The 144,179-nt window shown below is 38.5% G+C and overlaps 1 protein-coding gene across 6 annotated transcripts; it reads left to right on the forward strand.

The window, feature by feature from the left end:
- Positions 1–7,441: 7,441 nt before the first annotated feature.
- LOC127413520 (anaphase-promoting complex subunit 1-like) lies at positions 7,442–118,107 on the forward strand. 6 transcript variants are annotated; one of them, XM_051650723.1, is made up of 48 exons: positions 7,442–7,620; positions 15,165–15,401; positions 17,272–17,427; positions 17,522–17,564; positions 17,982–18,082; positions 18,196–18,278; positions 18,748–18,821; positions 19,225–19,367; positions 20,528–20,751; positions 22,612–22,821; positions 26,126–26,221; positions 26,330–26,420; positions 31,105–31,170; positions 33,808–33,939; positions 35,640–35,780; positions 38,599–38,659; positions 45,308–45,495; positions 48,159–48,233; positions 49,731–49,996; positions 58,234–58,325; positions 58,888–59,036; positions 66,866–66,944; positions 68,163–68,199; positions 68,315–68,388; positions 68,902–69,074; positions 71,374–71,600; positions 79,377–79,495; positions 82,947–83,218; positions 89,089–89,323; positions 89,580–89,671; positions 92,752–92,886; positions 94,354–94,436; positions 94,607–94,685; positions 95,431–95,505; positions 99,123–99,193; positions 99,408–99,498; positions 100,887–100,940; positions 101,026–101,219; positions 104,719–104,805; positions 107,570–107,687; positions 108,619–108,696; positions 108,794–108,861; positions 112,671–112,809; positions 113,164–113,250; positions 113,788–113,883; positions 114,985–115,189; positions 116,894–117,028; positions 117,676–118,107. In XM_051650723.1, the coding sequence occupies exons 2-48, from the start codon at positions 15,189–15,191 to the stop codon at positions 117,801–117,803; spliced, it is 5,835 nt and encodes a 1,944-aa protein (XP_051506683.1). In that variant the 5' UTR covers positions 7,442–7,620; positions 15,165–15,188; the 3' UTR covers positions 117,804–118,107. The 6 variants fall into 6 exon arrangements, with proteins under 6 accessions (XP_051506683.1, XP_051506686.1, XP_051506685.1 ...); XM_051650724.1 differs by lacking the exon at positions 7,442–7,620 and adding an exon at positions 12,385–12,583; XM_051650726.1 differs by lacking the exon at positions 48,159–48,233.
- Positions 118,108–144,179: the final 26,072 nt, after the last annotated feature.

Consider the following 144,179-nt stretch of genomic DNA (forward strand, 5'->3'; position numbering starts at 1 on the left):
TGTCTGTTGAACATCCCTTCGTCCGTCCGTCTGTCTAATCTGTCTGTCCGTCCGCCCGTCCGTCCGTCTGTCTGTCTGTCTGTCTGTCTGTCTGTCTGTCTGTCTGTCTGTCTGTCTATCTATCTGTCTGTCTATCTATTCTGTCTGTTGTACATCCTTTCGTTCGTCCGTACGTACGTCTATCTGTCTATCTATCTATCTGTCTGTCTATCTATCTATCTGTCTGTCTGTCTATCTGTCTGTCTGTCTGTCTATCTATCTATCTGTCTGTCTCTCTGTCTATCTATCTATCTATCTATCTATCTATCTATCTATCTATCTATCTATCTATCTGTCTGTTGTACATCCTTTCGTCCGTCCGTCCGTCTCTCTGTCTATCTATCTATCTGTCTGTCTGTCTATCTGTCTGTCTGTCTATCTATCTATCAGTCTGTCTCTCTATCTATCTATCTATCTATCTATCTATCTATCTATCTATCTATCTATCTATCTATCTATCTATCTATCTGTCTGTCTGTTGTACATCCTTTCGTCCGTCCGTCCGTCTATCTGTCTGTCTGTCTGTCTGTCTGTCTGTCTATCTATCTATCTATCTATCTATCTATCTATCTATCTATCTGTCTGTCTGTCTGTCTGTCTGTCTGTTGTACATCCTTTTGTCCGTCCGTCCGTCTATCTATCTGTCTGTCTATCTGTCTAATCTGTCTGTCTGTCCGTCTGTCTGTCTGTCTATCTGTCTAATCTGTCTGTCTGTCCGTCTGTCTGTCTGTCTGTTGTACATCCTTTCATCTGTCTGTCTATCTATCTATCTATCTATCTATCTATCTATCTATCTATCTATCTATCTGTCTGTCTGTCTGTCCATCTGTCTATTTAAGTCCTTTTTTAATATAAATCTCCACTTTTAGGGTGGGTTTTGTTCAGAAGTGATAATCCCTATGCCCTGTTCCCTTCGAAGACTTAACCATTCACTGTGGAAGCTATTGAGGGCTGAAAGGTGTGGAACGCAAAAATAACATCCAGAAACTCACTTTTTAAGTCATTTGTTTTATAGGAAATTCTGTTTGGAACGATCTTACAGCATGGCTTATGATTGTTCTCTCTTCGAAGTGCCCTCCAAAGGCATCATTTATGCCATTTGGAACAGGGATACTTTCACTTTTACATTCTTCTTCTTTTGTTGTTAGCGATTCACATTCTTCGTTCACATCGCAACCTACTGGTCAAAGGTGGAGATTTATAGTAAAAAAATATCTTAAATATTGATCTGTTTCTCACACACACTTATCATATCGCTTCAGAAGACATGGATTAAACCACTGGATACATTTTATACTGCCTTTATGTGCTTTTTGGAGCTTCAAAGTTCTGGCCACCATTCACTTGTACTGTATGGATCTTTAGAGCTGAAAAATATTCATTTGTGTTCAACAGAAGAAAGAAAGTCATACAAATCTTGGATGGCATGAGGGTGAGTAAATTATGAGAGCATTTTAGTGGATAGTGATGAATAAGTGAAGATTTCTTTGCTCCTAGCTAATGTGGTCTTGCCCCATCTTAACCCTGACTCAATCCCGCTGCTAATGTTATCACACTCAGCATTAAATACATCAGGGCCAATATAATGGACAAATACGGCCAGTTGTTATGCTGATATAAACCAGAGTCTTTTAACGTATCAACACTGTAAATGTTTACATTCTCACAAAAGAGGGCTCAGTCCCTACTCTAGAAAGCCCTGATTGTGCAAAACTCATTTTAATACTCATTTAAGCATGCAGGTTGTGATGTGTGAATAATATTATGTTAGTGAACACTAAACATAAAAGTTAATCGGTCTTTATTGTCAGAGCAAAGGTACAGTGTCTACAGAGGCACTCCCATATGATCAGTCCCATTTTATGCATTTCTCTGCAAAAACAGTGACCACTCACCCCGTGACCTTGACATCATTCTAATGATTTCATCTGCTGTGCTGTTTTCTGTGTTGGCTGGATCCTGGCGGATAAAGTGATTAATGATGGGAGTAGAAAACAGAAGTGATGCCAATAAATCAAGTTTACAAATAGTCTGAGTGTCTTGGGACTGGAGTCAGACGCTGTTCTGTATTCACTGTAGCACAATATCTAGGCAGACAAAATATTTGTTTGTTTTGTTTTTGGCTTGTCAATTGAAGAATCTGATGTATGGAAATAAATTTTCAAAATATAAAGGATTAAGAGCACTAAAAGATCTATCTATCTATCTATCTATCTATCTATCTATCTATCTATCTATCTATCTGTTGTCCATCCCTTCGTCCGTCCGTCCGTCTGTCTGTCTGTCTGTCTGTCTGTCTGTCTATCTATCTACCTATCTATCGCTGCTGTATCCATCCATCCATTCATCCATCCATCTGTCCATCTGTCCGTCCGTTTGTCCATTGGTCTGTCTGTCTGTCTGTGTGTGTGTATCTCTCTGTTGTCCATCCCTTTGTCCGTCCATCTGTCTGTCTGTCTATCTATCTATCTATCTATCTATCTACCTATCTATCACTGCTGTATCCATCCATTCATCCATCCATCTGTCCATCTGTCCATCCGTTTGTCCATTGGTCTGTCTGTCTGTCTGTCTATCTATCTATCTATCGCTGCTGTAGCCATCCATTCATCCATCCATCCATCTGTTCGTCCGTCCGTCTGTTTGTCCATTGGTTTGTCTGTCTGTCTGTCTGTCTGTCTGTCTGTCTGTCCGTCCGTCCATCTGTCTGTCTATCTATCTATCTATCTATCTATCCGTCCGTCCGTCCGTCTATCCATCCATCCATCCATCTATCTATCTGTCCGTCCGTCCGTCCGTCTATCTATCTATCTATCTATCTATCTATCTATCTATCTATCTATCCATCTATCTATCTATCTATCTATCCGTCTGTCTGTCTGTTGTCTATCCCTTCGTCCGTCTGCCTGTTTTTCTGTCTGTCTGTCTGTCTGTCTGTCTATCTATCTATCTATCTATCTATCTATCACTGCTGTATCCATCCATTCATCCATCTATCTGTCCGTCCGTCCGTTTGTCCATTGGTTTGTCTGTCTGTCTGTCTGTCTGTCTGTCTGTCTATCTATCCATCCATCCATCCATCCATCCATTTCAATTAGTTTGCATCCACTCAATAATTCCATAAAATAATCATAATGACATGATAATGGCTATGATACTAATAATAATACAATAAAAATAAGCGTGAGGAGCAGTGGCCATCTCATTACACAACTGTTCATCTTTGATCCAATGGAAAAATTTCCAAAATTTTTTTACACAAACATGCACAGACACACACAACTCAATAATAAATGTTTATTGGCACACAGTATTCACAATATTCAAGTCTCTGGGTCGCACGTGTATCTTGCATGTGTTTTGCATATGCTCTTGACTTATTGGTGAAATATTTCTTCTTCAGATGTGTGGTGCACTTCTTCAGCTGATATTGCCAATTTAGCTAAAGGCTATGTGTAATGTATGCAGTGGAAAGACTTGGGTTTTGCAATACCCAGAAACAATTTGAAGGACTCACAATACTGAGGTGATGCTTGCCATATGTGTGAGAGGGAGGAGTTTTATAGAAAAATAATCGAATGAAATAACAACGCTGGAGACACATTCTTACAGTCGTGCACTATCTAGCATGCATTAGGAGTCTATGGAGGAAATGGAGAAACCCCTTTCTCACTCTGTTGAATTCATATTGATCTCAGCACATTCATCTCTATTCTCAATGTGTCAGAGTTTATAGGAAATAAAATACCTGGAATTCACTATACGGCCCCAGAAACTCTATAGCATGGTTCATTCAAACACAATCTATTTCTCTAATGAAATATGTATCAAAATATGAATAACTTATAAATAAAGTATCGTAGTTGCAACAAATGCCAAGCAAGCGTTCTGAAATTGATTTTCCAATCTTACACTTTATATTAATGATTTTCCAATCTTACACACAAGAGTTTCTGTGGTGCTTAGAGACTTCTAATGAAACTCATTATGACCTGTCAGCCTTTGAGTGCAAAGCAGAAATGTATTGTTATTAATTTGGTGGTTTCCAATTTTAGTGTGCTCACACTTTATGTCATTAGTGCTATGTATTGTACTATTGATATGGCATTATTTTGTTCAGCTGATTAAAAATGACCAATATTCAAAATGAAAAGAGCTACAATAAAATATGTATTTATTTTTCTGATAGCATTGCATCAAAAGCTTTTCTCATCAATGGTTAAATGCTGGAGTGTGGTTAAATGAGATTGACTGTAATAGTGGGAGCTATAAAGCTGATTTGTGGAACTGCGCTGTCTTGTGTTGAGACATAAATACAGAGATGTCTACATTTGTACAGACACATACAAAGACAAACACACAAATATCGTAAAACATATCTAAATAGTAAACAATAAATTCAAATTCTGTATAATTCAACCACCTTCCCATACTAAGGCAAACTATATTAAGATGTGAAATGTATGGATCTTTGTGTCTTTATGTACTATATGTAGGCTATGTACACAGAGTGTTGTCTGTGATGACAAACAGCAACTTATCAGTGCTTAGTTAAAGGGATAGTTCACCCAAAAATGAAAATTCTCTCATAATTTACTCACCCTCATGCCATCCCAGGTGTATCACTTTCTTTCGTATGCAGAACACAAACGAAGATTTTTAGAAGAATATCTCAGCTCTGTAGGTCCACGCAAGTGAATGGTGGCCAAAACTTTGAAGCTCATAAAAGCACATAAAGGCAGCATAAAATGAATCCATATGTCTCCATTGGTTTTATCCATGTCTTCAGAAGCTACTGTATATGATAGGTGTGGGTGAAAAACAGATCAATATTTACATCCTTTTTTTTTTACTATAAAAGTCAACTTTTACTTCCACATTCTTCTTCTTTTGTTTTTGGCAAAGCACATTCTTCGTGCATATCGCCACCTACTGGACAGGGAGGAAGATTTATAGCAAAAAAAGGACTTAAATATTGATTTGTTTCTCACACACACCTATCACATTGCTTCTGAAGATTTTAGTTAAACACTGAAGTTATCTTAATATTTCCATTGGAGTGTGTTCTGCATACTCTTACAGTACTAAGGAAGATGTCAATATTACTATTTTCAATGCTGTAATGGTGTCAACTCTGGCATGTCAATCTAGACATAAAATATGACTTTCAATATTGCCACCCACTTTTATAATATAACAAAAAGTACCAAAAGTACCACAGTATTACAAAGATTTTTTGTACATGTAAGCCTACCTGGACATTGTAGCACTATACAGTATTATTTGAAGTACCTTGGAGTACCATGCAAATACCATTGTATGTGTACTGGGTTGGGAGGGTTACTTTTAAAATGTATTCCACTACAGATTACAGAATACATGCTGTTAATTGTAATTTGTAATTTGTAATTTCGTTAGATTACTAACGTATTATAAATACTTTGGATGACTTCTTCAGCACTGGCAGATTTTTTCACTTGTTTTGACTATAAACAAGTTAATGACAAATGTAAATATCTGCCAAAATATACACTTATATAAAAATACAATCTAAGTGTAAAAGTGCCCTTTTTTTGCTCATGTGAATGTAACATCATAAGACCGCTGTTGAAACGCTCTTCGAATTGTATCATTTATATAGATAAATGTTTTTCAACTGAATAGTCTAAATATTAAGCGAAATAAATGACAATAAGATGCAAAATATTCTCATCAGTCATGAAAATACTTTTTGAAAGTAACTGTATACTGATTACCAACGATTTAAATGGTAACTGTAGTGTAATACAGTTACTAATATTTTGTATTTTAAATACGTAATCCCGTTAAATGTATTCCATTACACTGGCAGACAGACCAAAGTGGCATTCAACTGATCACAATGTATAGTCAGGACATTAATAACATGAAAAATTACTATTGCAATTTGAAAAAAATGTTCAGAACTTCTTAAACTTCTTCAAAGAGTTCTCATCAAAAAATCCTCCACGTGCAGCAATGACAGCTTTGCAGATCCTTGTTATTCCAGCTGTCAGTTTGTCCAGATACTCAGGTGACATTTCACCCGACACTTCCTGTAGCACTTTCCATAGATGCGGCTGTCTTGTCGGGCACTTCTCACGCACCTTACAGTCTAGCTGATCCCACAAAAGCTCAATGGGGTTAAGATCCAGAACACTCTTTTCCAATTATCTGTTGTCCAATGTCTGTGTTTCTTTGCCCACTCCAACCTTTTCTTTTTGTTTTTCTGTCTCAAAAGTGGCTTTTTCTTTGCAATTCTTCCCATAATGCCTGCACCCCTGAGTCTTCTCTTTACTGTTGTACATGAAACTGGTGTTGAGCGGGTAGAATTCAATGAAGCTGTCAGCTGAGGACATGTGAGGCGTCTATATCTCAAACTAGAGACTCTGATGTACTTATCCTCTTGTTTAGTTGTACATCTGGCCTTCCACATCTCTTTCTGTCCTTGTTAGAGCCAGTTGTCCTTTGTCTTTGAAGACTGTAGTGTACACCTTTGTATGAAATCATGGCAATTTCAAGCCTTCATTCCTCAAAACAAGTTTCTAGAGAAAGCTGTTTCTTTTTTGCCATTTTTGACCTAATATTGACCTTAAGACATGCCAGTCTATTGCATACTGTGGCAACTCAAAAACAAACACAAAGACAATGTTTCATTCATGCTTCATTTAATGAACCAAATATCTTTCAGCTGTGTTTGATATAATGGCAAGGGATTTTCTAGTACCAAATGAGCAATTTAGCATGATTACTCAAGGATAAGGTGTTGGAGTGATGGCTGCTGTCTAGATTTGATCAAAAATGACTTTTTTCAAATAGTGATGGTGCTGTTTTTTCAGTAATGTCCTGACTGTACTTTGTGATCAGTTGAATGCCACTTTGGTGAATTAAAGTACCAATTTCCTTCCAAAACAGCAAAATCTGTACATTATTCCAAACTTTTGGCCACCAGTATATATGGTACAATTCCACGATATACATCAAAGTACCATGGTATCACCATCTGACTGATACCATCATTGTACACTCAAAAAATATTTTAGTCTATTTTTAAGATTTAAATTTCATAACAAAACTTCATCAAATTGAATTGTGTAATGTTTAACTAAATGAAATTGAGAAAACTTACATGTTTTATTTAATTTAATTAAAGATTACTCAATTCAGTTTTCTTATGGAATTGAAATGCATAAATCTTAAAATTATTATTATTATTATTATTTTGTGTACCATGGTACAAAATGTTTGTCTGGGTAAGCGAATAATTGTCTGCCAAATTAATAAATTTAAACGTAAGCGGCACTTCATGCGCGCGTTTGACTGTGCCAGAATGCGACTCTCTGATTGGCTACGTTCCACGGAAGTGCGTCAGTGGAGTGATCTTAACACATGTCCGCGTTCATTTGAAACAGTGCAGTGAAGTATACTCCGTCAGTTTTCACGGCAGACTTTCATGACTTTGTATGTTGGGCTCAACGAGCAGTCGTTTCCATCGGGACAGGCATCTGATAAAGAAAAGAGACGGACTCCAGGACAGGAAACTTGAATATTTATTATTATCAGGTGCGTGTGTGAGCGGATGTTGTTAGCACTAGCGCTGCTGCTAATGCTGTTTGACTGACTGACTGAAGAGTTCATGTTTTGACATCGTCAATAAAACAAACATTGATACATTCCTGAAGAATTAATCTGGTAATCCTGTAGTTTTAGCTGATCGTCTGGCACATTAGCGGAAAGACTGAAGTAAGCGGACAACGGAGATGTATGTGGGATTGTAGAAAGATAGATTAACTGAGAGACAGACTAACTGAGATATAGATAGACAGACAGACAGACTAACTGAGATATAGACAGACAGACAGACAGACTAACTGAGATATAGACAGACAGACAGACAGACTAACTGAGATATAGACAGACAGACAGACAGACAGACTAACTGAGATATAGACAGACAGACAGACAGACTAACTGAGATATAGACAGACAGACAGACAGACAGACTAACTGAGATATAGACAGACAGACAGACAGACAGACTAACTGAGATATAGACAGACAGACAGACAGACAGACTAACTGAGATATAGACAGACAGACAGACAGACTAACTGATATATAGACAGACAGACAGACAGACTAACTGAGATATAGACAGACAGACAGACTAACTGAGATATAGACAGACAGACAGACTAACTGAGATATAGACAGACAGACAGACAGACAGACTAACTGAGATATAGACAGACAGACAGACAGACAGACTAACTGAGATATAGACAGACAGACAGACAGACAGACTAACTGAGATATAGACAGACAGACAGACAGACAGACTAACTGAGATATAGACAGACAGACAGACAGACAGACTAACTGAGATATAGACAGACAGACAGACAGACTAACTGAGATATAGACAGACAGACAGACAGACAGACTAACTGAGATATAGACAGACAGACAGACAGACTAACTGAGATATAGACAGACAGACAGACAGACTAACTGAGATATAGACAGACAGACAGACTAACTGAGATATAGACAGACAGACAGACAGACAGACTAACTGAGATATAGATAGACAGACAGACAGACAGACTAACTGAGATATAGATAGACAGACAGACAGACAGACTAACTGAGATATAGATAGGTAGACAGACAGACAGACAGACTAACTGAGATATAGATAGATAGACAGACAGACAGACAGACTAACTGAGATATAGACAGACAGACAGACAGACTAGACTAGACTAGACAGACAGACAGACTAACTGAGATAGACAGACAGACAGACAGACAGACTAACTGAGATATAGACAGACAGACAGACAGACAGACTAACTGAGATATAGACAGACAGACAGACAGACTAACTGAGATATAGACAGACAGACAGACAGACAGACTAACTGAGATATAGACAGACAGACAGACAGACAGACTAACTGAGATATAGACAGACAGACAGACAGACTAACTGAGATATAGACAGACAGACAGACAGACTAACTGAGATATAGACAGACAGACAGACAGACAGACTAACTGAGATATAGATAGACAGACAGACAGACAGACAGACTAACTGAGATATAGACAGACAGACAGACAGACAGACTAACTGAGATAGATAGACAGACAGACAGACAGACTAACTGAGATATAGACAGACAGACAGACAGACAGACTAACTGAGATATAGACAGACAGACAGACAGACAGACTAACTGAGATATAGACAGACAGACAGACAGACTAACTGAGATATAGACAGACAGACAGACAGACTAACTGAGATATAGACAGACAGACAGACAGACAGACTAACTGAGATATAGACAGACAGACAGACAGACTAACTGAGATATAGACAGACAGACAGACTAACTGAGATATAGACAGACAGACAGACAGACAGACTAACTGAGATATAGACAGACAGACTAACTGAGATATAGACAGACAGACAGACAGACAGACTAACTGAGATATAGACAGACAGACAGACAGACAGACTAACTGAGATATAGACAGACAGACAGACAGACTAACTGAGATATAGACAGACAGACAGACAGACTAACTGAGATGTAGATAGACAGACAGACAGACAGACAGACTAACTGAGATATAGATAGACAGACAGACAGACAGACAGACTAACTGAGATATAGACAGACAGACAGACAGACTAACTGAGATATAGACAGACAGACAGACAGACTAACTGAGATATAGACAGACAGACAGACTAACTGAGATATAGATAGACAGACAGACTAACTGAGATATAGATAGACAGACAGACTAACTGAGATATAGATAGACAGACAGACTAACTGAGATATAGATAGACAGACAGACAGACAGACTAACTGAGATATAGATAGACAGACAGACAGACTAACTGAGATATAGATAGACAGACAGACAGACTAACTGAGATATAGATAGACAGACAGACTAACTGAGAGATGGATAGATAGACAGACTAACTGAGAGATGGATAGATAGACAGACTAACTGAGAGATGGATAGATAGACAGACTGACTGACTGATTGCTAGACAGACTGACTGACTGATTGCTAGACAGACTGACTGACTGATTGCTAGACAGACTGACTGACTGATTGATTGATAGACAGACAGACTGACTGACTGATTGATAGACAGACTGACTGACTGACTGATTGATAGACAGACAGACTGACTGACTGATTGATAGACAGACAGACTGATTGATAGACAGACAGACAGACAGACTGACTGATTGACAGACAGACAGACTGACTGATTGACAGACAGACAGACTGACTGATTGACAGACAGACAGACAGACAGACTGACTGATTGATAGACAGACTGACTGATTGATAGACAGACAGACTGACTGATTGATAGACAGACAGACTGACAGACTGACTGAGAGATAGACAGACAGACAGACTGACTGAGAGATAGACAGACAGACAGACTGACTGACTGATTGATAGACAGACAGACTGACTGACTGATTGATAGACAGACAGACAGACTGACTGACTGATTGATAGACAGACAGACAGACTGACTGACTGATAGACAGACAGACAGACAGACAGACTTGACTGATTGACAGACAGACAGACAGACAGACTGACTGATTGATAGACAGACTGACTGACTGAGAGATAGACAGACAGACAGACTGACTGAGAGATAGACAGACAGACAGACTGACTGAGAGATAGACAGACAGACAGACTGACTGAGAGATAGACAGACAGACAGACTGACTGAGAGATAGACAGACAGATAGACAGACAGACAGACAGACTGACTGAGAGATAGACAGACAGACAGACTGACTGAGAGAGAGACAGACAGACTGACTGACTGAGAGACAGACTAACTGAGAGAGAGAGAGAGAGAGAGAGACCAACTGAGAGAGAGAGAGAGAGAGACCAACTGAGAGAGAGAGAGACCAACTGAGAGAGAGAGAGAGAGAGAGACCAACTGAGAGAGAGAGAGATAGATAAATAGACCAACTGAGTGAGAGAGAGAGAGAGATAGATAGACAGACTAACTGATTGACGGATAGATAGACTAACTGAGAGTTAGACTAACTGAGAGATTGATAGATCGAGAGAGAGACTAACTGAGATAAATAGACTAACTGATAGATAGATAGATAGATAGATAGACTAACTGAGAGATAACTGATAGATTGATATATAGATCGATAGATAGACCAACTGAGTGAGAAATAGATAGATAAATAGACTAACTGAGAGATAGACAGATAGACTAACTGATATCTATAGCATTCCAATGAGGGTTAAGACAGTGGAGATCACGTCACCCATCAGCTGTGAGTGTGAGATACTGGAGTCGAGTGCAGGCAAGACAGAGAAGTTAAAAGTTTCTGTGAGTGATTTCACTCTTCTATATCATTTGTCTGTAACCACATACATGTATATAATCTTAGAAAAATGAGCATGTTTACATGCACGTTCTTACACTGATGAACCTTAATAGGCATACAACGCATCAGGCAGGGGCGGACTGGCCATAGGGAGAACCGAGACATTTCCCGGTGGGCCAGCTGCGAAAAGGGGCCGAACAGGCAGTGATAAGCCGAAACGGGCTGCCGTGTTATGCCGAACGGGCTGCAACTGGTTGGAGAGGGCTGCAAAACGGCACTGTGATATGCAAAAGGACAGCATAACCAACCTCAGCAACTTTTGGGCCAGCGACACCCCCCCCTCCCCCCATGCTCAACAACTTTTGGGCCAGTTTCTATAGAACAGATTCCTTGTCAAATTAGAATGATATCTTCATTTTAACGGCAGTATAATCTGTAATCATTATTTCTAAAGCTTATATGGCCAGACGTGCTGTCCACCAATAACATTAAAGCCACAGCAGTAGGAACGCCCACACATCGCAGAGTCTAGTGACAACAAAAATGTCATTTGCGGAGTGAACGGGGCTCTAAAGAAGAAGCAGCACCAAAACCCAGCATGTCTGCAGAGGGTCAGAAACTTTAATAATATTATAAGTGAACCTCAAGGTATTAAAATAATAAAAAAGGCATGTTATGAAGGGGCCTGGGTAGCTCAGCGAGTAAATACGCTGACTATCACACCTGGAGTCACGAGTTTGAATCCAGGGCATGCTGAGTGACTCCAGCCAGGTCTCCTAAGCAACCAAATTGGCCGGTTGCTAGGGAGGGTAGAGTCACATTGGGTTAACCTCCTCGTGGTCGCTATAATGTGGTTCTCACTCTTGGTGGGGCACGTGGTGAGTTGTGCGCGGATGCCGCGGAGAATAGCGTGAAGCCTCCACATGCGCTACGTCTCCGTGGTAATGTATTCAACAAGCCACGTGATAAGATTGGATTGACGGTCTCAGACGCGGAAGCAACTGAGATTCGTCCTCCACCACCCAGATTGAGGCGAGTCACTATGCCACCACGAGGACCTGGAGTGCATTCCAAATTGGGGAGAAATAAACAAAAACAAAAAAAAGGTATGTTATGACCCCTTTATAAATTCATTTGTAACTCGAAGTCGACCAGTAGTGGATTTTGCTGAAACCAATAACTAAGGTGGTGGAAAAGCTGATAACCCATTAATCGGTGGATAGTTTTTAAAATCAATTTATAGAATGTAAAAAAATAAATGTAGTCTTTCCTTTAGTTTTTCCTTACCATGATGGGCACAGACATAGAGGCTACAAGAATCCAAAATGAATATAATCCTAGATGCAGTTTATTGTGCAACCAAAAACTCAATAATAACCAGAAAAAATAAAATAATAGAAACAAGCTCTAAATACTCTTGCTTATTTCGGGACTCTTATTTTTAAATAATGGAGACCTGGCTCAATGCTCTATATTTAAGTATTTATCAAATTAAGCATTTTATAGGGTATATATTCACCCAATTAAGGATATTCACCAGGTTCTTTTTTTTATGTTATTAACAAGATATGAAGTTTGAGACACGATGTATGTGCTGACTGGGTGTGTTTTCATATTGCCACATTTTTCACTATATTTAATCGAAACAACAAAATGTGCATTAAAGTGAGGATAAAAATTAGAGGTTGACCGATAGTGGATTTTGTCGATACCGATAACTAAGGTGGTGGAAAAGCTGATAACTGATTAATCTGTCTTTTCTAAGAAAATGGACTGAAAATGTAAAAAAACAACAACAATTTAGTCTTTCCTTACTGTGATGGGCACAGACACAGAGGCCACAACAGTGCAAAATTGGTACAATCCTAGATGTAATTTATTTTTCAATCAAAATTGAAATAATAATAACCAGAAAAAAATAAATATTTGGTGCATAACATAGGACTGTAAACTATTAACAAGCCCGAAACACAGCGGGGACTCTTATTTTGAAATTATGGAGACTTGGCTGTGTTACAGTGCCCTATATTTAAGTTTTCACCAAATTAAGCTTTTTATAGCCTATATAATCCAATCGAAATTACAAAATAAGCATTGAAGTGAGGACAAAAAGAAAAGAGGATTATTGTCAATGGTGATGGATTTAGATACAGCAAATCCCCATGTGGTGTCAGTGATTGTTTTTATTTCACCTCTAGAGGCCACTGTTAACTGTAGAACCGAATCAGTTTAACCATAGCATTCTCCAGCGCCAGCTACAAAGGAACACTGAGGAATAATAATAATAACAATCGGCATCTATCAGATCTGTTTTGGATAACAGATAGTTCCAAAAAGCAACTATCGGCACAAAGTAATCGGTAAACCTGATATATATGTCTCCCTCTAATAAAAATACGGATGAATATTGTCAATGATGAAAGATTTAGATATAGCAAATCCCCATGAGGTGTCAGTTATTGTTTTATTTCTGCTCTAGAGGCTGCTGTGACACTGTAGAACACGGAGAAAAAAAAAGATCAGCAACTGTCGGCAATATTTCCAAAAAGCAAATATTGGCACTGATTAATTGGTAAAACCGATATATACCTACAGCTGTTTGTCAACTTCTATAAGCAAAAGGTTTATTAAGTTTGTGGGAAATTTAAAAGAAATGGTGACCTGTCACAAGTAAAGCACTAAAGATATTCACTTTCCCTTATACAGCTCTGGAAAAAATTAAGAGACCACTGCAAAATGATCTGTTTCTCTGTATTTACTATTTATAGGTATGTGTTTGAGTAAAATGAAAAGTTTTGTTTTATTCTTAAAAGTACTGAAAACATTTCTCCCATATTCCAAATAAAAATATTGTCATTTAGAGCATTTATTTGCAGAAAATGGCAACTGGTCAGACCTCGAATAATGCAAGGAAAACAAGTTCATATTCATTTTGAAACAACACAATACAAATGTTTTAACTTGGGAAGAGATCAGAAATAAATTTTTGGTGGAATAACACTGATTTTCAATCACAGCTTTCATGCGTCTTGGCATGCTCTCTACAAGTCTTTTATATTGCTGTTGGGTGACTTTATGCCACTCTGGTGCAAAAATTCAAGCAGCTCGGCTTTGTTTGATGGTTTGTGGCCATCCATCTTCATCTTGATCACATTCCAGTGGTTTTCAATGGGGTTTAAATCTGAAGATTAGGCTGACCATGACAGGGTCTTGATCCGGTGGTCCTCCATCCACACCTTGATTGACCTGGCTGTGTGGCATGGAGCATTGTCCTGCTGGAAAAACCAATCCTCAGAGTTGGGGAACATTGTCAGAGCAGAAGGAAGCAAGTTTTCTTCTTGGATAATCTTGTACGTGGCTTGATTCATGCGTCCATCACAAAGATGAATCTGCCCGATTCCGGCCTTGGTGAAGCACCCCCAGATCATCATCGATCCTCCACATGGTCGTCTAATGGTTAGACGGAGACCTGGAGAGGCCTTCAAGCAACAGTGTTTCACACCCACTGTGAAATTTGGTTGAAGATCGGTGATGATCTGGGAGTGGTTCATATACATTTTAATTTGTTGAAACCATCAAAATTTTTGTTTTGCTGCCATGCAAATGTCTCTTTTTAATAACCTGCCCAGAGGATGTAACAGTTAGGATATAGATGTGTCTAACAGCTTCAATATCTTATGTACACAGAAATAATGCTGATATTGGGAACTCATGTCGCACGCGTATGAAGAGAGAGCCACAATGATAGCCGCAGGCGAATTGCAGTCGTTTGTCCCGTTTGGTCGTGAGCACTGCAAAAATCACCCAAATGCATTGAATCTTCAGCTGCGACAGCTGCAGCCCGCGTCTGAGCTCTGGTCCTCTGACGGAGCAGCTGGACTCGTGGGGTCTCTTCAGGAGGTCACTCTACAGGAGAGAGAGAAGGTAGCGGTCCAGTTCCTTACTGTATACAGGTTTTTATTAGGGATGGGAAGATATATCAAATTTGGAAATATCACGAACCAAAAAAATTACTTACCATATCGATACAAAATATGTTATTTCGAAATTCACGACATAGTTTTTTGTCCATTTGATCATAAATGACCCGTAAGTCATAAAAGCTCTGGTGCGTTATTCTACACTATTTAGACCATAAAACAGAGGGCACAATCTCCATCTTGTTTGCAATAGTAGCTGACCTTCACCAAATGTGTTTCCATTATTTGAAAATAGCTACAGACGGAAGCAAGATTGAGAATGCACTGTCTACGCTGAAATTGCCAGTGTGGCAGCACTTTGGCTTTCCTGTGAAGTACAAAAACAACACACAGGTAGTTGACAAGGCGCATATAGCAAACTGCTTATCCTAAAGTTTGAAGCTGTCCTCAAAAACATACAAACTAAAAGTGCTTCGTTTGGTTTTCCGCCAAAATAAAAGCTCAATTTAAATAGATGAGTTTGTGACGAGGAGGAGGGCGTGGCCGGGCCGTGAGGACGCACGCCCGGCGCTGGATTGTCCTAATCAGCCGGGAGGGGGATGAAGATGAGCCGGAGGCGCCAGTTCGAGAGAGAGTGTGTGCGTGTTTGTGTTTTTTTTATAGCATTAAATGTTGATAAAAATATTGACTGCTCAGCCGGTTCCCGCCGCCTCCTTTCCCTTAAGCAGAGACTTTACACGTTACAGAGTGAAATAAAAAAAGAAATGATATATTACAACTGTATAGAAAAATGAAATATTTAATTTAGTATTAATAAATAATAGTAATAAAGAATAATAATGATAATATATCAATAATAATGACATTATATTTAAGCAATGTCTTACAAGCAACTAAAAAGTTTTCATCAATGCTTTCATTGATACTGTGATGCTCTGCTGTGCAGCTCTTTATTTTAATAAAACATAACTCCAATATTGTGTCAGGATCTGCAAGTACTTCATTTGATAAAAATAATGTAATGTAATGTTAAAAAGTAATTGTTCTGTTTTCATGTGATTTAAGTTCTGTTAATTTATTTGATGATAAAATGTAATTAAACCAAAGTCTTTCTAGCAAGTCAGTCCACTGTCGGCCATCTTTGGAACGCTCTCAGGTGGCTATTTCCAGTCATGCCAGTGCAGCTCCTATCTACTTGAATGGAGAAAGACCAAAATCTAAAAAAACGCATGGTCAAGATTACGAACAAAGAACATATTTCAAATCAGCAATCAAATTTGACAATACTGGAATCATAAATTGTGATTCTTAACCTCAGATTACACTAGAAAATGTGTATAGCTAATGCACAGGCTATATATACATTCTAGAGTTGATTGACAGGTGATGTCTGTATCTAAAAGGTGATTGGCTCTTTTAACTGTAAGGCGGGACTTCCTTTCTACATCCACTGACCATTGGGTGCTCAGAGCTCCTTGGTTGGGCGTTCCAATTGCTCCCATTCATTTTAATAGAAGTGGCCCATCTCTACTAAATAATCTCTGATTAAACTTTAAAACACGGAATTGAGAACAAATAGAATTTGGGAAAAAATAAAACACATTTCATTGGAGAATTTATACTGTGTATAAGAGAACTTTATTCTGATGAGAAATTATAATTAGCATTTTGCTCAATTTTTTATATTGAATCAAGATGATAATGAATCGTGAGCCTCATATCGTATATTGAATCAAATCGTGTGGTGACCATATCGTCCCATCCCTAGTTTTTATATTTTTGGCCTTCAGATATAGCAAGAGTTTGGGCCATGATTTGCAGTGAGTGTCTTCTCATGGATGTTGTATGTATGATTGTGATGTTGTAATTGGCAGGAGCGCTGGCAGCTGAGGAAGGGCACAACTACTGATGATGTTCAATATGAAGAAGAGCTGTATGTGGCTGGAAACATGGTCATATGGAGTCGTGGCAGTAAGAATCAAGCCTCATATGTGTACAAGGCGTTCACAGTGGACAGCCCCGTTCAACAGGTATGAGGAATAATGGAAGAATCATGCAGAATGCATACCTGACTGTCATCTAACAATTTGTCATATTTATAATTTCACTAAATGTTTTTCACAGGCTCTATGGTGCAGTTTCACCGTCCCTCAGTCTAAAAAAGATGGTAAGCATTTTGTTCATTTTTGTGTTGAATTGTATTTTTATAATTGATTATACTAATTGCTTTTCATTATACTGCACTCTGGAACAGAATTCTGTGGTCAAATATTTTAAACCATGTAATGTCCCAGGCAACTGATTTGCCACCCACAGTAGCTGTGCTCGTTTCATGTCTCTTGCGACTCTTTCCTTTTGCATAAAAAAAAAATCTATATTTCATGCCTGTTTGTTTGTATATTTGGTAAGATGTTTAACAAGCGGGATAATAAACTGCAAGCTGTTCATTATCGCAAAATAAACCTCTGTCTGTTACCTGACTGTTGCATTATCCCCTACGTAATTATTTCATTGTTTGATGTCAATAGTGGTGTATGGTGTCTGATATTTTCCCCGAGCATAATTCAACTGAGTTATTTTTCAGTAAAGGAAGTTGTGGAGCAGACGGTGTGTATTGTCCAGAGCACATGTGTGAATGTCCACAGCATGAGTGGGAAAGACTTCATATCTCCACTCCCCTTCCAGGTCAGAACAGTGGGGTTGGGACATCATTTTCACATGGTCATTTTTTCCAAGACTAATAGGTGCTTGTTGGAAAAAAGAAAGTTGCGTTTCTCATTACCGGGTTTCATTTTTAGGTTTCCACTCTCTGGTCAACAAAGTTTGGCCTGCTTTTGGAGCGCAAAAATATTACAGTTGATGGCCACATGAGTCCCAGCAGGTATGACACACAGGAAATCTTGGCTTTGCTCCTATTTACTGTGCTCTATGTTAAAGGTTATTTACCCAAAAATGAATGCCTTAAGAGAAGACACAGAATGTCCAGGGCTGCTTTTCCCAAAAGCATCGTAAGCCTAATTAGATCGTAGAAACCATTGACGCAAATGGTCTCTTCGATCAACTTAAGCTTGCGATGGTCTTTTTGTATCCATTACAGATTTGTGAGGAACAGACTGAAATGTAGGTTGTTCTTTGCCAAAAATTGGCATGTCACTTTTTGTGCATATTGAATGGAAAAGAGCTGCCTGAGCATTCTGCTAAAAATGAAAGAAACGGGTTGGAAATGACGGAAGTTTTATTTTTGGTGAACTATCCCTTTAATATTGTAACTGTGCGTTTGAGTGCTTGCTTAGGATAAAAAAATAGATGCTTTAGTTTGACATCAGCATGAAATCTTGTCTTGTTATCAGGGAACCTCTGCCGATCCTGTTCAGCATGCTGCATCCTTTAGATGAAATCGCTCCTGTTGTTTGTAAATCCACCGGTAAGGTGTTTTGATATTTGCACTACTTATGAAGAAAAGTTTAATTGCTATTTTTGAATGCTCGTGTAAAACACAAGGCATTTCAGTGGTCTTAAATGCTCACAATAATACAATCAGAACTGATTCTTCACCATGGCATTCAAAGTCTGTAAAATCACCCAACCTGCTTTCTATGGTCTACTGTACATCACTCTGACCCACATAAATTAAAACATATGAAGATTTATGTTTTTGTAGTTTCCATAAGTTAACATTGTATTATTAGAATTAAATGTATTTTGTATTAACTCTATTTGTATTATCTACTTCAATGACTTTGCTGTATTATTGATCCCTGAAAGATTGACTATGACCTCATGACCTCTTTTGATTGGGTCATATATGTGGATTCTGATTGGTTCAGGTCTGTTTGAGGCGCGGCTCCAGTATGTTTCAGACAGCGCTCTGAGAGTCTTGTTCACCTGCCTCGAGCCCTCTATCATCATAACCTATGACACGCAGCAGTGCACACACACTGTCTGGGCCCTGCGCAAAGTCACACCTGAGGTACATGTAATACACAGCGCTCTTGTGTTTCACCATGTCTTCGTGTCAGTGGTTAAGGGATGATGTCAAGTAGGGCTGCCAGAGTTAACATGATTAAAGCTGCACTACGTAACTTTGTGCTCTCTAGCGACATTTGTGGTTGAAACTTAAAATTGCACTTTAGGTGAGTGGTGTTTCGGCACTGGTTTTCTGTACGAATGGATCGCATGATTTGAGCTTACCTGGACATCGCCTGTAACCTTGACTGGGAAATACTGGAGATACTCAATGTTCTATATTCATGTCGATATTATGTTATTCTATTAAACATTTAAAACCAAAATATTACTTGCTTTGATAAAGATAAACAACACTTGTATTTACATATTTTGAATGAATGAATGAATTTTACACTGAGCGTTTTTCTGACTCTACACTCAGAGCGCTGCTTTTTTTGTTTGTTTTTTATGTGGATGTTTTCCCCTTTTTCACTCAATTTGGAATGCCCAATTCCCAGTGCGCTTTTAAGTCCTTGTGGTCGTGTAGTGATTCGCCTCAATCCAGGTGGCGGAGGATGAATCCCAGTTGCCTCCGCGTCTGAGACCATCAACCCTCGCATCTTATCACGTGGCTTGTTGAGCACGTTGCCACGGAGACATAGCGCGTGTGGAGGCTTCACGCCATCCACCGCGGCATCTGCGCTAAACTCACCACGCGCCCCACCGAGAGTAAACCACATGGGAGGTTACCCCATGTGACTCTAGCCTCCCTAGCAACCGGGCCAATTTGGTTGCTTAGGAGGCCTTGCTGGAGTCACTCAGCACGCCCTGGGATTCGAACTAGCGAACTCCAGGGGTGGTAGCTCAGAGTGCTTTTACATTTATAAGAAACCACCACTAGTTACCAGCATATTTTAAAATGATCATCCAAGTGTTTTATCTACTATTAATGTTTGTATTGTACTACACTAATCAATTGGTCCTTTTTTATCGCAATAAACATCAGTTTACATATTGCATTTTCCAACAACTTATTGCATTTTTCCCCATATCTTGCAGCCCTAATCAAAACTTAATGCACTATGCATACAAGTATGCTCACTATACGCAGTTTACATGCATTTAAGAAAGCAAGCTAACATATAGATGTTTTTAGAAGCAATGCTCTTGTGGCATTTGCAGGAGCAGTCCACCGTGCTGAAGTGTCCAGACCTGCCTGGACCGTTTCACACTCCCAACGCAGCTCCCAGCTTCCTCAGCACACACCTGAGAAACGTGACCCGGCTGGATTCACCTGCCTCGCCCCTGCACTGCCATGCCCTGCACAACCAGAGTCGAATCCCTGCCTCCCCCGGCCTGCACTCGCGGGTTCACTCGCCCAGCATTTCAAACATGGCTGCTCTCAGGTACTGTACATCCATACATGAAGTCATTCAGTCTGTGATTGATATCGAGCTATTTTCAGGTAAGATGCTGTGCATAAATTCTGATAAATGCGTAATTAGTGGTGCTTGCTAAGGCATCACTATAACTATAACTATATTAAGGATGGGGATTGGAATAAACCCCTCTTACGCTTAGGATTACATTTCGGTGTGCAACTCTTCCTGCACCGTTCTGCACTTGGACCATCTTATGCTGCCTTCAGGTGGACCTGGGAAGCTTGTACCTCCGGGTCGGGCATTTGACACTGACATGTCATGCATTCAAGTGGGAAGCAAAATACGGAAGAAGCCAAATTTAAATACACAACAAATGATGGAAAAAGCTCTTTCTGTTGTGTCAGTGAATAAAAATAAGTGAATAAACCTGCATCACTTATACACAACATATATGATTTATTAATGCATGGTATCTAACAAATGAATTAATTTGCTTAAAACAAACCGCGAAGAGTGAGTCATTGGTTGACTGTCATATATAACAAATTAATTATCCTGAAATAAAGTATAGAAGTTTAAATGCTTTTGCAAAATCATCGGTTTCCATCAGTTTTCCTGTCGACACGGCCCTTCCAACATAACATCTCGGCAACTTGGTATCATCTAGAATTCCCAGTTTCCCACTCACAATTACGACTTTGCTTGATCGTTCATGTGCTCAGAACTTGTAATTACGTCTTTTACGACTCCACTTGAAGGGCACATTAGCAACAAGAGAAGCACTATAAAAAAAAGTATCTTCCAATTTGATGCCTGACCTCTCGTATCGTCCGATATGATCCCTATCCGATTGTTTTTTTTCCTTGATCAGTTTAGAATATCTATACCTCACTGTGTGGAACATAAACCTCTAACCACACATTATTTCATTATAAAATAGAGCAAAATAAATAAATAAATAAATAAATAAAAAACTGGTATACTGGATAATGCAGAAGCAAAATTAACAGTAATTCATGTGAGAGTCTTCAGTAGAAAAGAAGCCAGTTTTCTTACAGATATTTTTTTTTTTTTACTTGGATCTGGACTTGGATTAGACCTCTTTTTTTTTTTTTTGGTTCACTTTAGTTGTAATAGGATATCAGTCCACTTTTCAATCACAGTTATTTTTTTTGGAACCCAGTCAACTTAAATATTATTGTAAAATATTATTTAAAATAAAACAATTATATAATAATAATATTATTTTTATTATTAATAGTAAAAAAAAATTTTTGTATTTTTTTATTATTATTATTATTGCTGTTATGCAATAGTAAAGTATTTCAGTTGTAAGTTTTTTTACTTATTTGACACTCTAGGAAGACAGTGTCCTTAGAGTGTCTATGTGTGTAGTTTAATATGCTTTTTATTCAATATTAGTAATATGCTTTTTATTTGTGCTATGTGTGTGTGTGACACAACAGAGCGTCGCTCATTCAACGAAGCGTGATGCGCATGCAGACTAATATATTTTTTAATTAAACGCAGCCTTTTGAGATTCACAAATCTATTGTGTATCATATGGACTACTTGGTGGTTTTATGGTTCTTTTATGCCATTTTTGGAGCTTGATGGTAACGACCATGATTAAAAAACTCTCGGATTTGGATCGGGCTTGTCAAACCCATACCCGATCCAGTTAAAAATGTCAGTATCGGGGCCGATAACCAGTACAGGTATCAGACTGGTGCATCCCTAGGAATAACAATGCCCTGGCCACCACCCACGAAATGGTAATGGTAAAGAGAGAATATAAAAAAAGACAAAGAAGAGAGACCATGTACAATTTTATCTAAATTCTATGCTGTAATTGATCTTTATTCATTTGTTGCTGGTGATCAGTCGGGCTCACTCCCCTGGCATTGCTGTGCCCTCCTTCTCCGGAGCTCAGCGCTTTAACATATCGTGCCACACCCCATCCCCACGCGGGCACAGCATCCTGGGCTCGCCCAACAGCACCTTGAACGAGACCGCCCTGCTGCCAGAGATGGAACCCATTCTACCTGACCTCTGCATTGAGCAGCTTTGGACTGAAACCAGTGCAATCTCCAGGTCTGCTCAAGCTTCATAGCTCAGTTTTTTATTTAAAAAATATGTTTGATATTTTTAGCCTTAATTTTATAAGACAGACTAGAGAGATGGGGGAGTGAGAGAGCGGAAACTAGCAAAAAGCTCAGTATACAGTTGAAGTCAAAAGTTTTTATACACTTAGGTTGAAGTCATTAAAACAAATTTTTTAACCACCCCACAGATTTAATATTAGCAAACTATACTTTTGGCAAGTTGTTTAGGACATCTACTTTGTGCATGACACGAGTAATTTTTCCAACAATTGTTTACAGATAGATTGTTTCACTTTTAATTGACTATATCACAGTTCCAGTGGGTCAGAAGTTTACATACACTAAGTTAACTGTGCCTTTAGCAGTTTGTAAAATTTCAGAAAATGATGTCAAGCCTTTAGCCAGTGTCTTCTGATAGGAGGTTTACTGAATTGGAGATGTACCTGTGGATGTATTTTAAGGCCTACCTTCAGACTCAGTGCCTCTTTGCTTGATATCATGGGGAAATCAAAAGAAATCAGCCAAGACCTCAGAAAAAGTTGTGGACCTCCACAAGTCTGGTTCATCCTTGGGAGCAATTTCCAAACACCTGAAGGTAAAACGTTCATCTGTACAAACAAAAGTACGCAAGTATAAACACCATGGGATCACGCAGCCATCATACCGCTTAGGAAGGAGACGCATTCTGTCTCCTAGAGATGAACGTAGTTTGGTGCGAATAGTGCAAATCAATCCCAGAACAACAGCAAAGGACCTTGTGAAGATGCTGGAGGAAACAGGAAAACAAGTATCTATATCCACAGTAAAACGAGTCCTACAGGTGCATCTCAATAAATTAGAATGTCGTGGAAAAGTTCATTTATTTCAGTAATTCAACTCAAATTGTGAAACTCGTGTATTAAATAAATTCAATGCACACAGACTGAAGTAGTTTAAGTCTTTGGTTCTTTTAATTGTGATGATTTTGGCTCACATTTAACAAAAACCCACCAATTCACTATCTCAAAAAATTAGAATATGGTGACATGCCAATCAGCTAATCAACTCAAAACACCTGCAAAGGTTTCCTGAGCCTTCAAAATGGTCTCTCAGTTTGGTTCACTAGGCTACACAATCATGGGGAAGACTGCTGATCTGACAGTTGTCCAGATGACAATCATTGACACCCTTCACAAGGAGGGTAAGCCACAAACATTCATTGCCAAAGAAGCTGGCTGTTCACAGAGTACTGTATCCAAGCATGTTAACAGAAAGTTGTGTGGAAGAAAAAGATGCACAACCAACCGAGAGAACCGCAGCCTTATGATTGTCAAGCAAAATCGATTCAAGAATTTGGGTGAACTTCACAAGGAATGGACTGAGGCTGGGGTCAAGGCATCAAGAGCCACCACACACAGACATGTCAAGGAATTTGGCTACAGTTGTCGTATTCCTCTTGTTAAGCCACTCCTGAACCACAGACAACGTCAGAGGCGTCTTACCTGGGCTAAGGAGAAGAAGAACTGGACTGTTGCCCAGTGGTCCAAAGTCCTCTTTTCAGATGAGAGCAAGTTTTGTATTTCATTTGAAAACCAAGGTCCTAGAATCTGGAGGAAGGGTGGAGAAGCTCATAGCCCAAGTTGCTTGAAGTCCAGTGTTAAGTTTCCACAGTCTGTGATGATTTGGGGTGCAATGTCATCTGCTGGTGTTGGTCCATTGTGTTTTTTGAAAACCAAAGTCACTGCACCCATTTACCAAGAAATTTTGGAGCACTTCATGCTTCCTTCTGCTGACCAGCTTTTTAAAGATGCTGATTTCATTTTCAGGATTTGGCACCTGCCCACACTGCCAAAAGCACCAAAAGTTAGTTAAATGACCATGGTGTTGGTGTGCTTGACTGGCCAGCAAACTCACCAGACCTGAACCCCATAGAGAATCTATGGGGTATTGTCAAGAGGAAAATGAGAAACAAGAGACCAAAAAATGCAGATGAGCTGAAGGCCACTGTCAAAGAAACCTGGGCTTCCATACCACCTCAGCAGTGCCACAAACTGATCACCTCCATGCCACGCCGAATTGAGGCAGTAATTAAAGCAAAAGGAGCCCCTACCAAGTATTGAGTACATATATAGTAAATGAACATACTTTCCAGAAGGCCAACAATTCACTAAAAATGTTTTTTTTTATTGGTCTTATGATGTATTCTAATTTTTTGAGATAGTGAATTGGTGGGTTTTTGTTAAATGTGAGCCAAAATCATCACAATTAAAAGAACCAAAGACTTAAACTACTTCAGTCTGTGTGCATTGAATTTATTTAATACACGAGTTTCACAATTTGAGTTGAATTACTGAAATAAATGAACTTTTCCACAACATTCTAATTTATTGAGATGCACCTGTATATCGACATTGAAGAAGGCCTGAAGAAGCCATTGCTCCAAAACTGCCATAAAAAAGCCAGATTACAGTTTGCAAGTGCACATGGGAACAGTTATCTTACTTTTTGGAGAAATGTCCTCTGGTCTAATGAAACAAAAATTTGACAGTTTGGCCATAATGACCATCGTTATGTTTGGAGGAAAAATGGGGGAGCATGGGGGTGGTAGGATCATGTTGTGGGGGTGCTTTGCTGCAGGAGGTACTGGTGCACTTCACAAAATAGATGGCATCATGGGGAAGGAAAATTAAGTGGATATATTGAAGCAACATCTCAGACATCAGCCAGGAAGTTAAAGCTTGGTCACAAATGGGTCTTCCAAATGGACAATGACCCCAAGCATACCTCTAAGTTGTGGCAAAATGGCTTAAGGACAACAAAGTCAAGGTATTGGAGTGGCCATCACAAAGCCCTGACCTCAATCCGATCTGAAAAAGCATGTGCGAGCAAGGAGGCCTACAAACCTGACTCGGTTACACCAGTTCTGTCTGGAGGAATGGGCCAAAATTCCAGCATCTTATTGTGAGAAGCTTGTGGAAGGCTACCCAAAATGTTTGACCCAAGTTAAACAATTTAAAGGCAATGCTACCAAATACTAACAAAGTGTATGTAAACTTCTGACCCACTGGGAATGTGATGAAAGAAATAAAAGCTGAAATAAATCATTCTCTCTACTTTTATTCTGACATTTCACATTCTTGAAATACAGTAGTGACCCTAACTGACCCAAGACAGGGATTTTGTTTCCTACAATTAAATGTCAGGAATTGTGAAAAACTGAGTTTAAATGTATTTGGCTAAGATGTATGTAGACTTCAACTGTATGTCAATTTATTGTCTTTCATATCTTGTGATCAGTGTTGTTCTGTGTGCAGGGATAAGGGCTGTCAGGCCTCTAAAGTCTTCATCACCTCTGACCTGTGTGAGAACAGGTATCTGTGCTTCCTGATTGAATCCCACCAGCAGCTCAGGTGAATACATTTTTCTTTTTCTCAATAACCTTCTGTTAATTTTTTGTTTTTGGATGTATTGTTATTCATTTATAGCACTTTGTTGCCTCTCTTGTGTGCTGTTCATAGATGTGTTAAATTTCTTGAGAGCAATGAAACTTCTCAGTTGATATTTGCATCAGTGACCATTATAACTGCAAAAGATGCAGCTCCTCTAGAGGTGAGTACATGGATCAATAATCTGGAGGCATGTATTTTAAATATCCGTTTGTGAGAAGACAAAAGAGCTTTTATGTCATCTTGATGCTGTTTCTTTAAAAATTATGATAATGATTTTATCTCAAAACTAAATGTCAAAGATTTTTTATTTTGCCACTTACCTTATGTCATCAGATTGCTGTTTTGTTCTGGAATTATGCACATACAAATGTACAATGAGTTACTAAAGTGATCTTATTGTTCGAACATTAGAGGAATGTTCCGGTTCAATACAAGTTAAGCTCAGTCGACAGCATTTGTGGCATAATGTTGATTACCACAAAAATTAATTTTGACTTGTCCGTCCCTTTCTTTAAAAAAAGCAAAAATCGAGGTTACAGTGAGGTACTTACAATGGAAGTGAATGGGGCCAATTAATGGAGGGTTTAAAGGCAGAAATGTGAAGCTTATAATTTTATAAAAGTACTTATATGAATTCTTCTGTTAAAACTCATGTATTATTTGAGCTGTAAAGTTGTTAAAATCTGCATTTTTACAATCATTGTAGGATTTTTGGTTTTGTTGACATCGTCATGGCAACGAAGATGTAAAATTGGCTATAACTTTACACAGAAAAGGTTAGTAGGCGATTTTATCACACTAAAATCATGTTAACACACATATTGTTTATGTCTTTTGGCTAAACATTTGAAACAGTTGAGTATTTTAACAAAAAAAAAATTGGCCCCTCTTCACTTCCATTGCAAGTGCCTCACTGTAACCTAAATTTTTGTGGTAATCAATATTATGCTACAAATGCTGTCGATTCAGCTTAACTTGTATTGAACCCGGTACATTTCTTTAAATAATTTCCACTGAACTTGAATTGGATGACAAAATTTTAAGAGTCGCAATTAAAGATAAATACAAAATAAAAAAGATGAAAATATAAGAACATGATGATTGATATGGGGGAAAAAAGGTTATTTTGCACTTCTAAAATATTTGTGCATTTCTGTTTTCCAGTTCTAAACAATAGAAATCACATTTGACATGTTATGATAGAACATAACAAATTAATATTATGCACGTATTATGCGTATTCATATGCTTTACTTTTTTGGATTTCTTTTATCTTGGGAGGCTTTTCCTAATATTGTACAAGAAAAATTATTATAGACTATACAGCACAATAAACGTACGTTACGTAATTATTTATAAATAGACCATATCTGTTTCACATCAGTGTTTTCGTGTTTTAATCGGTGGCCAGTACAGGTTTGTAGGCCTCTTTGTTCGCACACGCTTTTTCAGTTCTGCCCACAAATTTTCTATCAGATTGAGGTCAGGGCTTAGTGATGACCACTCCAATACCTTGACTTTGTTGTCCTTAAGCCATTTTGCCACAACTTTGGAGGTATGCTTGGGGTCATTGTCCATTTGGAAGACCCATTTGCAACCGAGCTTTAACTTCCTGGCTGATGTTTTGAGATTTTGCTTCAGTATATATCCACATAATTTTCCTTCCTCATGATGCCATCTATTTTGTGAAGTGCACCAGTACCTCCTGCAGCAAAGCACCCCCACAACATGATCCTACCACCCCCATGCTTCACAGTTGAGATGGTGTTCTTCGGCTTGCAAGCCTCACCCTTTTTCCTTTAAACATAATGATGGTCATTATGGCCAAACAGTTAAATTTTTGTTTCATCAGACCAGAGGACATTTCTCCAAAAAGTAAGATCTTTGTCCCCATGTGCACTTGCAAACTGTAGTCTGGCTTTTTTATGGTGGTTTTGGAGCAATGGCTTCTTCCTTTCTAGGACTTGTTTTACTGTGGATATAGATACTTGTCTACATGTTTCCTCCAGCATCTTCACAAGGTCCTTTGCTGTTGTTCTGGGATTGATTTTCACTTTTCGCACCAAGCTACGTTCATCTCTAGGATACAAAATGCATCTCCTTCCTGAGCGGTATGATGGCTGCGTGGTCCCATGGTGTTTATACTTGTGTACTATTGTTTGTACAGATGAACGTGGTACCTAGACTTGTGGAGGTCCACAATCTTTTTTCTGAGGTCTTGGCTGACTTTCTTGGCTGTCTTTTCAAGATGATGTTTATATGTCAGTGTCTGATCTAATATAACACCCAAGTATTTAGGGTGATCTACATGTTGGATTTCTACATCACCAAATTTCACAAGCATTTTTGCATGTGCATTTCATGTGCTCAGGTGGAAAGCACATACTTCTGTTTTACTTGGATTTGGTTGTAATCTCCACTTCTGAAAGTACTAATTCAAGATGTACAGGTCCTCCTCCAGGGCCTTCTCACACACAACTAGAGTCTTTGCCTGGTACGCCAGTGCCAAATCATCTGCATTTTGGAACTTTTTCGCCTTTGTGGGTGGAATGTCCGAAACGTACAGATTGATCAGCACTGGCACCAAGACACTTCCCTGTGGGAGGCCATTATTCAAGTTGTGCCATCTGCTGCTCTTATCACCCATGAAGATTTGGTACAGACGATTAGGGAGCATGGAGTTTATTAAATTACATAATTTTGTGCAAGGAATGGTCTCTGTGAGTTTTAGCATTAGTACATCTCGCCAGACAGTGTCGTAAGCTGCTGTGAGGTCATCAAATACTGCGCCAGTTTTCAGTTTACGATGAAACAGCTTCAATGTGGGTGGTAAGTGCCATCACTTGCTCAGTGCAGCTACGATGTTTTCGAAACCCTGTCTGGTTCACAGGTGTAATTTCTTCAGTGACGGACTGGATACGTTGTAAGATCAGCCGCTCAAGCAGTTTGTATACAACGCTGAGAAGAGAAATTGGTCAGTAATGTGCAGAATCACCACCATCCTTACCAGGTTTCAAAATGGCAACGATGGTCCTTTTGAACAACCTTGGGAGACTTGCCGATGCCAGGATGGTGTTAAAGAATGTCACCAGCCATTATTGAGTTTTTAAGCTGGAGTTCTTAATAAACACTAGAATCAAAAGCCGGCAGCTTTCCCAAGCTTGATGTTCTGTAGTGCCTCTGTTAGATCCTTCAAAGAAAAATTCCTAGAGAGGATAGGCTGGGCTACCAAAGCCCTCTTCTCATGCAGGGCCTTTTTTATTTTCTGAGCATGTTTTTTGGCCACCGTAATCTTAGGGACTCTTTGAAGGCGAGAGGCCACATTATTTGGTGTTATTGCACAGAGAGATAATGTTGTTGGATCAGTATCAGGTGATGTATTTTTTTGAGACAGCGGCAAGATTACGGAGCAGCCGCCAGTCTTTCAGTGACTGTTCATAAACTGCAGAGAGAAGTTCAACTTCAGCTTCTTCAAGATTCAACTTCTTCAACAAAAGCGTAGCTATCTAGTTATAGTGTGTGGCATTATATTCTCTGTACAGGTTGTCACAATGACCCAGCCAGGAATATGCTCCTTTTGGAACCCACGTGGGATATGGCGCTTTGCAACTGCAGTCACTGCCTTTAGAAATCGCTCGTATGCTGTTACACTTGCTGGCATGAACTGGATGACATAGTCAAGGTATATGGCAAAAGCCTCCAAATTGGCTTTTCAGATATTCCACCGTGGTTTTGGCACTGATTTTATCAGCGGTATTCGGGTGCCATAGCTGAGTAATACCGGGCAGTGTTGAATGTGTGGAAAGCATTGTTGATGTGTCGAGTGGGTGTAATAATATCTCCTTATTGGTCTCGGGTGACCAATGTTAGACTCCTTTCTCCACCTGGCTGATCTAAAAGTACCTTTATCCTTAGGGCTGTATATGAGGTGGAGATTATTCAATACTATCCCACCAACGTAGACTGCAGGGTGATGAAAAAGTTTCAATGGAGTATCTGACCAATTTGTGCTGGGGGGCTTGTACACATTTACAATGGTAACTCCAACTTCCACTGCCAGCACATATACACTATTTGTGTGATCTTTATAGATTACTTGATTTGCATATGTTGCTGTCCCATGTACAGTACTATAAATAGCATCAATCGGCACATAGCCCTGTATTTGACTTCTCCTGAGGCTGTCCTAAGATGTAGCATGTGTCTCTTGCAGCACAATAATGTCAACGCCTTCATCTCACATTAAGCAGGCAAGAAAGTCACACTTGGCACTGCTGATACCTTCGATGTTAAGGTGGCACATTTTAAAATTTGCTCCTATATCTAGCATCAGTGAGTCCTGACAAGGACTGTTTCCATGATTTAATTCAGTTTTTGTTGCATTCTTCTTTGGCTGTGTTGCGGCGTCGACTGTTGGCATTAGTTACGGTGATTAACCACCGCATGCAGGGAGGGCCACGAGCAGGCTGCGAACTTCGTTTTGCCAAATCAGCTGTAAGGGGCAGTTTTGGCCAAACGTGTTCTTGAGCTAAAAAAAGCAAAAACAAAAGGTGCAGTGCAACAAATAAAACAAAACACATGAATCTTTAAAAGTTCAAGATCATTTTAACTTGACACGTTATCTCAAAAATGCAGGACGCACAAGACGCTGAAAAAAAACCCCAGTTAGATGGTTTGCAGTGGTCAAAAATGTCAGTTTAGCGCATGCTTAAATAGAAAAACAATTGAAAAACTGCACAGATGGATGCAAAAACACATTCAGTGTGAATGGCTGCTAAGTATTGTGCTCTTTTGCGCCTATGTTGTTATCAGGACCTAAACTTAATTTCTTAATTTCTTGAAAGGACATTCACACTATGCTGGTGCTTGAGGCCAATGGAAGTCTGGTTCTGTACACGGGAGTCACTCGGGTGAGCTTTGATTTCAACTGCATTTTGGCGTGCATTTATCCACTTTCAGGGTCTTTGCTTGGAGATTTGACCTGTCTAGAATACACAGTATATTTTCCATGCAAAGCTCTCTTTTATTAAATAAGCCAAAGGCATCTGTACATCTGTACAAGCAGTCTTGTCGCTTCAGTACATCACATCCTTCCATCATTTTCCCCAGCAACCACCAGAGATTTGAAAATTGGTTCCAGGTGAGTCACTCATATCTGCATTATAGACGGTCATTAGAGCTGGAGAGAAATGAGAGGTTGTTTACAGACACAAATGCATATTTATCATCGATTGTCGGTCTCTACCATGGAATTCATATAATTGATTAATGTCAGAAGATAGTATTTGCAGATCTACAAAAGTATATATGATTTATTTATAGAAAAATGTCTTTCTCTCCAGCACCAATGATGTTTTAGATGTGAATGACTCACTGAAACAAATTCTCTAGTTCCCTAATTTTTAGCTCTTTGGTGATTGGTTGAAATCATGTTTTAGGAAGATGACCTGTCAAACACAATACAAAGGTTGCATCCCAGTTATTATATGTCTTATAAACTGTGCAAGGTTATGTATGATTAGTGTGTCCCCAACCATAGTATGTTTAAAAATAATATGCCAGCGGATGTTCGAACTGTGAATCCGTGCAGTGTTTCTTCTACTTCGGGCACTTTTAGCACTGTGGACTTCTAGACAGTAAAGTCTCCTTAAGACATTTTTCACGCTCTTTAAAAAAAAATTGTCTACACTGGAAAAAAGAAAAACTCAGGTTGTCCGATTTACGAAATAACTTTTTTGTGATCTACACAACAAAATTGTGTTGCTGTGTTCTAAATTTTCTTTGTGCTGTGCATTCTACTAGATAAAATTACATAAGGTGAACGTGAACCAATCAAGTACACTGCCTGGCCAAAACAAAAGTTGCTAGTTGAATATTTTGTTGGACCGCCTTTAGCTTTGATTATGGCGCACATACGTCGTGGGATTGTTTCGACAACCTTATGCAACGTCACTACTAGGGGTGTAACGGTATGATAACCATCACAAAAATTACCACGGTATCACGGTATTGAGGTGCATTAATGATATTATTAGCAGTTTAATATTTGGTTATTAAATATGTCTGAAAAATACAAACATTTTTCAGTTATAACCAATTCTTGAACTTTATTTTGGATTTCTTCAACGATAATCCTTTTAACTTTGTGCCTCGTGGGTCTTTAATATACCCAAAGTAATCCCACACAGCTGACTTCAACCGCTTTGGCGGCGTAAATAATTTGGTTCAGGCTCGGACATGTCTTTATGATGCCCTCGTGCTGCACTCATGCTGCGCTCCGCTTGTGCTGCTCTTCCGATGTGCTCGTGATGCACTGCACTCACAACACCTGCATGTCACCTTTAAAATTGTGTGACAGTCGAATGTAACATGAAGAAGGTGCAATTTAAAGATTTATTTTATCTCGCCAGGTTTATATGATGCTTTAAATGTCGCCGATTCTGTCTTAATTATACCGATTTGGATTTTAGAAAAGTTTGGAAAAAAATCTGTCTTTATATTCATGCAATACCGTCAATGAGAAGATTTCAACGTTATGATAAACATCTGTTTTAAAACCGAGGTATACTGTGAAACCTTGAAACCGTTGTGACCCTAGTCACAGCATTAATTTCCATACAGAGTTGCATTATTTTTTGGCCGAGATCTTGTATTGATGACGGGAGAGTCGAACCACTCCGTAAAGTCTTCTCCAGCACATCCCAAAGACTTTCAATGGGGTTAAGGTCAGGACTCTGTGGTGGCCAATTCATGTGTGAAAATGATTCCTCATGCTCACTGAACCACTCTTTCACAATTTGAGCGCGATGAATCTTGGCATTGACGTCCTGAAATATGCCCGTGCCGTCAAGGAAGAAAAAAATCCATTGTTGGTCTTTCAGTACATTCAGGTACACGGCTGACTTCATTTTACTGCCGCATAACGTCGCTGAGCCTAGACCTGACCAATTGAATTGACCTGACCAATTGATTTTGTTTTTTTTTTTGTTTTTTTTTGGCCAGGCAGTGTATGTTCAACAACTGCACAAAAAATATTTTTTCTGTTTGTTAAATTTGACATGAACTAATGCAACACAATTTTTTAACATAGTTTTCTTTGTTTTCTTTAATCATCACTTCCCTCATATTTCATCTCAAGCATGCTCTTCACTGGCACTTTTGTGGACTTCAAGATCTAAGTATAGGTCTGGGACCAGGCAAAAGCAATAAAATCTATATAACGCATTTGAAAAGAACCAAAAATAAATGAATGATAAATAAATGGTCCTTTTTGAGAAGTAAAAAAAAAAAAAAAGTATCAGTTTGTGATGTTTATTATACAATTCTTATACAATTGTAATATACAATTATTATAACCTTGATGTTGGTGTTAACATAGATTAATCACTTTAAAATGTAATATAAATAAATTGGATAGTTATTCTAAAAACAGCCAATATAAATGAGGTTTTCATCCCAATGTGTCCAGAATTTTAGGTTTCGGTTTCAACCAGCTATATTTTGATGCATCACTGCTAATAACTTTAACTTTTTTTTTTTGCATTCAGGTCAGCAAAGTATTTGTCCCTGGTCTTCTATCGCCCACGTTCGGTGTGCAGAACCACCAGTTGAGCACCCCTCTGGAGAACGTGAGCACTCCCGCCAGAGCTACAGTTCAGCATATAAGCCGACTAGAGGAGGTATCATTATTGGACTTCGGTGGGGGTACACCTATATTGTGATGTTGTGTCCTTAGTGATTATTTTGTGACTTGAAACAATAATTGAGTCAATATCTTTTAGAGGACTTAATGTTGGTGTCCAAGTCCTAATTCTAATGGCAGTTTGCTTTGTTCTTACGAGTGGATCAATATCACCATTAAATCAGGATGTTATGTATGGCTCCTTTGTTTTTCTTCTAAAACCACAAACACAACTTGGCTTACGACTTGATAGAATGCTGGTTTGATAATCTAATTTGATGGAGCTGAAATATTGGATCAAATATGCTATTGATTGTTGGCTTAATAAATGATTAATCATAGCCATTAGGGAGTATTTATGGTTATTGAGTTAAAGAGAAGTACTTCACAGAAAACCCATTTTACATGAAGTATTGTGTCATTCATAGAAATGTCTCTCTCGTGCCCGCAAATGTCTCCAAAACCACAAACAGCATTTTATTGACTCCATATCCTCAGAGCTACATTAAGAGTGGTTGGTTTATTTGTGCAGAAAAACAAATTGGAATAAGAGTTTGTTCCTTTTTTGATTGGAAAACAGCATTCCCACTCGAGCACCATGACCATTAACTAACGAAGAAGTATTAAAAAGCACCATGGAATAGAGTCCGACCAATATTGTTTTCGGTGACCCATACATTACTGATTATTTTTGTGTTTAAGTGTCCAATAACCGATATGCATAGCCGATTTTGAATTCTTGTTTTATTTTTGCTGTTTGGCACATTATTAATTTAATAAGTTGTCACTAACCTCAGAACTGCTTTACAGAACTAATATTGCACACAGTCTACAAATAATTTTTTTGACTAAAGTTAGTTGCAGTGAGCACTTGTTCAAAGTCCCCATTGCCTTATTAAGATTTAAAATGTGAAGTCTTTTGTATCCAACATTATTGGTAAAATCTATTAAAGAACCGATAACCAATTAAGTGGAAAAGTTAATATCGGTAAAAATATAGGTCAAACCTATTATCGGTCAATCTCTACCATGGAACTACCATGTTTTTTGGACATGGTATGATGGTAATACCATGTTTTTTTTTTTTTTGGACATATACCATTGTAAAATGTCCATTGGTGGAAACGTACCTTGGTAATCCCATGTTTATTTGGACATGTAGATACATCATGGTACCATACTTTTTTATAAGTGTTTCATGAGCATGGAGCTGACTATTTAAAAAAAAAAGTGATTTCGAAATCAAATTACAAGACAATTGGTTTTGTGTTTAAAAGTCCCATGATTTGAATAAGGTATAAAACTCAAAACATACACCATGAATATCTTTGTAAATAATGACAAATAAAATCGAGATGCCATGAGGTGCCAGGAAAACGTCAGTGGAAATGATTATGAACAGTAGGCTTTTCGTGGTCAAAGTTTATGTTCACCTTCTACAATAGTTTGAAACCCATTACTATAGCCATAAATTCAAAAAAAATGTTTTTGAGCTTTTAATGTGTTATTCAGTGCGAATAAAAATAATAAGTAAACTTTTGAAATTTGATGTGCTGCAATATCTGCCTACCATCTTTAATTCAATCTACAACTTAACATCAGCGTTTTGTTCATGATTTTAATAATCTTTGTGAATGGCTGGTTCTTACTTCATAATTATGCTTGCTTATTGACCTCCCTTTCTTTCTCTGCTCTCAGGTTGGCATGCCGTCTCCAGTGTTGGAGGTCCGCACCTTGATGCAGCACCACGAATCATCATGGCTGGAGGACTCGTCGTTTCAACAGGCTGTTCCACACATCCACATGCTCAAAGACCCCGTCAGTAACAGAGTCACACTGGTCAGTGCCATGAACCGAAATGCCAGTTTTAGTGCTTCATTGATGTTCCATTTTGATCATTCATATGGCTGTATGTCGGTGCTGAGGGTCACAAAAATAATTATAATGCTCTTTTATAAATAATGACATTATAGGGTGAACTAGTCGGCTTATATGCTGAACTGTAGCTCTGGCGGGAGTGCTCACGTTCTCCAGAGGGGTGCTCAACTGGTGGTTCTGCACACCGAACGTGGGCGATAGAAGACCAGGGACAAATACTTTGCTGACCTGAATGCAAAAAAAAAAAGTTAAAGTTATTAGCAGTGATGCATCAAAATATAGCTGGTTGAAACTGAAACCTAAAATTCTGGACACATTGGGATGAAAACCTCATTTATATTGGCTGTTTTTAGAATAACTATCCAATTTATTTATATTACATTTTAAAGTGATTAAGCTATATTAACACCAACATCAAGGTTATAATAATTGTATATTACAATTGTATAAGAATTGTATAATAAACATCACAAACTGATACTTTTTTTTTTTTTTTTACTTCTCAAAAAGGACCATTTATTTATCATTCATTTATTTTTGGTTCTTTTCAAATGCGTTATATAGATTTTATTGCTTTTGCCTGGTCCCAGACCTATACTTAGATCTTGAAGTCCACAAAAGTGCCAGTGAAGAGCATGCTTGAGATGAAATATGAGGGAAGTGATGATTAAAGAAAACAAAGAAAACTATGTTAAAAAATTGTGTTGCATTAGTTCATGTCAAATTTAACAAACAGAAAAAATATTTTTTGTGCAGTTGTTGAACATACACTGCCTGGCCAAAAAAAATAAAAAAATAAATAAAAAATCACCGTTTGTCGGTGCTGAGGGTCACAAAAATAATTATAATGCTCTTTTATAAATAATGACATTATAGGGTGAACTAGTCGGCTTATATGCTGAACTGTAGCTCTGGCGGGAGTGCTCACGTTCTCCAGAGGGGTGCTCAACTGGTGGTTCTGCACACCGAACGTGGGCGATAGAAGACCAAGACAAAACGCTGATTACCACCCCTGGAGTAGCAAGTTCGAATCCAGGGGTCCTGAATGTCTCCGGCCAGATCTCCTAAGCAACCAAATTGGCCCGGTTGCTAGGGAGGGTAGAGTCACATGGGGTAACCTCCTCGTGGTCGCTATTATGTGGTTCGCTCTCGGTGGGGCGCGTGGTGAGTTGTGCGTGGAGGCTGCGGAGAATAGCGTGAAGCCTCCACACGTGCTATTCCTCCGTTGTAACGCGCTCAACAAGCCATGTGATAAGATGATTGATGGCCTCAGACGCGGAGGCAACTGAGATTCGTCCTCTGGATTGAGGCGAGTCACAACGCCACCACGAGGCCTTAGAGAGCGCATTGGGAATTGGGCATTCCAAATTGGGGAGAAAATAGGGGAGGAAAAAAATATAAATAATAATGACATTTTAAAAAGGGGCTTTGATTTAAAAAATAAAAAATACCGGACGCGTATGATTTTCATGACGTTCCGTTAAGCGTTCTCGTGCGTTTTTCTGCTGACTGGGCAGAACTCTGTACTAAAATATTGTCACCGTGTTTCCTGCCGGGCTATATGAATAAATGTACTCGGTGGCAGCACTGCCCCGCTAGTGAATGTGTGTGAATTATATAATGTAAATAAAATTTGACATCAAAATATTTTAAAGTGCGATAGAATTTTTTTTCATAACACTTGTTTACCATGGAAAAATTAGGCCCTGAAATTAAATGCTTCCAACATCTGCTGATTCAGACCAACACTGGTAATTAAAAAAAATACAAAAATTGTCTGACACTGATAAAATAAGTCACTGACATGTTGTACATTTGTACTATTCAATGTACAAAAAATATTAAGCTCATTATTAATATTACATATTGTAAATACTAGTGATCGACTAAAAAACATTTTTCAATAGCCAGTGCCAATATTGGAGTAGGGTTGTTGTTTGGCCGATAGCAAATATAGTGCTTTTATATTGGTGTTTTGCAATTTAATTATAGCAAATGAGATATGCGCAAAATCACATAATTAATAGAGCAGTTGCTTGATGCAGTATTTTCTCAATCTATTGCCGATGGGAAAACCAGCTGATATGTCAGTCTAACATTAACAAAAACATTGCAACTGAATTCTGAAAGCATTTTCAAAACGTTATGGCCATGCAGGGTCAAGACTATTGCATTCGTGTTTGTGCTGGCCAGTAACGCTGAAGGCAGGAGCTGGTAATTGCTTTTGTCATACGGTGCACGGCTTGTAATTCAGTGTTGCCAAAGTGACGGGACGTGACCGACATGGCATTGTGGCGATTCAGACATGAGCACCAGGAGCTCGTCACTTTTTTTGACAAGACTCAATAAGGTCTGGTCCCCTGCAGTCGGGCCCCTCAGTCTACAAGGCCGACGTTGTCATTTCCCACTGAATGATGTGTTCCTGCCAAATGAAATCCCCTCGCGGGCCTGTCAAGGCAATCTTGCCACTACAACCTTACGCAGGATGATATGCTGCTTAGAAGGGGTTTTAAAAATAGCAAATGTCTACAAAGGTTTTCATTCATCCAGGTCATTATAAGAATGCCTTCTGGAATTCTGTCAGAAGCAATTGTTCATTTGTTTTTTCTGTTTTTTTCTTCCAACAAACGGACAACAATAGTCTTCTGAATTCTATCAGATATAAATGGCAACATGTTGCCTGTAGGTTCGAGTCTCCATGTGATGTTGTATGCAGTGGAGTTGCTAATTTAGTATGCTCTGGTGAAGTATCTGCCTCTCACTTTTTTTTTTTGTTCAGGAATTGAGCACCGGTTCCATGTTAAGAATCACCATTCCTGAGGTGGCCACTTCAGAGTTGGGTAAGAGAAAACATACTGTCCAGCGGTGTGACACATCACTTTGAACACAATACACAGTTGAGTCAGTTTGTTAATGAGAACAAGACTATTTAAGCCTGGTCAAAGCACTTGTTTAACCTTTTGCTGGAAAACAATAATTTTCGCCACATTCTACCTGATGCTTCAAAGACTATCACAAATCATTCTTGTTATTTTAAACTAAACCACGTCTATAGCCCTAATATGACAGTAATTGTTTCACATGGGGATTTAAGGTTATTGAACATGATGCAAGGGCTAATCAGTGATATTTATTGCCGTCCAAATCCAAAATGTTTTTCTCCCACAACACACTAAAAAATCTCCGGCCAATTTACCTACTGTTTTTTTGACAAACACCAAGGTTGTTGTGGTAATTAAATTTCCATCCGAATCCACATCTTTGAGTTTAAATGCAGTCATCAATCCAAAAATCTGTTTTGAAAATCCTTTTCCACCTCTGCCAAGAGCTGTACAGTTCCTGTTTGACAAGATGGACAGTAATGTGCATGTGTAAATTTAATACAATGGAGGCATCTATTAGAGAAATTGTGGAAAATATTCACAATACGATTACATAACTTCTCCATGACAGTAAGACGGGGTTCTTACGTAGTAGAAAAAGACAAAACAGACAACTAAAGTTTATTTTCATAATCGATTAATCTTCGATTATTTCTTTGATTAATCGATTAATTGGATAAACTACATTTTATTTACTGTATTTTCTTTTTTCTTTTTAATTTTTAACCCCTTTTCTCCCAATTTGGAATGCCCAATATTAAAGTCTCAGTTGCCTCCTCTTCTGAGATGTCAATCCGCCCATCTTATCATGTGGCTCGTTGTGCATGACACCGTGGAGACTCACAGCATGTGGAGGCTCATGCTACTCTCCGCAATCCAAGCACAACTTACCACGCACCCCATTGAGAGCAAGAACCCCTAATCGCGACCACGAGGAGGTTACTCCATGTGACTCTACCCTCCCTAGCAACCGGGCCAATTTGGTTGCTTAGGAGACCTGGCTGGAGTCACTCAGCACGCCCTGGATTCGAACTCGTGACTCCAGGGGTGGTAGTCAGCGTCAATACTCGCTGTGCTACCCAGGCCATTTACTGTATTTTATTAAAATATGACTTTTCTAAAAACAGATATGATAAAGGGCGTAAGGATTTAGTTCGATTTACAGTACTAAATTCACAATTCTATACTCTCACAAAACTTTGAACAAAGCCTGAATCATGTAAAGTTAAGTTTGAATTTATTATTATTATTACTTAAGACTTATGCAGAACAGTTCCTTTCATTGTATAACTTAACAAAAAGTACGGTTCATTAAAGAGTAAAATGATCCATCGGGGATGGAGAGGGACAAAAAATCAGTCCAGCAGATGGCAATGGTGACAACAGTATAGAAATATTAATAAATCTGCTCAGCTGAAAAATTCAAAATGATATCAGACAAGTATGTTTGTGCACTGTCACTGATTACATACATTTTAAGTATTTTTATTGTAGGTTTTAAAATAGTATTGTCACTGATTACATGTTTTTAAACTATTCTTTTCAAAAAATATGTGTATGTTTATCCAGACAAGTAATGTTTGCAGTAGAATAAATTAACTGGTGAAATCAGACATCACATTTGGCGTTATCAGGACTATCAAATATCATGACCCTTATCATTATTATACATTACTGTATATTCAACATTATATACACTGTTTAATATCGTACGATATCTGTAAATGCAGTGCAGATTCACACTCGTGCTGAAAAGTCTCATTGTTGCTCATTGTATTACATGCACTTGCATGATAAAGAAATTAAAAACCGGCACACTTGGACCTCTGAGACATCAGTGTGACATTCATGAGCTCCACAGTTGATTACATTGAAACTGAAGTCAGGTATGATATTGCACGATTACTAACTGCAAAGCACAGTTTAATCAAAATGAATGCGCTTCCTTTCTCCATTGCGATCGGTTTGATTGACGTGGATGCACGCGCTCGTTTGCTCAGTGAAGTTTAACGGAGACTGTGGTATAAACAAAGTTTTGCGAAATACCCGGAAATACAGGCCTGATTTTTAATTCATAACATGTCTGTTTACTTTATAAAACATAGAAAATAGCTGTCAAGTATAAGTTATGCGCTGAGAGAAACAACTCTCAAGCACATCAAACAGCACGCACACTCTGTCAACGCACCTGATGCACCAACCAATCCACAATAAACTGAATGCTTTTATGGTCTTCCTTGAAGTGTTTATAAAGTGCTCTTGTGTGCTGGACAACTTGGGTCGTGTTTTTTCCGCTTCAGCTTGACTCATTGTTCATTGTTTTACAAATGAGTTATCATGCAAGACATTTTCATTGGGCTGTAAAGTGACATCACTGAAGGAGCTTCTCAGTACTCACCGCACATACAGTATCCAATTAACAATCCAGTTGTCGATGATTTTCATTATCGATAATTATCGATTTGATCGATTACAGTAATTGTTGCACTCTAAATCTAACTTTGTTCTCGATATTTTTCCAATTTGCCTTACTGTATGTGATATACATGTGGCTTCTCTCTCTCTCCTTATATGGTTTGTGTGTGTGCATGTGTGTGTGTGTTTGAGTGAGTGTGGAAAAAAAAGAGAGAGAGGGAGTGAGAGAGCATGCAACTGAAATGAAGTGCTCTCAGCGCGTAAGTAACGAAAGCATGAGCGAAGCGCTCCGTGTTGACTAGTCACACTTTAGCGTAAATTCAAATGTATTTGCATAGACTATATTTGAAAATGTATTTGCACAAATCAAAGTACGCAACTGAAATTGTGTCATCCAAGACTAGTAGTCGTGGACCAATGCGTTGACGAGTGGCAAAACTAGCCGAAGCCAACTGGTCAGCTAGACGGTGCAACCCCTAATACAAATATTACATGACTGATCACGTGAGAATCCAAATTCGGGATTCGTAGATTTACAGAACTCGCTTTGCCACAGTGAATTAATTGTCATCCCAGCGCATAAGTTTTATCACAGAGGGGCCGTGGACATGTACGTTTACAGACGTCACCCTGAGAAACAGTTACTGTCCCAATATTAACCAGTTAGGTAGAGTTACTTTGGTGATGTATTTAAATCATCAGAATTTGCAACTATGTCCAATTCATACATAGAAAACCAAATATTTCTGATTGCAAGGCATAACAATGCTTGTACATGTTCGGCAAACATAAGATGTAATGAAAACCCGATACGTCCCTACAGGGCAAGTGATGGTTCCGTTTCCAGTCGTTTAGACCGAACACGTTATTGCACTAAAGAAAAGCAAGACGCACAGTTGCCTCGAGACGTGTTTTATAAGTTGAAGTTCTTTTAACTTGACACGCTGTCCAAACAACACAGCATTCTTGCACGAGACGTGTGGGTTTATATAGACAAAAATAAATAAATAACTGCACGGAGGGACGTAAAAACACATTCAGTGAGCTCTGCCACATCTTTTAGTGTCTGTTTAATAGCTACACTCCACATAAAAGTTATTTTGTAATGTGCTTGGTGAAGCTTCGATCTTGATGTTTTAGCATACTGTAAATGAGAAGTGATTGAAAACTGCCCAAGGATCTGTCCCTAATGAATGCTTTACAAAGTAAAAAAGTGAGTCATACCCAGCACTTTCTACATTTAGAGATTTGACCTTTTCTTATGGAGTTTTACATGTTTACTGTAAATATTCCCGGAAGTGCATTTCACATGCTCTGAGCCCTGTCATTAGTGGTGTTTGCTAAGGCAAGCATCACTATTATTACTGCTCACACTTGGGGTTAATTGTGTAGGAGTGTTTAAGTATGAGCTTGAAGGGACTGCTCACACTAAAATTAATAGCGTGTCATTATTTACGAACCTTTATGTTGTTCCAAACCTGTATTATTTTCTTTCTTCCATGGACCACAAAAGGAGACGTTAAGCCAAATATTCAGTCCAGCCACCATTGAATTTTATAGTATGAAAAAAGATGCAATAAAATGAATGCCGTCTTTTGTATTCTACACAAGAAAGCAAGCCATACAGGTTTGGAATGACTTGAGGGTGAGTAAATGATGACAGAAGTTTCATTTTGAGGTCAACTATTCCTTTAAGTGTGTTTAATGCTCGGATTCTGTTGTTTCAGTTAGTACCTATTGTGAGGAAGGGATTATTTGTGTTTCTGTTGTACACAAATGGTGCATAATACATAAAGTAAGATAATACAGTAATTTGTAGTTTTAGTTCACTTCTGTTTTCAGCTCAAGTTATCGCTCATCCTGCCATCACACGCTCTCATTGACTCTGCCTGCAGCTTAATTAGCAAACAAACAGTGAAAGGTCAGAATAGAGCTGAAGAAAATGCCACTTTATTGGCGGCAGAAAGCCCACCACTTTTAATCTAAAGCATTTACTTACAGGAAGCTGGCATTAATTGAAAATAATTGTAAAGAACGCTGGATGAACAGATATCACATGCAGCCAGCTATGAAAACAAAATGATTCAGACATGGGGAAATCGCATCTCCTCAACAAACCGCACGATTTGAGGTATCAATCTTTTCCATAGCTTAAATGGTGCGGGATGAGTTATGCACCGAAATGTAAAGGGATAGCTCATCCAAAAATTCTGTGTTCATTTACTTAACCTCATGTTGTATGACATTCTGTCTTACCTTGGAACACAGAAGATGGAAGGCAGTATGTTAGTCTCAGTCACCATTCATTGTCATTGCATACAAAAAAGATGCAATGGAAGTTAATGGTGACTGAGACTAACATACCTCCTAACATCTCATTTTGTGTTTCACAGAGAAAAGAAAGTCATGTGGGTTTGGAACAACGTGAGGGTAGGGGTGGGCGATATATTGAATATTCACAAAATAATCGCAATGATTTTGCTGACGAAATAAAATTCAATATCATGATTTTAATGTGTGTTTTATTTGTCCAATAAGTTTCATAAAGAGCGCATCAGTAGAGTAATTTCACGATCCTTCAGGAATGCACAATTAATCAAAATAACATCAAAATTGCGATATGGTCGGGGGCCTGGTAGCTCAGCAAGTATTGACGATGACTACCACCTCTGGAGTCGCGAGATCGAATCCAGGGCGTGCTGAGTGACTCCAGCCAGGTCTCCTAAGCAACCAAATTGGCCCGGTTGCTATGGAGGGTAGAGTCACATGAGGTAACCTCCTCGTGGTCGCTATAATGTGGTTCGCTCTCAGTGGGGTGCGTGGTGAGTTGTGCGTGGATGCCGCGGAGAATAGCATGAAGCCTCCACATGCAACTGTGTCTCAGCGGTAACGTGCTCAACAAGCCACGTGATGAGATGCGCGGAGGCAACTGAGATTCGTCCTTTGCCACCTGGATTGATGCGAGTCACTGTGCCACCATGAGGACTTAGAGTGCATTGGGAATTGGGCTTTCCAAATTGGGGAGAAATTTTATTTTAATTTTTTTTTTTGCAATATGGTCATATGTGATTATTAAATTGCAAACGGCTGCACTTAAAGACAAATAAACATGCACGAAACTGTATGTGTGCGCGCTTCACAATAAACGGGTGACACTTTTCTGTGCATGAGTGGAGCTTACAGGCCCGTGTGTTTTTAGCGCTTTTAAAGCAGTTCACCTGCATTGTGAAAGAAAAGTACTGCAGGTTCAGGCATTTGCTCAATTCCAAACATTAGTAAACTTTACAAGTTATTATACAAATCTACAAACGAGAAAGCATTTGACAGCGTGGACCGGCAGATCCTCTGGAAACTGCTTAGGCATTATGGAGTGCCAGAAGATCACCAATATTATCAGGAACTCCTACGAAGGTATGACCTGCAGAGTGCTCCATAGGCATCAACTCACTGATGCCTTCCAAGTGTGGACTGGAGTGAGGAAAGGATGTTTGCTATCACCTTTCCTGTTCTTGCTGGCTATCGACTGGGTCATGACGCATCCATAGCCCAAAAGCGAAACGGGATCCAGTGGACACCTTGGACACTACTGGATGATTTGGACTATGCAGACAATCTGGCCCTTTTCTCCCACACCCAACAACAGATGCAGGAGAAGACCAGCACGGTCGCGGAAAACTCGGCACGCCTTGGCCTTAACATCCACAAGGGGAAGAGCAAGATTCTTAAGCTCAATGCTGCTGTCAATAGAAGCCCCATCACACTAGAAGGCGAGGCGCTAGAAGCGGTGGAGAACTTCACATATCTTAACAGCATCGTAGATATGAAAGGTGGAGCGGACGCCGACAGAGTACGGATCGGCAAGGCGAGGGTAGCTTTCCTCCAACTGAAGAATGTCTGGAGATCAACTGACCTGAACATCAACACTAAGATCAGGATCTTTAAAACGATTGTGAAGCCTGTCCTACTTTATGGAGTGGAGACCTGGAGAGCCACAACCATGAGGAGAATCCAGACATTCATCAACATCTGGTCCCTTGTTTTACTGTTTTTTAAGAAAACTAGATCCTAACATTTTAAAACAGTTTGAACATGAAATGCAATAGGTTTCTATTGTCAACTAACTCATCAATTGTTCCTGTAAAGGTAATTTCTGACTTTAGTTGTTATTAACATGTGATCCTATCTCTACAGTCAAACGTTGCTTGCAGGCCATCAGGTTCATTCTGCCCAAGGACACTGCTATGAAAGTGCTGGTCAAGTGGTACAACAGCTACAATGCACCTGGAGGTCCCAGTACGCACCTGGAGTGGAACTTGTTTGTCACATGCCTAATGACAATGATGGGTTATAACACAGAACGATTGACGTGGACACGCAATGTGAGTGTATCCTAAATCTGAGCACTTATTTGGAACACATTGTTTTGGCTGACCTCTTTTGTTTGGGTTTGACTTCTCTGTGAGTCATTGTGTTAGATTGCTTTAGGGTATACAAAGATTTTCTGAAGTACCTGTGCTAACAGGTTAAAATTGAGTTCAAGGGGTCTTATAAAACAGTTTTTTCATCATTCAAGTTTAATATTTTAGGACCACATTTCTGAACACCAAATAGGCCTCATTAACATGTAAATGTGAGTGTCATGTTAATAAATTTAAGTTTTTCACATTTTGTGTGATAATTCTCTCATCCTTAACCTCATGCCGTCTCAAACTTGTCTTTCCATCTTCTGTGGAACTCAAAGATATTTCGAAGGAAATATGAGGTGTTTTTCTATACAATGCAAGTCAGTGGGGTCCAAAGCTTTTAAGCTTCAAAAAAGGACATAAAGGCAGCCTGAAAATAATGCATACGACTCGCGTGATTTAATGCATGTCTTCCGAAGTGATACTATCATATACATGTGTCAAGACCGAAGAAGTGTGAATAGGCTTCTGTCATGAACGCACCGAGAAGACTGCTGTTGTCAAGGTTTACAGGGAAAAAGGAGTTATATTTTGGTCTTTTCTCACACAAAACCAATTTTATTGTCTCTGAAGACATACAGGTGCATCTCAATAAATTAGAATGTCGTGGAAAAGTTCATTTATTTCAGTAATTCAACTCAAATTGTGAAACTCGTGTATTAAATAAATTCAGTGCACACAGACTGAAGTAGTTTAAGTCTTTGGTTCTTTTAATTGTGATGATTTTGGCTCAAATTTAACAAAAACCCACCGATCTCAAAAAATTAGAATATGGTGAAATGCCAATCAGCTAATCAACTCAAAACACCTGCAAAGGTTTCCTGAGCCTTCAAAATGGTCTCTCAGTTTGGTTCACTAGGCTACACAATCATGGGGAAGACTGCTGATCTGACAGTTGTCCAGAAGACAATCATTGACACCCTTCACAAGGAGGGTAAGCCATAAACATTCATTGCCAAAGAAGCTGGCTGTTCACAGAGTGCTGTATCCAAGCATGTTAACAGAAAGTTGAGTGGAAGGAAAAAGTGTGGAAGAAAAAGATGCACAACCAACCAAGAGAACCGCAGCCTTATGAGGATTGTCAAGCAAAATCGATTCAAGAATTTGGGTGAACTTCACAAGGAATGGACTGAGGCTGGGGTCAAGGCATCAAGAGCCACCACACACAGACGTGTAAAGGAATTTGGCTACAGTTGTCGTATTCCTCTTGTTAAGCCACTCCTGAACCACAGACAACGTCAGAGGCGTCTTACCTGGGCTAAGGAGAAGAAGAACTGGACTGTTGCCCAGTGGTCCAAAGTCCTCTTTTCAGATGAGAGCAAGTTTTGTATTTCATTTGGAAACCAAGGTCCTAGAGTCTGGAGGAAGGGTGGAGAAGCTCATAGCCCAAGTTGCTTGAAGTCCAGTGTTAAGTTTCCACAGTCTGTGATGATTTGGGGTGCAATGTCATCTGCTGGTGTTGGTCCATTGTGTTTTTTGAAAACCAAAGTCACTGCACCCGTTTACCAAGAAATGTTGGAGCACTTCATGCTTCCTTCTGCTGACCAGCTTTTTAAAGATGCTGATTTCATTTTCCAGCAGGATTTGGCATCTGCCCACACTGCCAAAAGCACCAAAAGTTAGTTAAATGACCATGGTGTTGGTGTGCTTGACTGGCCAGCAAACTCACCAGACCTGAACCCCATAGAGAATCTATGGGGTATTGTCAAGAGGAAAATGAGAAACAAGAGACCAAAAAATGCAGATGAGCTGAAGGCCACTGTCAAAGAAACCTGGGCTTCCATACCACCTCAGCAGTGCCACAAACTGATCACCTCCATGCCACGCCGAATTGAGGCAGTAATTAAAGCAAAAGGAGCCCCTACCAAGTATTGAGTACATATACAGTAAATGAACATACTTTCCAGAAGGCCAACAATTCACTAAAAATGTTTTTTTTTATTGGTCTAATGATGTATTCTAATTTTTTGAGATAGTGAATTGGTGAGTTTTTGTTAAATGTGAGCCAAAATCATCACAATTAAAAGAACCAAAGACTTAAACTACTTCAGTCTGTGTGCACTGAATTTATTTAATACACGAGTTTCACAATTTGAGTTGAATTACTGAAATAAATGAACTTTTCCACGACATTCTAATTTATTGAGATGCACCTGTAGATAAAACCACTTGAGTCTAATAATAACCTTTATGCTGCCTCTATATTCTTTTTGGAGCTTGAAAATTTTGGAAAATTTTGAAATTTCCATTGATTTATATTGTATAGAAAAACACCTCACATATCCTTTGAAATATCTTTGTTTGTGTTCGGAAGAAAGAAAGTCATACGAGTTTGAAATGACATAAGGGGTTAGCAAATGATGTGAGAATTAACATTTTTGGGTGAACTATTCCTTTTATGTGTAAATAAACTTGTGATATCTAAATATGCATTTATTCTCTCGGCCGATGGTTGCTTACTAAAGTGACTTACAGTTACTGTGACATATGTAAAAATATTGCAGTGACATTTGCAGTTGGTTAATGACGCACTCGTATGTCTTTAACTATTGTCATTAACACAGTTGCTGTCTCCTCAGCTTCATTTTGACGTGCCTCTTTCTCCAGTAATTGCCCCTAAGAAGGCTCGCCCTGCCGACACAGGCTCTGATGATGTGAGTGACCTTAGACCACTGGACCGAAGAATCTTAATCATCTGCTCTCTCCTGTGACTTGATTTGCTATCACTTAAATTGCCTTTTTAAGGTTAAAAAAAGATTTCAACTAGGTTTCTTGGCAGCGTGTCAATAGGTCTGGGATAATGTAGTCAGGACATTATCCCCCAGAAAAACCCCAACAGGGTGATCAGGACCCCCATGCAAAGCAGAGCCACTTATTACAAGGCTACTCGCCAAATAAATAAAAAACATGGACTTGAAATATTATTATGCGAGAAGAAAGAGACTTGGAGTGATAAGAGACATTGTTGGCTGGGACAACAGTCAATTATATAGTTTAGCTGTCATTAAATGAAAATATCTAAAAGCATAATGCCGCAACTGACCAATCAGAATAAAGTATTCAATATTGTAGTTGAATGTTTATAACAGCCTGGTCTCATGAACATTACGTGACCATGTTAACATTTTTGCATCCAGTGGGGGTTGCCAAAAGTGAGTGAAATGGTGTCATATTCAGACGAGGTTTTAAAGTGAATGTTAGATTTAGGTTTTAATGAGTAAAACGTACCTCCCTAACCTAAACCTTTAGCCTAAACCTAACCAAATAGTGATCTAAAATCAAATGAGAGGTGAACAAACAGACATCCTTACCCTAAAGAAGGGGTTCTCAATGGGGGCGTTTAAAGGATGCCAGGGGGCGCTGAGAGCAAATTAGAGAGGGGGGCGTTTATCTCTTATAATAATCAAATCCATCGTCAAGTTCCTCTTTGCATTAAAACGTTTATCTAGACTTGGAGTAGATCAGTTGGTTCTCAATTATATGGGTTGGTACGCATTTGTACCGTGGTTCATCTGATTCTGAAGTCATCAAAAAAAAGTTGAGAACCACTACCCTAAAGCAACACCTAAACCTAACCGATAGTATCTAAAAATAAAATAAGAATTGAAAAGCACATTTTCTGAAGCAACCACATAACTTCTATGACACTTCATCTCACGTTTTAGCTTGTGTGTTTTGCTGGGCTCAAACCGCGGTCCTCCTGAGTCCAAAGTTCAACACTTAAGTGAGCTACCGCGCAAGCTAATCATGTTGGAATAAGTGTGTAAATGTAGGTGGTCTGTAATGCAAGCATTAAAATGTATAGTTTTTCAAATGATGCTTTACAGTCAAAGTGTTTCAATATCACAACATAGCAGTGTTTGAGTAATAGAGTGAAAAATTAATATTTATAAAGTCATAGTCTGCTGTTGTACTTGTGATTTGTGTAAAAGTGAATAAAACGCACAGTTATTATAGCGCCTCTTAAATGCAACACTTAATTTCATCAGAGAACTGCAGCAAAACATTGAATTTGGCACATAAAAGTCAGTTTGCAAAAATGAAGTTGTAGTAACGTTCATTCTATGAGACTATGTTGGTTTATGATGTGTATAATATAAAACCGTTTTAAAGGGGTTCTCATGTGGTGTGATCTGTTTTGGCATCTACAGGATTGGGGATACCTCCGTTGCTCCGACTACCACTGGCAGGTTTTCATGCGACCTTCGATGGCTGTTCAAGGCCTGGAAACAGTTTTGCCCCCTGGTGGTGTGGAAATCCATGAATCTGCTCTAAAGCTGGAGTCATCCGCCCTGCTTTTCTCACACATCCCGGTTCTCTTCTACGTTCTACACCTGCTCTATGAGGATCTGAAGTTGGATGAGCTACAGCGGAGTGGGGCGAGAGCTCTGGTCGGGTTACTGCAACAGCTGGCCAAGTATGTATTTGATTTCAATTTTGGCCCTTTTGCCACTTTTTCATAGGTATAAGAACAGATAGGACAGAAAATGGTTGGGAAAGCAGGAGCTCAAACTCGAATCAGACTTAAACATGTGTCGCCCACGTGTGCATCAAGGCTCAATGCGTTTGTCTTGGACTGTCTGTCCATGGACTGTCTGATACATATTGCACACAAAACACTTGTGAAAGCCACAAGCCCCAGTTAGAGTCCTCCAGAACTTTATTATGGTATAATGCATTTCTCCTACCTGCTTGTGCCCAAATAAATCACCTTCAGAGAGCAGCTCACATTCTTCACATCTCTTGCAACTTGCGGCTTGTGGCAGACAAATGTTACCTAGTTACAATGGTAAACAGCTGGTGCTTGTACTCACGTTAATTACACAATCGGACCCCAAAAATATGATGTGAACAGAGACCAGTCGAGGTAGTGGGAGGAAACAAACTCTGGTTCGGTCCCAGCATTCGAATCAAGTGGGAAAGCATCCGTAGAGAAAACGATGTGCCGCTAATCCCCACCCATTTTAGGATTCACACAATGTGTTTGAATGGATTACATTTAAAATTAAATGTTTTCAGTTGAACTTTTATCAAACAATGATGTGGTTTTGTTTTGTTTTTTTTACAAATTTGCGATTGTGTGATTTCGGGGCCATTTTCAGAATGAAAGGCTAAATGTTTGGGCATGGAAATTAGTTTTCAATTCATGTAAAAGTCATGGAAATTCATTTGTTGAAAAGAGTGGGAACCCTGTTTAAAGTTTATTCAGAGTTTTGTTTGAGGCGCTTCATAGTAGGGCTGGGTGATATGCAAGAAATGTTCACAATATTTTTATTAAAAAAAAATACTGTGATATCCGATTACATCGTAAACTCTCCTGCCCCCACTGCCGAGAGTGTATGTAATATTTTCACTTGATTGATTTTGCTTTCAACATTAAATTGATTATTAAAACACAAAAAACATAATCCAGAGATACACTATATTGCCAAAAGTATTCGCTCACCCATCCAAATAATTGAATTCAGGCGTTCCAATCACTTCCATGGCAACAGGTGTATAAAATGAAGCACCTAGGCATGCAGACTGCTTCTACAAACATTTGTGAAAGAATGGGCCGCTCTCAGGAGCTCAGTGAATTCCAGCGTGCTACTGTGTTAGGATGCCACCTGTGCAACAAGTCCAGTCGTGAAATTTCCTCACTACTAAATATTCCACAGTCAACTGTCAGTGGTATTATAACAAAGTGGAAGCGATTGGGAATGACAGCAACTCAGCCACGAAGTGGTAGGCCACGTAAAATGACAGAGCGGGGTCAGCGGATGCTGAGGCGCATAGTGCGCAGAGGTCGCCAACTTTCTGCAGAGTCAATCGCTACAGACCTCCAAAGTTCATGTGGCCTTCAGATTAGCTCAAGAACAGTGCGTAGAGAGCTTCATGGAATGGGTTTCCATGGCCGAGCAGCTGCATCCAAGCCATACATCACCAAGTGCAATGCAAAGTGTCGGATGCAGTGGTGTAAAGCACGCCGCCACTGGACTCTAGAGCAGTGGAGACGCGTTCTCTGGAGTGACGAATCATGCTTCTCCATCTGGCAATCTGATGGACGAGTCTGGGTTTGGTGGTTGCCAGGAGAACGGTACTTGTCTGACTGCATTGTGCCAACTGTGAAGTTTGTTGGAGGGGGATTATGGTGTGGGGTTGTTTTTCAGGAGCTGGGCTTGGCCCCTTAGTTCCAGTGAAAGGAACTCTGAATGCTTCAGCATACCAAGAGATTTTGGACAATTCCATGCTCCCAACTTTGTGGGAACAGTTTGGGGATGGCCCCTTCCTGTTCCAACATGACTGCGCACCAGTGCACAAAGCAAGGTCCATAAAGACATGGATGAGCGAGTTTGGTGTGGAAGAACTTGACTGGCCTGCACAGAGTCCTGACCTCAACCTGATAGAGCACCTTTGGGATGAATTAGAGCGAAGACTGCGAGCCAGGCCTTCTCGTCCAACATCAGTGTCTGACCTCACAAATGCGCTTCTGGAAGAATGGTCAAAAATTCCCATAAACACACTCCTAAACCTTGTGGAAAGCCTTTCCAGAAGAGTTGAAGCTGTTATAGCTGCAGAGGGTGGGCCGACGTCATATTAAACCCTATGGATTAAGAATGGGATGTCACTTAAGTTCATATGCGTCTAAAGGCAGATGAGCGATTACTTTTGGCAACATAGTGTATTTCTAAATTCAAATTGCACTTCAAACATAAAAGCAATTAAAATAATGAAGTGGTCAAAAAATTTATTTAACCGCCTCTCTTTTGCCGTCACGCAAGTATCCATCTTCAACAACAGGTGGAAAAGATCGAAAGAAAATTATAAATGTAAACAATAGTAATGATAATTGAAATATAATATAAAAGGGTGTTTCTGCATTATTTTATGATTTGTGAACCTGCAGAGTTGCGTTTTACAATGTATGTTATGCTCGAACTGTTCCGTGAAAAAAGCGAACTTAACTCGGAGCACCTCTTGAGGTCATTTGCAGCATTCTCATAGATGACACTGTTCTCACAAACTGTTTTTAGAAGACTGAAATAGGGAAGAAAGAGTGAACATTTTACATGCGCGTGTTTCACAAGACACGCTCACACTTCATGCCTCTGAACAAACAGCGAATCAGACACGTGCATCGACGGCTTTTCTGTCGTTGGTTCTTTTTTTTTTTTTTTTTTTTTAATTTTGGAATGCCCAATTTCCACTACTTAGTAGGTCCTGGTGGTGGTGCGGTTACTCACCTCAATCCGCGTGGCGGAGGACAAGTCTCAGTTGCCTCCGCTTCTGAGACGGTCAATCGCGGATTGACCATCTTATCACGTGGCTCGTTGTGCATGACACTGCGGAGACTCATAGCACGGGAGGCTCTATGCTATTCTCTGCGATCCACGCACAACTTACCACATGCCCCACTGAGAGCGAGAACCACTAATCGCGACCATGAGGAGGTTACCCAAAGTGGCTCTACCCTCCCTAGCAACCGGGCCAATTTGGTTGCTTAGGAGACCTGGCTGGAATCACTCAGCACACCCTGGATTCGGCCGATAGTTTTTAAAATCTATTTATTTAATGGTTAAAACATGTCTTAGTCTTTCCTTACTCTGATGGGCACAGACATAGAGGCTGCAAGAGTCCAAATGAGTAGAATCCCAGATGCGTGTTTGTTGTGCAACCAAAATCCCAATAATAACCAGAACAAAAATTTAAGATTTGGTGCATAACGTGGGACTTTTAATTATAAACAAGCCCGAAATGGACCAGGGACTCTTATTTTGAAATGTCTGTGCTTCCAGCTCACATAAGCTCAGAAGAGAAACAAAATATGCACTCTTACAATCATGTAAAATGTATTATATACTTGCTGAGCTACTCAGGCCCCCGCACTGTCGTTAGTTCTTAAAAATATAAGTTGTATTTCTTCAAGTGTGTGTCTTTGAGTCTAACAGCATTTCTTGCCATGTTTTACTCTAAGACGTCTTGCAGGTTGCCCACTACAGTGGCAGATATATGAGCAAAATTACCCACCACTGTGCAACTCGCATTTCGCGGGTTACGAATCGCAGTTCTGATTTTAAATGTTAATAAATAATCCATGATCGATTATTTGTCGTTAATAATTTGATCGATTAAGCTCATCCAGTCGTTGATTAATCAGTTTCAGCACAAATGTGTTATCTTGCCAGCAGGTAGAGAAAAGACTGTCTATACAGTCATCCGCCACTTGAGGGTGCACTGCCACTTATGCCCTGCTTGTCACGTCCTGTCAGCAACAGAAAAAAATATATGCACCTGAGCCCTTCTATGGGGTGAGTCTACAAGCTTAGCCTAAAATAGCATAACGCTGCTCTCCCATAGACATAGTCTATGGCGGTACACTGCCGAGGAGACAAGAGGTTGTTCTCTTGTTTTATGAGCGAAGACATGGACAATTTTGCCACAAGTTGATGTCACTTTACGGCTCTCCCATTTATTTGTAGTGGTCGAACGATATGTTTTTTTTAAAATGGCCGATATCCAGAGAGCAGGGTGGCCGATACAATGCCGATATATCCCACAATTTAATATAGTCAATAACAAAAACCTAAAATTGCTAAAAAAATAATAATAAACTCTTATTTAACACTATATTTACTCAATTTCACACAAAACTTTAAATTTGTAAAAAAGAATCTAAAAAAATAATATTGTATTTTAAATGGTAGATAGCAGTTTCTTCTGATTTCTGTTTAGTCATCAAATTTTTGTAATTTGTTTGCACATGAAGAAATTTTTAATATATTAGGAAGAAGGAAATAACAGTACACACAGTAGTCCAGCAACTATGGATGGCATGTCCACGTTATCAATCGCATTTACTCAAAAAATACAGAATCAAACCAATTGTACATACAGTGCATAGTGAATAAGACATTTACCTATAGCACCCGTGAAGCGCTTTTACCTTGAAGTTGCACCAGAGACTATTAGCAGAGACGGGCCACTTCTATTAAAATGAATGGGAGGAGTTAGAACACCCAACTGCATCCAATGGTCAACGGATGTAGATAGGAAGTCCTGCTTTACAGGTAAAAGAGCCAATCACCTTTTAGATACAGACATCGCCTGTCAATCAACTCGAACATGCGCATTAGCTATAAAAGCTGGGATTTTTTTTATTTATTTTTTACGTAATCTGAGGTAAAGAAGCACCATTTATGAGACCAGTGTTTTCAGATTTTACTGGTGATTTGAAATGTGTTCTTTGATCATAATCTTTACCAACCGTTGTAGAGATTTCGGTCTTTTCCCATTCAAGTAGATTGGAGCTGGAAATAGTCTCCCGAGAGTGTTCCGAACAGGGCCGAGAGTGAACTGACTTGCTAGAAAGACTTTGGTTGCACTCACGTGCTCATGCGGATCCAGCGAGCAGCAGCAATCTCCTGGCAGTTTAAATGGCCTGGATCGCCTGCTTGGATTGTTATGATTGTTGTGACCGTCATGATTTGTGAATGAGAGGAACTTTTGATCCTGATTCTGGATGATGGAATACGCGCTTCAGAGGAAGAAATTAGATGAATGCTTAATGGGAAGAAAGCGCTGGATTTTCGGGAGGTTTGTGAATTACATCTGTTTAAACGAGATATCTGTATATTTGCAAATGGTATATAATAGAAGTTTTATTGATATTTGCCTTTTATCATTAGAAAAGAAACTTAAAATTGACAGTGAACTGCTGAGAGGCTGATAGAATACGTGCTTTAGAGGTAAATAAATGAGCGCTCCACAGGATGATGGATCTGCTCAAGTTTTGTGAGGTTTGTTTATTACATCTGTTTAACGAGATATGTGCATATTTGCAGACGGTATATTATATTAGTTTTATTGTTATTTGCCTTTTTATCATTAGACAAGACAGTTAAAGTTACAGGGAACTGTTGAGGAGAGAGAGGGAGAATGAAACGGACTCAAACGCGTCTGCCGCGGCTCTGATATGCGGACCGTTTAAATGACACTGTGTTGCACACTGGTTTATTATTGTAGTAACACGATAGCACGTAACAACAAAACCAACCGTGACTGGTTGTTTACGTGTCTCAGTCGCTTCACATGCAAGCAGCCATTTTTTGGTGCCTTTAATTATAAAAAAATCTGTTTCATGTTTTCGGGTTACCTTTTACAATAAGGAATTTTTCTCTTATGCAATGTTGACATTTTCAAGTTTGCATTAGAATGGTTGGTCTGTCAAAAATCAAATGTTGTATAAATAAAGCTTTGATTGTAGAAAAATAAGCATCTTACAGGTTATTATTGTTTTGTTAATGATTATTGATTTTAACTCATTAAAGCTAATGATTGTCGATTAATTTGCAACCCTAGTTCAACTTCACACAGTATAATTTGAATGAGTTTTTCCTGCTCTTGTCTATTATTGTGGTGGTATGCTTTTCAAATAAACCTGACCCAAAATGGCACATTAAAACAAAGCTAACTGTGGTTGGTCACTTTATATGTCAGTCAGACAGTCTTTTCTGTCTAAGTGGGCATCTCTTGGTCAGAGTAGGCTGCAGGGTGGACCAGACTTTATGCCAGTTACTATACCTTCACCTAGCCATTTGCCTACCTCTCCGACTGACCAAATAATGCCACCGATCTCATTGAACCACCCAGTTCACGCTGTAGCTGTTCTTTGCAGGTGCATCCCAATTTCGAATGGCTACATAACTAATGTCTGTTTCATTATTTAATGAAAAGTCAAGTGTTTGCTGTCATGTGGACATGAATAAAGAAGCAGCGAGGGTGTAATTGGTTGCAGTTTGATGAACTAGAGCTGGCTTAACTTAAAAAGCGTTGTTTTCTAATAACCATCCCTCTAATAGAAGTTTTGGGGGCTTGGGGCAAAAATGCTCCTGGAAAATGTGGGTGCAAAAATGCCCTTGTAATAAATTCTTCTGTTTTTATTTGTAACTTCTGATATAGTTCTTCATACTCTATGATAGTACTAGTTATACATATCAATGCATAAAATATGAATTAATGCTGATTTATTTCATAGGGTGAGGGGTAATAAATTCTCAAACTTGAGAAATTGTATTCATTAATTGATTAAATAGACGATTTGACATAAACGGATGTGAAACCGTTTGTTTTAAATGGCTAGGAAAATAAATGCTATCATGAAGGTAAAAAATGCCCCTGAAAATCAAAATTGGGGTGCAAATACTGCCCCTTAATTTAAAAGTTCATTTCTGATACTTGTATCTATATTTATCAATAAAGGGTTTTAAAAGGGTTTCTAATTAGTCTAAGATTAGTGAAGTATTCAACTAGCCATGTGATCTCAAATACATGTCATTTCTTTAGTGGTAAAACTTTTTTTTAATGATGAGGAAATTACTTGGTGCATCTTTAATGTAAATTGAATAAGTTTACATGCACACCAGTATGCTAATTACTAACAAAAATGTATTTAAGAAGTCTGACAGTACAAGAGAACCATGTTTAAATGAGAGTCGAATTTAGATATATAACCGATATATCGGTTAATTTGGTGAATATTTACATATAGAGCATTGAAACGGAGCCAAGACTCTGTCACCATCACTGGTTATGGACTAATTCACAATTTTTTATGCAAGATGTTATTAAAAAAAACACATTGACAATTTATATGTGATCATTGATGATCTACTATTGATGAACGATAATCTACTGTTGATTAATTACTGCATGTACCGTATTTAAAACCCCATATGACAATGTTCACTTTATAGTGGTTCTATTTTAATACATTTTACATGATTGTAAGAGTGCATATTTTGTTTCCCTTCTGAGCTTATGTGAGCTGGAAGCACAGACATTTCAAAATAAGAGTCCCTGGTCCATTTCGGGCTTGTTTATAATTAAAAGTCCACGTTATGCACCAAATCTTAAATTTTTGTTCTGGTTATTATTGGGATTTTGGTTGCACAACAAACACGCATCTGGGATTCTACTCATTTGGACTCTTGCAGCCTCTATGTCTGTGCCCATCACAGTAAGGAAAGACTAAGACATGTTTTAACCATGAAATAAATAGATTTTAAAAACTATCGGCCGATTAAACCGTTATCGACCATTTCCACAACCGTAGGTATCAGCAAAATCCACTATCGGTCGACCTCTACTTGAAATCATCGGTTTATTCTCTGCTTTTGACATCAAAACACAAACGGGCATGTGCACAACACTTGCGCACATTGGATAAGCCGGTAAGAACGAAGTGTTTCCAAGTAGAGTGAAATTGGGATTATGAGCAAAAATCATTTGTGTCGATCATTTTTACTTAACTCTTATGACCTTACACTGAAAGGAAATGTGTTTAAAGTGTTTACATGACCACACACATTGTCAGCTTATTAAACATAACCAGTGCAAGAACGTGCATGTGAACACTTTCATTGTCAACAGAATATTGAATATATCATAAATATTATATATATCGACCAGCCCTCGTTAGTATTGGTAATGAGACTTAATAAAGGTCTGTCTTTAGGTCTACGGCCCCAGACACAGATCTTTGCTGTCTACATCATTAATCAGTTCTGTGTGAGTCATGATCTGGTTCGAGCCTTACACAAGTATTAGTGTATATATCGAGCGTCTGATGACTCTTTTACCCGAAAATATATTTTTTTTCTCTCATTTCATTAGGGACCTACGACTGGACGATTACATTGATCTGTACTGGCGCGATTACCCCTCATTCATCAAAACGCTCAAGGAGGCCTGCGTGATTGATCAAGGTACGAGGCAGATCAATGTGGTCGGGGCCCCTCATTAGCAGCTAAAGGCTTTTCTATTCATTTACGAGACAATGCTGACTTGTTAGGGGGAGCTCCACCAGATGCGCTGGTGGCCATGTTTAAGGTTTGATTGACAGGTTTTGTTGCCATGGCAACCATTTTAAGTGACTTGATTAGTTGAATATGTGGATGTTGACAAATTACATGGACTTTTTATTGAGACTGGTCACCATTTCTTTGAAGTTTTTCACCATTTCAATCACCTTATTGCTTCACTTAAATTGTCTTGTGGTGTAACAAATGTATCTTTTTTATTTTTTTTTAAGTACAAGGATTCCATATAGTCTATACGAGGTCATTAAAGTGGGCTTTCCTTGTACCCATTCTTGGTCATATTGTGAATGAAAATGAAAATGAGTTCTTTAATGTGTGCTTTAACAAAGCAGCATGATTGGTTTGATAAATGTTAGTTAAAACAGTTTTAGATATATAGTATAGCTTTTCACACTGCAGGAAATCACTGTCACTTCCGAGATATAACATGTCAACTGTCCGTGTTCAGCTCAGATGGAGTTGATGGCTTGGCCGGTGTTCCTGAATGAAGAGGCGCCATGTGTGTTCGGCTGGCTCAGTCGCTGTCTGAGAGGGCAAGACGTGGCTCCTTTTCCCTACCTGCCCAGCATCTGCGAGAGGACAAAGCTACTGGTGCTGGTAAGGACCAAAATGGATAGGTCTGGTTCAAACGACTCAATGGCCATTAGCTGACATTTAAATGAGATGCCTAATTTGTGTGCTTTCAAGTTCACTGTCAGTTGGCCTTCTGTTTAATGTAGTCTGGTGTAATGGCTTTGGGATATAACATTTACTGTACTTAATGCTGAACGACGCATGGATGCGGTGCAGTCGGCAGTCCAAGTTGTGAATCTAGTCATCATACACTCAAAAGTTATAAAGGTTTTTGTACTTCAAGAATGAACAAAGTGACTTTGCTGAGTTTTCAGATTAGTGTATGAAACTTCTGTAACTGTGCATCGTGTGCAAACTGAATGATTAGAAATGGCGTTTTTTAAGAAAGGTTTCTGTATGAAACCTCGAATAGGTTTCATTCAAGCAGTCACACCACAAAAAGACATACTTGTAACTGAAAATACATTGTGTAGGCCAGGTGTGTCAAACTCAGTTCCAGCCTGGGCCACATCAGCGTTATGTTTGCCCTCAAATGGCTCGATGACGTTTGGTTTTGTAACAGACAATCCTGTACTGCATTTAAACGGGGTTCGCGCTTCGCACTGGTTCACAAGAACTTTTTAATTGCCTCTGCTGCGTGGTTGAGTTCAGTCTGTGAGAAAACACGAATGCTCTGTGCTCGCTCTGAGTCATGCTGACTTTTGGTCTGGGTAGCACTGGGTTTCATTACGTTTTTGGAGTGAGCAAAATGCAATACAATAAATAAGGTTAGAATGACAGGAAAAGGCTCAAATATTAATAAGGAAAACACTGATTGGTCAGTAAGATGTTCTGATCACCTGCCATATTACGTTTCAGTAAGTAGCTTGCGGGTGACATGAAAGGGCCTTGAGTTTGACACCTGTGTTGTAGGCTATATGAATCCACTGATGCTAGAGTAAATAATCTATGTCGTTTTGTTAATGATTTGGGTTGAATTTAATGGAAAACAAAACGAGTTGCTCTCCGTTGCGCTGCAGAATTTTGAGCAGCCTGAGTCGTAGCTGGATGCCACCGACAGACGGCGAGTGGCGACGGTGTGCGTATCTTCATAGAAAATAATTGTTTCTAAGGGTACGTTTACACGACAACGATGTACAAAAAACGGAAAAGTTTTTCCTTTGTGTTTTTGAAAAGTTTCGCGTACAGACGACAACGTAGTTCAAACGGAATGTCTCGCACGTTGTTTTGAAATACTCGCGCGCATGCCTATAGACTAAACACATAATATGCATGCGCATGACGTCATCGTTTTCACAAATTCGCGTTTTTTTTATGTTTACACGGAGACGATTGTTTTCAAAAACGTGCACTTTGAAACCCGTTTTCAAAAGTTTGGATTTTCATGCCCCAAAATGCTGTTGTCATGTAAACGAACAGCCAAAACGCATAAAAAGTTTTCTGTTTTTAGTTGAAAACATTGTCATGTAAACGGACCCTAATTTTAAAACACACCATGTTGTCTGCCAGATGTGTCCGTTGTGCGACCCCCTTTAAGTTTCCCTGCCGCTTACACTTTACATTGAAAAAATGTGGCTATATATATATCGATAATCATCCACAGAATTTTCTGATTATTGATATGTGAAAAAGACATTATTAAATGGCCAATAAATACATGATCTGTGCTTCAGAGTGAATGGGTGACGCGCTGTTCTGCGTGCACACACAGGGCTCGTGATACACTGTTTTCAGCGGCCGTGGCGTGGTTTACATGCATGAAAGCAGTTCACACATTCGCACAGTTTCAAAACCTTTGTAAACGCTACAATTTATTATACAAATCCAAAAATACGACAGTATTACAGAAAGGTGAAGGAAGAAGTAGTAAATATGACAGAAATATTTTAGGGTACTAATGTATAAAAATTCTTATCCTCAGAATAATAATAAAAGCTCAGTAATATATTATAATAACAAACTCGACTGAGTCCCACAATATTAATTCTGTATCATAATATTCAGCTGGGTTCTAAAAAAAAAAGTGAGTGAAATTGTATATTATGATTTAATATAATTCTTCCTTGTGTTCATTGAGTGAAAAACATGCCTTCATTTGTTTTTTAAACTGGATTTTTACTTTATAAATAAAACTTCTTAAATATATTTGGCTACAGTGGCTGTTTGGTTGAAATGATGGTTCCTCTGATTTAAAAAATGTCAAGAAATATCAAGATAATTTTTGTAGCCATATTTCCCAGCCCTTCTGTACACTGAGGGGCCGTTTACACGACAACGTTTTCAACTAAAAACGGAAAACTTTTTATGTGTTTTGGCTGTTTGTTTACACGACAACAGCGTTTTGGGGCCTGAAAATGCAAACTTTTCAAAAAAAAAATGGGTTTCAAAGTGCTCGTTTTTGAAAACGATGCCATTATCGTCTCTGTGTAAACGTACAAAAACGAAGCGAATTTGTGAAAACGGTGACGTCATGCGCACACGTATTCAGTCTATAGGCATGCGCGCGAGTACTTCAAAATAACGCGCGAGACATTCAAAACTACAATGGCGGACTACAGGACTGTGTTTGTGCTGCTCAAGATTTTGAGTTTATTGACGCTTCTCCAGCAAAGTAATTGTAGTAATAAAGCAACCTCATCGTCCGTCAGACAAAATTGCTCGATGCTTTCGCCATCTTCATTGTTTGTATTCACCGCTCTGTGGAAGAATGCTTATGTGCACAGGCGCGTAGTGTTTCTTTACAAAGTGACATCGCCAACTACTGGCCTGGCATGCATAATACAGCGTTTTTAGTCGTTTTCGCGGATCCGTGTGTACGGGGATCGTTTTGACAACGTTTTCGTGTAAACCTAAATTTAAACCACATAAGACAACAGCATTCACTCCCAAAAAAATCATGTAGTGGCAACTGCATTTTCATTAAATCAACATAGTTTGTAGAAAACCAGACAACAATTGTAATTTCCAGTCTTGGAAATGTCATGAAAATGAGTTAAATCTTAAAAATTCATAGAAACTCTAGCAAAATATTTTTTCTAGTTTTCGAGCTCTACTCTATTTTCTCAGCTAGAAATTTCTGTTTGCAAAGGTAATCTGTATAACATTATTTAGAAAAAAATAATAATTTCCCAGTAATTACTGGAAATATCGTAGAAAAATATCATAGGAACCCTGTAATAAGGTACAGAGCTAGAAAAGCGCAGACTGAATTTCGGTCAGTAATTTAGTGGATTCACTCCTGCATTTAACTTTGGTTGTCACTCCCAAAACATTGCAGCGTGTATGTGACCAGTCAGTTCTGACTTCTGAATCATCCTCTAAGGGTTCAGGAATGCCCAACAGGGGGTGCTAGCAGTGAGTATAGGTGCTGGGTCTGATGCCCTTAACTCACACACATGTTCTGTGCAAATGTCAAGCAAGTTAGATGGCAAAGTGCTGCAAGCTAATCATAATGACATTTTACAAGCACTGAGTCCTCCCTGGGCATACTCGACGTCCTGTGAGTGTGTGTGTGTGTGAGAGATGCCCCACCTTAATTAATCCATGGAAGTGCAGGGCTGAATCACTCGTAAGGGTGTTGGGAGGAGTCACTGGTGCTATATATGTGTATATATGTGTTTGTGTTAGTGTACTTCCTTCCATCCGGCCCAGCAAAACTCCACGAAGGTGCTGAAAACCTGTTATGCAATTATGGAGCATGTTTACCCCACTGTCCCTTAGATTAGAGCCCAGAACATTAGAGCATCCATTTAACCCTCTCTCTCTCTCTCCATGTCTCATACATTTATACACCCTCTGTCTGTCTCTGCCTGTCTTTCTCTTTTTCCAACTCTTTTCCTTCTCCCTGATATTTAGTAGTGCTTGCTAAGGCAAGCATCTCTAATATTACTGCCAATTCTTGGAATTAGGGATTTTAAAAAAAATCTCGAAGCCTAAGTGTTTAACTTTGTCATGTAATTCCTTCCACATCGTTTGGGCGATGGACGTGAATGATAAGTCAATTCGTGTGAGTTAAGGAGTGCTGTACTTTTACTTTAAGCGATCAGAATGACACTTTTAGCCTCATGGACAATACGCAGGCAAAAAAATCCAGGAAAAATGGGTCTGTTTACACAAGATATTAATGCTGCTTTCACGTCCTGATGGTATTACTGTAGTAATAACAATGAGATGACAACTCTGAGATTTTACACGAAGCGATGTTGCAAATTGACTTTCTTTTGCACATTTGACTGAATTATAACGCTTAATTATACTTTCCCTTTGGATCTGCACTGGCAGAGTGCATTTTTCTAAAAAGACAACTTTCATTACTTATTTTTCTCAAGAAGAACATATGAAACTATAAAAATGTGTTGGCCTTGTAGACACAGAATTTAGATATGTGCATTACCCTAATGCCATCAATATTGGTTTCTATGCATGCTCCGGTACTGTAAAAAAAAAAAAAAAATATATATATATATATATATATATATATATATATATATATATATATATATATATATATATATATATATATATATATATACACACACACACACACACACACACCAATCAGCCACACCATTAAAACCACCTGCCTAAAATTGTGTAGATCCCCCTCGTGCCAAAACCACGCCAACCCGCATCTCAGAATAACATTCTGAGATGCGATTCTTCTCACCACAATTGTACAGAGCAGTTATTTGTGTTACTGTAGACTTTGTCTGTTCGATCCAGTCAGGCCGTTCTCTGTTGACCTCTGTTATCAACAAGGCGTTTCCATCTGCAGAACTGACGCTCACTGGGTGTTTTTTGTTTTTGGCATCATTCTGAGTAAATTCTAGAGACTGTTGTGTGTGAAAATCCCAGGAGATCAGCAGTTACAGAAATACTCAAACTAGCCTGGTACCAACAATCATCCATGCGATTATCTAATCAGCCAATCATGTGGCCGCAGTGTATAAAATCATGCAGATACGGGTCAGGACCTTCAGTTAATGTTCACATCAACCATCAGAATGGGGAAAAAATGTGATCTCAGTGATTTGGACCGTGGAACATTAAAACCACTGACAGGTGAATTGAATAACATTTATTATCTCATTACAATGGCACCTATCAAGGGGTGGGATATATTAGGCTTTAGGATATATTATATTATATATATATACATATATTTACTTTAGGAGCTATAATGCAGAAGAAAAAAAATTTGTCCTGGACAAGTGGATTTTTGAAGGGGCAAGTGAAAGAGAATTTTACTTGCCCAACCGGACAAGCAGACTGATTAAAATGCCAATAATAAAAAAATAACCGGCTATATTTGTGATAGCCAAGGCCTGTGTCACTTTTTAGAAAGTTCATATTCTTATTCTGCTTTTGAAAGTAACTAATGCGCACCTGAACGGTCAAATACATTTCAAAATTCTGCAAAAATGCCCGTCTTGGTGAGGTATTCATGTAAACACAGAGAGTGATGTCTAAAGTGAATGTAAACACAGAGAGTGATGTCTGTAGTAAACGTAAACATCGGAGAAAAAAGCAGATTTGTATTAAAATGTCGGACTTGTAAGTATAAATGTAAGCTAATAGACCTGCTGCCGTCTAGTGAAGTTTGTCATTATAATAATAAAACAATCATCAAATTTGACTAACGACTACTGAAATTTTGGTATTGTGATAATGTATAGTCTTTATTGTACATGGTAGATCTTGCTGCAATAACATGATGAAAAAGTAGAGAAGTAGAAGTGTGAGCACCCCTGCTGTAAATGATGGCGATGGAGGCTCTCCTTTATTTGACTACTGAACGTAAAATAATTATTATATGACAATAGCCTCCTCCCCTACCAGTGCAGTTTACATTTCAAGTTCAAGGAAATCCACTGTTAAAAAGACAATAAAAAAAAAAGAAGTTTAATAAATGCATGATGTTCCAAAGTCAATGAGTAATCGTGTTAAATAATCCTGATCTCAATATTGACCAAAATAATCGTGATTATGATTTTTGCCATAAATGAGCAGCCCTAGCGTAAGGATCTGAGCGACTTTGACAAGGGCCAGATTGTGATGGCTAGACGACTGGGTCAGAGCATCTCCAAAACGGCAGGTCTTGTTGGGTGTACCCGGTATGCAGTGGCTAGTACCTACCAAAAGAGGTCCAAGGAACGACAACCCGTGAACTGGTGAACCGGCAACAGGGTCATGGGCACCCAAGGCTCACTGATGCACGTGGGGAGCGAAGGCTAGCCCGTCTGGTCCAATCCCATAGAAGAGCTACTGTAGCACAAATTGCTGAAAAACTTAATCCTGGCCATGATAGAAAGGTGTCAGAACAGCTTGCTGCGTAGCCGCAGACCGGTCAGAGTGCCCATGCTGACCCCTGTCCACCGCCGAAAGCGCCTACACTGGGCATGTGAGCATCAGAACTGGATCATGGAGCAATGGAAGGAGGCCTGGTTTGATGAATCACAGATCATGTGGATGGCCGAGTTTTTGTGCGTCGTTTACCTGGGGAAGTGATGGCAGTAGGATGCACTATGGGAAGAAGGCAAACCAGCGGAGGAAGTGTGATGCTCTGGGCAATGTTCTGCTGGGAAACCTTGGGTCCTGGCATTCATGTGGATGTTACTTTGACAAGTACCACCTACCTAAAGATTGTTGCAGACCACGTGCACCCCTTCATGGCAAAATATTTTTCAGGAATGGCTTGAGGAACATGACAAAGAGTTCAAGGTGTTGAATTAGCCTCCAAATTTCCCAGATGTCAATCCGACGGAGCATTTATGGGATGTGCTGGACCAACAAGTATGATCCATGGAGGCCCCACCTCACAGCTTACAGGACTTAAAGGATCTGCTGCTAACGTCTTGGTGCCAGATACTACAGGACACCTTCAGAGGTCTTGTGGAGTCCATGCCTGTTTTGGGTCAGAGCTGTTTTGGCGGCACGAGGGGACCTACATGATATTATGCAGGTGGTTTTAATGTTGTGGTGCATATATATATATATATATATATATATATATATATATATATATATTGCATTTTTATTAAAGCATTTTGTTCATTTAAGTTTTTCCCAAAAGCATAATATGTGTAAGTTAGCTCATTTTGAAACCGTTCTTTGTAACTTTTGTGAATACTACAAAAATACATTTCACAAATGCGTCATGCTATTTTTAACTTAGATTTCAGGAAACGAGTAATTGATTACTCGTGTGTTTTTTTTGTTTTTGTTTTTTTGTGGGTTAGAGTGCTCGACTACAAAATTACTTGATAATGTCCATCCCTAGTAATTCTGACATAACGTGAATGCACCGCAAGTTGACAGCAGCGCTAAATACAGGTGTAAAAAAAAAAAAAGCTTTGTTATTGAATCACTAAAAACACATTTGGAAGTAGTCGGAAATGCATATGTGTCATAGAGACTTGAGGATGGGTTCTTTTGACCTAGACCAATAAGCAACCTCACAGAAACGCCCTTGCAACCACCCAAAACAACACCCTAGCATCACAACGGTTTTGCACGGGTAAGCACCACTCACTTTTTCTTATGAGAATGTAAACATCTTTCCTCTATCTTCCTGCATAATTTCTCAGCTGCTGTTGAAATTCATGCTCTGAATGAGCCGTGCACTCCAGCTGCATCATATTACCTGTGTGCTGTGGTTATGATGCATGCAGTCATACATGTGGTTAATGACTGCATTCCTGCATCACGTCACATTGAAACAAGTTCATTCTCCCCACACACGACAGCAACAAACCCAAACAACACAGGTGCTGTCCCACTGCTAATAACTCAGTCGAGTTTTATTTTTTAACCATTGTCCTCTGTCTCTCTCTCTCTCTCTGTCTGTGTCTCAGAGCTATGCGCTGTACGTGGTGGGAGATGAGGACGCAATCTCGACGAACATGTCGAAGTACCTCTCCAGGCTGTCAGCAGGTGGGCTCGCTAAGAGGGGAGACTTCAGTTTGTGTGTGTGTGTGTGTGTGTGTGTGTGTTTGTGTGTGTGATTAGAGGCTAATGAGGGGGTTTTAACAATCCTCAGGCCTGACACTAGACTTCCTGTGATGAATGTAACTAAAGTCTGACAAATTGAGAAAGAGAAGAGTAATTTATTTACTTGATAAATGACATTCATTGTAATTACTAGGAATGCACTGATATAGAGGGATATTTTGGCTGATTATCGATATGTTCCCACTAAAGCTTTAATGTAGAATTTTAAATGCTTCAAATGAATCATCAAAAACGTAATATGGACATTATGATATCAGTAAAATAAAATGTATTTATTTTAGTACTTTTGAAACCTGACACATTATTTTAAATTGGAGAAAAAAATAAGCCATTCATATAATATCAGCCTCATATCAGATACAGATCAGGGTTATTATAGTTTAAATTTTGTAATTATTTTTTTTTCTGTATCATTTTCAATTTGTATTTTCAATTTAGTTTTTTATTAGTTTTCCCTCTATGATTGTTAGTTTTAGTTTTTTTTTTTAAATTGTTTTCTATTTTCAGTTTAGTTGTTATTGTTTTAGTATTTTAGGATGACCAAAGTGTATATCAAAAACTAAAATTAAAATAATTCGGGGTCATTCGTTTTGGAGTCATCAAATAGTATTCTAGTTTAGTTTTTCAGTTATATTTGATTTTGTTTTTATTTCCGTTAGCAAAAATGTTTTCATTTTGTTGCACTAATGCAGATATGATAACCGATATATTGTGCATCCCTAATAGTAGTACTGTTTTATATGCTCACAATTTCATTAGTGGATGAATCTTGTTCAACCTGTAAAGAAAATATCCAGGTCATATTTCACCCCAAAATAAGAAAAAGAGGGAAACATAATTTTGCATAAAGACAATCGTATTCCTGCAACCATTTAGATTTCTTCTATTGTGACATTATTTTCATGATAATTAGGCACTTTTTATTTTTTATTTTTTTTATGCAAATATAAGTTATAATTGATTTATCGTGATTCATTATTTCTTCTGTGGTGAAAAATGTCACATTTCTTCTTGGGATTCACGTAACTACTCAAATCAAATCAAATAAGCAGCATGCTATTTTCTTAGCTATGGATAAGTTCGTGTTTCTTTTGTTTTTAATTTTATTATTTTAAAATGATTTTTGTTCTGTCTTCACAGGGCAAAAGAAAAACATCACTGACCCTTTTCTAAGAAGGTACACGTGCTTCATACAATGTCATGTGCTTAATTGTTGTATACCTAGATAAGTCTTGGGTCATAAGTTCTAGTCAGCTGATTTTGTGTGTTTGATTGTCGGGTGTGTTCCACAGGCAGAGCAGCGTGAAGGCCGCTCCTTCATCCGGCTGTTTGGCTGAGAAGCTAATGGTGTGGTTGACCTCTGCAGGTCAGAGCGACTCAAGAAACAGTTCTTTCAACCAGCTAGGCCAGACAAAATGCTCTATGCAAGTACACAAATGTAGAAGCAAATGCTTGGCCTGTTATGCAGACTTAACATGCGTTTTTGCGTTGATCGTTATCTTCAAATGCCTGTGCCATTAAACAAGATGAATTATTTTTCAGGGAGCTAGTTATAAATATGTAGACAACATATTGTCATTGCATTATGAAAAGCGTTTTGGCACATTTCAGAATGCAACAAAGCATGAAATCAAGCTTGCGTATCTAGATGCGCCACCTGTGTCGAGTATATTTCAGGCCTTAAACTAGATCAGGTTTGCTGTCCTTCTAAATTAACAAATGAACTTTTGAGTTCAGCAGAGGATTTATGCAACTATGAAGATCTTTTAGTGTTGTTGACTTTATAATAATGTTCGTTTACATTAGCTTAGTTGTATTACAACATCAAACCAAGGCTGACATGTCGTACTTTTTCACATGTGCTTGTTTCTTGCATCAGGATTTACATTGAAGGATCTGGAGTCAGTTCCATTTGGTGTGGCTCTGCCAATCAGAGATGCCATCTACCAGTGCAGAGAACACCCCTGCTCTGATTGGTCTGAGGAGGTCTGTGCTCTGATTGGACGACAGGACCTGACCAAGCAAGCTCACAAAATGACCAATTGCAAATCAGTAAGAAAGTGAATGACACATAGAGTATAGTGAATGTGTAAACTGAACGAAAACCCTGTCTATTCATTTACAAGGCACTATTTTTGAGTTGATTTAATTATTCATTTAAGATAATTACAAGAGGACAACTTGGAGATTCTTCCCAGTACTATTTAAGCCCTCAGACTCAAAATAATACATTTTTAAGGTAACGTTAATAATGGCAAATTTTAACTCTGAGAAAAGTCAGAGCTTTTATAAAATCTGATTTGAAGAAAATGTCCAAATTTTTCAGTATGAAAAAATTGGACATAACTATTGTCCGATACCGATTTCTTGCTACTTACTCGCCTTATTTTATCATCAGATCACAGTTTTGCTTAGGAATTATGCTTAAAAACTATTTTATTGTTCTAACAATAAATAATTTCCATTAAACATGGATTGGATCTGTTGCACGCATGACAAGCCCACATTTTAAAAGAGCCATAATAAAACCAGAAAAAAATAAACAAATAAAGATGAAAAAATAATGTGGGGGGGAAAAGGATATTTTGCACTTTTAAAACATTTTTGAACTTCTATCGTTGCAGTTCTAAACAATACAGCTCTTACTGTATACAGTTGAAGTCACAAGTTTACATACACCTTAGCCAAATGCATTTAAACTTATTTTGACATTTAATTGTAGAAAACATTACCTGTCTTAGGTCAGATAGGATCACTACTTTATTTTAAGAACGTGAAATGTCAGAATAATACTAGAGAGAATTATTTATTTCAGCTTTTATTTCTTTCGTCACATTCCTAGTGGGTCAGGAGTTTACATACACTTTGTTAGTATTCCAGTACCTTGACTTTGTTGTCCTTAAGCCATTTTGCCACAACTTTGGAGGTATGCTTAGTGTCATTGTCCATTTGGAAGACCCATTTGCGACTGAGCTTTAACTTCCTGGCTGATGTCTTGATGTTGCTTTAATATATCCCCATAATTTTCCTTCCTCATGATGCCATTTATTTTTTGAAGTGCACCAGTCCCTCCTGCAGCAAAGTACCCCCACAACATGATCCTACCACCCCCATGCGTCACGGTTGGGATGGTGTTCTTCAGCTTGCAAGCCTCACCCTTTTTCCTCTAAACATAACGATGGTCATTATGGCCAAACAGTTACATTTTTGTTTCATCAGACCAGAAGACATTTCTCCAAAAAGTAAGATCTTTGTCCCCATGTGCACTTGCAAACTGTAGTCTGGCTTTTTTATGGCAGTTTTGGAGCAGTGGCTTCTTCCTTGCTTTGCAGCCTTTCAGGTTATGCTGATATAGGATTCGTTTTACTGTGGATATAGATACTTGTCTACCTGTTTCCTCCAGCATCTTCACAAGGTCCTTTGCTGTTGAGACAGAATGTGTCTCCTTCCTGAGCGTTATGATGGCTGCGTTGTCCCATGGTGTTTATACTTGTGTACTATTGTTTGTACAGATGAACGTGGTACCTTCAGCCGTTTGGAAATTGCTCCCAAGGATGAACCAGACTTGTGGATTTCTTTTGATTTTCTCATGATGTCAAGCAAAGAGGCACTGAGTTTGAATGTAGGCCTTAAAATACATCCACAGGTACACCTCCAATTCAGTACACCTCCTATCAGAAGCTAACTGTCTAAATTGACATCATTTTCTGGAATTTTCTAAGCTGCTTAAAGGCACAGTTAACTTAGTGTAAACTTCTGACACGCTGGAATTGTGATATAGTCAATTAAAAGTGAAACAATCTGTCTATAAACAATTGTTACTTTGTCATGCACAAAGTAGATGTCCTAAACGACTTGCCAAAACTATAGTTTGCCAATCTGAAATCTGTGGAGTGGTTAACAAATTAATTTGAATTACTTCAACCTAAGTGTATGTTAACTTCTGACTTCAACTGTATATAACGATATTTTTACAAATTACAAATTAATATTATGCATTTGGCACGCTTTATTAGATTTAATTTATTTTGGTAGGTATTTCTTAATATTGCACAGAAATTTTTAATAAATTTTATACAATGCAAAAAGTTTACATAATTATTTAAAAAAAAACATTGGGTTTTCATATCCACATTTTTATGGTTTTGGTTTTGCCTATAATTGGCCGATAAATATCGATGGTTGATACATCCCTATTTTTTTACTATTTGGGAACTTGTATTTACAGTAATTCTGACATGACATGAATGCAAGAATCAAAATTGTCCTCACACAAGCAAATAGTTGCTGTAAAATTGATTAAATTTGTATTTAATTGTAAGGTAACTTTAGACCTTTGTCTTTTTCCTAGACTGTAGGTTTGAATGTAGTGCTGGAGCCTCCCGTGACCAGCGAGGCCGATGACGAAGAGGACGGTATGACTGACCTGCACCCGGAGGTGACGGGACTGATCTGGAGTCAGGACCTGAGGGTGCAGGAGGTCAGGCGTCTGCTTCAGAGCTCCAGACCTGTGCGGGTCAATGTGCCCCACCTGCCTGAAGTGAGTGACCATGAGTACATCGAGGAGAAGGAGAACAAGTGAGTGAACAGTATTTATTTAGAGCGGCAAACCTCTTCAAGTGGACTTTAAAGAACAAGTCTAGTTAGTCACTGAAGAAATGCATTTGAGGGGTGCTTGAGATTTTCAAAAAAAATCCTCAAATATAATTTATAATTTAAATGCATCGGTGTTTTGCCAAACATTTACTGTACTTACATTGAGGATTTAGTGACCCAACACTTGTATCTAACACAAATGGATCTACAAAATGCCCATATAGTGTCAAATTTTCAAAGCATTTTTAAGACAATTATAAAATAATAAAATAGAATATTTTCTGTGATATTTTGGTGTTTTTTCATATAACAACAAGATGATGCAACAAATATAGAACGGGATTCATTACTTTCACACTGAAATGGGGAGTTCCGGCAAGATGGCGGCATGAACAGTCAAAAGTTTCGAGCTCTCGTTACCAAAGTCTTAATAGGAAATTAGTAAACATAGCTGCCAGCTAAGTTTATACATGCACTGGGTCATACAGTTTTCTGTGTCCATCTTTGACGTTATTGAACCGAAATATGCCCAAATCTGCCCAGAAAAGATCCAGCGAGTCTGGAAGTGCAGTTGCGCATGTGGCTGCTCATAATGGCCATGACTACGAAAATGACTTGACTCAAGACGTGCACCTGGCAAAAGAAGAAGAATTTCTGTCGCTCCCTATTAAGCCTCCACTCGCAAAAAAGCCTACATTCACCAATGTCCATGCTGGAAATATATCTAAACCTGATGAGATTGTTGCCACACTCACTAATCTTATCAACACCAGAAGCGATGCCCTCGAAACGATGGTGCAAACCGCCTGTGCAGAAATAAAAGAGCTGAAAAGCAAAATGGTCTACACTGAAAAACGGGTGGACAGGAGCGAGCAACCAACCAAGGTGTACGTGAGTCGGGTGACGGATCTGGAACAGTATGGTAGGCGCTGGAACCTGAGGCTCCATGGTCTGCCAGAAACTACCAAAGAGAATGTGTGAGAGGAGGTTATCCGTGTGTGCCAAGATGTTTTATCACATGAAGCGGTGAACCTACCAGATGCTATAGATGTCGTTCACCGACTGGGGACCAAACATGCTAACGAGATGAGGCCCCGTGCAACCATCATTCGTTTTACTGCCAGGAGATTCAGAGATGCGGTGTGGAAAGCTGCTAAAAGCAGTGAGTTTCTTTGAAACCAAGGCATGCAGTTTAAGGAGGATCTGACGAAGGAGGTCAGAGACTGCAGGCTAAAACTTTGGCTTTTGATCAAGAAAGTGCGCGATGAGGGTAAATTAGCTCATTTTGTCGGAGGCCTTGGATTTATTGAAGGAACAGAAATTACAGGGTAAGAGGAGCAGACAGCAAAAGGACTATGTTTGTTGACACTCTCTCAGTACTCTCAGGGCACCAAGTTCCTCTGTTATAGTGGGTCTTGATATATTGCTGCGAATTCAGTAACTATGGACAATACAGGTGCATCTCAATAAATTAGAATGTCGTGGAAAAGTTCATTTATTTCAGTAATTCAACTCAAATTGTGAAACTCGTGTATTAAATAAATTCAATGCACACAGACTGAAGTAGTTTAAGTCTTTGGTTCTTTTAATTGTGATGATTTTGGCTCACATTTAACAAAAACCCACCAATTCACTATCTCAAAAAATTAGAATACATCATAAGACCAATAAAAAAAAACATTTTTAGTGAATTGTTGGCCTTCTGGAAAGTATGTTCATTTACTGTATATGTACTCAATACTTGGTAGGGGCTCCTTTTGCTTTAATTACTGCCTCAATTCGGCGTGGCATGGAGGTGATCAGTTTGTGGCACTGCTGAGGTGGTATGGAAGCCCAGGTTTCTTTGACAGTGGCCTTCAGCTCATCTGAATTTTTTGGTCTCATGTTTCTCATTTTCCTCTTGACAATATCCCATAGATTCTCTATGGGGTTCAGGTCTGGTGAGTTTGCTGGCCAGTCAAGCACACCAACACCATGGTCATTTAACCAACTTTTGGTGCTTTTGGCAGTGTGGGCAGATGCCAAATCCTGCTGGAAAATGAAATCAGCATCTTTAAAAAGCTGGTCAGCAGAAGGAAGCATGAAGTGCTCCAAAATTTCTTGGTAAACGGGTGCAGTGACTTTGGTTTTCAAAAAACACAATGGACCAACACCAGCAGATGACATTGCACCCCAAATCATCACAGACTGTGGAAACTTAACACTGGACTTCAAGCAACTTGGGCTATGAGCTTCTCCACCCTTCCTCCAGACTCTAGGACCTTGGTTTCCAAATGAAATACAAAACTTGCTCTCATCTGAAAAGAGGACTTTGGACCACTGGGCAACAGTCCAGTTTTTCCTTCTCCTTAGCCCAGGTAAGATGCCTCTGATGTTGTCTGTGGTTCAGGAGTGGCTTAACAAGAGGAATACGACAACTGTAGTCAAATTCCTTGACATGTCTGTGTGTGGTTGATGCCTTGACACCAGCCTCAGTCCATTCCTTGTGAAGTTCACCCAAATTCTTGAATCGATTTTGCTTGACAATCCTCATAAGGCTGCGGTTCTCTCGGTTGGTTGTGCATCTTTTTCTTCCACACTTTTTCCTTCCACTCAACTTTCTGTTAACATACTTGGATACAGCACTCTGTGAACAGCCAGCTTCTTTGGCAATGAATGTTTGTGGCTTACCCTCCTTGTGAAGGGTGTCAATGATTGTCTTCTGGACAACTGTCAGATCAGCAGTCTTCCCCATGATTGTGTAGCCTAGTGAACCAAACTGAGAGACCATTTTGAAGGCTCAGGAAACCTTTGCAGGTGTTTTGAGTTGATTAGCTGATTGGCATGTCACCATATTCTAATTTTTTGAGATAGTGAATTGGTGGGTTTTTGTTAAATGTGAGCCAAAATCATCACAATTAAAAGAACCAAAGACTTAAACTACGTCAGTCTGTGTGCATTGAATTTATTTAATACACAAGTTTCACAATTTGAGTTGAATTACTGAAATAAATGAACTTTTCCACGACATTCTAATTTATTGAGATGCACCTGTATGTAGGTTTACAATCAAGCTTGGGTCACACAACCTGTGTTCAAAGAGGTATGACCAGCTCGTTAAACTGTGTTCTACAGTATGATTTAATACTATTTATACTGTTTATTTATTTTGTGTGAATCCCGATATTTGAAAGGAAAAGTTTAGGCTCAGACAGCCACCATGATTAGTTGATGGTATTTTCCTAACTTTGCATTGTTTTAGGTATAGGTGCTGATCTTGATTCCACTTTGATCTTAACGTTTACCAGATTGACCAGATATCTTGGTTGTGCACTACTGTTTATATTAATCTGTCATAGTTATCGTTTGTTTCATTGAATGCTAGGGGATTAAGAAATAATGTCAAAAGAAAAGCTTTATTTCTATTCGTCAAACAGTTTAGGGCAGATTTTTGTTATGTACAAGAAGCTCATTCTACTAAAGAAGATACCAAATTTTGGAGTTCACAGTGGGGTAATGCAGTATGGTTTGCTCATGGGTCTGAACGCTCAGCTGGAGTGATTACTTGAAAGAACAGATTTAATGGGGGTGTTCTACACAGAATGTGATACTGCTGGTCACTTTATATGTCAAGTAATGTGTTGATAATATATTCATTATTGGAAATGTATATGGGTATAATAATAACTTGGAAAATAACTACTTATTTGAATTCATAGAAAGTATATTTATTGAATGGTTATAGAGATTGGTAATTGGATGGGATTTTAATATTATACTAAATGGAGCAGTGGATAAATGGCCGTCAGGTCGACCTAAAGTAAACAACAAAAATCTTAAAACCTTCATGAATAAATTCAATCTTACAGATATTTGGAGAACCAAATTTCCACATCATAAATCATTTACCGGGAGTAATAAAACTCCCGGTAAAAAAAATAGATTTTTGGTTATTGTCTGTGAGTTTTAACAAAGATAATGTGGAAGTAGATATTATATCAAATCCACTCACAGATCATAAAGTTATAAGCATTAATATTAAATTATCTAATACAAGTCGTTCAATTAACGGATCATATTGGAAACTTAACAATTCACTGCTGCTGTATGATGAAGTGCAAAAAGTAATCACGGGTTTGATATCTAGTTTCTGGGATAAAGCCAAGAAGGAAAGTGCATTTGGGTCAAACTGGGAACTCTTAAAGTTTGAGGTCACTAAATACTTGAGGAAATTTGTCAGCTGAATAGCCAAATGCAGAAGAACTGAAGAAACCAACATTGTTGTAGAAATAACAAAGTTAACAAATAAAACTTGTTGGATGAAGAAAAATTACTATTATCAGATCTACAAGTCAAACTAGATGAGAAGGAAAGCTGAAGGTGCATTTATCCGATCAAGGAGAAGATGTCTCGAAGAAGGCGAACAAAATTCACGATATTTTTTTAAGTTATAGAGGTGCCATCTTAACAACAACACTGATAAACTAAATGTTAATGTGGTTGTAACAAATGACCATACATTACTTTCTATTCATTGTTGTGAATCTGATGCCTTTCTGAGCTCTATAGAAGTTAAATCTATTGATAAAAATGAAAATAGACTTTGATATGCCTATTTTTATTGAGGAAGTGATGAGTGCAATTAGTCACCTTAAAAATAATAAATCGGCAGGTACTGTCGGTTTGACCGCAGAATTTTATAAGCAATTTTCTAAGGATTTGGGCCCCTTTTTGCTTAAGGTATTTACTGAAAGTATTGAAAATCAATGCCTTCCGCCCACCTTGGCTCAAGTGTTAATCACGTTAATCTCCAAACCAAAGAAGGATAACATTTTTCTCGATAATTGGCATCCAGTTTGTTTACTGAATTGTGAATATAAAGTGTTTGCCCTGATATTAGCTAAAAGGCTTAAGGCCGTTTTATATTAAATTATTGAAGAAACACAGTCTGGCTTTATGAGGAATAGGCATATAACAAACAATATAAGATTAGTTTTAGATATTTTGGATTATCCTGAATTTATTATAGATAATGGATTTATTCTTTTTGTTGATTTCTATAAGGCATTTGATTCTGTGGAGCATCAGTTTATTTTTGAATCACTTATAAAATTAGGCTTTGGGAATTTCTTTGCTAGTGCAATTAAAACAGTTCAGTTAAATTGATGGGTGGTACTTCCAATAGGTTTAATTTGTCTAGGGAGATTAGACAGGGTTGCCCTGTCTCTCCGTATCTCTGTACCTTGTCTTTCGAAGTTTAATCAATGGCTGTTAAGAGATTTATCATCCAGAGACAGCTGTTCATTTATTTTGGCACTGCCCATTCAATTTCAAAAGACAAGCAAACTCACATTTTATTGGCTAAATTCCACATTCATAAATGTAATTTTTCAGGGAAGAAACCAGGTTTTATTCTTTTTTTTTTTTTCTCTCCCCAATTTGGAATGCCCAATTCCCAATGCGCTCTAGGTCCTTGTGGTGGCGTAGTGACTCACCTCAATCTTGGTGGCGGAGGATGAATCTCAGTTGCCTCCGCATCTGAGACCGTCAATCTGCGCATCTTATCATGTGACTTGTTGAGCACGTTACCTTGGAGATGTAGCATGTGTGGAGGCTTCAAGCTATTCTCTGCAGCATTCATGCACAACTCACCACGCGCCCCACCGAGAGTGATAACCACACATTATAGCGATCACGAGGAGGATACCCCAAGTGACTCTACCCTCCCTAGCAACCGGTCCAATTTGGTTGCTTAGAAGACCTGGGTGGAGTCGCTCAGCACGCCCTGGATTCGAACTCGCAACTCCAGGGTGGTAGTCAGCGTCTTTACTCACTGAGCTACCCAGGCCCCCCACAGGTTTTATACTATTTAAAATTGAAGTGAAGCATTATATTGACTCAGTATTGCCCTCGTTGAAGCAGAAAGCTATTCAGATTCTACAGGCATGTATTCTCTTTAAAGTCTTTGTGTAATTTTATGTATCCCTACCCCTAGTATACCTTGTTCTCTGTTTGTACTATTTGTACTGTATTTGATTATTGATCAATTAACAAATAAAAACTTTCACACTGAAAACTGGCTGTCAAACACATATTGAGCTACACAAGTTACTCATACAGTACTGTGCAAAAGTTTTAGGTACTTGTGAAAAATGTTGCATAGTGAGGATGTCTTCAAAAATAATGACAAATAGTTTTCATTTATCACTTAATGTCATACAAAGTCCAGTAAACATAAAAAAAGCTAAATCAATATTCGGTGTGACAACCTTTGTCTTTAAAACAGGACCAATTCTCCTAGGTACACCTGGACACAGTTTTTCTTGGTTGTTAGCAGATAGGATGTTCCAAGCTTCTTGGAGAATTCGCCTCGGTTCTTTTATCTGTTTAGGCTGTCTCAATTGCTTCTGTCTATTTATGTAATCTCAGACTGACACGATGTTCAGTGGGGGGTTTTGTGGGTGGCCATGACATCTGTTGCAGGGCTCCCTGTTCTTCTATTCTAATCTTTTCTGTTTGCAAAAGTAATGTTTGGGAGTCTAACATTTATATTTCCTATTGACACACTAAAGCTGAAGATATAAATATCCGTCTTAAGACAAATGCTTTTGTGAAACATCTTATGTGCCTAAGATTTTGCACAGTACTGTATATATTTTTGCAGGCACTTTTTGAGTCTAAATACTCACAACTTAACAATTTCAGTATTACACCCAAATGACAAAATACAAATCATATTGTCCATGTGTTAAACTTGCTATAGTTTACTTCCCTGTTGCTTCATCAAATAGCAATGTCAAATGTAAATCAAGTCAATCACTAAAACATCAACGCCACCTTGAGTAAGAAATAGCTTGTATAATATATATGTGTACATGCATATGGAATTCACAATCATTGTGCAGAAAATCAATGTGATATAGTAGATATTTGAATGAATATAGTACTCATTTGTCTTGTTATAATCAGAGAAATAGATTTTCTGTGGTTGTAAACTTATAAAATATGAAATAGTCATAAAATATGATTTATAGAAGTGGTAATACAGTGTAGTGTATATTGCAATGCTATTACATATCTTAGGTCACTAAAGATCATATAAACTTTTGGTAATTTAACAGTTAGGAAAAAAAAAAAAAATATATATATATATATATATATATATATATATATATATATATATTTGCAATTTTGGCTTTTTTTATTGTTAGAAAGTTCAAAAGAGAAAGGTTGAGGAACACTAAAGAGTTGTGGGTTCAACTTGGTGGAATGAGGTCTTGGGTCACTAAAGACCTGAGGTATGCATTGAAGGGTTAAATAGAGAGTTAATTTAAAAAAAAACATTTTTGTCACTGAGCCTCATGTCGTTCCAAACCCATACAAGTTTCTTTCTTCTGTGCAACAGAAATTGAGAAATTTTGTTGAATGGGGACAGGTGCTGTCAAGCTTTAAAAATTGCTAATAGCATCATAAAAGTAGAACATATGACTCATGTGCTATTCTCTTACAAGTCTTCAGAAGGCAGCTGATAGCTTGGTGTGAGTAACAGACTGATTTTTTTTTTTTTTTTTTTCGCTCACTGAAAATGTTCTGCTCTGCCACAGCTCTCAAATCAATTTTGCATTTATATACATTCCTTAATGGAGAAAAAGTAAAACATTTGACATCTCTATCCCTTAAAATAACATTTATATTTTCTTTAAAAAGTCTTTTTCTTTTATTAATGTGAGAAAACATGCCTCTTTTTTTTAAGCTGTTCTCTTTTGGTTTTGGTTGCAGGCTGCTGCAGTTGTGCCAGCGCACCATGTCTCTTCCTGTGGGCCGTGGACTCTTCACTCTCTTTTCATACCACCCTGTGCCAACTGAGCCACTCCCTGTTCCCAAACTCAACCTGACCGGTACTCTCATAAACCACAGCCCAGGCTTTGAAGCTCCCTAATGAATAGCTTTACAGGACTTGCATAACCGTTTTTAAGAACCCTGTTGAATTTCGTTGTGGAGTCCCAGTGCCAACACGCAAACCTCCGACCGTTCCCACCACAGAGCACTATATCTCTCACTCTATCTAGTTAGTTAAAGATACAAATTTATGCTAAAAAGCATTAGTTCTTAGTACACTCCATTTAGTGCTTAGATATTTTAGGCCAGGTGTTTGCCAAGACAAGTATCACTATTACTATTGCTCATACTTAGTGATTTAACAAACCTTTACACATATGTTTTTACTATCAGATGAAGATCCACCATTATGCGCCTCATGCCAGTTCATTGTCTTTTTATTGGATTGTGTTGGTTGTAATTCTTTGGGGAAATTAATTTATTTGGCTGACACTTTTGAAAAGATTTTTAACAAAGTCAGACCAGATTCCATTTTAAAAGTAGCTATCAAAAATAGATTTTAAAACACCTTTATATAGGTTTTTAATCACTATACCTTTTATTATTTTTATTACATGTTCTATGATGTCATTTTTGTTCCTATGTAATTTAGTCGCTTCAGACAACTAAAAATCACCAAAGTTCTGCCTTATTTCTATCCAAACAGCTTTCCACACCAGATTGTAAAACTTTGCCCTCCAAAATATACCACATTTTAATTTGAGGCTTGCTAATTTTGTTGAATTTTATCTAGCTTCAGTGCAGTGTTTCAGTGATTAAAGGAGTTATTAAAGTCATTATTTACTCACTCCCATGTCATTCCAAACCTACATGCCTTAGTTTTTCCTTCTTCTGTGGAACACAAAAGGAGAATTCAAAGAATCTTCACGCAGCTTTTTTAAAAAAAAAATTAATACATACAAAGACAGTTCATGGTGACTAGGAGCTGTCAAGCTCCAAAAACAACAAAAAAAACACCATAAACAAGCCTTCTTATAGCATACGATATCCTTGTCGATATCCTACACACACCAAGATGGCGCCACGGATGGCACCCTCAGTGTGGAGCTCTCCAACTGTTTTGTGGTTTTTGTTAATTTGTCCTGTAAGTAAATTTTTTTCCAATCAGTTTTAGCAGGAACGAACTGCTGAACATTCGGCAGCACATACCAAACAGTCTTTTCCTGATTTTGTACTGTTCGGATGTTTTATTGGACATTTTGGTCAGAGGCGCAACTGTGTTGTTTAAGCGCGCTATGAAATGCAGGTGAGGGAAGCACGGCTTTTGAACAGCGCTGCCGAGTATTCATCTAGCGAATCTCCGCTCTCTCTCCCTAACAAATGGACGAACGACATCTCCTCAACCGTACAAACAAGGACTTTTCAACCTGGCTGAATGAAGCCATTCCGGACAACGTATTACATCTGCCAGACTTTCAGCTGTTCAGAGCGGATCGCATAGCAGAGTTAATGGGGAAAACGAGAGGTGGTGGAACATGCATCAGTGAAAGTTTGTGTACAGGTGTAACAACGTTAAAGAAGATGTGCTGTCCTAATTTGGAAGTGCTCTTTGTCAACTGTAAGCCTTTCTACTCGCCGCAGGAGTTTTCCTCGTTTATTCTGGTGACTGTTTATATTCCTCCACACACGTGCGTGAACTCAGCGCTGCAACAGCTGGCTGATCAGATCACAGACATGGAACAACAAAACCCGGACTCCGTTATTATTATTCTCGGCGATTTTAACAAAGCCAATCTCACCTATGAACTGCCAAAATACAGATGGCACATTACACGCCCCACCAGAGACAGAAATACACTGGATCATTGCTACAAAACAGGTTGCATATTGCTCTGTCCCTAGAGCAGCTTTGGGACTCTCTGATCACTGTCTGGTTCATCATCTTCCAACCTAGAGACAGAAACTAAAATCAGTTAAACCTGTAGTAAAGACTGTAAAGGGAAGTTTTCAAAAACAAGTTTTCAGCTAACGACCCTGCACCAGGGTCCTGAAGAGGCCTGAAAGACATTACCAACTACAATACACCATCCCCCAACACTGTAGGGAACCAACAACTGGCTGATGACTTGAATGTGTTTTACTGTAGATTTGAATGGCCCAGTCTCACACCCCACACCCGCTCTGATCTTCACTTCACACAAACATCAACACCTCCGGCAACCCCCCTCCTCCCACCTCCTGATACTCAATCTGCACTTAAGATCTGTGAAGAGGAGGTGTGCCGTGTCTTCCTGAAACCAAAGACAAGGAAAGCACAGGGCCCAGATGGCGTTTCACCCACTTGTCTAAAATCCTGTACTGACCAGCTGGCCCCCATCTTTACACAGATCTTCAACAGATCACTGGAGCAGTGTGAAGTTTCCTGCTGCTTCAAACACTCCACCATCATTCCTGTCCCAAAGAAACCCAAAATCAAGGGACTTCATGACTACAGACCCGTCGCTCTGACGTCTGTGGTCATGAAGTCATTTGAGAGAATGGTGTTGGCCCACCTGAAGGACATCGCTGGACCCTTTCTAGATCCCCTTCAATTTGCTTATCGAGAAAACAGGTCTGTGGATGATGCAGTCAACATGGGATTGCATCATATCCTGCAACATCTGGACAGACTAGAGACATATGCAAGGATCCTTTTTGTGGATTTCAGTTTGGCTTTCAACACCATCATCCCAGATTTTCTGTGGACTAAATTACATCAACTCTCTGTTCCCATGTCTATCTGTCAGTGGATCACCAGCTTTCTGACAGACAGGCAGCAGCTAGTGAGACAGGGGAAATTCACTTCCAGCACCTGTACGATCAGCACTGGTGCTCCCCAGGGATGTGTGCTCTCCCCACTACTCTTCTCCCTGTATACCAATGACTGCACCGCCAAGGACCCCTCTGTCAAGCTCCTAAAGTTTGCAGATGACACTACTGTCATCGGCCTCATCCAAGATGACGATGAGACTGCATACAGAAGGGAGGTTGAACGGCTGGCTCACTGGTGCAGCCAAAACAACCTGGAACTGAACACACTCAAAACAGTGGAGATGGTAGTGGACTTTAGGAGGAACACCCCAGCATCGACCCCGCTCACCATTCTAAACAGCACTGTGGCAGCAGTGGAGTCATTCAGGTTCCTGGGCTCTACCATCTCACAGGACCTGAAGTGGGAGACCCACATTCACTCCATCATATATATATTCTATTCACTTTTTTATTTTTATTCAATTGTTTGGAATAAATCTTGTTGTTGTATTGTCTGTGCACTGGAAGCTTCTGTCACTAAGACAAATTACTTGTATGTGTAATCATACTTTGCAATAAAGCTCATTCTGATTCTGGTGTGAGGAACATACCAAGATTTAAGTCTTTATTCACTGAAAATATTATCTTCTGCTGTATCCAATTATAATTTTTGGATGAACTTTTCATTGAAACTGCCCTTTTATTTTTCTTCCCCCTCAGGCCGGGCTCCTCCCAGGAACACTACGGTGGATTTGAACAGCGGGAACATCGATGTGCCGCCCAACATGACCAGTTGGCCAAGCTTCCATAACGGAGTGGCGGCCGGGCTCAAGATCGCTCCCGCCTCTCAGGTGGAATCTGCCTGGATTGCCTATAACAAACCCAAAAGTGCCGACCTGGCCAACGAGTATGCCGGTTTCCTCATGGCATTGGGTCTTAACGGACACCTCACCAAACTAGCAACACTTAACATCCATGACTACCTCACCAAGGTTAGTTAGCAGCTTCACTTTAAATTGGAGCAGATTGTAATGGCCTAACTGGGATCACGCTCTTTATACATTTTAATTGTTGTCGTGACAAAAACTGCAGTATTGATTTCATATTCGTAAGTTTGTGGAGGCGTGACCTTAATTGTTGGTCACTTTAGATTTTAAAAGAAAAATGTTGTCATTTACTGACCCTCATGTCATTCCAAACCGTTATGCTGGTATTTTGCGACATGATCCACGAAAGGAGAATTTTGAAGAATCTTAATGCAGCTCTTTTCCAGACAATGATAGTTCATTGTGACCACATTTGTCAAGCTCCAAGAATGGAAAAAAGCACCATAGAAGAACCTTAAAAGTTGTCTGTTTGACTCATCATGTGCGATATTCCAAGTCCTCTGAGGTTTCTATAGCTTTGTGTGAGAAATACACCAAAATATATGTTGTTATTCACTGATAATCTCCCCCTGCATTGAGCTGTAATCCAGAGAACCACTGGACAACTGAACTGAAGAATAAAATTAGTCTTATACGTGACAGAATCGTTCCGTCTGATTTGTGAACCGGATCAATCCATTCATTGAAAAGAACTGGCTCAAAAGAATGATTTGTTCACACAGCAACAGAACAGGACTCACTTTTTAAACTCGTCTGTAGACTTTTAAACTATTAAACGAACAGCATAATGTAAAAGTGACAAAATGAGAGTCTTGTCATTAGATCCTCTATTAGTTAAATTAATGTTCTGGGTTCAATACGAGTTGAGCTCAGTGAGCAGCATTTGTGGTATTATGTTGATTACCACAAAAACTATGGTAATTTGTATGCAACCCTTGTTTATTTAAAAACTAAAAAGCAAAAATCACAGTTACAGTAAGACACTTATAGCTGAAATAGGGCTTCTATTAAAGATGGCCCAGATAATGTATTTCATATAGATGTGGTCCACTAATGTGTGACTGATCCAAACGTTCATGTGTTTCTAACAGAATGATTCACCTTAGATTACATGAGTCACCGATGCTTATTTATAATAGAGATCTAGATGAGAACCAGGCATTTACAAGCAATATGTTCATTCTCGTGGTTATTCAGAGGGAAAAACCAAAATACCTATTTACCATAATGGCTTTCAAAGGAACATTTTCACTTGATGCAAATTGGACACTGTGATACATTGCCCTACAGAGACTCATTTAATATTGGTTGAATTTCATTTTTGAATTGAATATGGTGTTCTTCAAATTATCTATGGGCATGATTACTCGAAAGTGACAATGGTCGATAATGAAAACAGTTGCATAATTGCATCACTTGACTTGATTAACTTTAGCGCTGGGTAATGATACAGATATTTGGATTCTGATTCACAAGATTTCAGTTCAAATTTCGATTCAATGTCGATGCATATGGGTGTATTTCAGTAAAAGTTTTCCTTTTGCTTACATGTGAAAGAAATTATTTTCCAGCTAATGCTGTTAATTATACAGGGGACCTTCTAAATAGGTACACTATGAAAATATTTATTTGAATAACTATGTTTTATTAGTTTTTCATCATTTTGGTCACATTTGGGCTTTTTAAAAACAAACAAATCCACATATTCGATCAATAAATAAGATATTATATTTCATATATTCATATGTTAATTATTTAATTGCATAATTTGTACTATTTACAACCGTGCTAATATCTTTTTTGACAAAACCGGCATTTCTGTAAAGAGCATCTATAGATAAACGTGTTAACAAGAGAGACTCTAATGGCATTATCTCATCTGTGGTATGCATGATTAGAATTAAATGTTTATTTTTTGTTGTTTTTGATCAACAACTAACTGTTAAGAACAAAAAGGGTATTAATGACAAATAGGTTGCGAGTATACGTTACACTGAACACTCAGCGAAAGGATCTCGCTGATGAATACTCCACCACTAAATTACATAATCACTGCATGAGTGAAATATGAACATTTACCAGCCAGTTGCCAAATATATACATTTTAGGTGCATAGCATGAAATTTGGTTGCAAATGTGAGTAATTTCCTCTTATTGTAGTGGAGGGCTGCGCATCGAGTAAAAGAATTGTTATCGAGAAAAATCGATATTTTTAACCACCCCTAGTTACCATAACTTCAAAGTTTTTATTTTTCTGGTTATAGTATCATTTTCAGTGGTACCTTGCGGTCCAATTAATCAGCAATTTGCGCTAACAATATACTGCCCAACAAAGCCAAAATGCAGTAACTACGCAATCACTGAAGGGGGGAATTTACTAAATAGTTGCAGCACTTTTGCGCATGTTTTTTTTCCCTGATTCGGATTGCTCACTTGTTTTGATTACCCAGCCAGAAATAGTGTTTTAGACTACATGAAAGTCTCCATCTGTCTCTCTTAGGCCACTTCCATACTAAGCCATTTAAGTATGAAAACTCCATTTTCATTTACTAAAGTTGTCATTTTCCAAAGTATGCAGCAATGGAGAGCATTTTCAAAAGTTTCAGTTTTTGGTGGAATAAAATAAGAGGCGTAAATGTGATGAAATAAATGCGTTTTACAACGAAACGTTGTATACATGCCTCAGAATATGAGCATAATGGAGCCAAATCCATCTAGTCTAAGGCCTTGTTTCCACCTGGTATTAAGATGCGTTTTTGGTGATCCGATCACATGCAGTCTGCCGAGACGCATTCCTGTTTCCACCTGGTATTATCATGCATCTCAACTGTATCCTGTGACCACTTATGTTCAGATTTTGAGGGGAGGGTCTCTGATTTCATGACTACTAACATCAGTCACTCTGTCACTGTGTTACTTTATTATGCTAAACCGCATAAAAGTCATAAAAGACAATGAAAGTGTGAAAGAAAAATATGGCGCACTGTTTCTCCAAGATGCAGATGAAATGTAATGTAAGCACAAATGCTACATTTCGAGCAGAATTATCCATTATTTATGTATGAGCTTCAGATGTTCTTGTTGATATCGGACACACTGAAGAAGTTCCATGAAGTTGTCATGCTTGTGAATGTATTCACTTTTTAAAATTTCCGATCGGACGGTTATTTCCTTTTAAAGCTGCATATAACCTGCTAAGTTTTAAACTCTTGTTTTAGAGCAGCGGATGACAGTTGAGGAAAGGTGCTGCAATGCTTTCTGATGTTTTCAGGAGGGATTGCGTTTCACACCTCAAATGCAATGTGGTCACATGCATTTTTTACAAAGTATTTTTGCGATCCAAAAATCACCTAATGTTTTAGACCCCATTTCCACCTGTATTTAGTGCGGACCACTTGTGATCAGATTACCAAAAACTTATCTTGATACCAGGTGCAAACGGGGCCTAAGAAAACCGATTTCAGTCATGATTCAATTTTGGGGAGTAGTTACTGCGTTTTGCCTTTGCATGTCTTAAACGCGATAACCTTCAATCCGAGGAAGCAACAACTGTGTTTAAAGAGGTTTATGGGGCGTTCAGGCAGGATGCGTTCTTCCTTTCAAAAACAGCTCGACAGAGCGCTACTGAATAAAACAGAACACAAGGGTCTTGACACCCTTTTTAAAAGAATTTTAAAATCACAATGTTCTAAAAACATGATACTCATGGTGCACAATGCAAAAAAAAAAAAAAAAAAAAAACACTGTGACGTGATGCATCAGATGTCTGATGCGTGTGTACTTAAACCAACTATTAAAAATCAGTTTAAGCAAAATGAATCTTTGAACTGGAGAGCATAGAGGTTCTTCCTGAAAACTGAAACTCCCTTTCTCCTACCCTATTTCTCTTATCTCTCCATTTGTAGCATTGGAGCTGTCAGGTTTGCAGTTTTTTGGGGGTTTTTGCTCTCATCCTGTTGTTTTCGTCACATGAAAGGCAAACGTAAAGCACAGTTTCATTCTGACAGTTCTTAGGGCAGTAACGCGTGCTGATGTCTCTCATTTCCAGTCAGGCCAGGCTTTGTTGAGACTTTCTGTGGTCGCTGTGCGTATCTGTAATCTATAAGTTATATCGAGCCTTTAGCTTGGTTGGTGTTTACACTGCCCGCTCCCACACTGAGACATCTGTGGCGAAGCTTTCTAGCCTCTCATAGTACTTGTGCCGTTTTCACAAGAATCTCAGAGAAAAACATCCTGTTTTACGTCAAACAAACACAAAACGAATGAATGAGTGAATTTAATGAATGAATAAAGAGTAGACGAAGGCTACAAGGCTGCACAGCTTACTGCATGGCCATTCTCTGTTTAAATGGAGAGATTATTATATAGGCTTGGACATGTAGTCAGATTATGACATATGAACATATTAGCTCTGTTTCAAGTGAGCTACCTTGCTGTCTACTGTCTACATAGGCAGCATCCTTACTGAAGTGGAACCTCATAAGTGATTTGGAACACTCCATAAAGACCTTATTCACAGCAGCGCCATCTTTTGGCGGGAATGTCAACGAGGCTGTGAGGGATAGACATCCGGTCTCTTCAATGGGCTGTACTGCAGTTTAAAGTTTTGGATCGTTCCGCAGACAAAACATTGAAAAATATATTTCCAAGGACATTCAGTAGACAAAACTCCAGACAACATGAGTTGTGGAAAATCAGATGCGATTTACAGTAGGAGCTTTATACAGTGCATTCCATTGAAGAGATGGTAAGTCTATCCTTCACAGCCTTGCTTTCATTCCCGTTAAAATCAAAGATGGCGCTATTGTGAATAAGGTCTATAGGTTGAAACTCTGTGCGTCATACAAATCATACTCGAAGTGCATGGTAGACTTGATTCACAATCGATTTCAATAGAGTTTTTTAATTTTAGCATTATGCTAAGCTAGCGCTATGATACACTAACGAGCAGAAATACATGTTAAATTAGAAACTGAATGTTTTAACTGTTACATTTCTCTTGCTTCATCCGCCGCCATCATTTTGTTCTCTATGCCCCTCGCAATGCAGTATGGGATTGTCTTTTCCACAAAGGATACCTGCAGTGTTGGGTAGTAATGCACTACATGCAATCTGGATTATGTAATCATATTACAAAAAAAGCAAGTTCTTGTAGTAAGATTACATTACATTTTTAAATGTGTGTGATCAGATTAGTTACTTTCTATGCATTACATATCAATTCCATTCAGTACTGCCTCTCGTCATACGCACGTTACACAGTCTATGTAACTCCCTAGGGTGGCCCAGTCTTGCCCTAATGGGGCACCAGAAACTCCACTGGCTGTCCTTACTCGCACATTATATGTTAATCAAGGACCCGATAGCAGTCCAGGCACAGACAATCGCCTCGCCCTCACACTTCCTCGCTTCGCTAACCCCCCCCCACCACCGATCGCGGAGCTCTGTGTAGGTCATCAATTTGATTACAGTTTCAGAAGTAATTAACTAGAGGTCGACCGATTTTGCCGATAACTAAGGTAGTGGAAATGGCTGATAATTGATTAATTGGCCGATAGGTTTTAAATTGATTCATAAAATGTAAAAAAAGCCAAAAAAACAATTGTCTTTTGTTACTGTGTTGGGCACAGACATAGAGGCTATAAGAGTCCAAAATTAATTAAATCCCAGATGCAGTTAATTGTTCAGCCAAAATCCCAAGAAAAAAAGGTGCATAACGTGAGACTTTTAATCATAAATAAGCCCCATAATCACAAGGGACTCTTATTTTATAGCTTATATACTCATCGGATGAGATTAAATGTGGAATAGGGTTAATTATTGTTTGCAATATATGCTACCTTTTAAACTAGCCTCTGCTTCGGAAGCACATCTACGATGCCTTTAAATGCTGCGTACTTGAGCAGTACACTTGATTTTGGGGCGGAGCCATTATGACATTCTAATCATTGTTTATTTTGTAATTTTTGTCTTAGAGTCATGAGATGACGAGTATCGGGCTACTGCTGGGCGTTTCTGCTGCCAAACTGGGCACCATGGACATGTCCATCACACGTCTGCTAAGCATCCACATTCCTGCACTGTTGCCACCCACCTCCACCGAGCTGGACGTACCGCACAGTGTGCAGGTGGCCGCTGTTGTTGGCATCGGCTTGGTCTACCAGAGTACCGGCCACCGTCACAATGCTGAGGTGCTGCTGGCAGAGATTGGTTAGTGTTCTGATTTGTGTTTATAGAGAGTTTTTAGAGATGGTTCATCCAAAAATGTAAATTCTATTATCATTTACTCACCCTCATTGTGTTCCAAATCCATATGACTTTCTTTCTCCTGTGGAACACAAGTGGTGTTTGGCAACATTCTGCCTAAAATCTCCTTTTGTGTTCCAGCTGTTGGGTGAATTATTATATGTAATATTTGTACAGTATGGAGTCTGTAACAACTGTAAATGTGGGTCTTGTTGTCAAGGACGTCCACCTGGTCCTGAGCTGGAGTACTGTACAGATAGAGAGTCCTACTCCCTCGCAGCAGGGCTGGCACTTGGCATGGTCTGCCTTGGGGTGAGATTATCAATATTTCTATAAATAATTTCAAAAACATTTTTACTGTGTTCTTGCATAGTCAGCAACAACAATTCACAATTTCTCTCAATACCAGTGTAAATGCCAGTGCTTGCAAGGCAGCAGTTTAATAGTGTTAAAATTTAACACTAGTATGTAGGTAGTATGTAGGTTTTAGGCTTTTTAAGGAAAATCTACATTCAGGTTTCCCATGGTCGTGGAAAACCTGGAAATATTTGGGAATTTTCAAATTGTGATTTAAGTTAGAGGTCTGCACGGGCCTCAAAATGAAACCAGTCTGACCGACACCCGAGACCGCATGGCCTGATCCTAGCTGGCTAGAACGGTACTGTCAAATTTTAAGCACGAACCCAACCCGAAATTGCTCTCTCTCTTTGTAATTTATTTTCCAAGCCAGTATTGTTGCAGTAGGCTGTATTTTATGTAAGTATCGTAAGCAACATACTCAACAGTATTGTAACAGTAAACATACAAGGCACGGCGGCCCCTCAGCACACCAGAGCAGAAGGAAAAAAAACATTGGCTTACTGTTTATCAAGTGCCGAAACAGGCGCAGAACAATTTGGATTACTGTGACAGTCACCTCTTTGTAGCCTGAACTTGTTCAGAACATTGAATCTTTGCGACACCTGTGCTAAAAACAAGCTAGACGCAGCGCAATGAATCAAACAGCACAGATGTCTTGACATGCATTTTTGAAACTTGAAGTTCCTTTAAACTTGTGTTGGTCCTGCACAAGACACAGAAGAAACAGTGTCATGCGGTGTAACAGTCAAATATGTCCATCCAGCATGTTTTTACATAGGAAAACAATGGAAAAACAGAGCAGAGGCGCACAAAAACACATTTAGTATGAACGGCCCCTTACTCCTCCGTTCGTGTGTGTCTGGGAGAGAGTGTGCATGAAACAAGTTAGGTAGGCTGGCTTATTTTTTTCATTAATTACAAACCCGAACCCAAAATCATACAGTATTTGAAAAACTGACCTGAACCTGGCCCGAAACTCAATGGTTGCTCAGGTCCTGTCGGGCCAGGGTCGGGTTGCAGACCTCTAATGTACAATCCTAGAAAAGTTGTGAAAATGAATTTAAATTCTCTTCACTTCACACACACACACCAACACCTCCTGGAACCTCCCCCCTCCTGCTACTCATCCTGCACTTATGGTCTGGAGGATGTGTGCTGGGTCTTCCAGAAACAAAAGACTAGGAAAGCTTCAAGCCCAGACGGTGTCTCACCCACTTGTCTGAAAGTCTGCGCTACCAACTGGCCCCCATATTCACATAGATCTTCAATAGATCACTGGAGCAGTGTGAATTTCCCTGTTGCTTTAACCGCTCCACCATCATTCCTGTCCCCAAAAAACCCAAAATCACAGGACTTCATGACTACAGACCCATCGCTCTGACATCTGTGGTCATGAAGTCATTTGAGAGAATGGTGTTGGCCCACCTGAAGGACATCACTGGACCCCTGCTAGACCCCCTTCAGTTTGCTTACTGAGCAAACAGGTCTGTGGATGATGCAGTCAACATGGCACTGCATTATATCCTGCAACACCTTGACAGACCTGGGACTTATGCAAGGATCCAATTTGTGGACTTCAGTTCAGCCATCAATACCATCATGCCTGATCTTCTCTCAACCAAACTGACCCAGCTCTCCGTGCCAACCACAATCTGTCCGTGGATCAACAGCTTTCTGACAGATAGGCAGCAGCTAGTGAGACTGGGGAAAATCACATCCGGGACCCTCACTATTTGCACTGGTGCTCCTCAGGGATGAGTTCTCTATCCACTACTCTTCTCCCTGTACACGAATTACTGCAATGCAAAGGACCCCTCTGTCAAGCTCCTGAAGTTTGCAGATGACACCACAGTCATCTGCCTCATCCGCAACAGTGACGAGTCTGCATACAGATAGTAGGTTGAACAGCTTGCTGTCTGGTGCGATCACAACAACCTTGAGCTAAACATGCTCAAAACAGTGGAGATGATAGTGGACTTCAGGAGAAATCCCCCCGCACTGAACTGCTGCCCTCTGGCCGGCGCTACAGAGCATTGAGCACCAGGACATCCAGGCAAAAGAACAGTTTTTACCCTCAGGCCATTTTCAACATGAACAATTAAACTGCCTTCAGAAATCCTATAGTGCAATAATGTAAATAAATATGTCATGTACATATGTAAATTCACATATTTAATTCAATAACTGTACATGCCCCTACCTCGCACATATTTTACCAGTTGTACATGTCCATACGCCATTCTAGGTTATATGCCCTATTTTGTATGTCTATTTATGCTCTTACCTTGTTTTATATTCTGTCTCACTGTAATGTTCTGTGTTTCTCCTATCACCCAAAACAATTCCTTGTGTACGTGAGCACATTTGGCAATAAAGCTCATTCTGATTCTGAAATGCTGTGGTGAATATAATTTTATGCTTTGGATCTAAAATATGTTCTCATCTAAAATCCCGATTAAATTAATATTTTTAATTTTGAAATATTTCAAAAAATGTGTCCAGTAATCCGGACTGGATAAACACGGAAAAGTTGTGAAAAATCATGGAAATTCATTGTTCAAAAGGTGTCGGCACCCTGTGCATTCAACTATGTAAGTAAATAGCAGATTTTCTAAGTTTAACTATAAATTTAAAAAGCAAAATAGAAGCATTTTAGGCTGAATTATTTGCTGACTGTTTGATGCATATCAACGCAGTGCTGCCTTGTAGGCCCTGTAAGCACTTAATCAGACAGAACAAATGTATCAGTTACACATGAAACAATGTATCAAATACAGCATATATACAATGTTGCAAATGAAACTTAAGACAATGGCTTGCAAAAACGTTTTGCAGTGTTTTATGACTCTTCAAAGGATAAAGCAGTATTTATGTAGCCTTTGAGGTCAGGAAAGGCATGCAAGTCTCTTTGTCTTCTTATACAGTTGTAGTTCTGTTTAGTCTCTGTGCTGTGTTGAGAAGTATTATGTGTTTTTGTGAGAGACTGGAAGCTGTGTATTCCCATACTGACACAGCTGTTTTCTCTACTGCAGCATGGTAGTAACCTGGTCGGAATGACTGACCTGAACGTTCCGGAGCAGCTCTATCAGTATATGGTCGGAGGACAGCACCGCACTCATGCTGGCACCAACAGAGAGAAGCACAAGTCTCCCAGCTACCAGATCAAGGTGGAGTCATTACATAACCATCAGTATTCATCTGGAGCTTTCTGTGTGCTTAGAAAGATGACACACCTCTCATGCGGTTGTGCTTCAGTTTAAATAATGAGCCCAATCTCACAAAGAAATATGACCTGGGCCGTATTTAACCACAAGATCAAAATAAGAGATTGTAATGTGGGTCACTGACAAATAAAATTGTCCACGGTGATATTGTTTGAGTTCATGTTGGTTTTGCAAATAAAAAATAAATAAATAAAGATTTAATGACTTTAAAAATGTCATGATGTGTAACCATGAGGTAAAGGTAAAAGGTTTTTCACAGTCTGAGTGTCCTTTAGGTGCTTTTTTTGCAAATTCCAAGCAGGCTTTCATGTGTCTTGCTCTGAGGAGAGGCTTCCATCTTGCCACTTCGTAATAAAGTCCAGATCGGTGGAGTGTTGCAGTGATGGTTGTCCTTTCTGCAACTTTCTCCCATCTCCACATATGATCTCTGGAGCTCAACCAGAATGACCATCGGGTTCTTGGTCACCTCTCTTACCAAGGCCCTTCTCCCCCGATTGCTCAGTTTGGCCAGGACGGCCAGCTCTAGGAAGAGTCCTGGTTGTTCCAGACTTCTTCCATTTAAGAATTGTGGAGGCCACTTTGCTCTTGGGAACCTTCAATGCTGCCAAATGTTTTTAAGCCTTCCCCAGATCTGTGCCTCGACACAATCCTGTCTCTGAGCTCTGCAGGCTGTTCCTTTGACCTCATGGCTTGGTTTTTGCTCTCATATGCATTTTCAGCTGTGAGACCTTATATAGACAGGCTTGTGCCTTTCCAAATCATGTCCAATCAATTGAATTTGCCACATGTGGTCCCAGAAACATCTCAAAGATGATCCAGAGAAATTAGATGCACCTGAGCTCAAATTTAAGTGTCATAGCAAAGGGTCTGAATACTTAAGTCAATGTGAAATTTAAATTTTTTCTTTTTAATAAATTTGCGAAGTTGCGAATGTCTTTATGGGGTATGGAGTGTAGATTGATTTGAAAAAAATAAATAATTTAAAGCATTTTAGCGTAAGGCTGCAACATAAAATGTGGAAAAAATGAAGGGGTCTGAATACTTTATGAATGCACTGTATATAATTTCACATTACAGTAATGAGTAGATTTGTTTTGCATAACAGTAATGAGAGTAATGGGGAAAATGTGCTTAACTGGCATGAAAATAATGTCGCCACATGATTTGTGAAAATAAAAATAATTGTCAATGTCCGTCGTTTTTTCTAGTTTAAATAAAATCTTGAGAAGAGTGGATTTCAAAAAGACATACCGCAAATGTGCATATTATACATACTGTACCGTGCACGGTATACATATTGCATACTGATAGAGTTTACCGTAAGATGACAATTATGAACTTGTTGTTCGACTATACTAATAATGTTCAAAAGCATGTTTCAATTTAAACATTGTTGCTGTTTTTGTTTAGGAGGGTGACACTATCAATGTGGATGTGACCTGTCCTGGTGCAACGCTTGCTCTAGCCATGATCTACCTGAAAACAAACAATAGGTGAGTTTTTTGTTTTTTTTTTGTTAGATTTTTTTGGTTTAATAAAAAACAGGCAAATGCTGTTTCTGTGAAAACAATGTCATCTATGAGAAAAAGGGAAATGCATAGAAATAAGGCTGGTTTCCTTCACCTCTTCTTATATTCACACCTGTCTCTCTGGACCACTCCAGGTCTGTAGCTGATTGGCTAAAAGCCCCAGACACCATGTTCCTGCTGGACTTTATCAAGCCTGAGTTTTTGCTGTTGAGGGTAAGAGAGCTATCTGCAGGGTAGAAGTTCACTCTGTGCTCTGGGGGTTACACATTAACACCTCACATTGAGTGAAGTCACACTTTTTACCCACAGGGGTTGCAGGATGCTCTTATTTTTGGTCAGTTCGGTACAGCATGATATATTTGTTAGCCAAAAGAGACCTCATTTCCTTCAGAGGTTCTTCACTGGCTAACAGACTATAGTTCTGTTCCAAAACATGCTACCTACGCTGGCATACGAAGTATGCTGCATATAAAGACACATTTTTTGCCAAATAAGAATAAAGGAGCGGAAATTTTGTCATCATTTACTCACCCTCATGTCGTTCCAAACCCATATGACTGACTTACTGGAACACAAAAAGGAGATGTTTTTAATAAATATCCTGGACGGTCTTTTGAATACAATGGCAGTGGATAGTGATTCATTTTCAAGCTGCCCAAATGGTGCAAAAGTAGTATAAAAGTAGTCCATGCAACTCTTGCGCCATATACCAAGTCTTCTGAAGACATATGATAGGTTTTGGTGACAAACAACATGAAAGTCTGTTGCGTGTTATCAGAGATGCTGGTATCAGAGAGGCTAAACGACGCACTCACTAGGTTATGGAACCATAGCCTTATGTTTCCAAAGAAAGTGACTTAAAACATTTCCCTCTTAAACAATAGCCTTAAAATATCTTTATATCGAGCACTCAGTGTTTAATAGCAGTGAAAGAGTTTTGTTTTTGTTCTCTCTACAGACGCTGGCCAGATGTCTTATCATGTGGGATGAGATCTTTCCCAATGCTGAGTGGGTGACCAGCAATGTTCCTCAGGTACATCAGAGGCAATGCAGCAAACTCCTCGAACATATGTGATCTGCATCATCATTTTGAGTAGTACTGATGCAGAGTCACATTTTGAGATATTTTCACTTTAGTAAAAAGGAAGGTCTCAGCTTTCTGATTATATACTGTAATTATGTTTCTAACTCAAACCATTGCTGAGGTATAATCATCAATCATCATGGCTGTTAGAAAACCTTGTTTTTGAGAGAACAGCCTCTAAAGATTCAAAACAATGTTTAGAACATATTTGACAGAATTGAACATAAATAACAGTTTAAGAAAAAAAAAATTGAATGCAGGGACACTGCTCATGCATGTTCTTTGCACACACGTGCCTATTAAATGAATATTCTGGGTTCAATACAAGTTGAGCTCAACCGACAGCATTTTTGGCATAATATTGATTACCACAAAAAATAATTTCGACGACTCCCCACTTTTCTTTAAAAGCAGCAGAAAAATGGAAGTGAATGTGTCCAGTTTATGGAGGGTTTAATCGCAGAAATGTGAAGCTTATAATTTTTTGAAAGCACTTATATTAATTCTTCTGTTAAAGCGCATGTATTATTTGAGCTGTAAAGTTGTTTAAATCATCATTTTAGGGTTTTAGGGTTTGTTGACATTACATCGTCATGGCAGCGAAGTTGTAAAATTGACTACAACTTCACATAGAAAAGGTTAGTGATTTTTATCACACTAAAAATCATGTTTACACGCAAATTGTTTGTCTTATGGCTATACTTTTGAAAAAGTGAGTATTTTAGGATTAAAAAATTGTGCCACCAATTCACTTCCATTGAAAGTGCCTAAAGTAACCCAGATTTTTGCTTTTTTCTTTTTTTTTTTGAAAATGTTTGTGGTAATCAGTATTATGCTACAAATTCTGTTGATTGAGCTTAACTTGAATTGAACCCGGAATATTCTCTGGGCTATTGATGGAGTTTGCACATCCACACGTATATTGCACATCCACCTGCACCAGAGCAGTTAAGTATTCTTAAATTAGTTGTATCCACTCCAAGTCTTTTATCACATCTCTGACAGTGATATTTAACATTTTAGCAATATGCTCTTCTCTAGAGTAAATTCTTTCAATCGATTGACATTGGATAACTTTCCTGAGGGAAAAAAAAAACGACTTTCGACTAATTTTGATAGCACGTCACATATGCTCTGTCAGCCCTAATGTTGCATTCCATTTCCGATTGGCTCCTCAAAAGAGGAATCTGACATGTTCTCTTCGAGTCATGTTTTCGCTTCCCCATTGTTCGTTTTGGTTCATAGGCTTGTCAGACATTTAGCAATAATAGTGTTGCAAAAGTAAAAGGCTTTTTGGTCACTGCAGCTGCACAGTTGGTCTGTGGCTCATTGAGTAATAGAGAAGCGGAACGGGAAGGTCATTGTGATTTCTCAAAGTGTTCGAGGCCTTTTTAATTGTGAAGGAAATTCACTATTCTTTAGCTGTTGCAGTGCCATTTTATTTAGAGTTTATTCTAAACACTTTGCAAAATTACCCAAACATCTTGCAGTCTGGGCTCAGTTTTATCAAATGTCTTTTTTTTTTCTTTTTTCTTTTTGGACAGTGAATAATGTCTCTTTTATTAACTTTCTGTTTTTTTTTTTTTTTTATTACAGTTTGTTGATCAAATACAACAAAAAATAAACATTAATTCTAATCACACATACTGTAGCACGGATGAGGAAAAGAAACCATGGACTTTCTCATTAATATGTGCTCAATAGTTGAACTGCTGGTTTTCTTAAAGAGACGGTACCGTTTTAGCACTTGTTCTACATATCAATGTAAATACTTGTAAATAGTACAAATGATGCATGTAAACAATAAACACGTAATAAAACATGCATGCAATTAGGAATGTCAATTTTCAGACATTTTCATAATCGATCGTCATGGATATCAACGATCGATTAATCATTAACGTTAATACCGCAAAACGCACATGGAGGACTACAAATAATATGTGCGTGTACCCTACTGTTTTACTATAATGGTGAGATTGGTGAGCTGGTGAGATGTCAGCTTAATCTGCTTTCCTGGCGATCACTGACATATTATAGGTTGTGATGGAGAAAAGGAGACCAGCAGATCATAAGTGCTTGTTGTCATGTTGTACTTTATCATGGTGTAAGCACAAATAATAATGTTCATTCATAGAGAAACTCCCCAACACTGATAACATTGAGTCCGCTTCATCTTCATCTGTGCCGTTCGTCTTCTGTCATGTGGACAAGACATGACATGCTGTGCGCAAGCGCCCTCTAGCAGCGGATGACTGTATAGATAGCCCTATCCAAGTCTGCAGGCATTGTTACTGAACGCATTTGTCCTGAAATGAATTAATCTTCGAAATTCTTAATGAAGATTAATCGTATATCGATTAATCATTAACAACCTTACATGGATTATAATATACTCAATTTCAAGTTATCATCTTTTTTGATGGAATACATGGATTTGTACATTTTTAAAAACCTAAAATGTTACCAAAATAATGAAAAACTAATTTGTAAAATTAATATTGCATAATGTACCAAGTTAGAAGGCCCCCTGTATAATTAACAGCATTAGCTGAGACAAATCGGAAAATCTTTATCAATACCCAGCCCTAATGGGTATTGATAAAGGGATGTCAATAGATTAAATCAATATTAATAATTATATTTAATTTTTTGGTACACTTTTTTGGGTTTGTGTCAGTGAAGGGGTACTTCATCCGTACTGATGGTGCTGTGGCCGTACTTGCATCAAAAAAGTTTGGGAAACACTGCTTTAGCAAACCTTTTCATTTTTGTATTATTTATTGTTCATTTTATAATGTTATTTGGTAACACCTACAGTAAGGTTCCATTTATAACATTATGCATTAGGTATCATGAACAATACATTTTTTTACAGCATTTATTCATCTTTGTTAGTTAATACAAATACAATTCTTCATTGTTAGTTCATAGTGCATTAACTAATTTTAACAAATTCAACTTTTGATTTTAAAAATGAATTAGAATATGTTGAAATTAACATGAACTAAGATTATTAAATATTGTAAAAATATTGTTCATTGTTAGTTCAAGTTAACTAATGTTGTTAACTAATACAAGCATGAAGAAAAAAGTTAAGAGCTGCAATGGGGTTTCTAAGGGAGTGATTTAGATTAGCTCACAACAGACAGTATATTTGATGCCCTGCACAGCGACAACAATTTCACGTCTGTCTGAAATAAAATGTTTTTATTTATTAACAACTATCTTTGATTGTTCTGCATTTCATTTGTTATATATTTAAATATTTCCTGACCATTAAATCAAAGCCTGCTCATGATGTTTTTGGTCTCTGGCTTCTAATGGCCCACTAATATCAGTAATTGTTTGTTTTTAACCATATGTAAATGTACTTATAGCAACATTAACATAATGTGTAACATTTTTCACTGTTTTTACAATTGTGCATGAAAATCTGTTGTTTTTTGCATTTACTGTACCCAGTTATGCCCGTTATTCTTCAGTTTTATTTGTTCTTCATTGCTGCAACAAAGACAGAGTCAGACTCGTTTAACATTATGATTAACTGAGTTTTATTTTTTTAGATAATCCAAGAAAACATTGGAAACCAGGAACAGGCGACCGTCTCTGAAGATCTCAACATGGAAACCTTAGTGTGAGTTCACATTCTCTCAAAGGAACATAATTTTACACTTTACATTTATACTGTATTTCTTATTGCCACATATTCTATAGTCTGTTTCTCACTGATGTGTAGGTGTTTTCAATAATCTTATAAATGTCTGTTTAGTATTTCCATGGATGGTCTGAGAGTTTTTCTATTGAAAGTGAATGAGTGAAATAAGGCTAAAATGTCGATCTTTCCACAGTCAAGCTCATGACTATATAATCGCTGGAGGCTGCTTGGCCGTGGGGTTCCGGTTTGCTGGCTCTGCAAATTCAGATGCTTTTGACTGCCTGGTGAGAGGACATTTTACTGACACTAACAAAATAGTACCAAAAATGACCATGGTATTACCATGTTTGTTTGGACTTATACCATGGTAATACTGTGATATATGAATAAGTAGTACTGGGTAAAAATATCGATTTTCCGATGCATTGCGATCTTCATTTGAACGATTTCGATTCTTAAATCCCAAGATCGATCTTTTACTCAATGCAGCAACCCAAAATGCACATGAATGCGCTAGAGAAACCATGCCGTGTTCACTTGCTTATGCCGGTGGTCTTAAAGAGACAGTACTAATTTAGTGTGTGTTCTACATATAATTGAAAATAGTACAAATTGTGCAAGTAAACAGTAAACCTGCAACAAAAATATATATGCAACATAATATACGTAATTTCAAGACATTTATTGATGGAATTCACTAAATATGAACATTTTTCAAAAGCTAAAATGTGACCAATATGATGAAAAACTAATGATGAAATATAATTAGAGGTCTGCACGGGCCTTTAAATGAAACCTGACCCGTACCAGACATTGCTCACTATCTTTATCATTTCTTCTCCAAGTAAGTACTGTTGCAATGGGCTGTATTTTATGTAAGCATATAGGCAACATTCGTAGCAGTATTGAAACGGTAAACATATATAGTTTTAACAAGGCACGGCAGCCCCTTATTACACTAGAACAGAACCGAAAAAAAACATTGCCTTACCGTTTATTCGCTGAAACTTTGCTTGGTGCTGAACAATCTGGAATAATATGAAACAATGCAACAGTCCCCTCTATGCAGCCTGATCTTGTTCAGAACATTGAATCTTTGTGACACCTGCGCTAAAAACAATCTAGATGCAGCGCAAAGAATGAAACGGAGCGCAGGTGTCTCGACATGCATTTGAAAATTTGAAGATCTTTTTAACTTAACACAGTGTTTAAAAATTGCCGGTCCTGTGCGTGACGCTGAAGAAATAGCAAGATGTGGTGCAACAGGCAAAGACATTCATCCAGCATGTGTTTACATAGGAAAACAATGGGAAAACGGAGCAGACGTGTGCAAAAACACGGTCGGTGTGAACGGCCCCTAACTCATTTAGGCCTGTTTATCTTTTCATTAATTACAAACCCGACCCGAACTGAAGTCCTACTTGAAATACTGACCTGTCGGGTTCTCAGGTGAGAGAGAATTTCTTTCATATGTAAGCAAAATGGACATTGTAACAGAAATATACCAATGTGAGTTGATATCCAATCGAAACTGAACCCGAGAGCTTGTGAATCAGAATCGAAATGAATTTGGAAATCTGTATTAATACCCAGCCTTAATGGTAAGGCCATGGTAGTATAGAAGTTTTCTTAATTTTTTTTTGTAACATTTTTTTCCTCCCTTATATTTTAGTACAAATTTGCACGAAACTTCATGCAGTGTTTGACAACATCTACAGCTACGGTGGTAAGCAGCTGTTCACATTTATGCAGTTCACCCTAATGTAATCAGAAATGTTTGTTCACACAACTTGTGTTTGTGTATCCTCCAGACCGGTCAGTATAACCTGCAGACGTGTTTGAGTATGGTGCTCCTGGCTGTTTCCATGGTGATGGCCGGTTCAGGGAACTTGAAAGTGTTACAGCTGTGTCGCTTTCTTCACAAACGCACAATTGGCGAGATGAACTATGGATTCCACATGGCACATCACATGGCTCTGGGCCTGCTCTTCCTCGGTGGAGGAAGGTTAGTTCTCCAGTGAGGTTGATATGAATCTTTCTACCAAAATCATGACTGATTCAGTGAAATAGATAAAACTGATGTCAGATCAGCTCAGAGTCCAGCTTTACCCGTACTGCCCTGCAGTTCACTTTATACATTTGTGTTGGAATTGGTTGGTTTGGATGGCTTGTTTTAGTGAATCAGTTTGTTCAGACAGTTCATTTCAATTAATTGAATAAAAAAAAAAAGTTCATCACTCATTCACTATTCATCAATAGTTTTAATAGTGGTCACAAAAGTCATACGTTTATCTTCTAAATAGGGTCTTTGAGATTATTAATTTTTATGAACTTGTTCAAAAAATAGATTTACTAGTTCATAATAACAATCACTCAGTAGTGTTCACAAAAGTTGGTTTGGGTTGTTTGTTGTAGGGAATCAGTTAGTTTGGACAGTTCATTTCAATGAATTGATTGAAAAAAAAATGATTCACTGATTCATCACTCAGTGCGTTACAAACGGCACACTTTTTTGTGAATTGGTTTATTCAGATGATTCATATCAATGAACTTGTTCAAAGAACAGATGCACAAATTAATAAGATTAATCACTAAACAGTGTTCACAAAATTTGGTTTTAGTTTGTTTGTTTTTGGGAATCAGTATGTTCAGACAGTTCGTTTCAATGTTTTGGTTAAAAAATAGGTTCACCAATTCATCACTCAGTGGTGCTTAATAGTGGTTACAAAAGTAAAACTATAATTCATAGTGAACAGTTTTTTTTAGATGATTAATTTCAGTGAACGGATTAAAAAAATTGATTCACAGATTAATACGAGTAATCACTCAACAGTTTTCACAAAAGTTGGTTTGGGCAGTTTGTTATAGGGAATCATTTTGTTCAGACATTTCTGTCCATAAATTCAGTCCAAAAAATGATTCACTGATTCATCACTCAGTGCTTAATAGTAGACACGCACACTTTTTAGTGAATTGGATTATTTAGATGATTCATTTCAATGGTTCACTGATTCAAGAGTAATCATTTAATAGTGCTCACAAAATTTGGGTTTGGTTGCATTTTGTAGGGAATCAGTTCGTTCAGATGATTCGTTTCAATCATCTGCTTAAAGGGGTCATGAAATGCTCTTTTTTATAGTTTCATTATCTTCCCCAAGGGTCCACTGATAATGTTAGTAAAGTTTTGTCACCAAAACAGTCATCATTTTGTAATATATGATCATTTCCCACCCTCTCTCTGACCATGTTTCTGAAAGCTCGATTTTTGCCTTAGCTCCTCCTTTAAACTTCAACGTAAACGCCCTCTGTTATGATTGGCTAAAAGCGTGCAGCCCCTCAAATTCAGCCATTTTTGAAACTCAATCGGAAGAGAATGAACAAGCACCAAAACATTAGAAATGTACATTACATGGTTTACACACGACGCATAGCCAACGCATTGCATCAGAATAGAATTTTTTTTCTGAAATTGTTCTGCCATGTAAGCGTTCATTGTGGCGCGTCACTCCAAAAGTAAACAAACAGATATCCCGTTCCATTTTGCGCTGGCGCTACTACTGCCAACAACACAAAGAAACGTTTCAGAAAGTTCGTGTCGACGATCCCAATGTAGACAGCCTCAAGCCATTAATGAATGGAACTGTTTACTTGCGTTTTTGATCGAGTCCAATAGTGTTTTTAACTATCCCATAGCCTTCAGTGACAGATCCTTGGCAGAGACTCGTTTTATGACTGCTTTAATCACAAGACGCACACATTCAGTTTATCATCCTGCACTGAGGTGCACATCGCCGGAAACAAATCAAAACGGTCAAAGACGTCCATCTAGTGCGTGTTTACATACACCAACAATTAAAAATAGTGCTGACAGGTGAAGAACAGTTTGTTGAGCAGTTTAAACAACAAAACAACAGAAGCCACAGCAGCTGATGAAACGCATCTCTTCAGAGTTTTAACTTGACACTGCATCTTTTAAAAGTGTGCCAGAGAGATGACAACAGTCAAAGACGTCTGTGTAGTGCATGTTTGTATGCAAAAATAATTCAGAATAGTCCAGATGGGTCCCCTTTCCTGCTCAGGAGTAGTGAGGCCACAGACTGTAGGCCTTTTGTCCTTCTCTCTGTCTCTGTTTACGAGCCAAGTGAGCACCAGTGGGCGGGGCCATGGGTGTGATGATTTTAAAATAGGCATTGATGTTATTGCTGTAGAGGCCGTCTTGAATTAATGAGTACCCCAAGTGACGTAGTGTTGTCGCGGAAATTACGAGGCGTTTTGGCAGCTTGGTTTCAATAGATGCTTTTATTGCATTGGGGATTAAGTTTGGAGTTCTGGAATTTACATTTTACATTTACATTTTAATAGTAGAATGACCTCTTATATGTCAAAATATCAAGGGAAATTGGATTCCTCATGACATGACCCCTTTTAAAAGATAGGTCCACTGATTCATAAAGTATAAGTCATAACTCAGTAATGTTTTAGTTTGTCATTTTACCTATTTTATGTAGTAAAATAACTATTTTATATAATATTACTGCTGTTGTTCTCTGAAATGTTTTAAATGTAATATTAATTGTACTGGCTCTATGTATGTGCTCAGTTTAATGCTGTCACCATAATATAAAAGATATCGTCCGATTAATAGCTTAAATGTCGTTTGCTCCTGTTTGTTAGTAATTTCCCTAAAACTGTCATAGATAAACAATAGCTGGCTAAGTTAAGCTAAATAACCACACTGAGAGTATGGCTGTATTTTTGGCCCCTATCTTGATCTCTTACTTTGGCCCCTGAACTATTTAGCCATTTAAAGAACTGATAATAGCCTTTATGACACTTCTTTGCAATGAACTTTTATTTTCCAAACTGGCCTATTTATCTCTTTTGACCCCAGTTTCTATTTTCTGCTCAGTAATGCATTTAAAAAATGTTATGCAAAATTTAGCTCAAGCGGCAGATCCCGCCCAAAATAAGAATTCTTGTTGTGATAACGCATTGTATTGCTTCAGCCTCATAACAAGTGTGCCTCTGTGACGCCCTTGCAGGTGATGTGGTGGGCTGGTACAGGGGCTCTTCAGCAAGCTTTTTTTTTTTTTAAGAGAAATGTTGGGACCTCTAACCAGGTCAATGGCATGCATTATAAGAGCCCCTCTTCCTGTCAGAACATGTTCAAGTGCACCCTTCAACTCGGCCATTATTTTTAATTGAGGCCTTTTAAAGAGCACAAATAGTACCGTTGAACAATGGATGACCAATTTCCTCCCTCACTAGACAATTGTGTGCGTGCCACATGCGTTTTGAAATACTGCCTCGGGGGACAATTGAATATGTACCATTTGTGCTCATTGTTTTGTGCTCATTTTCAGATCTGTAATGTTCGTTGATTTATGTTTACCTCGTTCAGTTTGTAGCATGCTGTCATAGAAAAGTCAAAAACTTAATCAAGGCCTAAAACACTAAATACATGCCTAATGTTTTTTAAACAATGTAAGGTGACTTTTTGACAGGTACACACTCAGCACTTCCAACTCAGCTATTGCCGCTCTTCTCTGTGCGCTTTATCCCCATTTTCCTGCTCACAGCACAGACAACAGGTAAAAACAATGACAACCACTGCAGCTGTTAACACACACTGTCTCTCAATGAGCAAAAAATGGTTTATGTGAAATGTGCTGTCCTCACTTCTGTGGAAAACCACTTTCACTTTAACTGCAAATGACACTTGTAAATGGTTGATGTGAATTGTGTTGTCCTCACTTCTGTGGAAAGCTACTTTTACTGCAAATGACACTTGTTACACCGAATAGTGAATCTTCATTGCCTGTATCTACTTAACATGCTGTTTGTTTTGTTACAGTGGACACTTAAAAATGACAATGTCTTTGCATTAGATAACATTTATTTGAATGAAACATAGCACAAGCACACTTTTAAGCTTAACATTTAAAAAAAAAAAAAAAGTAGTTTGTTTTTAAATGATAAAACAGTACTGTTCAGGGTCAGAAATTAACTTTTCCACTAAGGAAATAGTTCACCCAAATGAAAATTCTCTCATCTTTTACTCACCCTCATGCCATCCCAGATTTTTATGACTTACTTTCTTATGCTGAACACAAATGAATATTTTTAGAAGAATTTCCCAGCTCTGTAGGTCCTCACAATGCAAGTGAATCATGGCCAGAACTTTGAAACTCCAAAAAGCATACAGTGCATCCGGAAAGTATTCACAGCGCTTCACTTTTTCCACATTTTGTTATGTTACAGTCTTATTCCAAAATGGATTAAATTCATTATTATCTACAAACAATACCCCATAATGACAACGTGAAAGAAGTTTGTTTGAAATCTTTGCAAATTTATTAAAAATAAAAAACGAAAAAAAATCACATGTACATAAGTATTCACAGCCTTTGCCATGACACTCAGAATTGAGCTCAGGTGCATCCTGTTTCCACTGATCATCCCTGAGATGTTTCTACAACTTGATTGGAGTCCACCTGTGGTAAATTCAGTTGATTGGACATGATTTTGAAAGGCACACACCTGTCTACATAAGGTCCCACAGTTAACAGTGCATGTCAGAGCACAAACCAAGCCATGAAGTCCAAGGAATTGTCTGTAGACCTCCGAGACAGGATTGTATCGAGGCACAGATCTGGGGAAGGGTACAGAAAAATTTCTGCAGCATTGAAGGTCCCAATGAGCACAGTGGCCTCCATCATCCATAAATGGAAGAAGTTTGGAACCACCAGGACTCTTCCTAGAGCTGGCCGCCTGGCCAAACTGAGCGATCGGGGGAGAAGGGCCTTAGTCAGGGAGGTGACCAAGAACCTGATGGTCACTCTGACAGAGCTCCAGCATTTCTCTGTGGAGAGAGGAGAATCTTCCAGAAGAACAACCATCTCTGCAGCATTCAGGCCTGTATGGTAGAGTGGCCAGACGGAAGCCACTCCTCAGTAAAAGGCACATGACAGTCCGCCTGGAGTTTGCCAAAAGGCACCTGAAGGACTCTCAGACCATGAGAAACAAAGATTGAACTCTTTGGCCTGAATGGCAAGCGTCATGTCTGGAGGAAACCAGGCACCGCTCATTACCTGGACAATACCATCCCTACAGTGAAGCATGATGCTGTGGGGATGTTTTTCAGCGGCAGGAACTGGGACACTAGTCAGGATCGAGGGAAAGATGAATGCAGCAATGTATAGAGACATCCTTGATGAAAACCTGCTCCAGAGCGCGCTGGACCTCAGACTGGGGCGAAGGTTCATCTTCCAACAAGACAACGACCCTAAGCACACAGCCAAGATAACAAAGGAGTGGCTCCGGGACAACTCCGTGAATGTCCTTGAGTGGCCCAGCCAGAGCCCAGACTTGAACCCGATTGAACATCTCTGGAGAGATCTGAAAATGGCTGTGCACCGACGCTCCCCATCCAACCTGATGGAGCTTGAGAGGTCCTGCAAAGAAGAATGGGAGAAACTGCCCAAAAATAGGTGTGCCAAGCTTGTAGCATCATACTCAAAAAGACTTGAGGCTGTAATTGGTGCCAAAGGTGCTTCAACAAAGTATTGAGCAAAGGCTGTGAATACTTATGTACATGTGATTTCGTTTTTTTTTTTAATTTTTTTTTTTTTATTTTTAATAAATTTGCAAAGATTTCAAACAAACTTCTTTCACGTTGTCATTATGGGGTATTGTTTGTAGAATTTTGAGGAAAATAATGAATTTAATCAATTTTGGAATAAGGCTGTAACATAACAAAATGCGGAAAAAGTGAAGCACTGTGAATACTTTCCGGATGCACTGTATAAAGGCAATCCATACAACTCTAGTTGTTCAATCAATGCCTTCAAAAGTGATATGATAGGTGTGGGTGAGAAACAGATCAATATTTAAGTCATTTTTTACCATAAATCTCCACTTTCACTTTCACCTTCTTCTTATTTTGCTTTGGTGATATGCATTCTTCATACAAATCGCCACCTACTGGACAGGGAGGAGAATTTATATTAAAAAAAAAATGTAAATATTTAACTGTTTTTCTCCTACACCTATCATATCGCTTCTGAAGACATGGATTTAACCACTGGAGTCATATGGATTATTTTAATGCTGCATTTATGTGCTTTTTGGAGCTTCAAAGTCCTTACCATCATTCATTTGCATTGTGAGGACCAAAAGAGCTGAGATATTGTTTGTGATCTGCAGAAGAAAGTCATACACATCTGGGATGGCATGAGGATGAGTAAATGATGAGATAATTTAAGTTTTTGGGTGAACTATGCCTTTAATGTTGGCATTTTCTTTTTTTTTTTTTTTTTTTTTTGCATGTGAATATGTTTGTGTTCCTCTCTGCAGATATCACCTCCAGGCATTGCGTCACCTGGCTGTTCTCGCAGCAGAACCTCGTCTGCTGGTGCCTGTAGACGTGGACACGCTCAAACCATGCTACGCTCTTCTAGATGTCACCTATAATGTATGTCACATGTGCTGCTGGTTTTGACATGGATTTTAAAGTGTGCACTTGCTCATGTGATCTTAAATATTTTTAATATAGGAGTTTAAAGAGTTGGTTCACCCAATAATAAAAAAATCTGTAATCGTATGCTCACCCTTATGTCATTCCAAACCTGTTGGACTCTCTTTATTCTGTGAAACACAAGTAATGTTCACACTGTTTTTTATTCCATATAGTGAAAGTATATAGTGAGCAAGGCATGTAAAGCTCTAAAAAGGACAACAACAAAAAAAAGCGTCATCAAAGTATCATAAAAGTTGTTCATACGACTAATGCAGTGTGCTTTGTGTGAGGAACAGACAGAAATTTAAGCCGTTGTTCACTGAAAATCTTCCCCTCTGCTGCAGCTCTCAAATCAATGTTTTTTTGTTTTTTTTTTTTTTTGAAGATGCAATGCACCAGTTTTGAGTTTTTAACTGTTTTTAATTAATTGCGATGCACCTAGTTTGAATATGCAAAAGCGCAAAATAGATTTCAGAGATTTAGTGGAAGGCCAGATTTTCAGTGAATAACGACTAAATTTCAGGAGATTTGGAATCATGTGCACAAGTTGTATGGGCTATTTTTCTGGTGCTTTAAGGTGATTTTTAACTCCACTTTGTAACTTCTAGCTGCCCTGTTGCGTGTGAAGGCATTAGGCCACATCAAAGAGTTTCTTGGATGATAAACACACAGTGAAGGGCTGTTGAAGGTTGACCACTTCTCTCCTGGAGCTTTAAGAGGATTCATCTTTTCAATTAAATGACAACAGTTAAAGGAAGGAGACCAGCTGTTCACCTAAATTAAAGACGCCTCTACTCAGCAGGCATACAATCATGCATAGTAGACATATACATTGTGATGCATGGCCGTTAGGTTTCTAATCTGTTTGTGCATGCATGTTTTATAGGAGACGCAGTGGTACGAGGAGACGACCGTGGAGTTGATGGCTCCCACCATGCTGCCTGAACTGCACCTCCTTAAACAGGTAATAAATAAAAACACTTAAGCAAATATAGCCCATGCAAACTCTAATATAACATTCTTAATCTGCCCACGAATACATTCTGTCTTTTTGTTTCCAGATTAAGGTGAAAGGTCCAAGATATTGGGAGCTAAACATTGAGATCAGCAAAGGAACTCAACATCTGCAGTAAGTTTGTGTGTAGGTTAATGGAGTAGTTCGCCCCAAAATGTTGTTATATACCTGGAAGACTATGTGGAGTGCAAAATAAGATGTTTTGAAGAATATTTATGCTGCTCTTTTCCATACAAGAAAAGTAGATGGGGTCTGGTGCTGTCAAGCTCCAAAAATGACAAAAAAGCACTATAAAAGTAGTCCACGTGACTTTTGCGCTCTTTCAAGTCTTCTGAAGTGGCGCTCCACCACTACTGAACCTACAGCACCTCTACAGTATCCACAAAAAAATAGCAAAAATGTTTTAATTAGTGTGCTGGTCTAAATTGAATGCAATGAGATAAGTATATTTACAAGACAGTGTATTGTAAAAAAAATAATGGCAAGAAAACACATCTTTCGAGTTGTCTGAGTGGGCTGCACACAAAAACAAAACGTGACAAGTGTTGTCCAGTTCACAAGACTCTTTTGAACTGGTTCTTTTAATGACTTGTTCAAAATACTCACAAACTCATGAGTTACCGGTTTGAATCAGTCTTGATGAAATCACTGAATCAGGCAGAGCTGTTACTGAATTACCATTTGACTCACTTATTGAACTGAAATTTTCATTACTTTCAGACAATAAATCAAGAGCTGTGAAAATTAAATCAGTATCATTACAGACAGGTTGTTCATATCACAATGTGTACTTAAAAAAAAAAAAAAAAATATATATATATATATATTTGCAACAGTAATGGAAGTTTTTTGTAATAAATTATAGTTGAATTAAAATGTGTGCAGTTTTGTAGTTTTATTTATTTTATTTTTTACAAAAAAGTTATATACAGTATATATTTTATTTTAAAACAGTAGTTTGAGATATATATATATCTCATATTGTCTCATTTTTATCCGCATATCTAAATATTTATAATCTCATATATTGTCTTATTTGTATCCGTATGTGTGTGTGTGTATATGTAAATAGAGTTGTGCTCCTTGGAAACAATCACACCATCTTTTTCCAGAGCAGCCTATATTTCTCCTGAGGTTACCTGTGGGTTTTTCTTTGTATCCTGAACAATTCTTCTGGCAGTTGTGGCTGAAATCTTTCTTTGTCTACCTGACCTTGGCTTGGTATCAAGAGATCTCCGAATTTTCCACTTCTTAATAAGTGATTGAACAGTACTGACTGGCATTTTCAAGGCTTTGGATATCTTTTTATATCCTTTTCCATCTTTATAAAGTTTCATTACCTTGTTACGCAGGTCTTTTGACAGTTCTTTTCTGCTCCCCATGGCTCAGTATCTAGTCTGCTCAGTGCATCCACGTGAGAGCTAACAAACTCATTGACTATTTATACACAGACACTAATTGCAATTTAAAAAGCCACAGGTGTGGGAAATTAACCTTTAATTGCCATTTAAACCTGTGTGTGTCACCTTGTGTGTCTGTAACAAGGCCAAACATTCAAGGGTGTGTAAACTTTTGATCAGGGCCATTTGGGTGATTTCTGTTATCATTATGATTTAAAAAGGAGCCAAACAACCATGTGATAATAAATGGCTTCATATGAGCACTATCCTTAAATAAAAGATAAAAGCATGATCAGTCATATTTTCAAAATAAATGCCAAAATTGCACAATTTCTGCCAGGCTATACAACCTTTTGAGCACAACTGTGTGTGTGTGTGTATATATATATATATATATATATATATATTATATACAGTGCCTTGCAAAATTATTCAGACCCCTGACCAGTTATCACATATTACTGAATTACAAATGGTGCAATGAAATTTCATTCTGTTTGATATTTTATTTTAAAACACTGGAACTCAAAATCAATTATTGTTAGGTGACATTGGTTTTATGTTGGGAAATATATATATATATATATATATATATATATATAAAAAACTAAACTAAAAAACTGAAATATCTTGCTTGCATAAGTGTTCAACCCCTGTGCTGTGGAAGCTGCCAGGTTTCACCGATGAAAGAAGTTGCCCTAATGAGGACACAATTACTTTACCATTGGCATCCACCTGTGAATCACTGACGTTGCAATCACATTATTGAAGGATCATTGGTCAGGCTGTGAATCTGAAGGAAAATGAAGACCAAAGAGCATTCCACAGAAGTTAGAGATAAAGTAATAAAAATTCATAGATTAGGGAAAGGGTACAAAATAATACCCAAATGTTTGGATATCCCAGTGAGTACAGTTGGATCAATAATCAGGAAGTGGAAGCTGCACCTCACCACCCAGGCACTGCCAAGAAAAGGCCGTCCCTCAAAACTCAGCGCTCTAACAAAAAGGAGACAAAAAGGAGGCCAACAATCACTTTGAAGGAGCTACAGAGTTCAGGGTCTGGGAGTGGAGTAATGGTGCACCAGTCAACCATATCAAGAGCACTGCATAACGCTGGCCTGTATGGGAGGATGGCAAGAAAGAAGCCGTTACTCAAAAAGTACCATCTGAAAGCGCGTCTGGAGTCTGCCAGAAAGCATGTGAGTGACCCAGCAGCGATGTGGGAGAAGGTTTTGTGGTCAGATGAGACCAAGATAGAGCTTTTTGGCCAAAACTCAAAGCGCTATGTGTGGTGCAAACCTAACACTTCTTATGCCTCAAGACACACCATCCCTACAGTGAAGTATGGTGGTGGCAGCATCATGCTGTGGGGATGCTTCTCATCAGCAGGGACTGGGTATCTTGTTAGAATTGAAGGAAGAATGGATGGAGCAAAATATAGGGAAATACTGCCAGAGAACCTGCTTCAGTCCGCTAAAAAACTGAAGCTTGGGAGGAAATTCACCTTTCAGCATGACAATGATCCCAAGCACAAGGCACAAGCAATATTGGAGTGGCTCAAGAACAAAAAGATAAATGTCCTACAGTGCTCCAGTCAAAATCCTGATCTCAATCCTATTGAGAATCTGTGGCACTATTTGAAAATTGCAGTCCACAAGCATCACCCAACCAACCGGAACAACCTGGAGCAAATCTGCTGAGAAGAATGGGCCAAAAACACTTCGTCACTGTGTGCAAAGCTGGTACATATGTACCCCAAAAGACTTAAAGCAGTTATTGCAGCAAAAGGTGGCTCGACCAAATATTAATGTGTGGGGGTTGAATACTTATGCAAGCAAGATTATTTCAGTTTTTTATTTTTCATAAAAATACCCCCCCCCCCCGTATATGTATTATCAACATAATATTTTATTTAAAAAAGGGGGAAAAAAAACATGAAAAATGCCATGCAGGCAGTTTTTATTGATGATGCAAGTTAATCTTTGAATCTGTGTTTTGAATCGATTTATTGAAACAGTTTAAACTGTATCACAGAAATCAATCAAACTTTGCCTTTGTTTTCATAGTCTTGAGTCACTTTGAAACTTTGATGACTGCTAGCAAAATCATCACAAATGTATATCGCGAATATTCAAGATATCGCTCTGCATTTTCTCTTGATCGATTATGACACGATTATGACACATATGCAAGGGTAAATGAGATTTGAGAGCAATTTTCCATGAATAACTTGAATTTTGTATATAATTTTGTAAAATTGAATGGCTCCAGAGGTCTTCGAGTATATCGCATGTGACGTATGACCTACTTTTATGGTGTTTTTTGTGCTTTTTTAGTCCTTTTTGGAGGTTGACAGCACCTGGTCATTGTATACTTTAATTTTTTGGAAAAGAGCAGCTTGAACATTCTTCAAAATGTCTTCTTTTGTGTTCCACGGTAAGAAAAAGCCATACAAAACTATTCCTTCGTTGTCATGTGTGTGATTCCGAACAGGGTGTGCTAAGTAAATTCTTTTTTCTAGATCCATTCTCTCCAGAGATGGCGTTCTGTATGTTAAGTTGCGTGCCGGTCAGCTACCCTACAAGGACGACCCTCATGGCTGGAAGAGTCTGCTGGCCCCCAACCCCAACAACAGAAACCCTGAACTCCGCACTTTCAAGGTCGGTGTGTGTATACAATAAATATTACAGAAGAATCCACTGTCCACAAACTGGTTTGACCGAGGCCTGTCCATATTTACTGTAGCTCATCTTCCACATACTGTATATATTTTAACAGTCTGTTTGTAAAGCTGGAATGCAAGTCAAGCATTTCATTAAGACCATTCATGCAAATACAGAGGATAAAGATATAAAAATATTTCTGGATGTTTGAGTAAAGTTTGTGTTCCAATCTGGATTAATTCAGCATAATGTGTTCTTTCAAATTGTACGAGAGGAGCAAAGAATTTAGTTTTCATGTCAATGAGCTATTTTTCCCCTTCCCACCCACTGTCTCAATTTTCTCCCCCACAGCCCGAGGCCATCTCAACCTTCACCTCAGATGCCTCTTTGGTCTCCTTCGCCAAATATTTCTGCAGAGCCTCGGAAAACATGAAGCATGTGAGACAGTAAACATGTTGTTTTAAGGCAAAGCCCTGCTTCACGCGGTCGGAAGAAATCTTTCATGAGTTAATGTGCCAAAGGCACTGCCTATAGATCTAAAGTCCTGTCCGTGAGTTAATAGCTGTCAGAGGAAAAAATTCTCTATTCTGAGACAACTTGATCTTTTAATAACTGTTTGGGAGACTAACAGGCCCTCAGTCTACAGGATGCATTTGTGAAGTTTGATTCAAACTTAAGAAAGATTCAAAAACTTTTGTCGTAGAATGAAATGGTATAATCTTGTTGGACTGCAAAACATGTCACTGTAAAGTTACAACTTCTGACAGCCTTTTGGTTTTTTGTTTGTCAATCTTTAAAGGAAAAGTTCACCCAAAAATGAAAACTAATTTACTCATTTAATGTTGTAATTGTGCCACATGAAGTTTAATATAGCCTGCAATGTTCCTTTATTTTTCCAGACAGTTCATTGAATTATATGAATTGTGTTGCTGTAGTTTTCACACACTGTTTTTCTTCCTGTTTTGTTTCTTACAGAAGCAGGACACTGTGGCCTTACTGTCGGCAATTCTGTATGAATGTGTGACACAGGAAAACCCAGAGATGCTGCCAACACACATGTCTATTGACCAGGTCAGTTAGAGTAAGCATGTGTCATAATGGGCAGAACCTCTGCTGATGTGACACTGTGGCAGCGTCCGAACATGCATACCTCCCTACTATATAGTATGCCAAAAACAGTATGACAAAGCAGTAGGGTGTCCGAATCCTCTGTATTCATAAAAGAGTAGGTGAGAAATACCCGGATGACCTACTACATCCGCTAAGATTCTGAAGTGCACATCCACTGGACACTTTACTATCTCATAATCCCTCTGGAGCTGAGGAGACATCACATTCAAAACGCTGCATTTTTTTTTTTCTTTCTCCGATTTTCTCCCCTTTTTCTCCCCAATTTGGAATGCCCAATTCCCAATGTGCTCTAAGTCCTCGTGGGGGCATAGTGACTCGCCTCAATCTGGGTGGTGGAGGACGAATCTCAGTTGCGTCTGAGACGCTATTCTCCGCGGCATCTGCGCACAACTCACCACGCGCCCCACCGAGAGCGAACCACATTATAGCGACCACAAGGAGGTTACCCCATGTGACTCTACCCTCCCTAGCAACCAGGCCAATTTGGTTGCTTAGGAGACCTGGCTGGAGTCACTCAGCACGCCCTGGATTCGAACTCGCGAACTCCAGGGGTGATAGTCAGCATCAATCGCATTTTAAAAAAACGGCAGAGAACCACAAGTCGGGTGGCTCTTTTCAACTGTAAGTGCTTTATATACGTCAAGAAAGTTGTTCATTGTGGTCAGATGGTGCTTGTTTAACAAAATCATTTTTGCATGTTTTGTTACTACATCATATACGACAATGCCCAGGTCCCCGAATGAATTATGTCCGGAATGTATTCATACTACTTGCCTGCATAACTAAAGAAAGTACTCTTTTACTTATTATGCATGTTCTGTGTTGCAGCGTTCCTCGTAGCCGGAAATAACACACACTTACCTGCGAATTAGTTCAAATTTCTTGTTACATATTATAATTTTCAAAAGTGTCGCACTGTAAACCACTGGTGCTAAAGCAGCATTATAACTGAAACTGAACTTCCTAAGTTTAATAAACTGTCTGTTCTATAAAGACCCTCAACACTTACACATTTGTGTGTGTGTGTAATTGCTTCTGTAGGCCGTGCGGACTCTGGAGCGCGGTGATCTGTGTGAAACGTTCAGTCTGTGGCAGATGAAGCTGGTGTTGGAGCTGTGTGAGAGCAGAGTTTTGCAGCAGAGACTGAGAAACGCTCATCAGCAGGGCCGCGGTCTGCTGCTAAGCTCCGAGTTCCTGCCCGTCATGAAGAGCTCAGCGGACCGAGCCCTTGATCAGTGGCTCTGTGGTGAGAAACACAACACATGCCCCATGAGTACCTTGCATCATTAACCCAATGATTTCTGTTTCAAAGCTGCTGAATTAACCCCTCAAGTCAGCGTTTATGACTCGCTTCTGTGATTCTGATAACACCTTCAGCAAGTGTGAAAACCTGTAGTCATGTCTGTGCTCTGCAGAGCATTGAGTGAATCTCACAAAGATGGTCAATAACATGTCCAGGTCACATTTCAGCCCAAAATTATAAGAAATAAGAAATTGTATTTTGCATAAAGTAAATTATGCCTTTTTTTTTAGGTCCATAAAATTTTTTTGGGATTGTGACATTAATTGAATAAAAGAAAACATTACTGGAAAAGTTTGTTACTGTAATGCAAACAATTTAGACCTTATTACCGTAATGCAAAACAAAAATACTAGGTCTGTTGATTTAACGCGTTATTTCAGTGTGATTAATTATATAAAATATAACGTAAAAAAATGAACGCAATTAATCATGTCCCCAGATGGTAAAAAGGAATATTCCTACCATCTGAGCAAATCAAGCTTGAAATTCCACATGTTTTCAGCAGGGGGCAGTAAGCGAAACTCCAGCTGTATTCGCAACGTGCAACTGTACAGACAACAAATCAGGCTGTGACACTAGCGACAGCACAAGATGAGAACAAGTTTTTGCATTCAAACAGAGCACAATTCCGAATGCAGGGATCTCGAAACTTGTTTTTCAAAGTACGTTTAACTTGACACAACGACTTAAAATTGCTGTTTACAATGCAACGCAATTAAAGTGAGATGCTCCAAAAGTGCCTGTCTGACACGTGTACATTGATGCATCTTTAGAAAAGCCCTAATAATAAATCTATCTCGAACAGATTGATGATTTTAATTGCAAAATGGATTGCTGTCGTCTGTAGGCCAGTGATATGCTTATGTTCAATAATATGGAAATAAACAATATATTGCCTTCTAAAAAACACTTTTTGTATTGTCTTATAAATGCATTACTCGTCTGCCACAATAATGTAATGCAATTTAATCATCTGAAAATGATTCTATATAAAATATATATTAATCATTAATTAATTATTAATTAATCACTCTTTATTTAATTATAGTTATTTGAGGGCCTTTCACAGCAAATATTTATAAATGTGATTGTCATTTAACATCATTTAATCTGACAGCCCTAAAAATATATACATACTATTTAAACATTTATTGATCATGGTAGTATGAGTACGTTGTATTGAATTTAAACCGATTTAATAAACAAAAACACTTATCATTTACATTAATGTATTACAGTAATTACAAAAAAATCACATTACAGTGTAGTAAATTTAGGGGTAAATGTGCTTAATTGTCATGAAAATAATGCCTCAAAAAATATTTAAATTGTTTTTATCAAAACTTTGATAAAGTTTTTTGGTTAATTTTCTGGTGAGCATGAGCAGAAGGAATTTGTGTAAATTTTTCAGAAAACCATTTTTATTTAAATAGGTCATTTGCAATTGAATGTTACAAAAATTTGCGTAAAAACATCCTTATGTAAATTGTTGCATTTCATTGAAAAATGACTGTGTGTGTGCATGCAAATAATACATCCCATATATAGACCCAATTAGTATAAGGGGATTGCAAATAATGTAAATGCAAATAAAGCTTGAAGGCTTTACTGTTACACAACAAATACTGTTTGTTTTTTTACACACAGATAACATTCATGTGCTGCGAGCATACTTGAGAGCGCAGCCAATGAACAACAACACTGATGGCAACATGTTGGCCTGCTTCCTGGTCTATCATTCCATTCCCAGCCTCAAGAATATGGTGACCTCTGACCTAGAAGGTACAGTGGATATTTAACATTAGAGAGATCTGTCTAGAGAGTCTGGCTTCTCGTTTTGAACATAAAAGCTTTTCACCTTACGCTAAACCCTCGGTTAACATTATTTTTTAACCCCAGTTAAAGGCCAGTTTTAACACTAGGTTGAGCAAAATTTCAACCATGTAATTTTGAAAGGGGGTTTTAATTGTGCAGTCATGAACCAATTCAAAACTGCCTCAGTGTTAACCTCGTTAAATATTCATGTGCTTTAAAAAGTGGCTGAAACTTTCACACGCTGTTTAGTTTCAACTTCTGAGAGAAACTGTTAAAAATGTCAAAAGCCTCGACAAACGTGTTAACTTGAGTGATATAGAGTGTCATTTTTGTAGTGTCTCAAAAGATGAAAACAACCAGAGCAGATTTACGTGGCCACATTTCCACAGATGAACATGCCGTTGTTACAACAGGTTACCTGCTTGTTGCATGCTGTTGCAATGTTATTAACCTCGTTAATGTGCAAACAAGAACATTAGCCCAGGGTTTACACAAATTAAGAATGCTAAGAAGAGTTAATGACCCTGGGTTAACATTTTAAACTGTGAAAAGCCCAGTAGTTGTCTTTTAACCTCTTATTTTTTTAATGTTGTTGTTCTGGTCTCTCCATCCAGGATGTTCTTGTTTCCCAGAGTTGCTCCTCAAGAGCAGCCAGTTAGGAGTTCCTGTACGTGCTCTGCTGCGTCTGAGCCCTTTGCTCCTTCAGAACCATGAATCTGGAGGTCAACAGTGCTTCTGCTGACCTTATGCCAACTTCAAAAGTTCCACCAAACTTCTGCTACACAAGGTACAGCCTTGTTCTCACAAGCCACCAACTTGCAGGAACTTGCTGTAACCTTATTCTAAAACACCTCGATTTCTTGTGTGGACATTATGAAATTGTCTGTCTGTGAAGAGCAAAAGTGAAACTAAGCCTGCTCTTCTCTATTTTGACGTAAATAGTTTGTATCTATACTTGTACCTATAATAATTCAGTCAATAAATATGACTTGAAGTGGTTTTGATAAAGTATGCTTGGCTTTGTATTAAATAAAACAAACTTTTGCATGTCTTATGTCAGTTTTGCAAACATCACCTTTACTATTATTCACACTAAGGTTTAGGAGTTTGACAAACACTTAACCCCAAGTATTTAACTTTTGCACATAACTCGTCCTGCACCATTTGTGCTACAGACGTGAATGATGTGTGCTATTACTTTTCTGAGTGTTCAGACTCGTGATTTTCGCATATCAGTCGATAGAAATGGTGAAAGAATTCCCATAGACTTACATTGACCACATAGAACCACTCAGAACACCTTTGAAACCATATAGAACTAATCTGAACACCTTAGCAAACACATAGAACCACACAAAACACCCTAGCAACCCAATAGAACTGCTCAGATCATCTTAGCAACCACATAGAACTGCTAAGAACACCTTAGCAACCACATAGAACCACTCAGAACACCCTAGCAACCACATAGACCACTCGGAACACCCTAGCAACCACATAGAACCACTCAGAACACCCTAGCAACCACATAGAACCACTCGGAACACCCTAGCAACCACATAGAACCACTCAGAACACCTTAGCAACCACATAGGAAAGCTCTGGCAATCAGCCACAACATCTTTGCACCATGGCCACAAGTTTTGCATGGGCAAGCACCAACTTTCTTTCTTAGGGAAAAGTTTGCATATGTCTGTGTCTTCCACTGTGCTTTCCTCTCTTTTTCCTTATTTACTGTAGTTCAGCAATACATGCAACAAATGTGCATTCCTCTATAAATTAAAACCATCCCACTGCCAGGAACACACACACACCCTCACATTCCACACTATTTGAACAGCCACGTTGCAGTTTAAAATAGCTTGGGCTTTGCTTTAAATGCTGCTTTCTTTCCCTGTTACAATGTAACTATTTCACTGAACGAAATGGCACTGAAGTGAAAGTTCTTCTGAAGCTCTGTGCCATTTTAAAAATGTGAAGTGATATCAACTTAATCTGAAGTCAGAAGACTTATGTGGAAATACATGAGGATATGAAACATGTTTGAAGGCCAATACAACCAATGATTTATTTCCTGAATAGTTCACCCAAAAAAATGTACCCACCCTTATGTTGTTCTAAACTTGTATGACTGACTGACTTCTTTGGAACTTGGAAATCTGAAGAATGTTAATAATGCTTTTTTCCATTCAACAAAAGCATACAGTGACATGAGGCTGTCAAACTACAAAAAGGACAAAAAAATCACCATAAAAGAAGCTAATGTGACTTATACGCTGTATTCCAAGTCATCTGAAGCCATACGATAGCTTTGGGTGAGGAATAGACCAACAGAAGTTATTCCCTGAGAATCTTTCCCTCTGCTGAAGCTCTCATCTCATCTGTTAAATCTAATTTGTGCATGCGTGTTTTCAAACTTGAAGCATCACACCAAGTTTGACATCAATAGCTGGGTTTCCATCTACATATTTGTATGCAAATTTTGGGATATCGCATAAAAAATGCTGGATGGAAACACCAAGATGTGAATAAAGTTTCCAAAATGCACATAAACTCAAGCGCTCGCTTAAGGTGTTTACATCTTTTTATTTGTCAAGACATGCACTTAAACTACGAAGAAATCACATTGGCCGAATATATTCTTTTAGAATATATCTCTAAACCACAAGTAATTTATTACCTTTTATTACAAGAGCCGTAGTGGCTTCAGTTTCTCTTTTCATTTCAATTTTGCACCAGTTTCCCCAAAAGTGACCATTTTGTTCTCTTATACACTTGAGATGGAAATGCTGCATTATTTGAAAATAGTTTTTGCAATATTCCCAATTAAATTCTCAATTTGGATGGAAACATAGTTGAGGACACCAAACAGCATTGGTTCTTGCATGTCTCATAACCAAACGTGATGTGTCAAGTTTCAATATGCAGTGATATAGTGCAAATAAGATTTGAGAGCTATGACGGAAGGGGCCATTTTTTTCACTGAATTCATTTAGTTTCATTATTCAGAGTTTCATACACACTCGTAGCCTCTCTATAGTACTTCCTATGTGGTTGGGAGTATTGTAAAAGTGACTGGGCATTGGTGTACCAGTGCCTTATCCAGGAAATCTGTACTACAGAACATGTACAGTGGCCCCATAAAGTATTTGGACACGCAAGTCATATTTAAAAATGTCTGAATTTCATTGCATTAGAAAACAATCAGACCAAGGGGAATTTATGTCAAAGAAAGATTGCGCAAGACATTTTAAAGTGTGACTTAAACATCCACATACTTTCTGGGGCAAACGTTTGAATTAGGGCTGTCGATTTAACGTGTTAATTTAGTGCGATTCATTTTATAAAACATAATGTGTAAAAAAAAATTTACACAATCACGTCCCCAGACCATAATAAGGAAGATTCCTGAGAAATTCAAGCTTGAAGTACCGCCTGCTTTCTCCAGGGGGCAGTAAGTGAAACTTCAGCTGTATAGGCAATGTGCAGCTGTACAGAGAGCAAACCAACCCTTCAGCAGACAGCGCAACACAAGGATATGTTCTTGTGTTCAAAAAAACAGCTTGGAGCACAAATACGAACTTGGGGATCTCAAGACGTGTTTTTCTAAGTATTAAACTACGTTTAACTTGACACAGCGACCTAAAAATCGTATGTTTATGAAGCGACTCAACCAAAGTGAGACGGTCCATAAGCATCCGTCTGACGCAGGTGTACATTGACGGGTCCTTAAACAACACCTCATAATAAATCTCGGACCGATTGACAAATTCACTTACAAAATGGATTGCTGTGATCTGTAGGCCAATGATTGGCTTATGTTCAATAATATACAAATAAACAATACATTAAAGCTGCTTTTTGTATTGTCTTATCAATGCATAACTCCTCTGCCATAATAATGCCGTGCATTATAATTATCTGAATAGTTTTTATAATATTTTCTCAGCAAATATTTATATATGCGATTAATTAATCGGGATATCATGTAATTAATTTGATACAAAATTTGAATCGTTTGACAGCCCTAGTTTGAATGTTTTATTTGTGTTTGGTTCCCTCTGGAATTAGTTGAATGATCACAACCACAGTTGAACCTCACCCCAGAAGAACTTCTGCTGTGGAGGTCGTTTAATCACTGAGAGGCCACGTATAACAGCACACCAGTCTGACGGTGGAGTCAATGAAGGAATAAACTGTGCTGAACATTCCTGAACAGTGACGCCTGCGATTACGGAAACTTCTATCACGAGATCTGTAAAGAATCCGGGTAACAACAGACATTCTGATCTAATTTGTGTCTGGGAGGAAAAGTCAAGGCAGGGGGATTTGTTTTATTTGAAACAAGGTAATGGAAATCTCTAACAGCACACTTAACATTTCTTTAAAGATTTTGGTCAGATGTGTCTCATTTTTCAGGACAGTACAGGCTAGTTTCTGACTCGCTCTCTCTATTCATGTATACCAGATATGGGATGTTTGGAATGTGAACAATGATGTTGTGGCAGAAGATCTGGCTGACTTTTACAGTGTTTTTCATGTTTAGCTTCAAACAGTTTCATATTCTTTGCCTGGAGTTTCAAGTCTTCATTGAAATGAGTGTGATCTGATATCTGATATTAACATCAGAATATAACACTGTTCAAAGACATCCCTTTGATCTATTGTGATGTCACAATGCACTGATTGTTTTCAAAGTTATAATGTGTCGATTTAAAACGGGAAAGCATACAGTACAGTATGTAAACAGTCCATATGAATGTGGTTTATTATTAATGACAGAGGATCTGTCAACTCTGACGCCTTTATTTCCTCATCGTTGATCTTTAATTAGAATGACATGCGTTTAAAACATGCAGGGACAGGCAGTTTTGGGAGAGCGCAGCGTACTTTAAATTACCATACACGCCCAAATTCTTTGAAATCTTTTTGCCAAGCTTCACAATCTCAGCCAATAATTCTTTTTTTTTTTAAAGACCAGCAAAAATGCACCTGGGCAGTTGACTTTAGGTCATTTTAGTAAGATTTACGTTAACATTTATAGAAATGAATAAGGGAGAGTGTAACATTTTAGGTGTTTTTCACCACTATTAATCATCTATAAACTTTTTTTGTTGTGTGACATATTTAAAAGTTCGAAGTTCTCAATTGATATGATGTTCTAAAAACTGCACAATCATTTTAAAACAGTTGTACAAATGTTATTTAAAATAGTTTTAGATGGAGCATAGCATGTCACTTCTGTCAACTACCCACTTGCATTTGACTAACCAATGTCTGGTGTGCATTTCCTCTACATTTCAAATCTGTTTATTTTTGAAAGTCTGAAGGTTTAATGCAAGGACACCAAACCTCACCCATGTTTGGACTTTTTTTTTTTTTTTTGGCACACATCCCTATGAGCTCATTGTGTTCAATGCACCATTGAGTTCTTAACCCGATTGTTTTAGTCACTGAAGTCAGTGTTGTCAAGGCGTTGACTGAGACTTTTCATTCACAACCTACAGAAAGCGTTTGAATCGTTGCGGCAAAGTGTGTGTCTGGTGAAGTGGGCGTCACCAACTGCGCTCAAGAGAAAGTCTGTACGCGGACCTGTGACTCTCTACATGAATGAGTCAAGTGAAGAACACGCATGAAACCACGATTTCAAAGGGAAAAAGAAGAGGAAGAAGGGGGCATTTGTACATTCGCAGTGGAACTCGCCTGCGCGCACTGTGCGCTTTTGCGCAAACTCTCCAAAGTCACTTGGAAACTTGCGCAGCAGTGGAGCTCCATTCTGAAGCAGTTTTTCGGGGGTAAGTGCACACTAAACTCACTGATGCACTAACATCTATAAAAAAAAAATAATAATAAAAAAAAACGGTGCATACATTTAGCTCTTCCTTATTTTGCGCATTTGTCTTTTTTTTTTTTTTTTTTAAACCAACAGTTATATGCACTTCAATATGACAACGAGTCAGAATTTGAATAGACACTTGTGTGTTCCTCCCATCACCAAGGCAGCAGACTTTATAAGGCACTCTTCGATCTATAGACCATGTACTAGTATCTGTGCGCACTTAACATGCATTAAATTGCACTGCAGTTTGATGAAACGCAAGGAAATACTGCAGGCTCTCTTGCATAAGACGCAACGAGTTATTCGGGTCATTTTATTCTCATCGGGCGCTCGATAAAGAAGAGGAAGCCTGCGGTGGCAGCATGAGATAGTGTTTCTAACTTCCTGTTCCTCTTTAGAAAAAGATACTTAATTGGAATATGTGTAGGTCTCCATATGGCAAGCACGCATATACTGCGCATTCCATATGGAGTAAAGCGGCAATAATATAAACGCTTTTAAATGATTCCGTGTACAAAGTATCATTTCTAATCCAGTTGCGATGCATTATGACCCGCTACTAGAGTCCCGGTCTCTGTGGTTAGTAGTTACTGTGCCGAGACACGTACTTGGTAGTTCCGTCCAACAACGTCACATTAAGGGGGCGTGGCCAGCGGCCTGTCTATGCAACATCTGCGCGCTTGTATCTGGGTAGAAAAGTGCGCGCGCTAATTGTTTTGTGTTTAAACCAAGTGAACTGCCTACTTAGCACACAACCAGTGTTTCAATTTCGGTTTCAAAGTATTATATTGGGATTATTTACTCTCTGGAAAGGCTAGTTTATGGTTATAAATATGAAATCTAAAAATAACCATTAGAGAACGTTCTGTATAGGTTCTTATTAGGTTGTCACACAGAAACCTCCCTGTTACGTTCTGGGGAGAAATAGAACCTGAAGAGAACGTTCTTAGAACGTTAGGAATTAACGTTAGAACCAATTGGGAACCATATGCTAACATTAGGGTAACGTTCTGTGTTTTCTGGGTGGCCTGTACCAGGGAACTTCTCAGGGGCCGTTCACACAGGACACTTTAATACATTCACTGAATGAAAAAAGAACACTGCGAGGCAGGGCCGTAGCTAGTGGGGTGAAAGGTGGTAACGATTCTAGGGGCCCAAAGGTCTAGGGGGCCCCACAACAAATTCTAAACTGTGTATTTTTTAATAGGAAATGGGTCCAGACTAAGATACAGTCGGGGGCCCAGATTACCTTGTTACGGCCCTGCTGCGAGGTCTCGAAATGCATTTTTAAAAGTTGACCGTTGTTAGCTTGAGTCCTTAAAAAATTGAAGAAGCCGTTCAGACTGAACACGAAAAAAAAGAAGCTAGATGCAGGTGCCCCAGGCGTCTTTAAAATGCGGCGCTCCTGCGCAAGACGAAAAATCAGCACAATGGTCAAAGACGTCCATGTAGCGTGGACGGACACAAAAAAAACACATTCAAAACAATTAGACGTATAGAGCAGAACATTCAGTTCGCGAACGTTTTTTAAAAAAATGGACCGTTTTAGAAGTTAGCGGCATGAAAAACGTAGGGGGAAAATGTGTCTGACGCATGTGTGCGTAAATCAATTATTAGAAAATAATGCAGATGGTACATAACACCTTGTCTACACCCCAAAAGCTTATGTTTCCCATTATTATCAATGACGCTGTCTACACTGCAGCGTCACGTAACACGGACAGTAAAGGCCCATTCATACTCTAAGCAAGTACGTGAACGCAGACGCATCTTGCTACGCAAGCTTGATTTCACGTGTCGTTGCATTGTGAAATGTATCAGCGCGCAATTCATAATCCAACGCAAGTACGCACCGCATTCTCAGCGTTGCCGCAAGGGGCGCTAGAGCGGATTTCCGGTTTTGTGGTCACGCCTAAAAAAATCTGTCGCCCCCTTGTGGTCTGAGGTTTGTAACCACCAGAGCAACGCAAGAGCGCACGTAATGTATGTACAACGGCACCATGCGTTGGCCATGCATTGGTAAAGCGCTCGCATTTGCGTACTTGCGTGAAGTATGTTTCGGCCTTTAATGTTCTAATGCTGACATGTTGCAGTGTTACTCCAGCCACTTTATTATCCCGTCCGTCTGAAATAAAATGATTTTACTTACCAAATGTCATACATGTGTGAATCATGTCTGCCATGAATTTTATTCGTTACCTATTTTTAAATAACTTGTGACTGTTGCTTTGAAGCCAACTCGTGATGTTTCGTGTCTACCCATTTAAATACTTTTGTTTCTAAGCACATGTCTGCAAAGTTTAAACAACGATAACATTATTATAATAATTCTATAATAATTAAATGTTTTACCAGTGACTTTCCGTCGAAAATAAAGTATGATTCAGGCTGTTTAACTGTTAAAAAAGTCGAGCTCGCAGCTGATTGGTCTGTGCTGTCTGCGCGTAATTTAGTATGTTCACTACGACGCGTCCAGTGTAGACAGCCCCAAGCCTTTGCGTTGAGTCAACAGACACGTCCCTAGACGTGACGCAAGAACGTGACCTGGGTGAAAGCCCCCTTCTTGAAATCAACTTTTGACCCTCTTGGTGTGAAAAAGTGATAATCTCCCTCTTAAGCCAGTTTTCCATCTTATTTTTTTCATGTTTAACCGTTTTCTGGAACTTCCTCTCATCTCCATTCATGTGGTTTAGTAACGCAGTCTGTGTACTTTATACACCAATCTGTGAATCTATAGGTGATTTCCAGGGTCCTCCCTACAATGTTACAAACATGACAGTGTTTACAGTTGGGAAAATGAAAGAATTTTAAACCTAGGTGATTATTTAACTATTAAAGTTAAAAATAGCACTAGCAAACAAGTACTAAAAAGTACTATGGGTATTACCGTGCTGTTTTTAACATGGTACTGTGGTCGTACCATGATGTTTTGGACATGAACTATGGTACTACCAATGTCATATTTGAAATATCTTGGAGTAACATTAAAAATATCCCCCAAAAAATATGGTAATCAGTCAGTCATATACCAACTGTACCAAAATACCACGGTATTACTATCTGATTCCATCACCGTACCAGGGTGCCACCTCAGTACTTTTTAAAAATAAGTTCTTTAAATTAAATAACTGTACATTAACACTTTACAGTGCAATTTCACAGTGTTCGTGGTTTGTTCAAATCAATTTGCATATCTTATAAGAGTAGAGATTGAATCGAAACTAAGCAGTCTACAAAGTTGACATATTTTTAAGATGATATTTGTACCCTGTCATTCTACACTGCCCCCACTGCTACTTTTAGTTAGGCAACTTTGGTTTCCAGTAAAACCTGTTACTGGTGGCTATAGCTTGGGGAAGTGGTGGTAATGAAACTTACATTCATAAAAAGTCTCACTGTGTCTATTGTTCTGTTTCAGATGGGGTTGAAATGACTGTATGCAAGCTAAAACTGTTCAGCAGTCGTTTGGTGGTTCAGGGGTTTATAGCTCACACCTCGTATTTCAAAGTTTGACGCTATTCATCTTTAGCAGTGAAGTTGAGTACGTAAGAGAGGAACCTCTTTTTTCTGTTCTGTCATACATGAAAAAGGAAACCAAGAAGATTGGAAAAAGGTAGACGTATATGTCGAATTATGAATATCTGTTAAATATTGAAGACATTTGGCCCTTTAGTGGCTGATGTGAACTTTGAGGGCCTCAGATTTCTCTTAGGCTTTTCTGCTATCTAGTGGACATTTCTCGCAACTGATTTGGACTTTATTTGGAGCCTTAGCATTGCAGTCATTCTTAAAGTTATTACGCGCAAAACAGTTTGATTACGTAGAATATTTACAAACTGTCAGTACTGTTAAGCAGCCATCTTTAAAAGGACAAAGAAAACCCAGTATGTTGATCTACCACCTAATACTGTAAAATATGAATAATAAACTTAATTTTGAAATAAGTAGCTTCTCAAGGCTCTTTACATAAAGCATATAAGAATAAAAAGCATAAAACAAATAGAATGCAAATCAAAACACAGTTAATAATAAATCAGAATACAAAGGGAAAAAAGATAAAGTTTTAAGATAAAGTCTGTGCTTCTCTAATATCAGCTGGAAGCGAGTTCCACAATTTTGGAGCATGGGAAAAAAGGCTTGTCAATCATAGAATGTAAACAAGTACAGATAAAAGACCAGATTTGGAGAAGCGGAGAGAACGATCTGGGGTGTAAAGGGTTAAAAGCTCAGACAAATACCGAGGAGTCAAATCATTAAAAGCCATGTAGGTAAGCATGAGAATTTTAAAATCAACAAACCTGACAGGGAGCCAATAAGGTCTGGCTGCAGACCTCCAGATCTCAAAAGTGATGTAAATACTGACACCTTGTGGACATTAGAAAAATAACCACATTAGCCATTTAGAAACGCACGTGTTCATTTATGTCACTGTCTGTTATCATGTATTCTTTGTTATGACAAAAAGAGATATATGTGTATATATTTGATTTACTAACTTGAGAAAATGCTTTAACATTTAATGAAAATTATTATTACTTTTATTTCTTTATATATTTATATGGAAAGAAAAAAAACCCCATTAAAACATGTTAACTGCATTCATATTTATTTTGTATGTAATTTATAACCCGTGTAATATGCCTTGATTTAAGCCAAACATAATGTCTAACCCTCTCTGGAAGGTAATTATGTAATATTTGATCCACACGTGCAGAATACTGTTAAAACATAATTTCTACATATCAGAAATATTGCATGATTACACCCTATACTATCATTCTCTGTAGATGAAAAGATAATCAACACTTTTGTCTTTTCTCACATTGACTTGCAATGCATTCCTTGCTGGTGTCTCTAAATTCACAATGAATTTCAATATGTACAAAATTCGGCAGTAAAAGTCCCATCTTGGCTGCAGACCTCCACTCTCAGGCAACTGCACTCTCCGCTTTGTGTGATGTCAATGGCAAGTGCGCATAGGAACCGTAAATACGTAGACGAAGAAACCATGATTTATTGTTTTTGAAAAGGAAATGGTACTTTGTTGAGTCAATCTTGCCCTCAAAAAACAAAAAGCTATTCGAATTGTAAGGCGTATAATCTCTTTAAAGTATTTATGTAATAAGGTTTATTTCCCCCTAGCACTTTGTAACATTGTACACTTTCTCTTTAAACTAATTGTTAAACCTTATTTGAACCATGTGTACTACAATTATATTGTAATGTAACTACTATCCTACTAATATATTTGCACTGTAACAGCTTCAGAGAATTTAATAGAATTATATGTTGTGTCTTTATCTTATGATTACAATATTCATTAAAGACTAAAGATTCAAATATTGTAATTGACTACAGATTGGTTTATACTTCTATACTCATGTTGGCAACCACCCTTTATTAATTACAGCAAAGAAGCCAATCTCAATAATACCGACACAAAATGACTTTTCATTCGGTCTTTTAAAACTGACCGCTCTTCCCCCCCAGAAATGACACATTATTTTATAGTTATGGGCTTTAAAGGTCTGTGCGACAGCACACTTTCAGTTTAATTTTGTCGGCAACTTCTGCGAGAACCGGATGCATGTCCTGCATTCCTGTACAAAATAAAGCAGAAAGGCTCCACAGCAACATGCCTCTCTTCTGGGAACTCTGCAGTGACTAAACTGTCCACGGCCTCAGCAATATCTTCGTCCTCCATGCAGAGTATGTGTGGCAACCGAACTGATCCAAGAAGAGCATCTGAGTTTTCTTCACACCACTGACTTCCTGTCTTAATGTCCACTATGACATGCTCCTGTTAGATACCACAAGACAAATGAGAACCAGAAAGTTATCAAATTAATATTAGCAGAAAATAATTATTTAAAGCAGGACAATTGCAACGACATCAACTTTTGTCTGTAGAAAATAAAGCATAGTGGGCAAACCAGAAAAAATAAAATACTAATCCATTAACTATACAAAAGCCAGATAATGGCCTTATTCTCAAGCTATTGAATTCTTAAGACATTTTAATGCTGCTTAAAAGGACAATAAACCACCCCATGATACAGTGGGATAGGGTAATGAACCTGCCTTTAAAAATGATTGCCTTTTTTAAAATGGACTTCCCAGTATTGCTGTATTTTTTTGTATTTTTTTTTTTGTATGGAAAAGCCTGCAACATGATGTGCACTGTGGTAGCACAGGTTTTTAGGCTTTGTAGGTTTTTATCCATTGACAAAATTGAATGGTGCATCTGTAAAAATGGATAGAAGAGACCAGTGAAAGTTGTACAAATACAAATGATATCATGTTGACACTGTAAGCAAGAAGCATAGCATTTATTTCATTATAATATCAGTAAACCGGTTAATAATTCAACAAGCTTGCAGTAAATACACGCAGTTGGCAAGTTACCACTTTCACTGTCACTCTTTTAATACAAGAGGGGCGGTAAACTACTCAATGGTTTCACCGTATTAACAATATAATAAAAATACGACTGTACATTTCACACGTTGTTTAACAGTTTTGTTTTATGTGGTCCAGTTAGCAACAAAGCGATATAACACCATACCTACATTACCAGTTGCCCTGCAAGAAATACAAAGAAAGAGCAAACATTCAAAAACTAATAGACCATACATTATCTTTTATTTCCTTGTATATCACTGATTCAAATTCTAAACCGTGTACAATTGAATATCGACAAAATCATACTTGCAGTCGTGCTTGCAATTGCAAATGGAGGTCAAATATCTTATGCGCACTTGCCATTGACGTCACAGAAAGCTGAGAATGCAGGTGAGCCTGAGTGTGGAGATCTGCAGCCAAACCCTATTGGTCTGGCCTCAGCAACTGAAACTTGTACATTACAGTTAAAAGCCACCGAAGTTACACAAATTATGTATTAATAATAATGATAGTATAGATGAAGTAGTTTCTGCACATCCGATTACAGAACTGATGATCTGGGGATGGTAAAAAGTCTATTATCTTATCACGTGATACTTTAGTCAATAAGTTAATTGGCTCTTTAACTGATATATATATACACCAACCACCTACCTAATATTGTGTAGGTCCCCCTTATGCTGCCAAAACAGCACCAACCTGAATCTCAGAATTGCATTCACCACAATTGTACAGAGCGGTTATCTGAGTTACTGTAGACTTTGTCAGTTTGAACCAGTCTGGCCATTCTCTGTTGACCTCTCTCATCAACAAGGTGTTTCCATCTGCAGAACTGCCGCTCACTGGATGTTTTTTGTTTTTGGCACCATTCTGAGTAAATTCTAGAGACTGTTGTGTGTGAAAATCCCAGGAGATCAGCAATTACAGAAATACTCAAACCAGCCCGTCTGGCACCAACAATCATGCCACGGTCCAAATCACTGAGATCACATTTTTCCCCATTCTGATGGTTGATATGAACATTATCTGAAGCTCCTGACCCGTATCTGCATGATTTTATGCACTGCACTGCTGCCACACGATTGGCTGGTTAGATAATCACATGATTGATTGTTGGTGCCAGTTACCCCATTTACCTGGGGTAATGTTCCTTGCACAAGGGGGTCACAATTCACAACTTTCACGATTAAAAGTGGGCCACAATGGTCCCCGTAATAGTCAAATCCTATTTCAAGATTTGACCTGGTTACCATTACATCATTAGCCAATACAGTATCTTTAACCATTATGGGTCCAGTGATGGTAGCTAATAAACAAAGCACTTGACCTCAGTTGACCATGTTTGACACTCCACTCTCAATTTCTGTTGGCCATTTTAAATTATTAGGCATGTCCTAAAATTCCTCCTGGCATCAATACTTGAAGTACCATGGTTTTACCATCTGATACAATCATTCTACCATGAGACCGCCACAGTACCCTTTTGCAAGGGTATAAGAGAGTAAATAGTTTAATTGATGTCATGTTAGTACTTAAAGGAATATTCTGGGTTCAATACAAGTTAAGCTCAATCGACAGCATTTGTGGAATAATGTTGATTACCACAAAAAGGTATTTAGACCCGTCCTCCCTTTTCTTTAAAAACATCGCAGTTACAGTGAGGCACTTACAATGGAAGTGAATGGGGCCATTTTTGGAGGTTTAAAGGCAGAAATGTGAAGCTTATAATTTTATAAAAACACACATTAATTATTCTGTTAAAACTGGTGTATTATTTGAGCTGTAAAGTTGTTTAAATCAGCGTTTTTAGCATTTTAGGGTTTATGGCGTTATGTTGTCATGACAACAAATTTGTGAAATTGGATATAACTTTACACAGAAAAGGTTAGTAATCGATTTAATCACACTAAAATCATGTTTACATGCATATTTTTTATGTCTCGTGTCTATACCTTTGGAAAAAGTGAGAATTTTAACGTTTACGGATTGGCCCCCATTCACTTCCATTGTAAGTGCCTCACTGTAAACCACGATTTTTCTTTTTTTTTCTTTTTCTTTTTTTTTTTTTTTAAAAAGAAAAGGAGGTACAAGTCAAAATAATTTTTTGTGGTATTCAACATTATGCCACAAATGCTGTTGATTGTGCTTGACTTGTATTGAACCCAGAATATTCCTTTAAAGTGCCTTCGATGAGAGTGCTGTTTTTCTCGAGTCAGTAAGAATGCATCCAACATGCACATCTCTACAAGAACAACACCCCTCTACTGTTTTATGTACTCCGTCAAACACTCACTTCACTCTTGTAAACTTGCTCTGTCATGCCCTCCTACTAAACAGCCAGCAAACCTGCATGTGAAGGTATCAATCATCATGTGTCGAAATAAGCAGTTCCCTGTAACCTTTACAGGATTAAATGCACCGGTTATATGAGCTCACTCAAACCATTATTGATCGTCTTTAGACATCTTCTGTAGTCTATTGTCACAAGGTCTATTGTGTTCAACACACTGGTCTCAGGCTTTACTGTGATGCACCGGAGTATCCATGTCCCTTGAGGAGTGTATAATAGGATCATATTGATCAGGTTTTGTCAGGGTTTCTCCTTTGAGTGATCACACTCGGTAAGAATGAATATAGAGTTAGTTCTCACAGGGTCACAGGATGAGAGACACAGCTGCATGTCTGTTTAATGCGACATATCGACTGCGCATTCATTTTCAGTTTGTTTATGGACATTCCTGAAAAGCAAATGCTTTTACACTAAGGATGCTTTTGGTGCTTTTCTCTGGTTTGTGATGCAGATAAAGTCCAGTTCTGCAATTGTTGCTGCTTGTTAAAGGAATATTACTGGTTCAGTACAAGTTAAGCTCATTCGACAGCTTTTTTTGGCATAATGAAAAAAGTGTACAACCTTTGAATTCCATCAATGGTCTTGGTTTATTCTATGAAAAAGAAAGTTAGCTGCGCTTTGACTGTATTACTTTTATCTTTCAGTTTGTGACTCATAGAGTCTGCAGTTCCTTTCAAGTGTCTGCAATAAGTGCACTGATGGATCTTATTCAGTTTCTTCCATCACCTCCCTCAGTTTGTTTTATTTTCAGGCTGTTTCCTGCACAACACAGGAAGTTCAGTATCTGTGGATCTGTAAGTTTCATGGGAATCTTCTTACTGTAAGCATTAAATGAGCATGACTCGCTTCCTGGCCAGCAGCACACCATGAGTGTTTCAAAATGTCTTTGTATTTTATGATGATGTATGAACATTTTAAAGTCAGAAAGAAATCAAAATTAACCCTGTTTATTAATTTACATTTTCATTTAATCATTAAGCAGACGCTTTTATCCAAAGCGACTTACAGTTGAGGAATGCACATTCATGGCCTTATGGTACACAATCTATACTGTAAGTACACGTTATTCCAAACAAAATAAAATAAAAATGATTTAGTAAACTTTAATCAAACTGTAATAACTTGATTAGCCTTGTAAAGGACTTTCCATTTCCTTTGACATCACAAATACACATACTTGTTTTTAACCCCAATCCTCCAAACACCTAAAAGCCATTCTGATATGCAACGCCTACTTTTCACAATCCAATCAATTGCCAATTAATAAAATCAAGTCCTGTCCTACATTTAATTTCTCACTGTCAATCCTCTTTCACTGTAACAGAAGTAAAATGCGTTGTGAGTGGCATTTCATGTTGACTTTAAGAACAAATGTGAGCGAGTGAGACTAACAAATTATCCCAAAGGTTTCAGTCACATGTGATTATGTGAAACTGAAAGATCTGATCGGGGGGGCATCATAATGAGTCATAAGTACAGTTCTACCTGTTGCAGACTCGCTTAAAATGTGCACATTCCTATAGCGTTTGAGTAATTATATATTTCTCAGATACATTTCAAAAGACAAAGTACTTTATAACAGTTGAATTTGCAAAGTAAAGCTAACAGTAAAATAACTACAACTGAAAAGTGTACAAAAGCAATAATACATTTAATATAGGGAAATCTGCCTTGCAAGTACTTACAGTATATAGTGCAAAAATGCAATGGGCATATCAATCTCTATACAAAATTTGCATGCAGGGTGTTTTGGGGGGGAAAAAAACACTTTGGCAATTCTCTCATTTCTTTTGTGTAATGTGAAATATCTTTATTTCAAACATATACATTTACACATATACAGCTCTGGAAAAAATTAAGAGACCACTGCAAAATTATCATTTGCTCAGGATTTACTATCTATAGGTATGTGTTTGAGTAAATTTTTGTTTTATAATTTAAAGTACTGACAACATTTCTCCCATATTCCAAATAAAATTATTGTCATTTAGAGCATTTATTTGCAGAAAATGACAACTGGTCAAAATGCCGTGTTTTCAGACCTCGAATAATGCAAAGAAAACAAGTTCATATTCATTTTGAAACAACACAATACTAATGTTTTAACTTAGGAAGAGTTCAGAAATCAATATTTGGTGGAATAACCCTGATTTTCAATCACAGTTTTCATGCGTCTTGGCATGCTCTCTACAAGTCTTTTATATTGCTGTTGGGTGACTTTATGCCACTCCAGGCTCAAAAATTCAAGCAGCTCGGCTTTGTTTGATGGTTTGTGGCCATCCATCTTCCTCTTGATCACATTCCAGTGGTTTTCAATGGGGTTCAGGTCTGGAAATTAGGCAGGCCATGACAGGGTCTTGATCCGGTGGTCCTCCATCCACACCTTGATTGACCTGGCTGTGTGGCATGGAGCATTGTCCTGCTGGAAAAACCAATCCTCAGAGTTGGGGAACATTGTCAGAGCAGAAGGAAGCAAGTTTTCTTCTTGGATAATCTTGTACATGGCTTGATTCATGCGTCCATCACAAAGATGAATCTGCCCGATTCCAGCCTTGCAAGCACCCCCAGATCATCACTGATCCTCCACATGGTCGTCTAATGGTTAGATGGAGACCTGGAGAGGCCTTCAAGCCACAGTGTCTCACACCCACTGTGAAATTAGATGTAGGATCGGTGATGATCTGGGAGTGCTGAATGTGTAATGTGAAAGATTGGTAGAGAGCATGCCATGACGCATGAAAGCTGTGATTAAAAATCAGGGTTAACTCTTCCTAAGTTAAAACATTTGTATTGTGTTGTTTCAAAATGAATATGAACTTGTTTTTTTTTTTTGCATTATTCGAGGTCTGACCAGTTGCCATTTTCTGCAAATAAATGCTCTAAATGACAATATTTTTATTTGGAATATGGGAGAAATGTTTTCAGTACTTTTAAGAATAAAACAAAAATTGTCATTTTATTCAAACACATACCTATAAATAGTAAATACAGAGAAACAGATCATTTTGCAGTGGTCTCTAAATTTTTTCCAGAGCTGTACAAGTACAGCCACAAAATTCATTTAGTTTTCTATCTACATCGTTATAACTCAAACAGAACGCTGTGCAGATTGAGAGCAATGTGTGCTGTCTTAGCAACCACGATACTTTCTGTTTTCATTTGTCCTAAGGCTGTCTCGTTTAAACAAGCTAATTTGATGTTGAGGATGCTCATATACCGCTGCCTTCACAGGCAAATCCTACCTAGCACCAGTCTTCGAAATGAGACACAGCTATTCTGTCTGCATGCAGCCCAGTTTTTCTAGACATGTGGGCAGTCCTCGTCTTTGCATATCGACTGCAAATGCACCTGCTGTTGACTACTAAAAGAGTATCACAAAGCAGTCATAGTGTGCATGTGTCGAACGTGTCTATATGGGCTCGCGGTCAAAAGAGTACACTTTGAAAGGCTGAGTGCTCGACCGTGTGCAAGATGGAATGGCACGTGGAAAAGCAAAGTACTGTATAACCTAGCCTTAAAGGTGCTGTAAGCGATTTTTGCCATTCTGGAATTTTCATGAGCTGAGCCGTTGAATTAGCCATGCCCCCTCTCTCCAAAACCTCTCACCAACACCAAGCAAAAAAGCATCACCCCAGGGTTGTCAAACACAACAGTAGTAAAATGGCGCCCTCTGTTGACAAAAGTTATGAAAAACATGGCATAAAAATGGCATTAAGCCTCAATATTTCGCTGCGCAAAATGATTGATAGGCAGAAATCGTCAGAGACCATGGCCCGCGGACACTTTTTTGTTTGCTGTTTTCATTCTAGAGCTGTCACAGAGAACAGTGAGATATCTTTCAGAGAGTAGGAACATTTTTTGCATACCTTTCCATGAAAAAATTGCTTACAGCATGTTTAAGCCTATGGAATTTTTTCACCTGTTTGTCTCTGCTTTCCAAAATTCTGAACTAAACCCCAGTGGCCGAAGCTGGAACAAGAGCAAACGTTGTTTGAATAAAATATTTCAGAAATAAATTAATATATTCCTAACCCTAAACCTAAACTTTAGTGTACTGAGACCAAAATTGCATTCTTTCACTTTTCAATTTCTTTGCATATGTAGTTGATCACTAGCTGGAAATCATGGATGTGATGTCATAGGCACCACTGGGCTGATTTTCAGGGCACGAAAATCTTGACATTGTAAGTCTAATCGCTCGCGGGAAAACAGTGATAGGAGGTTGTCTCTGCTTTCCAAATTTCCGAACCCCAATGGCCGAAGCTGGAACTACAGTTAATCACATGTGCACCTTTGCGTGAAGCACTGTGCATTCATTCTTTGAAACCTTTAAACCTAGCAAAAGCAGTAGTTCTCTAGCCAGAAATCAAAAGGTGTGCGACATCAAAGGTACAGCTGGGCCGATTTTCAGGCCACAAATATTCGTTGCAAGATGGGACGCATCAGAAATGTGGCACATGTGACGGATGTTTATATTCACAGTGTATATTCACAATGTAACTGAATGTTTCACTAATAATCCTTCCTGTCAGTTTTTATTTGTTTACTTTATTAGTGTCTTTTTGGGAAAAATAGCTTTATGATTAATTGTACTGGCGTCGTGACGTCATTTCTGTTCATCCCGCGCTGCGTCCTCAGTCTGCTTTGAGCGCGCTGAGGAGAGGTAAGCAGCTAGGGGTGCTCTTTCAATATAAAGTGTAAAAGTTTGCAGAAGTTGGATTGAGTACATAATATTCAATAATATTTCTGCTAAGAAGTGTTTTATGCATGGATGAACTGGATTTAATAGTTTTATTGTCGAGTACAGCGGTTTGGGTGTATATGTGTGCGTCGGTTAAATGCAGTGATTTTGGCCGATTAATTAATTGGTCTTTGATCTGTGCAGGTGATAAAATCACAAGCAACATTTCTCATGCTGTACTCTGTTTATTACATGCAGCGCCATCTACATGCTTCCCAATCATCCACCAAAAATAAACTCTCCAAATCAGCAGCCAGTTACACACAGGACCGAATTTGGGGGCATAAAAACTCTGAACCAACATGCCGATTTCCAGAGAGATCATGCTGATTGTTCAGGTCTGTTGATTGTTCATTTTACAGTTGCTATAAAAAAAATCTCTTACTCACACAGAAACCAAAGATTCAAGAATCATGGTTTAAACTGCTAAGCTTTAGCTTGATTCAAAAAGGGCAAAAATCACAAGAAATTGATATATACCTGACACAAAACATAAAATGCCCTCTCTTTAAACATGAGGCTAAGCTAATCTGCAACACACATTCTTGACATGGGTTGGTTTGTGTCAGTTTACTTCAATTCATCCTCTCTCTCCCACACACTCTCAGATCTCTCTCTGGGGTCAGAGCTCTGGCCCCTTGTGGCCCTCCCATGCAGTTCTGTGGGAACTTGACCAGTCATGTGTGCAGTAATGAGAGGCATGTGGAGAGGGGAAGTGGTGGTTTGGTGAGTCAGCGCTCATGAATCGTTCCAGTCCATTGGCCTTTGGCCCTCTTTAGCTCTTTGAGTCATATGGATCCCTGTGGTCCTTTCACATGGGTGTGTGTGAGATGTGAGATGTGGGGGAGGACAGTTTGCATTCCTCTGTTTCTGGTACATTTGTTCAGGGCTTGTATTGTTCAGTGCTGGGTGTGCGACTGTCAGGAAAAGGAATGAATGGTAAGTCAATATCTAATCGATGTCTAATAAACATTTTTTGGATGGCATGAGTCTGGATAGGAGTGAATAGTGGCAGGCAGCTGCTCTTGTGGTGTGGCGCGACAGACAATTGCAGGGGAATTTGGTCAGGTGATGGACTTTAAATATGACTTCTTGTGAAAGTTTTTAGGTTTGCTTTGTATTTGAGTCAGTGCTATCTTAAATCAGATACGTTGTGTCTAGGGATGCACCAATATACAGTGGGGTCCAAACGTTTGATATCACGAGATTCAAAATCGTATATAAACACGGAAATGGACAAGTTTTTGGATTTTGACAACTCTTTAGAACATTAGTAGTCTCAAAGCTTTGTACCCCACTGATAAAATTTTGACGTTACCATATCTGATCATTACTTCTAATATGGCTGATATAAGGGCCAATATCATACATTGCTATTGTTTTGTCTGTTGCTTTAAACAACAGTGTTCACAATAAAGCTTCAGTTCAGACATACAAGCGAATTCAGACATCAAAGCATTTTAATGTTTGATATTAAAGATGCATAACAGTTTGATACTTGTATAACCTAACTTAGAAAAGAAGTATACTGTTTGAATCGGGGAAAAAATTACCCCTGATATTATCTGCTTCCAGTATAGGCCAATTGAAACCGATAGAGATCATTAAAAACATTCAAAGTGGCAGATACCGCTAAGTCACTAATATATTGTGCATCCCCTTGTTGTAAGATATTTCATGAGGATAGATTTATTGGCACTTTCACAAACAGTTCACAATTTCAGTAAGTTTGTTGAAATATTGTGCTATACAGTTTCCTGTCAACATACTCTGTCTGCGGCTTGGTGACATTACAGTACCTGACATCAATAATACTGTGATATTGACCTCATACATCAGTGTTGTACTTGAAGGCGATGGATCTATTTGTGCTAATTGGTAATTTATTACCCACAGTCTGAAAGCTGCAGACATTTATGAAAGCTTTTGATTGTTCCATTCGAATAGATGACACCCAATACAAATTTAGTTTGTCTTTTATAATTGAATGGCGACATTTTATTTGTAATGTTTATGTTCTTGGTACAGAGTTCTGGTAAATTTACCATTTTGCATATGAACAAGAACAGTTAGTTGGCATAAGTCAAGATTTTACTGCTCTACAGTAAGGTCAGCAACTTCTAGGTTTAAGTGTATTTTATAAGATCAAACAAAAGACCATTTCTTTCTGATGATATGAGGAATTCGATTTTTTTCCAAATAACTGAATATTTGTATGATCTATTTATGATCAGGGTACATTATAATGTTGGGAATTAGTTTGTTTTTCCTTTGATGTAAAAGGAAGTCCATGTGACCTTCAGCTTTTCCCAGAGACCCTTCAGATTTTCCCAACAGTGTGGGAAAACCAGTCCCCTACTCTGTTCTATCTTTAGCCTCTTTACTGTTGGCAGGGCTATGTAGTCCATTGAGGGAAACACTGGCAGCATCCCAATTCACATATCGTCCTAAATAGTCAACACACTCGCATGACGAAGCATCACTTGGGCCACTTTTGGCCTGCCACATCAGTCACCCTTGGTCCGTATGTTTAATGTCACATTGATGCCGTATTTAACTCATTTCAGAGCATTCCATTACTTTACACAGGGCTACTTTTTTTTTTAAATGGAATGAATTGAAAGTTCTTAAATCATTTATATATTGCTTTATTGTTGAAAATCATTGATCACTTTGTGTGAGGCACAGATCCAAATTTAAGTCTTTATTTAATGTTCAGTGTTCCCATCCACCGTAACAGTCAGATCCCGTCCCTCACACATTTAAATATTGCCGCCTCAAGAAGCATTACGACAGCAGTGGGGAATCCGGAGAGTTAATTTAGAGGGGGGATACAGTTCCAATTCAAACCAACATGATCACACAAGAAGTTGACATTTTGCCACCAAATTTTCTAGCACCCTGACATCGACCCCATTCTGCTGAGTTACGGACAAGCGCCATCTCCTATCAGAGGTTTTGCATCAGTTCAAGAATGTTTACATTCTCCTGTCATGCAACTAAATGCACATTGGTTCAACAGTGTCACAGACCTGGGATCGTGTACTGTGTTGAAACCAGGAAGTTATCATGCTCACATACTCAATGACGAGCAGCATTTTGAGGTTCCATTTTCCATCTAAAGCCCTATTCGGATGGCAATTGTTTCTCAGGGTGACGTCTGTAAAAGTACATTGTCATGGCTCCTCTGTGACCACTCATGCATTCGGATGACAATTAAATCACGGGGGACAAGTGAGACTTTTTGTTGATCACATAGTTGCATTTGCGCTTTTTATATGGAAAATTCATCAAGCCACAAACTGTGTCCTCTGTATTTGCGTTTAAATTTGTTTGGAATTACGCTAAAGTTAAAATAAAAATTTTAAAGCATGAGGGAACCGCGCTGCGGACATTTACAGTGTACATTTTCACATACGGAGCAAGCCAAAATTCTTGCAGAGAGCAATTCAATGAAACAAGAATCTGTAGGGACAAGACTGTTTATCAACGCATGTTTCGTCACCCGCATCACCTCAGTTGCGCCGCTTGCGCGCTCTCTCCTAAGTGCATGCAAAGAGATATTGAAGCCGCACATATCAAGGACAGTAAAGATAGTTAAAATGAAATTTGAGGAGCTATGGTAAAAATGGTTTTCTTATGTTTTATCTATCAAAATAATGGACATCATTTGGAATTATCTGTCAGTGTTTAAAAAGTGGAGGTGGAAATTAAACCTTTTAAATAAGATAGACATTAGCCTGGCAACATTTCTGGGGCTACTCGACCCGTATAAACGAATAGTCATGCAAACCCTATATATAAATGTATTTAGTAAGCGTTTCTACACTAAAATGTGATATTTAAATTTTATTACATTGCTGCCATAATAATGGACCATTTCAAAAGTTTACGGGATCTGGCTCTCATTTCTTTCTTCTTTCCCTTCTACTTAAGAGTTCCCACTCACTGTGGTGGAGTGGCGACGTAATTTTATTATTGTGAATTATTGTTGGGGGCCTGGATAGCTCAGCAAGTAAAGACACTGACTACCATCCCTGGAGTCACGAGTTTGAATCCAGGGCATGCTGAGTAACTCCAGCTAGGTCTCCTAAGCAACCAAATTGACCCGGTTGCTAGGGAGGGTAGAGTCACATAGGGTAACCTCCTCGTGGTTGCAATTAGTGGTTCTCGCTCTCAATGGGGCGCGTGGTAAGTTGTGCGTGGATCGCGAAGAGTAGCATGAGCCTCCACATGCTGAGAGTCATGCACAACGAGTCACGTGATAAGATGCGCAGATTGACGGTCTCAGAAACGGAGACTTGTCCTCCACCACCCGGATTGAGGTGAGTGACCGTGCCACCACGAGGACCTACTAAGTAGTGGGAATTGGTCATTCCAAATTGTGAGAAATGGGGATAAAATAAAAAATAAAAAATAATTGTGAATTGTGAAAATAATTGTGAATTGTGAATCCAACTTTCACAACTGTCCTTTACCGCCCGAGCTGTTACCACATGCAGCGCAAATGTACGGCACTTAGTAGTGGTCAAAAAGGATTTCCAAAACGGCTTTTGCATTATAAACTCAGAGATGTGGATTCGGATGGTAATTAAATCACCACACGACCTTGATGTTTGTCAAAAAACAGTAGGTAATTTGGCCAGGAATTTTCTCGCGGGAAGTGGGAGAAAAACACAGACATTTTGGATTCGGACGGCAATAAAATCACTTGACTACTCCCTGTAAATGCTGGAATTACCTCACATCCCCACGTAAAATAATTGCTGTCCGAATAGGGCTTAAGATTAAATGTTTACTCCACTGACGGTTAGGGTTGGGGTTTGGGGATAGAGTTAATAAAAAAATGCATTCCTCTTCACTGCATTACATCATTGACAACATAAAAACAACTCGCTATTGTCACCCCTCTGTGGACATTTCACCCAGAAACTGGAGCTCACGCATTCCCTTACGGCCCAAAACATTTTCAGATTTGGCCACTGGGTGCAGTAGTTAGAATTGCAGTGAGCACAGACCAATTTTAGCTAAAGAACTTTCAATCTACAGTCGCCAAAATCACAGTGAGATGAGTCTGTTCCAACTGGTTAATTTTTTTTAAGGGAAAATCCTTTACAACAGTAAAGTTTTCTTAGTTCTCTAAGGTATACATGAGTATAATAAAACATTGCTGTTAAACACGCGTGATAAGATCTTGAAGATTGCTGAGGCCATGCCGGAGTCGCTAAAGTGATGCCTCCCTTTGAGACTGCCCTGAAATAGTATGCCAGATTAGAATTGTTGTATTCCGAATCATAGTACATTGAAAATAGTATTCCAAAGGTGCCCTGATGGTATACTATTTCAGATTTTTCGAAGAATATTTATATTTTCGAGGAATGCATCCATGCATGCTTTTTCAGCTAATATTACCCACAATGCCTTGTGCTACAGAAGACCCTGCTGAAAATAAACAGCTTAAACCAGCCTAAGGTGATTAGCTGATCTACTGGCTGGGTTTCGGCACTTTTTAACTATTAAGGCTGGGAGACCAGCTAAAACCAGCATAAACCTACTAAGACCACCAAACCGGCTTAGGCTGGTTTAAGCTGTCTTTCGACAACTTCAGTTGTAGAAAAATGAAAATAAATAAATAAATAAAACGACAAAGCTTGCCACACAAAAATTAACTTAAAAGTAATGTATTTTAAGCTAGTGAAGGTATTTAGATGCTAACGCAAACAGTACATAGCAAAAGGGTTTGTGGTATCAAAAGGCAGTTTTATGACATTGTAGTATGTCCCAATACCAGTATACTGTCTGACTACACACTCAGAAGTATGTACTTTTCCATTCTTACTGTAGTGAAGTCCATACTTTAAGTGCATTTAGCATCAGCATGCTAACTGCATCTTATACAGCATTTTGTGCTGTAGTATTTGACTGATAAATGACTTTAAATGTTTCAGTAACAATCAACTAAACAAATTAACACTAAATTGACTAAGTTTGTTTAACAATTAGAGAAAATGACCCAGAAGAACATCTAAAACACATCAAACCAACTCTTAGCTCTAGTTCTTTGCTTTTCTGTCAGGGTTTGATGCTAGAGCACTTTTGCAGAAGTGTGAATGGTGCTGTGTCACCACACAGCAGTGTAAAGGAACATGGTAGAATAACCCCTTTAGGGAGACATGTACCCCACACTAAATGTACCATTTACAGTAAAAGCTGAGCATCAGAATGATAGCGTAAACCACTGGCTCCAGGGAGAATGATGCATTAAGCGTTGCGTGGGGATGCGTGGGCTGCTGTGACAGAGATGACTCAGTAATCTTACCCTGCAAAAAAAAAAAAAAAAAAAAAAAAACGAAACTTAATTAGTAGGTTAATCTTGATCTAGAATAGGGCAACATTCTCAAAGGCAGATGACTGATGGAGAACAGTTTAAGCAATAGCATTTGAAAAAAATCTAATTGCAGGTTTGTCGTGATTTTTTTTCTTTTGGTGGAAGTTTAAAACTAAAGGGGTAAGATTTTATACATCTTGACATGCATAAATGTTTGCAGGCCTATTTTTACATATATTTGAGATGGTGTTGCATATTTGCTGTTTTTATTTTTGAGCAGGAAGCACTAATGTTGCATGTAGTTGCATTTACTACCTATTTTTTGTCATTTAGAATTGCAAAACAGCATATTTTTTTGTCAATGTTGCATTTACATAAGTAGTACAGTATGTGAAAAGTAGGATGTCAAACCTGATTTACATTTTATATTTTGTATTGTATTGTAAAAACTTAAACTGCACCATATGGATAAAGGGAATTCTGTATTTCAATTGATATAAATAATACAAATCAAATCTGGCAATGATTGTAACGATACTTTCTCATAACAGCTCAGCTGTACACATGAAAGACCACGTCATTTATTGCATCAACTTGACCGCTAGGTTCTACAACACGTCATTTTGTGACCATAATTGACCGTACACTATACTAATTTTGCATTTGGTATAGTGTAAAGATTGCTATTCTATACAAGTCTCAAAAGGACTCCTGGCAAATAGACATTAATATTAAATGTAAAATGAGCTCTTAACTCAATGCAAAGCATAGGTCATTTTGAGATGTGAGTGGAAATAAATGTGACCTTATTGGACATGCATTAATGCGTCAGCTGAAAAGATGTTACTGTTCATGTTTATTTTTGAAATTCAAATGCATTTTATATTTTGAAAGATAATTTCCCATGTGGCCGTTACAGTTAGCTACAGTGGCCCCCCAAAAAATATTTGAACACTTAAAATGATCTCAAAAACGTTCTATTAGATAACAAAATATCAAAGTAGCATCTACAAACAAATGCTGCTAGAGCATTTCTCTACCTTTCTGTATTTTTCTGAGCCATTTTTGCAAAGATTTTTAAGCAACTGATGTCAAAGTGACTTTACCTCTTTATTTTCAATACTATAAATCTTGATTTATCATTTGAAACAAATTGTGCTGTAATTCTTACAAAATAAATGGCACTTGTTTTGATATTTATTTATTTATGTAATGCAATGACACCTTAAGTGCCTAAATACTTTTTGGGGCAACTGTATGCTCATCTCGAAAAGCTGAGATTTTTGGGCAGTGGTGTAATAACAGGTGACGTTCAATACGTTTATATGAGTTGTTATGATTTCTGGTAAAGACGATGTTCAAATGTCACCTTAATGTCACAGGAAAAGGACATGTATTGGTTGTTGGAGAAGAATCAGGTGTCAAATGACTCTAAAATTGCCTATTTGATCATCCGAG

Source organism: Myxocyprinus asiaticus, chromosome 23 (genome assembly GCF_019703515.2).
Source record: "Myxocyprinus asiaticus isolate MX2 ecotype Aquarium Trade chromosome 23, UBuf_Myxa_2, whole genome shotgun sequence".
Classification (NCBI taxonomy): domain Eukaryota; kingdom Metazoa; phylum Chordata; class Actinopteri; order Cypriniformes; family Catostomidae; genus Myxocyprinus; species Myxocyprinus asiaticus.

Bases quoted from the DNA above. Each gene is read 5' to 3' on its own strand.
- LOC127413520 (XM_051650723.1), top strand. From the start codon at position 15,189: ATGTCGCACGCGTATGAAGAGAGAGCCACAATGATAGCCGCAGGCGAA. The intron at 18,083-18,195 runs GTCAGAACAGTG...TTTCATTTTTAG, and splicing joins TATCTCCACTCCCCTTCCAG to GTTTCCACTCTCTGGTCAAC. The intron at 92,887-94,353 runs GTGGAGTCATTA...GTTTTTGTTTAG, and splicing joins CTCCCAGCTACCAGATCAAG to GAGGGTGACACTATCAATGT.